The sequence below is a fragment of the Palaemon carinicauda genome, chromosome 39 (genome assembly GCF_036898095.1).
Source record: "Palaemon carinicauda isolate YSFRI2023 chromosome 39, ASM3689809v2, whole genome shotgun sequence".
In the NCBI taxonomy this organism is placed as follows: domain Eukaryota; kingdom Metazoa; phylum Arthropoda; class Malacostraca; order Decapoda; family Palaemonidae; genus Palaemon; species Palaemon carinicauda.
In genome coordinates, this window is record NC_090763.1 from 57,889,276 (window position 1) to 58,033,454 (window position 144,179).

Here is a 144,179-nt window from a genome sequence, read left to right on the forward strand (position 1 = left end):
CGCTATATAGTCATATGTTATCAGTCGAAGAAAAAAGAAATAAAAACAATCAAATGGTCTCTGTAAATTATTTTTCGGACTGTACATAAGATATGCTTATTTTAATAAAAGCAATAGGAAATTCGGGTTTAAAAGTGACTGCAATTTGCTTGAAAAGTGGCTGCAATTTACTTGAAAAGTTACTGCAATTTGCTTGTATTCTAACCCTACTAATCTAATAAAAAAAATGAAAAACGTTATTTTGGAAGGAGAACTGTTATAACTTTCGTATTTCAATCTTAGTTAATAAATAGCTATTGGCTAAATTTTCGTACTTTCCACGTAGTATATAATCATGTAGATATTATTATCAAAATTATGATAATATGCTTATATCAAAATATTCTTATCAAATTATTTGAACTTACAAAACAAGAGTTCATAAAGGTGTTTTGTTGGATCTGTTAAGTAAACAAGAAGCGAATAAAGAGGTACCAAAGAAGATTGGCAAAGTCCCTTAAGATTTCCTCTATTCTAGATTATTCAGTTAATTGGTAGCATCAAATATATATGATAGTTAATATTTATTATCTTAATACCTAATTCAATAAGAAAAATAATTTTATATTGTGATATTAAAAGCGTAGACTATAGTTACTTTTTAAGTTAGTTAAAAATGTATGAGTTGCGAGCTATTCTATTTATTTTGAAATTTTCTTTTCTTTTAATAATACCAAATAAAGGCATTTAGATTTCAAAGCAGAATAAAATTTACTTCTATATCATTTGATATTGCTTTAATAAAAGTGGTTTTAGCATGCTCTGCATACAATTCACTCAAAAAATTCTTTGTAATCAATGTTTCCAAGGATCACTTACTGGGTAAATTTTATTATAAGTTATTTCAGCGTCCAATAGATGTCCATAGCTTCACTGTTCGTGATTTTTCTAGTGGTTAACAAGCCTAAATTTTGAATTGGAAAACGTTATAAAATTGGAAATAGACCCTAAATATAACAAATTTAGAAATTAGACATCACCTTATATAGAGTAGCTAAAAGGTAATTGTTTAGAGATATTTTATATTAATTCAATTATGTTCTTGTAAAAATTGTTTAAGGAATTCTACTTTTAGCTTTGTTTCCCTTTTAGAAATACGTCTGCAACTCCAAAAGTAACAAAGAATCTAAAGAAATTCCAAGTCTTGTGAGAAAACATGATATTTTATGAATCAGTGTCTATGAGGATTTATCAAGATTATATTCAAGTTCACCTTGTTGCATTTTTAACAATGTTTAATGGGATATTATGGCTTTTTATACAACTTGCATCTCAATTCTGGAAATTCGTCTGCTTGTTCTATTACCAAACAAAACAAGTAAAATACCTTTCATATTTCTAGTTTCACGCTTATCAAAGCATTAATAGTACAAGTATTCATATCATATTGTATTTCAATTATTTCAACAATATTTATTTCGTAAAAATACATTTAATATGCAAAACCTTGAAATTTCAGACAATAGTTACTGCATAAGTAATCTTAAAAAGATTGTCGTTACTAACCATTCTTTTTTTTATTATATTTTTAATTCGTTTTTCGTGTATATAATTGTGTATATCAGGACTGAAAACAAAAGAAAATTAACTTTTCAATATATATGTCTTATAATTCTATGCTTAAATTGACCACGTTTTGCACAATATATTTTCGTCGGGAAAATAAATTTACCAGTTAATATCCTTCTCTATAATTCATTTAACTCTCAACAGGTGTCCATAGCATCGTGGTGTCCATAGAGGAAGCTCACTTGCCTAAAGTAAATAGAAAACCCTTATGGAATCATTAATTGGAATCGCTATTTAGTATAAATTTAACTCACAAAACGTGAAATTATATTGTTAATTGTATCAATACCAATCAAAGTTTTACATTTAATTTTGTTTCTCCTTAAGAAATGCATCATCCATAGCCAAATTAAGTTTTCCTTAGGTCTGAATATTAATAATGCATTCATTTTGAGTACCCTAAATTGTCTATATATATTATCTAGATGTATGAGCCACAAAGAATGGGTTTTCGGTTAACATCCCTCCCTAATCCATACGCTTGAGACATGAGAATATATAATGCAAATTTTATTTGGGAAATATATTCTCATATTTCAGCGAATTTCTAAAAATATAGAAATCAACTTTATTATACATTGTTTAGACCTTCAGTTAACATCCCTCTCTTTCAGTCCATACGATTGAGAGATGATAATATATAATGTCTATTTTATTTGGGAAAATATATTCTCATATTATTTCAGCGAATTTATAAAAATAAATATAGAAATCAACTTGATTATATATTGTTTAAACCTGTGGATGACTAACATTTCCTATCGCAGGACGTTTTTCATTTGTTTACCATTGCATATGTTTACTTTACCGATAGTCCTTGCCAGTATTGCCAGATAAGGAGATTTATCTCTAGATTTGAGAATTTATCCCTAGATTTGGGGATTTGGGATGTCTGATGGGGATATTCTGTACACATTTCTGAGTAAACTTTTATTTTATACTTTTATATTGTTGCAATTAGGCATTTAGTTTATTTGCACTTACATGAAGTATGGTGAGTAATTTCTACATTAGTAAAGCCTACATGATCAGAAGAAAATATATTTGCGGAAATGGGGATTTTTGGGCTGTTTTGGAGATTTTTTAACATGAGTTTTGGGGATTTTTAGACTAACGCATCTGGCAACACTGGTCCTTGCTGTTATGAGTTATGACAGGCAGCCATTATACGTCCACCTAATAACTTCCCGGTGTTAGCTGTGTGACGTCCATATTAGTTAAATTTACATTGCAGTTCCACACGAGGTGAAGTTACGCCTCCTCCTTCCATGTGTAATGTAAGTTATTTTTATATTAGTGTTGCAATGTTGGGAGAAGATATCATCTCGACATTGCAAAGTGTTTTTGTTCATGAAGCTGATGTAGCCCTAATGGATTGATCTACCAGTTGTTGGAGATTTGAGCAAAGAATTAGCTCAAATATATGAGGTTTCAAATGACTAGATGCTAGTTTCGGCATACTTGGCAAAGGCCCTACTATTAAGTTACTAGAGTTTACTGTCATTTGATGCAAGTGTGCTAGGGTAGTCTTGACTTGCAGGCCTAGCCTAGCCGGTAGAATTATATATACAGACGGGGAAACATTTCGAACAGATATATGGTTTTCCTGTAGTAAATAACGTGATTTAACAAAATTGGACCTCAAACAGAACAACCAGTTAGACTACGTTCCCAGTACACACACTAAAACTGTTATAATTGAATTTAAGTAAAATTACAGCTGCAACCAGGATTGTATTCAAGCTATGAACATATTTTGGTAAAAATATATTGTAATTGGTTAATATATGATAGTTTATTTAATAGCAAAACTGAAATTCGACATAAGAAATGGACGAATACTGGTTAGTTTTGGTATTTTTCTGTTTAATAGGGACGGGGGCATAATAACTTTCATATCGGTCGATTAGAATTTGAAATCTATTTCTCACTCTTAAGTCCATCGTTTACATTTGGGAGACTGATAGTCGGTTATTGTGCATGCGTTGCTTGAACTAAAGCGAGTTCTTCTGTTTTTGTATGACATAATTATTACCTGGCTTTTCTAACTAATTACTAGCTTACAAATATTTATGAACAAGTTCCCTGATGATCGACAACAGCCGTTTTTTTCCACTCTCCCTTCACTTTGAGTTCACCACCATCACGTAAGATGTCTGCTAGAGTGAACTTGAGGGAAATACAATCAATTTAGAAACTGTTGGCAATTGATTATGATGAAAATGCCCTCTGTTCAGTGTATAGCTACTGTTACTCCTGTGAAAGTAAAAATTAACCCAAAAATGTACCATGAGTCTCGTGAGTGCAGCTCAACATGTACTGCTTGCCAGAACATAGGCGCAGTGATGCTTTTCTTTTTTGCAAGCGAAATGATCCACAGCGGAGCAAAAACCATTGGAATTCTTTAAAAATAGTCCAGAAATAATAACCATTGGGGTGAGGACAGTTCAGCATGTACTGCTTGCCAGTACATAGGATCAGTGATTTTTTTTGTTTTTTGCGAGCGAAGCGAGCCACGGCTGAGCAAGAACCGTTTGAAGGATGTTTTGGTGAATCATAAATAATTTATACTTTAATTTAAAGGCCGTTACATGAACCATATATTTTTCTAACTGGTTATCTTCTTTATTTTTTGGCAATTCCCCACACCTAAAAACCTTTTTTCCCACTGGGCTCCCCCATAATCATCTATATATAAAGGGGTCCAAAATCTCAAGAGCAGGTGGTTTGCCCCAATAATCATGGTCAGAAATGGTTAAAACACAAGATAGCAACTAGGAAAAATATATTTAGCAAGAAGTTAAAGTACTGTATCATATATTGGTACAGCAGTTGTTTACAAGAGCACGCTCTTCATTTACTCCAAAATTTTGCAGTCCTGCAGGTCTCCTCCACTTGTACAATAATTAGGAGGGTCTTTAAATGGGGGAAAGGAAAAAAATGTCAAGGTATGTTGAGCAAGGGAGGAGGAGTTATAAAAAAACTAGCCTGGTTTCCTTACTAAATAACCCGAGCAGCCTACCCAGCTCTTCAACAGTTGCTGGCCGGGCACTTTGTGATGTTGATGAGCGACAACACCACAGTAGTGGCATACATAAACAAACCGGGCGGTACCTTTTTGCAGCATCTATGCCATCTTGTAGTAAAGATTCTCAGGTGGGCAGAAGAACATTCGGTGTGTCTATCAGCTCTATTCATTCCAGGCAAGAGGAATGTGCTCATGGACAATCTGAGCAGAGCGACTCGGATACACTAGGCTCCGAATGGTCTTCGAATCACCAGATAGCCAACAAAGTCCTGACTTTGTGGGGTTTCCTGACTGTAGACCTGTTTGCTACATCTCTAAGCAGCAACCTTCTGCAGTACTGTTCTCCAGTCTGGACACTTAGGCTCTATGGCAAGGTATATTTTAACAACGGTGTGACTACATCGACATGTACGCTTTTCCCCCTTTTTGTCTGATGAGAAGATTGCTCAACAAGACCAGAGCGTCTAAAGATCTAATGATGACCCTTGTAGCTCCACTATGGCATCATGCAGAGTGGTTTTCAGACCTGCAACTTCCAGTAGATCTACCGAGAGAGCTCCCTCCACGACCAGATCTACTCAAACAACCACACGCAAACTTCTTTCACAAGCCCGTGCAGTCGCTTCGACTTCAAACGTGGAGACTATCCATCATCTCCTCTCTCAGAAAGGCTTTTCACGACTAGTGGAATGAATGTCCGGTTACATGCGTTGGTCCTCAGCCACGGTCTACCAGGCAAAATGGAGAGTACAGTATTCTGTGGTTGGTGTCGTGGAAGGAATATCTCTCCACTCGATGCCCCTATTCCAGTAATAGGGGAGTTCCTTGTATACCTTTGGGAGGAAAAGCTCCTTTCATTCTCGGCGGTGAAAGGTTATCGCTCAGCCTTAAGCCTTGCCTTTAAGTTGAAGGGAGTGGATGTTTCCTCTTTGTTGGAGCTTTCTTTACTCATACAGAGTTATGAGATAATTTGTCCCTAGTCACAGATTAGGCCTCCTCTTTGGGTCGTGGTTTGTGTCTTGAGATCCTTAAAGGACCTCCCTATGAACCATTACGCCATGCAACTGACCGAAATCTCACTTTAAAGACGGCGTTCCTGCTCACTTTAGCCTCGGCAAAGAGGGTCGGTGAACTACACGGCCTCTCGTATGACATCGCCCATTCAAGGGGATTTGGGGGGAAATGACACTTAGCTTAGTCTCTGAGTTTATTACTAAGACTCAAAATCCCGGGGTGCTGGACCATAGATTCAGATTGCCAGTCTTCATTCTGTAACCAATGACCCAGATCAGTTGTTACTATGCCCAGTGAAGAGTTTGATATGCTATCTTAAATTCACTGCAGCAACGGGGCCCAGACTAACACCTTTGTACAGCACCATGGGACCCTCTGCAAGCTGTCTTCAACCTCTGCTGGTAATTATCACTTCCCTTGTGTAGCCTAGTATAAGTTATAAATTTATATACTCTTCACGTCCCCATTGCTTTCTGCGAGGTAAGCAATGGGATACGTCTTGTTTTCCTATAGAAACTCAGGTGTTCATACAAGACAACCTCTATTACATTGCATTGCACAAGCCACTATTATACTCACTTTGTATCTTTTAGCGAGGTGTCAAAGTTTTCTCTAGACCACAGTCTTATACTGTACTTGGTAAAACCAGGTCAATGTCCATGCCAGAACTAGGGCTTCCACCCACCTAAGAGTGAGTCATCCACATAAATAACGGAAGGTTTGTTAGTATGGGAACAAATGACATTCGGAAATAGTTTGTATTTTTCCCTAACTAATACTAACTTGGAGTTATTTGTATAAATTGGCCTGTCATCACCTGTCCCTCAGAAGTCCTGCCAGCAATCAAAAGTGACCTCTCACTGCCATGAGAGTATATATAGAGGCAGCTGGGTAACCCCAGCCACCCCCAGCTTACCCGCTCATGCGGTTAGGCAGGGTTGCCACCTTGCAATGAAAGTCTAATGGCTACCTTCCAGCTCCTCTGGGAGATAATCCACATAAATAACTCAGGGTGTGTATTAGTTAAGGAAAAATACAAATTATATCTGAATTTGTCATTTTTCAGTTATTAATAGAATTGTGGAATATGAAGTTTAAGAATTGTCAGTAGTTATCCTAGCGGGTTAGCCTAGCCCAGCATGACCAAACCTTCGCAGTCTCCTGGTATATAGGTTAATACAAGAGGGTTTGTGATAATTTTCTAGAAACTATTTTTTTTTCTTTTTTTTTTTTATAGATAAATATGCCACTTGTTCAAGTATGGTTGCTTAAGTTTTTTGCCATTATTGCCTTCACCATAATGGAATACTACTGTATTTTGCGAAGGGTATATATTCCCCTCTGTCGTTTGTTCAAAATTTTTGCTTTTTATTGTTTAGAATACCAAATACGGTATTTTATTGAGTAGAATGCATGTATAAAATTTCGGTCAATTACTTGGTGTATCAGCAGTTATAACTTTTTGTAATAGTCTAATGTAATATAGAGCCTTGTTTTGGGGTAAAATAATTGAAAGTGTTATGTACTAAATAGTAAAACAGCCTCCATTGTATCCCTTAGTATAGTACACCATCCAATTTTGCCCAGTTTACCGTTGGACTTCATAGATTCAAGCTCCTCTTGGTATTCAAAGAGATTTTCATTAATAACTTATGAAGTGGAGTATCTGCTTAATTCTGGTCAAAATTTTATGATCTTAAATAGGACATCCAGCATTCTGCTGTCAACCGCGGAACAAAATATTTGTGGCAGGGTTGATGATGGATGAAAATTTACAGGGTTTACTTATGCTTATACATTTTACGCTTTGTGGTTTTAAATAATTCCTGCTTAACGGAAGTTTTAACAGATTTTGAAACTACATTTTATGTGTGAGGAGACTTATTAGCTGCAGATATTGAGGTGATAGGTTTAACATACTGTGTGCAGCTTCTGTGTAATGATGCAAGCAAATTACTTGATACTCTCTTGCAGAACTGTAAGTGGATATAGCTATTGATTGTAACCTAAAATAAAGATTAGGATAGAGAATTTCACGAGATACCATGAAGCAATTATTGGCAATTAGTGTCGTTAAAACAGTTAATTACCCTGCAAGATCCACTTTTAGCATGAACCTTTCTTAAAGAAATGTTTTATCGTTAGTCTGCCCGGTCATCCCTTCAAATTCAGGCCAGTGTTGTCATTGTTAACTACTATTCAAGGGACTTTTCTTTTGTTTATTGGTGGGCAGTAACCAAGAATGCAAAGCTTGACTTTTCTAATTCTCTTCTTTCTCCCTCAGGTATTCTCCCGCGTGAGCCATCTCCATCTTCCCTTCTGGGGGCCGGCAAAGAAGCAATGGAGTGAGTGTATCCGCCATCACCGGGAAATCCCAAGGACCCAACACATGCACACGCTCTCCAAATCAGCGGCACAAGTGGTACTGTAGCGTACTCAACTCCCTCACAGGCTAAGAAGTATCTTGTCTAAGAATGCAGTTTAAGCAACATTTGGTAAGAATATGAATGTCTGACCTGATTCATCTTTCGTTAGCCCCTCTCTTGGGTCACCATGGTTGTAGTGTTATTTCCTGGAATGGATCGTGATAGAGTTAAGCTACCATAGCAAGCTACTTTTCTATAGTGTAGATAGAAGTACGTCCCCAATACTCCCTGTGAGTGGGAGGATTGATAGAAATACAAACTCATTACTTTTAATAGCCATACATTTCAGTGGGTCCTACAAGGATTTAAGATCCTCCATGACAGTGTGGGTAAAACAAAAACCTAGCCTATCACCTGAGAGTATTTTCTCTGGTTGATTAGAGACAAATTGGAATCAACACTTGTACCTCCCAGGATTTTAAAGCGGCTGCTTTGGTTATAGGAATTTCCTTCCTCCTAAGGAAAAGGTGAGGTCTTGTATCTATGTAGGAACAAATTACAAAATTTTAGAATGTAAATTTTATTGTTCCTATCTATATAAACCCGAGTTCTTTGTTACACTTCCTGCTTCATCTGCCCTGCAGTGCCTAGGTGAAGGTTGAAGTGGCCTACTGGTGAGGGTGGGTGATTTACTAGCCAACTGCCAGTAAATATAGACATCTTAGTTATAAATTTAACAGCCAAATTCCCCCCCCCCCTTTTTTTTTTTTTAAATCATAGTTATTGAAGGAATTGTGTTTGTATAGTTAGGAAAAATTAAAAGTAAAAAAATCAGATTTTTTCACCCATTCAATTTTCACTCATCTGTAATGATCATTGCTTCAGTAGTAGCAGCTATTTGATCATGTTGAGGTACTTGTACTCTTGGAGCTGCAGTTCTTGGGGCCATTCTCTGCATGTATTTTGGTGGAAATTAATGTAGAAGTCTTCGTTTTATAGCCTGATGGTAAACATGCATACAGGTAAGAAGGGTTAGAATTTATTGTTCGTAACTTAGTATTTTATTAAAAATGATTTTGTACAGGTAAGAGAAAAAATGCATGAGATATATATTACAACCCATCATTTTCAGACTGGAAGATGTCCATGTGATGGTCATGGACTTAGCTGATACCAGATATGTGGTCATGTTAAGATTTATTCACCTCCTGAGTAGTCATTCTTGGAGTCATTCCGTGCATATGTCTAGGTAGAGATGAATGGAGAGGTGTTCAAACCATGAAAGCCTGTATACACAGGTGAGAATACTGTATATTGTTCAAAATTTTTGCTTTTTATTGAGTAGAATGCCAAATATATGCATATATAAAATTTCATAATCAAATAATCACATGGTGTATCAGCAGTTATAGCTTTTGTTATGTTATAGTAAATGTTTGTTTCAGAACTTTATTTTTATATCAAATGATTGAAAGTAAACAGAGTAGTAAATAGAACATCCTCCATTGTATCAGTTGGCATATTACACCATCCATGTTTGTCTAGTTTACCTTTGGACCTGTTAGATTTAAAGGTCCTCTTGGTATTCAAAGTATTTATTGAGTCTTATAGTTAAAAAGACTTACATTACTGATACAGAAGTGGTGTCTTTTTAGCTCTGGTCAAAATTTTGTGACTTTGATTGAGTTGAACACCCAGTATTCTGCTCTCAGCCATGAAATAAAATTTTAGTGCAGGTTTGATGATGAAAGAAAATTTACATAGCTTATTTATGATCATGAATTTTATGCTCTATGGTTTTAAATAATTTTTCTGAAGTAACAATTGTAGCCGATTTTGAAACTACATATTATATATATGTTCCAATACTAATACAAACCTATAAATAGCTACAGGTTTGTATTATTATGCAAAACTCAAATTATTTTCAAATTTGTCATATTGGGAGATTTAATTAGCTGCAGGTTTTTAGGCGTGATTAGTTTAAGATGCTGTGTACAGTTTCTATGTAATGATATGTAAGCAAAATTTTAGTTACTCTGACAAAACTTGAAGTGGATACAGTAATTGATTTCAACCCACAATGAAAATTAGGACAGAAGGGTTGATTCACTTGACACCATGATACGACTATTGGCACTCAGTGTTGTTAAAACACTGTTAACTACCATGCAAGATTCATTTGTAGCATAAAGCTTTCTTAACTAAATGCAGTTCCCTTCAAATACAGATCTGTCTTTTCGTTGTTAATTACTATTGAAGAGACCAGGCTTAAAATTTCTTTCCTTGTGTTTATTGGTGGGCAGTAACTAAGACAGCAAAGCTTGACTCATCTAGTTCTCTTATTTCTATCACAGGTATTCTCCCCCTTGAGTCATATCCACCCCCCCCCCATCAAGGGTTGGTAAAGAAACCATAAAGAGAGCGTATCCACCATCACCGGGAAATCCCAAGGATTCTTTACACTTACACGCTCACCAAGTTAGTGGCCCTTGTCATTTTTAATTAGGGTTCCACTGTTGCAGCTTTATTCGCTGGAACACACTGTGATACGAGCAAGCTACCAATGTATGCTACTATTCTATTGTGTAAATAGAAGTGTCCCCTCATGGATAGAAATATGAACTCATTGCTTTTAGTAGCCATACATTTCAGGCAGTATGTCCTATAAGAATTAAAAGTTCATCCATGACCGTCTGTGTAAAGCAGAAACCTAGCCTATTACTTGAGAGTATTTTCTCTGGTTGATAGAAGGCAGATTAGAATCAGCACTTGCACCTCTTCGGGTTCGAGGATTTATTCCGGGATTTTAAAGCAGCCAGTATGGTTATCGGAACTTTCTTCTACCTTTGGGAAAGTCTTGTATTAAAGTATTAGGGTGTAGGAGGCCAATTACCCACCGCCCTCCAGTAACTACGAACATCCTTGTTATAAATTTTAGCAGACAAGTTTCCATCTTCTATGAAATCATACTATTATTAAAGGATTCAGGTTTGTATAGTTACGATAATGACAAATTTAAAAAATATTTGTTTTCACGACTTCATTTTTCAGAATCGTCTGTGATGGTCATTGCTTCGGGTAGTAGCAACTGTTTGATCATGTTGTTGGAACTTGTACACTTTGAGCTGCAGTTCTTGGAGCCATTCTCTGCATGTATTTGGGTGGAGATGAATGTAGAATTCTTCGTATTATAGCCTTATAGTAAACATACTGGTAAGTGGTGTTGGAATTTACTGTTCAGATGTTAGTATTTTATCGATAATGGTACTGTACTATTATATAAAAAAGAAAATATACAATGTATATGTTGCAACTCTTCATTTTCAAACTGGAAGATGTCCATGTGATGGTCATGGCCTTTGATGATACCAGATATTTGGTCATGTTGAGGTGTATGCACACCCTGAATAATAATTCTTGGAGTCATTCCCTGCATATGTCTTGGTAGAGATGAATGGAGAAGTGTTTATACCATGATAGCCAGTATACATTGGTGAATGTTTATCGTTCTAAGTGTTTGTCATTCAGTAGAATACCAAATATTTATTTATTTCCTTTCCCCAAGGGGCTGCATCCTGCTTTTTCATCTAGGGCTGTAGCTTAGCTAGTAGTAATAATAATATTAGTACAGTAATGATATGGTTCATTAAGCAAAATTATAGCAATTACTGTGGTTTATCTATGGAAATTTTTTTTTAAAGCTTTTGATTGTCAATTAAAAAAAAAACCCGTGTAGCAGTAAGTGCATTAGATTTTTAAAACTGAGAATACTCAATAGACAATATAGTTTACTGTACAGTAGTTGCAATTATTAGTGAGGAGTAAGATAGTTTCTTTTTTTATTTACCAACCATGCACTTGAAGTCCTAAAGGGCAAGACAAAGAACCTTTAAAAGTGCCAACATTTCAAATAGTTGTAACCTTTCAATTTTTTTTAACAGGAGGTGGGTTATTAGATGTCTGTCAGAAAATGACAAAAGTAGGAATGCATGTAGATGCTGGGAAGAGTAGTTATTTTATGAGGCCTAAAAGCAACGACCAAGACATTTCGTTTATTGTAGAGAGTAAGATTGTGCATGGACACTACTGTATGAGTTATTCATTCAAGTACAAAACATTTGGGTCTGTCGGTGTTCCATGAATTTGTGGCAAAGGTTTGGATATCAAATGATTGTAAAGTGCAATGTAGTGTTTGGCTTCGCACATCAATCATGGATGTAAAAGATGAAAAGACCCATATTGGGCAATTTGCATTAATAATTCCAAATCTCAGTTGTTGTTGTATTGCCTGCAATATCTGATAAATCAAGCCTTTTATTTATTTTTGCAAGACAATTGGTGAATTATAGTCTATTGTCAGTATTTTCATAGAAAACATTCAACCACAGAAATGATTTGGAAACTTCCAATAGATTATTTTGCTCTCACAAATAATTGTATTGAATCCTAGCACACAATATTTAAAGACAAGATTATGCTGGTATATTATCCAAAGGTTCAGTTACACTGACAAGATCAAAGAATATTAGTTCTTGCTTGTAATTCATGCCTATCCATAAAGCTTATCATCTTTAGTTGATAGCAAGTAATGAATGACGGAAGTGATTGAAATAGCACCTTAGTTGTGGTAATCTTTCCCAAAAGATATTCTATTAGGAATGGTCAAACTCATCTGACCCTTAGCTATTTGATGAATAACATGACAGGTAGAAATTTATATAAATTCAAAGTAATCTTATGTTCAGCTCAGCTGCACAAGTTATTTAGCATTACACTCAAATTCTCTCTTTAGAGAGAACATACAATAATTAAACAAGTGACATATTTTAAGCAATACTTTAGAACACTCAGTGGATCGTATTGGATAGGATAGGTTACTCATTCGAATGTGTGAAAGTCTTGTCAGAGGATTGAATTTTAAACCCCAAGTTGTGAAGGATACATATTAATCATTCCATTGTATATTATTTATATTCTTAACATTATTTAAGTAGTCTATTTATGAACTAAGATTTATTGTGTACAAACATCAATTATGAGTTTTAATAATTTACTACCTTTTTCAGGTTTGCTATTGGGGAATCTACAGCAGACATTAGTTGAATCTCTGAATCAGGTAACAAGACAAATTTCCATCGAAGATCTACTGAAAAATTTCCAACAAAGATCTACTGAAAATCTTTGAAGTACGTGGAACAAATTCCGGAGTTATAATCTTATTTGAAGCAAACTACTTTCAAATCCTAAATACTTCCACCTTCAGTGGGCAACATGTTTACAGACTTGAATTGAGGTTTGCCACTACATTAGTATGAATTATTAGTACATGATAATATACTTATGTTCTGAAATAGTTATTCAACTTTCTGGGGTTGTAAAAGTAGTTTTCATTAGTTTTGTTATAGAACTTATATATTATTTTTAAAGTTAAACCTTTTATATAGATATAGTTATTCATCTTTCTGGGGTTGTAAAAGTAGTTTTCATTAGTTTTGTTGTAGAACTTATATATTTTTAAAGTTAAACCTTTTATATAGAAAAACAATTTTCCTCCCAACCAACATACCATTAACCTTCCATTACCATAACAGAAAATGAAAATTCTTTCTACCACGTCAAGTATCTATTTAGTGCTTCATTGTGGTTTAAAGTATGAGACTTTGGTAAACACTGTGTTAATTTTTATGTCGGTATCATTCTTCATCTTATAGTTTTTCAATCTTTTACTGGTTTTCTCATCATGTCTGCTATATAACCTGATGGGTAAATATGAAATTGGACTCGCTTGATTATAAAAATTTTAAGTTAATTAGAAAAAAATACTTTATAGTTTAAATGTTTGAAGTTTTACTTCCAGCCAATTTTGTTGCATCAGTCTATAGATTCCAATATCTACAAATTACATATTGTACATGTAAAGATTAATTTTATTTAATTTCTGAAGTTTTTAAATATAATTGTTGAAAATGACAGAGAAGCTATCACATTTTTGCTACATAAATTTTTGGTTAATTTGATAAGCACTTATAAGTTCTCTTTTTTCTGGTTACTAAAAGTATTAGGTAAGGTCATTGTGAACATTAGTAAACATAAAGGTAATATAATGAAATTTATGTACTTTATTGTATATGAAAATTAGACAGCATAGGACTGAATATTGTATGTATTCTAATTCTTCTCTAGGTCAAGTGAGGAAACTGGCTTTAAAATCAGTGTTGATAATATGACCTACAAAATCCATACAAGAAAACACTTCACACAAAGGTCTTTTTGGGCTCAAGCCATGGCGTCCTGATGGAACGTTCCTTATTGGTAGCTTCCTTGGGTATATTAACTACTAAGATATTCCCAGAGAATTTAACCACAGGTTATCACAGAATTCTAACTTCTGGAGCGAGTATCCTAAAGGTTTCCCTTTAAGACATCGTATATCAACAGGGGACGCATGTATTAACGCGCCACATAGCTATCTGCACCCCACATAGAGTTAACACTTCGATATGGAGGGGCGGAGAATAGCTGGGGAGCCGTTCCACAGCTATACTCGTCCGTGGCTACTTTTGGTACTCGAAACGTAAACAAACGGGCGCCATTGCTAAATGACGTCACGTCCGTCCTCATCCTTCTTTTAGTAGCTTGCCTTGCCAGGTCCCAGTATTGTTTAAATAAGCTCTGACCGTAAAGTAAGTTATACTTTTCGAGATATTTCATGTTTTCTGGCAGAGCTGTGCTTTCAACAGTTTGTTGAATATGGTACGGTATATAAGTCAACCATTTTCTTCAAATTATTATTTTACAGTATTACCCAGTAATATTTGTATAGGTTTTAACACCTCAATATCAGGTAATTATTTCTATGAACCTCCCTGATGTTTATATTACTTTCCTCTATAAACTAGGTTTGGAGCCTTTGTAGGGTGACGGCCAGATCCGTTTTCATTTATAGAAAATGGGAATATTATAAAGTGGGGTGGACTGTGGCCGTCATTCTAAAATCGAGTTCGTAGAAAACTGGAATATTCTGAACTGTGGCCGTCATTCTAAAAACTATTTTGGCGGGAGAAGCTTACTTAAAAAACCCACCTAACCTATGCTTAAAGCCGTATCCTTACCCAGGGGGGCTCCCCCCCCCCCCCCCCCCCCCCCCCCCCCCCCCCCCCCCCCCCCGTACCCCCCCTTACCTACTACGGGAGCAAGAAGATTCGTGGCCGGAGTAAGAACTCGAGTGACAAATTTTCAGGTAATTTAGGGTTTTCGGCAAAAAACAAAAGTGTGCGTTTAAGCACATATTTAAGATCCGTAGACCATTTCCAAACTTTTTTATTCTATACAAGATAACAGTCGGAGCGATAATAAGCAAATTAGGACGCTTGGCCGTAGCGCTACAAACTACCCCTAGGTTTTATTAACGTTTACCCCTAAAAATTAAAATTCCCATCTTTCTTTTCTATGTACTTAATGCTTTTAATGAAGTAATGAGACTGTCTATTAGTTAATGGCAACCACCCATGGCTTGTTCAAGCCACAGAACCTTAGTTTTAAACTCTGTATTGACTTTGACTTTATGATTGTCTATTTATTTTGTGGAAATTTAATTTTTATTTTTTAATGCGTAAAAAATTTGAGTTCCGTATATTTTGGTGTATAAGGTGACAGATAATCGACCCCCTAAATATGAGTTGAATTTTCTGTAAATATTAGCTAATACATGAATTATAACTCTTTAAAATATGCAACTTTCCTAATTTACTGTCTAGCTTTAGCAGTAGTGTGAAAGTTCAAATACAAAACTTGCCTAAGTTATCAGCTAGCTTAAGCAGTAGTGTAAGAGCTGAAATACAAAACTCGACAAAGTTGTCAGTTAGCCTAAGCCGCAGTGTGAAAATTACAGCCTGTAAAATGTGAGCGTTAATTAAAAACTATTGGTATGTTGTTACAAATATTGATCTATTTACCGCATGAAATTATATATACGTCAATATTAACATAAATCTGTGTGAAAAATAACGAAATGGATTCCTTTCTCTGCACGCTGTTGATCATAACGTAAACAAAGGCGTGCTCCTCTGACTTAACTGCCTGTATCTGAAATGTTCCAAACAGCTGAAAAGCCCATTACAGCAACTATTAGGATTTATCTTTTTGGCGCAACTACAATTCTTAAAATATTTTTTATATTCAACCTACCCGTGGAGGCGCTAATAAAATAAAGGAAATATGGAGGAAATTATAGGTATTGAAGTGGCCAAGTCATCAAATGATTGTGTTATAGTGAGAACTTTTGATGTCACTGAGAAGTTAGTAAGGGTACGAGAACTTTTAGGCACTGCGCTCCTAGATTCTATAATCAACTTCCGGCATCAGTTAAGTGTGCTGAAAATATCTTTCAGTTCAAAAAGCTATTGAAAACCCATTTATTTTCACTCAGCTATAACACTGAGACAAATGCAATTAACCCTCTTTATATTACATAGACTTTTAAATTTTTAACTATAATATAAGTGATTTGGAAATCCCGTCTGAACGCTTAATAGCGAAAGCAGGGATACTTGATAAACCGTCAGACATAGACATAGACATAGACTGGAGGAAGAATTTAGATAAGAAAGATTCTGAAACGGAAATGCGCGATGAAAAGAGGAAACATACGTAGGCCAGAGGGAAGATCACATTGTGAAGAGGCTACTTGATCTGAGACAGGATGGATGCCTAGTAACATTTATCATATGAATTAAAATGGGAAAAAGCCAACCAAGACAAGAGTAAGGTCTTTAATGCAAACAGTTGGCTGGTGTGATAGTTATAAGAATAGAATGATCCTTGTGATATGGGCAAAAAAAACTAAATTTGCTCACAAGGTACCAAGAGAACTTTATCATAAAGTTACCAGTTTTAATAAATTTTTAATTGGGATGAAGCAGAAATATTAGCTTCCTTTATCATGTATTTGAAACATGGCTGAGACCCCATGAAACTTTGATATTATGGGTGACAGACTGTTGATGTGAAAGGTACCAAAACCGTGCATGTTAGATGTACGGGTCTTGATAATACAAGGTTCATGGTTGTTTTCTCTTGCATGGTTGAAGGAATGAAACTGAAACCCATGGTAATTATTAAATGAAAAGCCTAAAATAAATCTTCTCTGGAGTATTTGTTCATTTTCATTGAAAGGGCTGAATGAATGAAAATGGCATAAAATTGTTTATGGAAAACATTTGGAACAGACACCTGGGTGGAATCGGAAAGGAACAAAGTTAATCGGGTTGAGACACATTTTGCTAGGTGCATGATAGAGGATTCTAAAGCCAGATTATTATAGACTAATGCAGCATTCACATGGTCAAACTCTGTCTGCAGACTATGTCTTTACCATACAAAATATGCAGACTTATAGAAACTTCATCCAAACAGCAGAGCTACAGGACAGGTTGGTTACGGCCTTTAGTTAATCGCTAATCAGTCGGCAGCAAGTCGAGCCAGTGTGTGTTTGTGGTAGCGTAATATGGTACTGTAACAATGGTCGGAGTCTTTTGTGAAAAGATCAAGCGCTACACCATAACAATTGCAATCTATAAAGAAGAAACTGAGAAACCTTCATAAAAGACTAATTACAGACTGGTTGAAATACCATGATACATGAAGTTCCATAACTTGGTTGCGGGAATTACAAGATGTAAGTGAAATACTTGACGATGGATGTTAATTCTTTTTATATTCTCTTGGCTTATGTAGAACCTTATATTAAGAAACTGAAATATCAATATGAGACAAGCTTTACCATTAGATGCACATCTGGAAGCAACACTGATTTTTAGCAATCTACTGTACGGCAAAGACTAAACAGGATGATTTCTTTGACCATATCATTTGCTTCATTTCCTTACGTTACTGTTTTCTGAGAGTCCGATATTATTATTATTATTATTATTATTGTTATTGTTATTGTTATTATTACTATTACTATTATTATTATTATTATTATTATTATTATTTTTGGTCACGTCAAAACTTTGAAGCTTTTACTAGTAATCTTTTCTGTTCCCTCTTTTGAGGGCTGAAGCACGTTGGTTTCTATTCATATAAGAAACTTCTTACGTTCCAAAAATATTCATGTTCATGCAATTGATTTGGTTATCCCGAGACCAATACATGTTTGAGTTGGACATAATGTATAGTAATAAATCTGAGAAGCTAAAAAAGTTCTTAACTCGGTAATGATAGAAACAGACTGAACAATGATTTTTCTGGCACCGTTGTCATTTCATATTTAAAGTTGGAACAAGAGCATTGTCTGTGCCTTCTTTAACAGCAAATGCGGACATTTTGTGGTTTTGTCCGCTTGAATTGTCCATGTACAGACAATATCTTTGAGTCTGCAAACAGAGTTCAACCATGTGACCACGGCATTATACTGATATCGTAGTTATACAGAGCTGTTTTACCTCTTTACTGCAGCCACTAAATGTGTCTAAAAAACAATTTAAAGATAGTGTGAGAGAGGAATGGAACAATTGAATGCTACATAGAGGAAAAAAAAACATATAGGTGGAACTATGCGGTTAGCTTGTTGCATGTTTTGTGCGAGTTTGTGTTTAAAGCCGGGGGTAACATTAAAACATAAAGTGTAGTAAAATCATTAAAAAAATGCGGTATTTCTAATGCAAAGGATGGTACAGAGAATTATCTACTGTATGAGTGATGAAACCGAAGTAGACTCCCCGTGTTATGTCCGAGAGACTTACGATGAAACTGTAAATGATTATTTGTTTGAAGTTTTTATATCGGTGGATGATTGTAGTAATTTTGAGGGATTTTAAATACCATACTTTTTATTTTAAAATATTTCAGTGAGAAAGATTTGATGTTACAGTATTCTAAATGTTGTTACTTATGGGGGCCGGCCGCCTAATGCCGTTTTTTAAGGACAGGACTATGACATTCATACCACATAAGGGGCTCGGCCGGAATGCCAATATATGGGGGTATAGGAAGAAAAACACAAAATCCTCAACAAATTCACAGCTTTGTATGGCAATGGAGAATGTGTTAATGAATTATTTGGTCAAAATTCCTCTTTTCTTTCATAATTACAGGGTAATGCAATAAAACAAAACCATTGTTCCCTACAAGAAAATGCAGTATTTCTTCTGTTAATGTAACTTTTGATATTTATTACATTTTAATGTAAAAGATTTGTGAACAATGGCATCTGTATAGCTTCCACAAGTCACAAGACAATATATTACATGGTAAATTACACCCTTTGCTTTTGTCCTACTACAAACATCATAGAGAGTACGTGACTGAGTTTGACCTCTGATGTTCACTCATTTCTATGTTTTTCTGGTTTTTGGCAAGAATTTTATAATTTCAAAGAGATAAAGAAAATTTCAACATTGTGCTAACATAAGGAAGAAGAAAATTTGCTCTATTAAGAGTTCATGAAGAAGAGGGTAATATTGTTAGTGCCGCAGAGTGAGTGAGTGAGTGAGTGAGTGAGTGAGGAACGGCCGTCTTTTCTGACAGGAGCCAAAAGAAGCAAAATATTGAGCAAAAGGATCTTCATTTATAATTAGATAATGATAAATAACTTTGTTTATCTTTATTAATATCCAAAAAAGAACATGAAATTCATATTAATCAGGATTTATTAATATTGTCTTTGTAAAAATACAAAGAAAAACTTTACTGTAAATGCCTGTATCTCAAAACTATACTTATTGACCTTCAAATTCTATCTTCTCCCTTAGTTTTAAAGATACGGTATTGAAATTTGGTATATGGTTTAAATAGACATTATAAAACAATATAATATCCTTTTTCAAAATTTTTTCCATTTTTTTTTCTTAATTTTTTTCCCTGATTGTTAGGATTTATTTTTTTACCATTATGAAAAAAATCATATTTAGCCAAAAAATTACTTTAAAAAAAAGAATACTCATTTTATTGGAGGTCTACACCAGGTCTATATAAGGTAGTAATCCCTGGTCTTAATATTAATTATCAAGGGAGAGGATAGAAGTTGAAAAATTTTAATTTTTAGGATAATTCTCCCTTGCATCGCAAAACCGAAGGGCAGAGGCAAAAATCTTATACAGTTTGGAGATGTCCTGAGTCACCTTATTAAGTGGTATGAATGTCATAGTCCTGTCCTTAAAAAACTGCATTATCCGGCCGGCCCCCTTAATACGGTGACTTAGACATTTCCCAACTGTATAGGATTTTTGCCTGTGACCTTCGGTTTTGCGACGCCAGGGCGAATTATCCTGAAAATTAGTTTTTCTAATTATATCTTCTCCCTTGATAATTTATATTAAGGCCTAGGATTAATGTGCGATGAAGACCTTCAATAAAATAAGCGAGTTTTTTTTCTAAAAGTAATTTGTCTGCTAGATATGATTTTTTTCATTATTGTAAAAAAACAACCCTAAAAATCAGGGGGGGGAAATAGAAAAAAAAGGGCAACATTTGATTGTTTTATGTGTTTTATGATGTCTTTCAAAGTTTTATACCAAATTTCAATCCTATATCTTTAAAACTGAGGGAGAAGATAGAATTTGAAATTCAATAAGTATAGGTTTGAGATACGGGCGTTCAAAGTTTTTCTTTGTATTTTTACAAACACAATATTAATAAATCCTGATTATTATGAATTTTGTTATTTTTTGGATATTGATAAATGAAAACATTTATTTATCATAATTTAATCATAAATGAAGATCCTTTTGCTCGATATCTTGCTGCTTTTGGCTCATGTCAGGCAAGGCGGCCGCTCCTCCATCTCCACCACTCTCTCTCTCTCTCTCTCTGTCACTACAGATATTACCCTCTTCTGAACTCTTAATAGAGCAAATTTTCTTTTTTCTTATGTTAGCAAGATGTTGAAAATATCTTTTTCTCTTTGAAATGATAAAATTCTTGCCAAAAACAAGAAAAACGAATGTAAAAATGAGTGAACATTAGAGGTCAGACTCACACTTGTACTCTGAGGTTTGTGGTAGGACTGAAGGGCAAAGGGTGTAATTTGTGTAATATATCATCTTGTGACTAGTTGAAGCTATACAGATGCAATTGCTCACAATTTCTTTCACATTAAAATATAATAATTATCAAAATTTACGATACAGGAAGAAATACTGCATTTTCTAGTAAGGAACAATGATTTTGGTTTATTGAGTTACTATACTAATTAGCCTGTAGTAAGAGGAATTTGGACAAAATATTTCTTATACGCATTCTCCATTGCCATACGAAGCTCAGTGAATTATTCAGGATTTTGTGTTGTTCTTCCAATATATTGGCATTCCTCTTTATGGGAGTGTTTCTATGATTGCTAACCAAATTATAGTTGAAAGTGCAAAAGGAAGCTTTCTTTTAGTTCTGAGGGAAATCTATAAAAGATTAAGCTGATTGATTATTGTGGGGATGATGTCACTAATGACAAGCCAGCACCAAACTCCAATACAGCATTAAGCAAATTGCTTTTTTTTTTTTTTTTTTTTTTTTTTTTTTTTTTTTTTTTAAAAGGTGAAGTAGCAACATCAGTCATGTTAAATTAACGACAATCACTTGCGAAAAAAACCGAACAAAACAATTACGACTTAGCGGGCAAGTCCAAAACAGAAGGAAGACCTGGAGTATGTTCGTGTAGGTGGCGGTGTTCGTGTAGGTGGCGGTGGCGTGGTACAAGTGTGGTTTCTGGGGTCTTTGTTACGGCCCTTCCCTTTGATGAAGGAGTTATCTAATTGGAAGACAGCCTGTGAATAGTGGTTTTCACACGCCTCTGATGTATACACGACACTCACGAGGTGCTCGCGCGAGGGTAGTAACCTCTGCATTCCATGCTTTTATTTTTCTCTGGTATATTTGGAAGAATTATATCAGAAAAGGTAGAAAGAAGGACTTTTCACCGGGCGTCACAGGTCTCTCCCCAGAAATAGATTTTTCCTTCGTCAAAATCCCTTTATTTACTAGAGATCCTTCTGCTTCAAAACTCTTAAGATCCCAGCCGCTTTAGACAACTAGATTGCAAGGTAGAAGCCTGGATCCTTATATCCCTCCACTCGCGGGAGTAAGCACTTCAAAGGAAGCTTTTATTTCATATGTGAATGAGATGTCATTTCTAGTGATTCCTTTAAAGCAAATGTGTTAATAAAGATTCATTAGAAGGTGATCGGTTTCATCATTTCGGATTGCAGTGTGCATCGTTCGTTTAAAAGGTCTGCCACTACCTCTAACTTGGAGGTAAATATTTGTGCTGGTAGCTCAACTGCCAAAATGAGTCCCCTGAAAAACAGATGAGCAGCAGCTTCCTTGCAAAGGTGTTAAAAAACTGGGAAACCTGCGAGTACTGTATATCTTGTCATAAGACACTTCAAAGGAAGCTTACATTTCATATGTGAATGATATGTCATATCTTGTGATTCCTTTAAAGCAAATGTGTTAATAAAGATTCATTAGAAGGTGATCGGTTTCATCATTTCGGATTGCAGTGTGCATCGTTCGTTTACAAGGTCTGCCACTACCTCTAACTTGGAGGTAAATATTTGTGCTGGTAGCTCAACTGCCGAAATGAGTCCCCTGAAAAACAGATGAGCAGCAGCTTCCTTGCAAAGGTGTTAAAAAACTGGGAAACCTGCGAGTACTGTATATCTTGTCATAAGACACTTCAAAGGAAGCTTACATTTCATATGTGAATGATATGTCATATCTTGTGATTCCTTTAAAGCAAATGTGTTAATAAAGATTCATTAGAAGGTGATCGGTTTCATCATTTCGGATTGCAGTGTGCATTGTTCGTTTACAAGGTCTGCCACTACCTCTAACTTGGAGTTAAATATTTGTGCTGGTAGCTCAACTGCCGAAATGAGTCCCCTGAAAAACAGATGAGCAGCAGTGCAAAGGTGTTAAAAAAACTGGGAAACCAGTGAGTACTGTATTTCTTGTCATAAGACACTGTAATTAGCTAAGCTGTTTTTGGAAATGAAGAATTTAAGGATTTTACAACCTTTTGTAGCAGTAATTCCTAGTCAGCGACGCTATAGGGCAATTTTACGTCACAGTAACGTATTTTGAATGTGTAATGAAATGTTAGGTTAATATTACAGTCTGACCCGCTACTTCGCGAGGGTTAGGTAACAGACAGAGGGGCAAAAAAATCATGAATGCTTGGCTCTGTGGGGTGGGATAACTCCTAACCTAACAACTCTCTGCCATTGGCTACGCTTGGATAATTAACACACCAAGTACTGCTTAGTATTTTTTTTCTTCGTTTCTATCACAGTATAGTTACTCCTTTCTAGTAAAACTGTATAATACTTTCTGATATTGTAGTGGACATTACTGTAAAATACTGCTATCGATACAGTAAAGCTTCACTCTACTGCAAGTGTTCACCGTTTTTGTTTGAATGGCTTGACTCACCGCACATATAGGCTACATTTACAATAAACAACATTACTGTAATTCTGTACAGTACAAAATAAGATTAGCTTAGTGTATATATTTCATATAACGACCATTTACCATTTTCGTACATGGTTTTATCTAGCAATCTTGAAATATGCACAATTCCCGATGGTCGTATCTTGCCCAGTAATCCGACATCTACAGTAACCTGGTAATAATATTTATCCCATCTAATACTTCGGTGGGCTAGAAAATTAAAGGGTAATGATAAAAGTAGTTTCGAAGGATTGACTTAACTTATAATGTGCTCAGTATAATCTTATACACAACTGTAGTGGTGTGTTTAAGTAGAATCAAAATAAAAATGAATTTCATCTTTACAGTAAAAACACTTGTATTGGACAACAAGGATTGTTTGCATTTTTAGCCAAGAGGCGGGTGTTAGATGGTTGTAAAATTGTAAACTTTGTTAAAACTCACATTTTTCTAATTTTATATGTTAAAATCACATTTTTCTATTTTTATACTTTAAACCGAAATACAGCCCATTAAGAGAGATTGAGGGAAATCTTATAACAAATGATTTGAAAAAAGCCAAACTGATGAATGCATATTTCATAACCGTATTCACTAGGGAAGAATCAACGGCCCTCCCCGAATCAGCTATCAAATATGAAGGGCCACAACCATTAAATAGACTTACATTTACGATGGATGATGTCAAAAATAAAATAAAAGGACTCGTTAAGTCTAAGGCACCAGGTCCAGATGATATTCATCCAAGAGAGATTATAGAACTAGAAGAAGAGATAAGCCCACACTTACAAAATGTTCCGAAAGACAGCCAACAAGAGAAAGGCACCACTAGGATGGAAACTTGACAATCTTCTTGCAATATACAGGGTCCGGCCAAAAAACCTCCCTGATTTCAATAGGCTTTTGCAAAAAGCATAAGAAACATACAGAACAATTACTTATATTTGTCAATAGCCTATTTGATGCCATTTCACATCACTTAGTACACTTTACTTGATTTTGAAAATTATGTCCGATAAATGATGTCCCCCATTGTTAAGACATTCACGAAGTCTTTTCCTGAAGTTGTCCATAGTTCTTCGTGTACCTTGTGATTTCTTTCTGTGGGGCTACCTAAAGGCTGAAGTGTACAAACATCATCCCAGAACTCTGCAAGAACTAAAAGATGTCATTAGGCAGGAAGTGGTAGCCATTCCAAGGGAAGTTACACGAAGAACTATGGACAACTTCAGGGAAAGACTTCGTGAATGTCTTAACAATGGGGGACATCATTTATCGGACATAATTTTCAAAATCAAGTAAAGTGTACTAAGTGATGTAAAATGGCATCAAATAGGCTATTCACAAATATAAGTAATTGTTCTGTATGTTTCTTATGCTTTTTGTAAAAGCCTATTGAAATCAGGGAGGTTTTTTGGCCGGACCCTGTACAAGAAGGTACCAAAAGAAAAAACCGGGCAACTACAGACCTGTGTCTAACTTCAGTGCCTTGCAAAATTTTTTAATCAATTGCTGTATAGTAGATTTCATTGTAGAACTTATAGAGAAAAATAATCTTTTGATAGACAGCCAACATGGTTATAGACAAAAGAGATCATGTGTAACAAGTCTTTTGAAATTTTTCCACAACATGTTTAGCATTTATGACTAAAGCAGGGCAATAGACATCATATACTTAGACTTTCAAAAGGCTTTTGACAAAGTTCCTCATAAAAAATTATTGGTCAAAATTATAGCGCTAGGCATTACTGACGAGACAGCGGAATGGAACGAAGATTGGCTAGCAAACGGAAAACAGAGTTGTAATCAATGGAGAAGCTTCAGAGTGGGGAGCTGTTACAAGCGGAGTACCTCAATGATCCGTCCTTGGCCCAATGCTTTTTCTGATCCACATTAACGATATAGATTTAGGAATAACTATTAGAATAGCCACATTTGCCGAAGATACTAAACTAGGCATAAATGCTGCAAACTCAGGAGATGTAGAAGCCTGAAGAGAGGATCTAATGAAGCTAGGAGAATAGTCCAGAAAATGGCAATTGCCTTTCAACTTAGGGAAATGCAAATAGGTTATAGCAACCTAGAATGAGATTCCTCACTGCTAGGTAATGAAATAGAAATTGTAAACCAGGAGGAAGATCTCAGTAGTATTATCAGCAAGGATTTGAAGTTCACCAAACAGATCATAAAATCTGAAAAGAACAAAATCTAATAGGTAACATAGAGACAATTTGAATACGGAAACAGACACTGTACCACAGGTTTACACATCACTAGTAAGACCCATCTAGAATACAGAGTCCAGTTCTGGGCTCCAAGTATTTATATGATATAGATAGTTTGGAAGCAGTACAGGTTAGGGCCACCAAACTTGTTCCAACACTAAGTCAATTTGGATATAGACGAAGGATGGAACGTTTCAACTTATTTAATCTAAAAACTCGATGACATTTAATCTACAAATTCGATGACTATATGGATAGAGAGAGACACCCTCCCTTTCCGACATGGGAATATTTCTTTCAGGGACAGTTAATAGAGGCATTCAAAATTCTTAGGGAATAACAAATGTAGATTACAACAATCTATTCACACTTAGCACAAATCAGTCCAGAGGTAACGTATACAAACTGGAATTGACAAGATACACCACCACTCAATGAGGCAATTTCTTTACATACAAAATAGCAAATACTTGGAATAGACTTCCAGCAGATTTAGTAAACAGTAACATGGTAAACAAGTTCAAGAATAAGTTAGACAAGATTATAAGAACTAAATGCTTAAACTAAATTGCTCTACCAGAGAGCAAATGGAGTGTCTGCAGATGGACTGTCTTTGAGACATCCAAAATCCTTGTAACGCCTTGTAACTCTCATATAATTTTCTATCAGTTTTATTAATGCGTTCGCATACAGATGTCTAGATATATTTAGATTATGTACTGTATTGTAATAAAATTGTTTACATTGTTAATCTTTTAAGTAATTATCAGGGAGAATTAGTGGTTTTGGAATGACAGAGCTATTGTAGACATGGTAAAGTAATATTTGATTCAGTTATTTTTAGACATTGTATATACCCATTTAAAAAAAATAAGTTGCAAACTAATGTTGTGTTTTAAAAAGACTGATTATGTATTCTGATTTGTACCGGTAGTTAGGTTTATGTTTGCTTAGAGGCTTATGTTTAAGCATTCTTAATGATTAGAGTAAAGGAATATATCAGTAGGAAGGAATTGAAGAAGGGATAGCTCTGGGAAGAAAAATTTGTTTAGGGAAGAACTTTGGAATTAAATCCACAAGGAAAGATTAGTTTTTCAAAGGAAAGATGAGTTCTCTCCACTATTGTACCATGTACCCAGTCATGTTGAACTCTCAATTCCTTGCCTATTTTACTAGCTCCTTTACCTCAGTTTTTGAGTCCATTCTTCCATGCTTTGGGAACCCCTCTCCCAGGCAGACCAAGGCCTCATGATATTAGGGGTCTAGGCACCTCCCTAGCGTTTGAGAAGAACATGGCCGTGGGCCAAATCCTGAAAGTGGGTACCTGATCCAAACAGTCCACTTTCACCGAACATTACCTGAAGGACTGTTCTAGGAAATCCTTGGACGGGTTCACCCTTGGCCCAGTCATATCGGCCCTGCAAAAGATTTAAAGATCATGGCCCCAGGGAAACCGGGGGCGGTAAGCCAAGAGACACACATTCATCCCTTACCTTTCCCCTTATCATCCTTCCCCTGGCCCTTAATCCCCGGCGTGGGCGTGACTCAAGATATACGTCTCAGAAGTAATGGTACAGAGGTAAGCCACTTAGACACTAATTTAGTTTTGTGGGTAGTTTCCCCTATTTTCATTCAGTTATTAGGGGTCATTAGAACCTAGTTCCCCTATCTAGGTTCCCTTTTTTCGCCCGCTCGTGCTCCCAACCTTCAGACACTAGTCCCTGCAGGACACTCCCACCTCCTAAAGTTTGTCTCCTTAGAAAGTAGTTCTAGGTAAGTACTCTGTGTTGAAACAAATCACAAATTTTTAAGTAATTTGTATTTTTCCTAACATACTTACCTAGAACTACTTTCGGGTTATGGCCCGCCCATCCTTCCCCGAGGGTCCTGCAGGATTGAGGAGAACCCTTTTTTGCAACGAAACTTACTGAGGAGCACGACCTGAACTAGCACGCTCTCTGACCCCGGGTCGCCTCAGGGCGCGTATCACTCCGCCTGAGGTCACCCATAGAAAATGGGAATAGGGTAAACTACACAAAATTCTGGTTGGTTGGGAAAGAGTTACCAGGAACTCCTAAGAAAGTAGTTCTATGTATGTTAGGAAAAATACAAATTACTTAAAAATTTGTGATATTAATGTAATATAACTTTTTAAGGGTGAAAATTTCAGGGGCACGCTATGCGAGATTGCATACTACACGAGTGTATACGGTAGATATAATAAGGGAATCAACAACCTCATATCTACATTCAGGTGGTGGAAATTATGCAAATAACACTAGATATCACATTCCTGTACTCACTATGGTGCTCATTAACAACTCGGCATTCTATTACTGAAAATTTCAATAATGATGGTAAGAAAAAGACCCACCTACTCCCAACTGTTTAGTTTGGAAACAAGGACTTCATGATTAATGTGTGATGAAAGGCAGCACCAATGCAAGGCCAATCGTACAGACTTCCTGACCACAATCAAGGGATTTCTGTTGCTTCTTGGCTGGAGCAAGCTTCTTTAGAGTCAAGAGCACTGCCATGGCTTCTAAGACATTGATATGAAATTGGCGAAGTGTTATCGACCTTAGTCCCTGGGCCTTCTTGTACTGGAAGTACCCTCCCCAGCCGGTTAAAGAGGCGTCTGTGTGAACGACCAGTTTTTGAGGTGGAAATTTTAACGGAACGGATTTTGATAGGTTTTTGGCTTTCGCCCATGGCTGAAGTCTCTTCCTCAGAATTGGCGGGATTCAAGCTATTTTGTCTCGACATTTGTTGTTCGCTTTGGAACGCCATACTCGATTTATATCCTTCGGTCTGGCCTTCAGAACTATGTCTGTTACTGAAGCGAACTGGAGGGCACCCAGGATTCTCTCCTGATTTCTCCTGGATGTCAATTTGTCCTTGAGAAAACTCTTTGTAATCTTCGCTATTTCTTTCCTCTTGGCTACCGGGAGACACAGAGTGTGTGCGCGCAGATCCCAATGTACTGTAGCCCTAGCCATTGAAACTTCGTCTCCGGGACTAGCCGTGATTTCGCGAAGTTGATCTGAAAACCCAAGTGTTGAAGGAACTTTACCACTTTGTTTGTTGCCATCTGGCAGGTTTCGACGCTATTTGACCAAATGAGCCAGTCGTCCAGGTAAGCTACTATTTGGATTCCTTGGGTTCGTAATTCTTGGATTACTGTTTCTGCTAGTTTGGTGAATATCCTATGTGCTATGTTGAGTCCGAATGGCATTACTTTGAAAGCATGTGCCTGGTTGCCCAACTTGAAACCGAGAAACGGACGAAAGTGCCTTGCTATCGGAACGTGATAGTAAGCGTCTGCGAAAGTGCCTTGCTATCGGAACGTGATAGTAAGCGTCTGTAAGATCGATAGAGGTGGTGACGGCCCCACAGGGAAGTAAGGTCCGCACCTGAGAGACGTTGAGCATATGGAACTTGTCGCATTGAATGTAAGAATTCAGATGAGACAGGTCCAAGATTACTCTTCGCTTATCTGAGTCTTTCTTTGGCACGCTGAACAAGCGACCTTGAAATTTCAAGTGTTTTACCTCCTTTATTGCGTTCTTTTGTAACATCTTCCGCATACAGGACTAGTTCTTCCGTTAGATGTTGATGAAAACTGGTTGGTGGAGGGGGCCCTTCTACCCAACTCCACCCCAGACCTTTGGAAATTATGCTGAAAGCCCAATTGCTGAATGTCCAACGGGTCCGAAATAGGTACAACCTTCCCCCTACCTGAGGAGTTTCAATGGTTCGCAGCGGATTTACCTCCCCGGGCTCCGCAGAATCCTCTGCCTCTAGAGTAGACTCTTCCGCTGCCTCTGTTGCGAAAGGTCCCTCTAGCCCCGCTACCCCTGGAGCGTTTGTAACTATGGAACACGCCCTGTGTCTCAAAGGTAGGGTTAAATGCTGGGGAAGTTGTATAGGAGGTAGATGTGACCTGAGCTTGCGGGACCAACACGTACTGCTGTTGGGGCTGCGCTTTGGATGTTGAGGGTCGACTCCCTTGTGCTACCGGGATGGTCTGGACCACTTGTTGGGACTGTTGGCCTTGGAATGACTGGAAAGGCCTCAATCTCTTCCTGCCTTTAGGTTGGGTACTGGAGGGCTCGAATTTAAGCTTGGGAATGAGACCCCACCGAACCTTGAGGCTCTGGTTAACCCTCGCAGCCTCACTAAGGACGTTGTTCACTATGTCCTCGGGGAACAAGTCCGGGCCCCAGATTGGGGCTTTGATGAGCTTGTTAGGCTCATGTCTGATAGACGCCTCAGCCAGGACGTGCTTCCGACATCTACGTTTGGCCAGGATGAAGTCGTATGCGTCGGACAGCAATGTCTGCAGCAACGACTTAGTCAAAATTTTGAAAAGAGGTTCGTCCTCGTAAATTAAGGAGGACATTTCCGCCATCGTAGCCGAGTTGATGGACCTACTCAGACGCGTACGAGCCTCGAACTCGAGTCGTATCAGGGAATCTGGAAGTCCGGGTAGCCGTTCGCTGAACTGTGTAGAGGCACAGTTGGCGCTCAACTTACCTGCCGTAAACGTTGCTGGGGCGTTAGTCCAGCAATCGTGATCCCCCGGGAACAGGAGGGAAGTCAGATCCGTTTCCCGTAGTTGTGGCAACGGTTTGTCCTCGTTTACAGCTTGATGTGCCAGATCCATCATCTTCGTGGTACAAGGCGTTGGGGTTCGCTCCTCTACCACGAACATCGTGTACGAGCTCTTGTGAGGTGTCAACATGGTGTTGACACACTCCCACTCGTTGAGAGTCCGGACCCAGGCTGACTGTGCCTGTTCCTTGGGGTATATAATTTTCTCCTTCGGGACCTTATCCAACCTCACTAGCGCTTCCTCATTTAAGTGCGCAAATCCGAGGAAGGGGAATTGGAGACCCGGCGGGTAGAATTCAAAGTCTTCTACCAGCCGGGTGCCACACCCTTCGATGGTTAGCATGCCATCTTTGAAGGGAGAATGTAGAGCCATCCTCCACGGATTGCTCTTAACAAATTCCGGGAGTTTAGAGGCGTCCGGGATGACATATTGTTGCTGCTGAGGCAGTCCGGAACGCAGGAGATTCTCCATGAGATTCTCCTGGTTCTGCATCCTCTCTGTGAGGGTGCCCATAAGAGAACCAATCTGCTTCATCAATTGGCTCGAAAAGGCCGCCGGGTCGAAGGAGGCTTCCGGGGTCTTGGATTTCACTGGGCGGCACATGTCTCTCGCCCAGATATAGATTTTTCTTTCGTCAAAGTCCCTTTTCTGTACTGCATGGGAAATTGATAGAAGTGCACCATATGCTTTAAGGACTTTGCAAGAGCCAAATAGCAAATTAGATAACAGATGATTACCTTCAAGATACCTATTTAGATGGTTGGTCAGGAGACTATAAAACTTGGATGTAGAATATACAATAAATTTGTGGTGAGTTCAGTGACCTCAGATTTACATTCGGGTGGTGGAATTTAGGCAAAGAATATAGCATCCTTTGCACATGCAACAAGCTTCTCTTTGTCAAACCACTATGTGGATATAGAAGGGAAAGTGATGGGCCAAGAACGCTATCCTGATGAACACCAGGTATCACATTCCTATACTCCTGGTGCACATCAGCTACTCTTTGCCATTTATTAAAACTTCAAAATGTTAAAAAAAGACCCATGTACTCCCAACTGTTTAGGTTGAAGAAAGGGCCTTATAATTAACTGGGTGAAAGGTAGCAACACAATCAAGGTCAATCATACAAACTTCCTAACCACAATCAAGGGATTTCTGTACAACATTGGAAATTGTAAGAAGGACATAACATGCTCCTAGGCTTTTGCAAGAGCCAAATTGCAAAGTAGGGAACAGATTATTACCGTCAGCATACCCATTTAGACGTTTTGTCAAAAAGAGTAAAAAACTTTAGATATGAGCAGTAATCTGCAGGGTTAGAGCTACCACAATTACATTTACCTAATGGAGTTACATTACCAATTCTCCAACAAGTACATAAAAAATTGGCAGTCTTTATATAAATACAAGTGGAAAATACCATTTGGGTTTACAGCTCCATAAACATCAAATGTCATCAAGACACTTTTAAATTCACCGGACACAAAAGCTAAACTAGTTAATTTATCCTCAGGAAAACAAGAATGAGGAAAGGGTGTGCAACTTCTCTGAGCCTGCCATTTTGATCCTCTGCTTAAGAGTGAGAGTAGTTTCTCAGATTGATTATCATATCTAAAACATGACTAGAGGAAAGTGGTGTCTCAATCCTGAAACAAGTGCCTCTAGGTGGAGGCCAGGATCATACAATTATTGAGATGCCTCAATATTGGAATCTTACTCAAGTGGATCAGAGGACAAGCATAAGTACTTTCTTTAGGACTGACAGATGAATATCTGGAATTATGCTGCTTTCAGGTTTGCTTAAAGCATGACTTTTTGTCTTTAGTGGCTTTGTCGGAGGTAAGTTTGAGTTGTTAGGCTGGTAAATCTCATCCCTTATAAAGAAAGGAAAAGTTTGGCATCAGTCATTGGTCTCTCCCTAAATCCTGTACCTTTAATTAAATGATGCTTATTGATCCAAAGGGAAAAAAATTTTCTTGATTGGTTCAATGAACATAGTTGCGTGTCACAAACGATATCATAGTATGTGAGTATGGTATGTACAGTCGAATACAAAATGTCCTGTCATCTCCGGTCCCCCACTGTAACCCCTGATATCTATATATTCCAGAATTTCAAGTAAAGAAAAGGTACGTACTTGGTTTTTAGGCCCAATGACGAGGGGATAGAATACTTATTAGGGCTGAAAGGGGTGTGATGGTGGGGAAAGCTGGGAAAATGTCTATAACAATGTAATATATTTGTTTATGATTTATTTGCTATAACATTATCGTGAAGAACTTGTCGACAAAAATGACTGCTTTTTTGTAAGTTTGGCGCTCTCTCTCTCTCTCTCTCTCTCTCTCTCTCTCTCTCTCTCTCTCTCTCTCTCTCTCTCTCTCTCTCTCTCTCTCTCTCTCTCTCTCTCTTTATATTAGGTAAATTACAAATATACAAACATTTGGATATTATAGTGCCAACAATGGTTTTGGCCGAATAGCGATTTAAACGTTTGCGATTTAGTCTGTTAGTTTGTACTCGCCCCAGGAAGGCTCGATTTAGACTATATCCTTATTTATTGGTTAAGTTGTCGTTATTCTTCGTTTTTGGTTATTACAATGACTAAAAATTAAAAAGAAAAGGAAAAATAAAAATAAAATAAAAACAATCAGTTTTATTTTACTTTCCTTATATTATTGTGTGATGTTAGCTTTTATTATGTAACCTTGAGAGTGAGAGCATAGGGTGCTCGTTTATTAGCTCGAGTAAGGGAGGTGATTTTCCCGTTCTCCGTTTTTATACGTTCACGAGTTATTCAGGCCTCCTCTTATTATCAGAGTTGATGATAGTACGTTTAATGTTATACACGTTTTATTGATGTGGTTACTGTTAATATAGCTAACACTATTAGTAGGAACGTTGGTGTATGAGTCATTAATTGGGTTCGATTTATACCGACACCCTTAGCTCCGCCTTGAGTTATGTTTAGCTCCGCCTTGAGTTATGTTTAGCTCCGCCTTGAGTTATACGCCGCTATAATGGATACTCATTGGGTGAGAACTAGTCAGATATTTGGAGTGCAACGGTGAAATCCGGCACTCAGACTCCGGCTGAGACCTTTTTGCACACGAACCTTTGTCATGTTTGATCTCAATTACACCTTTCCGGCCCCTTTTTTCATCGAATCTCCGGCTACGCTGGAGATAACTCAAACATTCATTGTGATTAATGTTATTGTACCGGTGACGGTCACGATCTCACGGGGACTAGCCTTTGCTACCGGATCTCCCATACAAACAGAGATCAAGCAGACGTCCAGAACCGGAGTTAACAATGTGATACCGATGAGGATTTCACAGTTTCATTATTACGGTTTCTTTTTCATCGAATCTCCGGCTTAACCGGATATCGTACAGGCGATCAGCATTGAGGTAAATATTAGATTGCCTCTGGTTCACGTTGTCACTATGACGGACCTTTGTTTGTACCGGGGATGGTTACCGGAGATCCGGTACAGTCGGAGATCACTCAGACCACGGGTGGCCAATCTTTTGTTTTACCTGTAAAAAAAAAAAAAAAAAAAAAAAAAAAAAAAAAAAAAAAAAAAAAAAAAAAAATATTATTTATGAACGTAACTATGCCTATATTTATGCATGTATTTAATTCTAACTATGTATAAATATGGATAAATATCCATACAACATCGTGTTCAAATAGAATTAAATTAATTATGCCTATATTTATGCATGTATTTAATTCTAACTATGTATAAATATGGATATATATCCATACAACATCGTGTTCAAATAGAATTAAATTAATTATGCCTATATTTATGCATGTATTTAATTCTAACTATGTATAAATATGGATAAATATCCATACAACATCGTGTTCAAATAGAATTAAATTAATTATGCCTATATTTATGCATGTATTTAATTCTAACTATGTATAAATATGGATAAATATCCATACAACATCGTGTTCAAATAGAATTAAATTAATTATGCCTATATTTATGCATATTCAATCCTAACTGTCTAAATATGGCTAAATATCCATACAACATAGTGTTCAAATAGAAATACATTAATTAAGGGATTTTGACGAAGGAAAAATCTATTTCTGGGGAGAGACCTGTGGCGCCCGGCGAAAAGTCCTTCTTGTATACCTTTTCTGATAAAAACCTTCCAATTATACCAGAGAAAGATAAAAGCATGGAATGCTGAGGTTACAACCCTCGCGCGAGCACCTTTTGGGTGTCGTGTATAAAGCAAAGGCGCGTGAAATCCACTATTCACAGGTTGTCTTCCATTTAGTTAATTCCTTCGCCAAAGGGATGGGCCGATACAGAGGCCCTAGACACATCCCCATCGCCGCACCACCCACGCCACGACGCGAGCGCCATCTGAACAACATCCTTCTGTATTGACCATGATGGCTTGGAAAGGAAAGGGTGGGATCGTGTAAAATAAGGGGAAGGGTTTCGCCGGGCGCCACAGGTCTCTCCCCAGAAATATATTTTTCCTTCGTCAAAATCCCTTTTCTGGGTCGAACCTGTGGCGCCGGGCGAAAATGTACCAGAGAATGCCTTCCAAGCCCAACAATAACTACTAATTTAATAAGGGGAGAGAAACAACACCATGTAAAGAAAATCATATATAATTCAGGTAAGTAGGCATAAAATATAAACTAGCCACAGGGCATAGTGAGAGTAAGGATAAACAAACATGATAACAAGGAAACCTCTGAGTATCAGAGGAAAACATGCAACAAAACTGACATGGCTAAGAATATCCCAACTTAATAACAAGGGAAAACAATAATAGTTACAATCATATTAACCTAATATGTAATACACTTAGGGCTAACGAACCACCAAGGAAGCGGCGTCGTGGTGCGAGTGGCGGGTAGGAGGGAGAAGAGAAGAGATGGATGAAAGGAAGAACAAAAGATCAATGGGGAGAGATAAGGCTCCCAGCTGCAACCGTTGGATATTTAAGAGCCTGTAAGTTCTTTAGATAGTGGCGTTTGAAGACCATAGGAGATTTCCAACCCGTGTACTTCTTAAGGTTATCAAAGTCCATATTCTGGAAATAGTTGATGGAGGTAGCTATCGATCGGATATCATGAGCATGGGGAAATGATCCCGGATTGGCTTGTTTAATGAAGTATAGGATCTGTTGCCTAATGCCACGTATGGAAATGGTACCTCCTTGTTCTCTGATAAACAGGGGGCCAGACGATCGGGTAGCAGTCCTGGCTAAAAAGGCCCTGAGAGTGGTGACCGGACATAGAGAAGTATCTTGGAGAAGAGGAATAATCTTCCAAGGGGACCACCTATTTTGGGGGTCCTCGTTCTTAGCTAGGAACGCCCTGTCTGGTGAAAGAAGTACCTCACCTGAAGGGAGGAAATCCATGTTCTCTGAGTTTCGTGAGAGAGCTGCTAGTTCTGAGATTCTGGAACCCGAGGCCAAAGCTGTTAGAAATAAAGTCTTCCTAAGAAGAGTGATATAAGAGCAGGATTCGTTGTCCGTGTCGGAGGCCAGTTTGAGGACATCATTTAGAGACCAAGAGACCTTTTGAGGACGGACCGAAGGTCGAAGCCTAGCACATGCTTTTGGAATAGATGAGAAATAAGACTCCGCCAGGTTAATGTTAAACCCAACCAGGAAGACTTTCCTCAGAGCTGACTTAATGGTGGTTATAGTGCTAGCTGCTAGGCCTTTGTCAAAAATGGACCTAAAGAAGGAGATGGCTAAATTAGGAGTCATAACCGAATGGTCTGAAGTCCTTAAGAAATCCGCTAGTTTCTTAACCGCCGAATCATATTGGCGAATCGTTGAGTCCCTTTTGTCTGATTCTATAAAGAGGACATTATCTGGGTCGATGTTTGCGTCCCTACGTGCCGCAAACTTCATGAAATCCATAAAGTTAGGGTTTTGGCTATCCTTGAGGAATCTGACACAGTCCGTGTTTGGACCACCTGGGTCAGTTTGGGGAATGGGATCCGGAAGGGACGGAGTTTCAACTCGAGGAGGAGAGGAAACCAACTGCTCTTTGGCCAGTGAGGTGCCACTAAAGCTACTACCCCGTTGAAGGAGCGGAGTTTGTGCAAGACTTTCAGTAGAAGATTCACTGGAGGGAATAAGAAGATCTTCTGCCAATGGTTCCAATCCAGGGTTAATGCGTCCATGGCATAAGCCTGAGGGTCCAGGTTCGGTGTCACATAACACGGGAGTTTGTGATTGAGTCGGGTCGCGAATAGATCTACCTGGAGACCTGGAACCAGCCTGAGTATCCACCGGAAGGAGTGCATGTCCAGGGACCACTCCGATTCCAGTGGGCTCGTCCTGGATAATGCATCTGCTATCACATTCTGGACTCCTGCTAGGTGAGTTGCTGACAGGAACCAGTCTTTGTCGGCTGCCAAGGTGAAGATAGTGACCAGGATCTGATTCAGGTTGGGTGATTTGGACCCCCCCCTGTTGAGGCAGTGTACTACGGCCGTGCTGTCTGAGACTACTCTGATGTGGGTCGACCTCGGAGGGGAGATTCTCTTCAGGGTCAAGAACACCGCCATGGCTTCGAGAACATTGATATGGAACTGTCTCATGGCGGGTGACCAAGAGCCCTGACACATCTGATGTTGGGAGTAACCCCCCCAACCACTCAGAGACGCGTCGGTATGAATTGTCACTTGTGGAGAGGGGAACTGTAGAGGAACCGACTTGGAGAGGTTCCTCCGATCGGACCATGGTTGTAGTCTCATTTTCAAGACAGAGGGGATCTTCGAGGTCTTGTCTCTTAAAGGTATTGTCGCCCTCTTTCTCCAAACTCGATTGATGTCTTTGAGTTTGGCTTTTAATAGGAGATCGGTCAGTGAGGCAAACTGGAGTAGGCCGAGGACCCGTTCTAAAGCTCTTCTGGACACCTGTTTGTGTTTGAGAAAGTTCCTGACCTTGGAAGCTATCTCCCTCACCTTCTTGGGAGGAAGGGAGAGCTTGTGCTTTGAGAGGTCCCAACGGATGCCTAACCATTCGAAGAGGCTTGATGGTTGTAGGCGGGACTTCCGGAGGTTGACTTGGAAGCCCAGTTTGGCGAGAAAATGGAGTACCTTCGACGTAGCTCTTTTGCATTCCTGGTGCGACTGGGCCCAAATGAGCCAATCGTCCAGATAGGCGACGATTTGTATCCCTTGGTGTCTGAGTTGCTCGAGCACCGTCTCCCCCAGTTTCGTGAATACCCTGGGGGCAATGCTGAGACCGAAGGGCATGACTTTGAATGCGAAGGCTCTCTTGCCGAGACGGAAGCCTAGATAAGGAGAGAAGTTTCGAGCTACCGGGACATGATAATAGGCGTCGGTAAGATCGATAGAGGTGGTGACGGCCCCACGGGGAAGTAAGGTCCGTACCTGAGAGATAGTCAGCATACGGAACTTGTCGCAAAGGATGTAAGAGTTGAGCTTCGACAAGTCCAGAACTACCCTCAACGCCGACGAGTCTTTCTTCGGGACTGTAAACAGGCGGCCTTGGAACTTCAGGGATCGAACCCGCTTGATTGCTCTCTTCTTGAGTAACTCCGCAGTTTACTCTTCCAGGATGGGAGTGGGTCTCTGGAAGAAGGTCACCGGTGGAGGAGGGGATCCCTGTGACCATTTCCAACCCAAGCCCCTTGATATTATGCTGTGAGCCCATGGACTGAAGGTCCAATGATCCCGGAAGTGATAAAGTCTCCCTCCTACCGGCATCACATCATTGGGAGGGAGTGAACTTAGGGCCCCTCCCTCCACGGGAACCCCTTGCTCTGGGCCCGCCGCGTTGGCGGAACTGTCCTCTACCTCTGGAACTCCCTCTTTGGTATCCACGAAAGGAACCGGAGGGTTCGTAGGCAGGGTTGTATGCAGGTGAGGGCATCCAAGAGGGGTTGGGCTGTGTACCAGGGGGAGCAGCGAGGTAGACTACCTGCTGAGGAGGAGCCTGTTGTCGAGAAGTCGAGGCCGCGGAAGGCTGTGGGGACGAGGTACCCCGGGCCGCTTTGTAAGGACTAAACCTCAGCTTCTTCTTGAAGAATGTGTGTCTCTGGGGTTTGAACCTCTTTTTGGCTGAGAGACCCCACCTTACCTGCAAATTCTGGTTTGCCCTCGCTGCGTCCTGAAGAACCTTATCCACCTCGGTCTGAGGGAAGAGGGTCTTACCCCAGCAGGAGGAAGCTATCAGTCTGTTCGGCTCATGCCTGATGGTGGCCTCCGACAGAACGAACTTCCTGCAACTAACCCGTGCTGACCAGAAGTCATGGAGATCTATTTGGTAGGATAGCAGCTGGTTCTTTGTGGCGACTCTGAACAGCGTTTCCTCTGGGTAAAGAGATGCAAGGGACTCCATGGAGGTGATGGATTGGAGGGACCTAGCAAGTCTAGTACGGGTCTCGAACTCAGTTTTGAGAAGACTCTCTATTAATCTGGGAAGCTTCTCAGAGAAAAGAGTAGAGGCACAGTCCGGGTCTAGTTTCCCCACCGTGAAGGTAGAGGCCGCAGCATCCCAGGCTGCCGAGGAACCCGGAATAAGCAAAGAGGTGGGGTCCGTCTCCTTGAGAGCCGGCATGGAAGAGCCTTCTTTGATGGCCTGTATAGTCAGCTCTGTGACTTTGTCTATGAGCGGCAAAGAGATGGAGGCCGCTGTCGTAAAAATAGTGTAGGAACCCTTGTGAGGGGTGAGCTTGGAGTTAATACACCCCCACTCTGATAGTGTTCTGGCCCAGATAGCCTGGGCCTGCTCTTTTGGAAATATGACCGTTTCCTTCGGTACCTTGTCCATACGGACCAATGCATGTTCCTTTAACCGTACAAAACCATTGAACGGGAATGCTAGGCCCGGGGGATAGAACTCCAGGTCCTCTAGAGGGCGGGTGCCCATGCCCTCCAGAGTTAGGGAACCATCTATGAATGGAGCATGCAAAGCAAACCGCCAAGGATTGTTTTTATCGAAGGGCGGCAGCTTCGATGCGTCTGGGGCAGAAGGGGGAGGGAACTGAGTTCCGGCGCGGATCAGAGTAGCCATCATATCCTTAATCTCTGTTATTGCACCAGAGTGATGTTGAACTTGATCCCTGACCAATCCTTTGATCAGTTGGATGGGGAGGAGATCAGCCTAGGGTACCTGAAAGTCACCCGTTGGTTTTTTCTTGGATTTGGTAGACTTAGACTTCTTAGGAGTAGTGGTTTTACGAGGAGCAATATGAATATCAGGAGCTGTCGAGGGTCCGGGGACCGGTGACGTTGATACTGGCAAAGCTGAAGTCTTATAAGTTCGAAGTGGCTTCACCTTGGGTCGTACGGAGGCAGAGGGATCCCGAGGAGAAGCCTTAGAGTTATCAAAACCTAGAAAGGAAGAGGTAGAAGAGGGAGTAGGAGAGAAAAGGGTTTCCACCAACTCGGCACCACTTACCTGCTCGTCCCTGGGTTCTACGTCTATATCCAGACCAGCCATGTCCATCGGTACGAGGGGTTCGTCCTCCACGGAAATGGTAGCCCTGACTTCTTCAATTAAAGGGGCAGCAAGGTCAGGAGAGACTGCAGCAGTAGTCGAGCCTGGGAAGAGACGGGAGGCCATATCCCCATCGAGGAGATAGGGAGCGCCAGACGGGGCATTCCTGCCAAAGCCCGACACCCACGGCCGAAGAGTAGCCCTTGCTGACCGAAGAGAGACATCATCGGCCTGTAAGATTTGCAGTGATTAGTGATGGAGGAGGGGGTTTGCCCTCCTAAATATACTGTGTATATCATATTCATGTCTATATTAGTGTCTGCCAACGAGAAATAAGGAACAAAGGGAAAACCCACTTACATCATCATTCAGCAGAACTGACGACAACTCGTAACAGAACGAGCACAAATCCGGGAACCACACTGGGTATTGGGCCTGTCCCGGTTCCTGGATAAAGGGAATGGAGCAGTGAGCATGAGACCGGCAGAGGTCATGCCCAACGGGGTCGCTGAACGAGGCAGAGCATCCTTCAGCAGTACAACGGGCCTTCTGTAAAAGAAAGGAGACATGAGTTCTGGCACTCACTGAATTACCTAAGCACCCATATTGCATTGACCAAACAACTAACTATTAACTTTAAGTTGATACTGCCCCATACCATTGTTGGCACTTTAAAATTCAATTGTCTGTATATTTGTAATGCACCCAATGTCTGTTAATGACATAAGGATAATAAGCTTAAAGTAATCCGCCGACCTCCAAGGGTCGGGGAAGCAGTGACATGCCCTTAAAATAAATACAAACACCAGCCTTAGCTAAAGGCAAGGCAAATATAAGTGTGAAGTGTATGGGCGACCTCCGGTGAAGCCGGAGCTCCGGTGAGGCCGGATCGTAATGAAATGTCCTGAATAAAGGAGCCTTAGCTAATTAGCTAAGGCAACTTTAAGTGTTAAGTGTTTGGGCGACCTCCGGTGACGCCGGAGGATAATGAGATGCCCTGAATAATTCAATTGTGGCTAATAATTCAATTGTGAAAGATAAAAAGCTAAGTCTTAGCTAAAGACTAAAGCTTAGATTATAGTAAAGCGTATTTACGATCTCCGGTGAGGCCGGAGGGAGAAGAAAGGTCCTGAATAATTATTGTGAATAACAACACAGTTGTAATAACAAAGGCTATTGTGGATATGGCCGTGGCCTGAGACCGAAGTAAGGGCCACCGGAGGGTCTTATCTAAACAATATGAAGCCCGTCCCATGTAGTAAACAATATAAATATAACAATAGAACGAAAGTTATTGAGAATCCCTCGTGGCGGAGTATAACTCAAGGCGGAGTGGATAACGTTCATAACTACTCCCGAGCCGTAACGGGGAGAGGACGAAACACGGACCAAAATAACGCTAACAATTGAAAAGACACGAAAAATAAATAACTCGTAAGTTATCATCCACCCAGAGGGGGAGAGGTGAGGGAGGGAGAACCCGCTGAACGCACAAAACGGAAAACGGGAAATCCACTACCCCACCGGAGCTAAGAAAGAAAACGAGAGAAAGGGGTAACTCGTGACTGCGAACAGAAAACGGGGACCCCAATCTCCCGCTCTCTTGGACACAAAAACAGGACTAAAAATCACAAAACACTATTATAAACGTATAAAATAAAAATGTACATCCATATAATACTACGATCGAAGAATAGCATCCGTTAAAACTTAAAATAAATAGCACTGTTCCTTTAACCGAGTCGAGTGACGAACGCCTCGGGCGGTTACTAAACAAAAACAAAGCTAAATCGCTATCTCGATCGTAGGCTGGACTTACTTGCAAAAAGTACCATGAGCATAAATACACAAAAAAAAAAAAATAAAAATAAAAATAATAACGGTTCTAAAGGCATAAGGCCAGGGACTTAACCAAGAACCTAAGTGACAGAGTACTAAACGGGCAGATAAAGATGAATTCCCAAACAAGTGAACAAACAATGGCCGCCATGACAGGCCAGACGGGAATAATAAAACAGACTATACTGGATATAAAACACAAGCCCGGTACAAAAAAATACTGTCAAAACAAACTATGGTACTTAACATTGGAATGTGTGAAGATGGAGCTTCGGACATGACAAAATAAATCCACGATAGATAAAAAAGACCGAGAGCACAACGAAAACATTCAACACCTTGAATTCCAAAAAGAAGGATGTCGTTCAGATGGCGCTCGCGTCGTGGCGTGGGTGGTGCGGCGATGGGGATGTGTCTAGGGCCTCTGTATCGGCCCATCCCTTTGGCGAAGGAATTAACTAAATGGAAGACAACCTGTGAATAGTGGATTTCACGCGCCTTTGCTTTATACACGACACCCAAAAGGTGCTCGCGCGAGGGTTGTAACCTCAGCATTCCATGCTTTTATCTTTCTCTGGTATAATTGGAAGGTTTTTATCAGAAAAGGTATACAAGAAGGACTTTTCGCCCGGCGCCACAGGTTCGACCCAGAAATGCCTATATTTATGCATAGTCAATTCTAACTATGTCTAGATATGGATAAATATCCATACAACATAGTGTTCATATAGAAATAAATTTCCACCCAGTGGCGAATGCGCCAACAGTGTCACATTTCATGAATACAAGTGTCGCACTATACCCCAGAAGATAATACATTAAATAACTTGTCTTTAAAATGGCTTTTTAAGAGTATACAGCTGATCCCAGCCTGTGAATAGGATCGCTAACCAAAGTTCAAGGAACATCCAGACTCATGTCCCCTTTGTGTTACAGAAGGTTCGCCTGCATGGTTCCCATCAGGATGATGATGATTCTCTCTGGCCTGCAAAGAGAGGCTCTCCACCCTTGGGTATCGAAGTTGGGAAGGAATGGTCCATCTAGAGGTCCCTATCTCCTCGGAGTGTCCTCTCTAAGGTTGGACAACGACCCCATGGACGGGCAGGTATGTGGGGATGAGTTTTGAGCCTTCAGTTTTGCAATTACCTACGTCACCGACCTAGGACCATTAAAGGATCCTAATGTTCATGTTACCCTGCATAGACTGTGACGGCTAAAAGCAACACATTCTAAGGAAATCCAAGGGGCTATGACGAGCTCTAAGGTAGGGTGGTGAGTCAGTGCCGTTCAGGAACTCGGATATAGGTGGTACCATAAATCTGGAGGGCATAGACGTCCTCCCTCTGGGGGACCTAGATTTTACTCCCAGGTACTAGAATTCCCATTCAACGGATTCGTTCGGTTGAAAGAGATTGCCTTGGTTAGCTTAGACAAGGTACCGAAGGTAACGGTATTATTTCCTAAAGGGCAGGCCCGATCTGTCTGGACCAGGATGTTGTCAGCCTGGGGGGTACGATAATTCCAGGCTCTGCCCTTCCAGTTCGACCTACACGTTTGTTGGTCTGATCGGGTCAGTTGTGGGAAGTACGTTCTGTCTGAGACCTCTATCAGACAGGAATTGATAGTCGGTTTCCCACTCGTCATCACAGCCTTCCTCTGGTTCGACGATTTTGTATCTGACCCCCCATCATCAGGTGGTTTACCTCACTGATTCCCCAGGTACACAGTCCAACTCCGTTGGGATGTTTTGCCTGCATGCAGCCCTAGATCCGAACCCTCAGGCTCCTTTCATGGACACCAGAGAGGAAGCTACAGGAGTAGAAGACAGTCCCGACATCAAGGCGGACCTAGGAAAAAGGGGGCTCGGAGAAGGGAAGGACCTAGATTCACTCCCTCACAACGCGGTGGTCCTGGTAGAGGGAAGACTTTACCACTTTCGTGACCATTGGACTCGGTCTGTGGGATCATAGCATAGTCTCTAACGGTTTGAGATGAAAATGGCCTCAAGGTCCTCCTCCTCCGCCAGTGACCTTCTCCCAGAAATACACTCCCGTCCTGAAAGAGTACACCACAGGGTTACTCAAGAAAAAGCAATCAAACGACTATCTCTTAGGTATGGACCTTACTTCCCCGTGGGACCGTCACCACCTCTGTCGATCTTACCGACCGCTATTAGCTTGCGCCTATAGCTCGAAACTTCTCTTCTTATCTGGGTTTCCACCTAAGCAGGAAAGCCTTTGTGTTCAAGACATACCCTTCGGCCTCAACATTGATCCCAGGATATTCACGAAACTGGGAGAGGCAGTGTTAGAACAACTCAGGAACCAAGAGATACTGATCATTGCTTATCTGGCCGGTTGGCTCATTTGGGCCCGGCCGGCCATAGAAGGTAACAGAGCTACGAAGGAATTTCTTCGATCGCTCGACAACCTGTGATTTCGGGTCAATCTCCATAAGTCTCGCCTGCGACCATCAGGCCACTTAGAATGGTTAGCCATTCAGTGGGACCTTTCGAAGCACACGTTGTCTCTCCCTTCCAAAAGTAAGAGGAATAGGTTCCAAGATCAAGAATTTCTCAAGCACAAACAGGTGTCCAAAGAGCCTAGAAAGTATCCTCGGCCTTTCCCAATTCACTTCAGTAACAGATCTCCTAATAAAAGCCAAACTCAAGACATCAATCGATTTTGGAGAAAGAGAGCTACAGTACCTATAAGAAGACAAGGTCTCGAAGATCCCCTCTGTCGGGAAAATGAGACTACGCCCATGGTCCGAACCGAAGAACCTCTCCAAAGCGGTTCCTCTACAATTCCCACCTCCACAAGTGACATTCCATTCAGCCGTGTCTCTAAGTGGATGGGGGGATTTCTCCGAACATCAGATGTTTCAGGTTCTTGGTCACTAGCCATGAAACAGTCCCATATCAATGTTCTCGAAGCCATGGCAGTGTTCTTGACCCTGAAGAGAGAGACTCCTCCGAGGTCGACCCACATCAGAGTAGTGTCAGACAGCACAGACGAGGTACACTACGGAAACAGGGGAGGATCCAAGTCACCCAACCTGAATCAGATCCTGGTCACTTTCTTCGCCTGGGCAACAGAAAAGAACTGGTTCCTGTCAGCACCTCACCTAGCGGGAGGCCAGGATGTGAGAACGGGCTCACTATCCAGGACGAGTTCCCTGGAGTCAGAATTTCACTCCGGTGGATACTCAGGTTCGTTCCAGGCATCCAGGTAGATCTATTCACATCTCAGATCAATCACAAACTTCCTTGTTATGTGACCCCAATCCTGGACCCTCGGGCTCATGCCATGGACGCATTACCCCGGGATTGGAATCATTAGAGGAAGATTTCCCTATCTCTCCCAGTGAATCTTCTAAAAACTTTAACACCGACTGCGCTCCTTCCGGGGCGCAGTGGTTTTAGTACCACCTCACTGCCCAAGAACAGTTGGTTTCCTCTCCTCCTCGAGTGGAAACTCCGTCCCATCCGGATTCCGTTCCTCAAACTGACCCGAGTATTCCAAACTCACTCTGTCAGATTACTCAAGGATGTCCAAAACCCTAACTTTGTGGACTACAGGAAGTTGGCAGCTCGTAGAGACTCGAACATTGAACCGGAAAACGATTTCTTACTCGAATCAGTCAAAAGGGACTCGACAATTCGCCAATATGATTCGGCCGTTAACCCCCAAAATAGGTGGTCCCCTTGGAAAGTTATTCCTCTTCTCCAAGATACTTTTCTATGTCCGGTCACCACTCTCAGGGCCTTTTTAGCCACGACTGCTACCCGATCGTCTGGCCCCTTGTTTATCAGGGAACAAGGAGGTACCATTCCCATACGTGGTATTAGGCTATAGATCCTATACTTCGTTTGACAAGCCAATCCGGGATCATTTCCCCCAGAAGATGGACTTTGATGACCTTATAAAGTTCACGGGTTGGGAATCTCCTATGGTCTTCAAACGCCACTATCTAATGAACTTACAGGCTCTTAAATACCCAACAGTTGCAGCTGGGAGCCGTATCTCTCCCCAGTGATCTTTTGTTCTTCCTTTCATCCATCTCTTTTCTTCTCCCTCCTACCCGCCACTCGCACCACGACGCCGCTTCCTTGGTGGTTCGTTAGCCCTAAGTTTATTACATATTAGGTTATGTTTGTAACTATTATTGATTACCGTTGTTACAGGGTTGGGATATTCTTGGCCATGTCAGTTTTGTAGCATGTTTCCTCTGATACTCGGAGGCTTCCCTGTTATCATGTTTGTTTACCTTAATTATTTATGATTTTCTTTACATGGTGTTGTTTCTCTCCCCTCTTTAAATTAGTTATTGTTGGGCTTGGAAGGCATTCTCTGGTACATTTTCACCCGGCGCCACAGATCGACCCAGAAAAGGGATTTTGACGAAGGAAAAATCTATTTCTGGGGAGAGACCTGTGGCGCCCGGTGAAACCCTTCCCCTTTATTTTACACAATCCCACCCTTGCCTTTCCAAGCCATCATGGCCATACAGAAGGATGTTGTTCAGATGGCGCTCGCGTCGTGGCGTGGGTGGTGTGGCGCTGGTGGTTGGCAAGGGCCTTTGTATCGGCCCATCCCTTTGACGAAGGAATTAACTAAATGGAAGACAACCTGTGAATAGTGGATTTCACGCGCCTTTGCTTTATACACGACACCCTAAAGGTGCTCGCGCGAGGGTTGTAACCTCAGCATTCCATGCTTTTATCTTTCTCTGGTATAATTGGAAGGTTTTATCAGAAAAGGTATATAAGAAGGACTCTTTTCACCCGGCGCCACAGATCGACCCAGAAAACCCAGTTGTTGCTTCTTGGTAGTACTCAGTAGTACCTAAGAGACTGGTTGCTCTTGGATATCTGTAAATTCCAGTAATCGCTAGCCTTTCGCTGTGAATCCTGGTGAGAAAATGGGCTCCTGCCTTGTGCTGCTCAGTTGGGAGCTGCGTCACGTTAGAGACAGCCCGACTTTGAGGAGACTTAATTTGGTTTGGTACCACTCATGGGAGGTTGGGGACAGAAAAGATGAAAAGTCACCCAGGAATAAGTGGATTTGGCAGCAGATGGGTAACTATCAGCTCCCCCCCCCCCCCCTTTTTACACTAGTGGTCACAAAGCTAATAGTTGTAGAGGTTATTAGCTGACATTTCCAAATATACACATTAGACAATATCACAGAAATTAATCATGAGTGACCCCCCTTGATGAGGATGGGGGGCTTAGGGATTAGCAGCTGGGCTCTTAATGAACAGTGGGAACTACTTTCCCACTGGACCTCGGTGCCCAACTGTTGATCCAACTAAATCAGTCGGCACTTTCTCTTTTCCTTATGGTCATTTCTTTTTTTCTCCCATCTCTTCCTTTTGGGCATGATATTGTGGACGACTTTTGCTTATTTGATTATACTTAGGCTGCTGCTTTGGATTTGGCACAGTGTGAGATGGACGGCATGCCATCTCAACCTGTGCCAATTTAGACGCCATCACCCTCTGGCAGACCCCATTGGGTGCAGACCAAGTCTGTTAAGAGTCAGGCTCCAGTGACCCGGTTGTAAGTCGCCCATATTTGCAGGTAATTGGTGACACCAGGCATTGGAGTCGCCGGTTGGATGGGCTAACCACCCCCACTGACCAGTGTATGCCCACCTTAAGAGAGGCAGCCCCTCTCTAATAGAGGACTGGTACCTGCTGAAGCCTCTTCTTGCGTTGGGCCACATGGGATAGGAGGACTGACATCCTCTGATAAGAGGTGGATAACCCGGCTTGCTCATACCAAAAAAAACCACCCCTTTGTTGACGACCTGGAAAATACAAACATAGACCTCGGTACAGACAGCTCCAACTCGGGTTCTAATATTGTAACGTTGGAACCTTATATGCGTTAAGGAAAGAATGATAAGAAAACACCAGAGAAGAAAAGAGAGTGAGAAATGATGACGGTACAGAAAGATACAGAAAAGTAGAAGTATTACCTGGTCACTATGAATAGTGTATTATGAAAATTTTTTTATCTTGGAATTTGAAAACGGAAGAAATGAGCGTGTAAATGTTTTCAAAGCTAACAGGGAAATAGTCATTATGTGGAGGGCAGCCAAAAATTCTACCCCAGGGAAATGGAAGTCTCTTGATAGACACACTATCCCCAATATAAGGTGAAAGGTTAAAAACACTTAAAACATTGGATGGTCATAGTGTAAAATGCATTTCGCACCCTACTTTCAACCAGAGTAGAGGTGTGATATATGCTCCAGAATTCCTGGATATAGAGGAAAAAGAAATTGAGGATGAACTGAAAAGTCAAGGAGTAGTAAAAGTAATTAGAATGAGAAAGTGTTGGAGAACAACGTATTCCTCTTGCTACTTTGATTATAACATTTGATCAATGTAGATTACCAAATGTTATTAAGGCTGGTTGGCTATCTTTGAAGGTGAAACCTTTATCCCTTCACCATTGCGATGTTATCATTGCCAAATGTATGGCCATTTAAGCCAGAAATGCAAGGAAAAACTGAATAATAAGCCAGCTATTTGTGCCTACTGTGGAAAAAGTACTCGTGGAGTATGCATAGAAGAACCCTAATTGCATACATTGTGGGGAAGCAAAGCACACCCAGCTACATCTAAAAGCTGCATTAAGTTTATTTTTGAAAAAGAAATAAAGGCCATTAGGACCATGGAAAGGGTTGCTTTTAAAGAGGCTCGTAAAAGAGCTCTTGAAAAGCAGATAAGACCAGGCAACCTTTTTCAATGGTTCTGAAGAAAAACTTGCCAAACCACACACGAAAATTATATCTCTACTTCTAAGATAAAGAAACAAATGAAAGTAGTTAAAGAGGTTGAAAGTTCCATCGAAAATCTATGTCCAGAAATTGGAGAAAAATCAAAACAGATTCTAAAAGATCTGAAAGATATTCAAAAGCCAACTACTCAGATTCTAAACAATAGTACAAAACTCTCTCAGGCTGTGTCCTTGCCTGATCTGATGGAGGTTCCACTTGAAACCAATTTACCTGGTGAACATGTTGTGGAGAAGGTGCAAAAACCTGACAGATCACAACCTTTTAATCGAAAGAGAGAGACCTCCATCTCTCTCGCCTCCTACCATATGAAACATTAAAGTCACGACTTCAAATAAATATGATATCTTGTCTGCTGATGTTTCTAATCAACTAGAAGGTAAATTGAACCAATCAGAAATTCAAGTTGAGGTCCACCATCCTCCTCAACAATTAGATCAAAAGGACACAAAGAAAAAGAGGAACACAAAACCCACTATATCAAGATCCTCTTTAGAGATACCACCGGGAAATATTGTTAGATCAAATATTGCCAATGGGAAGACTTCCTCTAAGGTGTCTTCCAAAATATAAACCATAGTTTTTTTCCTCCATTCTGCAATGGAATTGCCAGGGTTTAAATGCGAAATATGAACAACTTGAGCTCCTCATACGTGAGCACTCCCCTATAACTGTATGTCTACAAGAAAGCAAGCTCGATGCCAATACTCCTTGTTCTCGAGAGCATGTTAGCTATAGGACGCCATATGATCAACGAGCAGGGAGCCCTAGGGGAAGTCTTATATACATTCGTTGAGATGTTCCCCAAATATCTTTGTCTATCTGTACCCCTCTGCAGGCAGTGGTTGTACAGATTGATATAGGGAGAAAATACAATCTGTTCTCTTTACTTGCCTCCAAATGATAACATCTCGTATGATAATATAGTAGAGGTGATTAAACAACTCCCACAACCTTTTCTCTTACTAGGAGATCTTAATAGTAGACATCCTTTATGGGGTGATGTTTTGGCAAACGCAAGGGGTAATATTATATCATCAATTTTGGAGAATTAAGATATCGGACTCCTTAATACAGGAGAGGCCACACATTTTCATGTTCAGACATGTACCGTGTCCTGCATTGACCTATCAGTTGCAAGCTCTAACTGTTTTCTCGATTTTAATTGGAGAACATTAGATGATTGGCATACTAGTGATCATTCACCAATCATTATAAACACCAACAATGGTCCACCTTTACATAGATCACCTCGATGGAATCTTGATAAGGCGGACTGGGATAGATTTCGGGAGTTAAGTGAAATTGAAGGAAATGCAAAACAGTTTGAAAGTGTTGATGATGCCATAGACTTACTTAATGGAACTCTTCACACAGCAGGAGTTAATTCCATTCCCAAACCAACAGGGATATTCAGATGACGACCAGTCCCCTGGTGGTCATCAGAACTAACTGCCCTGCACCGAGCCACAAGAAAGTCTCTAACTCGATTGCTCATGCGCCGTACTGAGGAGAATTTAGTCATATAAGAAATGTAGAGCACAGTTCCGTCATGCCATGAAAGAAGCTAGGCGCCAGTCTTGGATGTAATTTGTTTCCTCCATAAACATTAGATCACCAATATCATGTGTGGAGGAAAGTCAAAAAGATAGCAGGCAAATTCACCCCAAACCCACCACCAGTGTTAAAGGTAAATGGCCAGTATATGTCTGGAGCAACCGAAGTTAGCAATGCCCTGGCTGACCATTTTTCAAATGTATCTTGGAAGTGTAAAGCAGTTCCTGGTCACCAGTATAGGAGCATAGAAGAAAAGAAAGTTTTAAATTTCGCAACAAGAAAGCAAGAGTCATACAATTCTCCTTTTACTGAAAGAGAATATGATTCTGCTCTTGCTACGTGTAACGATACAGCCCCTGGACCTGATGGAATTCCATATGCAATGAGTAAACACGTACCTTTTAATACAAGGTTATTTATTTTAAGCATTTTTAATAGAATATGGCATGATCATAGTTATCCAAGTGTTTGGGAACTAGCCATTATTTTAGCCTTTTTAAAACCCGTAAGGACAAGTTTTTAGCAGCAAATTATTGGCCAATTGCATTGACATCTTGTTTGTGCAAAATCATAGAGAAGATGGTCATTGTAAGACTGATATGGTACCTTGAAAAGAAGGGTATTTTATCACCCATTCAATGTGGATTCAGAAAAATGCACTCAACGACAGATGTGCTGATATGACTTTAGTCCTCCATTTGTGAAGCCTTTGCTTCCAAACAGCACCATGTGACAGTTTTTTTTTTTATTTTTTTTATTTTTTTTATTTTTTTTTTTTTTTATCTTGAAAAGGCTTATGATACCACATGGAGATATGGTATACTTGAAAGAATCCATGAGTTCGGATTAAGAGGAGAGCTACCACTATTTTTTCAGTCATTTCTTTCACATAGAGTTTTCCAAGTGAGAGTTGGGGAAACTCCTATCAGAGTAAATGACAGTAAGGAGGAGTTCCGCAGGGTAGTGTGCCGAGTGTAACCCTTTTTGCACTAGCAATTAATGGAATATCCTCAGTCATTCCCCGGGATGTTGTCGCAAGATTATTTGTGAATGATCTCTCCATATCATTTGCTGGAGCTAGAATAGCAATGGTTGAGAGAAAAATACAACTCTCTATTGATAAAATTATCCATTGGGCCGATATGAATGGATTTAAGTTCTTGACAAGTAAAATTACAATTGTCCATTTCTGTCGTATCAGGGGAGTACATCCAGACCCGGATATATACATCAAAGGTCAACGAATCCCATGTGCAAGTGAAGCTAAATTTTTAGGGTTGATATTTAATAGTAGGATTACATTGGTTTCTCACTTAAAAGCATTAAAAGCTAAATGTCATGAGGCTCTGAATCTATTAAAAGTATTTTCCCCATACATCGTGGGGGCCAGACCGCAATACTATTTTAAAATTATACAAGGCCTTGATTTTTCCCAAAATTAGTAACGGATCCGAAATATACTCCTCAGCCACCCCAAGGCAGTTGAAAATATTAGATTCTATACATCATGCTGGTATTAGATTGTCCACAGGAGCGTTTAGAACCTCACCTATCACGAGTCTCCTTGTTGATGCTGGGCAGTTGCCTCTAGACCTTTACCGAATGTCCTCTATTATTCGGTATTGGTTTGGATTGCAAAGACTCCCTAATTCTTCAGCCTTTCAGACTGCAAGCCTTGTAAGGCACTCAACATACTTTGAGTTGCACCCAAAATCTCAAACTTTTGGGTTTTGGGTGAAACAATTATTAAACAATCTGGATATAATTAGAATTAAGGTGCTTCCATTCAAGGTATCATCAACGCCTCCATGGAAATTAACTGACGTATCTTTTTTTAAATACTTTATTGGAGTTAAGAAGAATATGACTGACTTAGAATCCAGGTCTCTTTTTATGGAACATATTGCAGACCATAGGGGATCGACTTATACTGATGGCTCCAAATCTGATGCTGGCATTGGATTTGGAGTACATAGTAATGATTTTAATTGTAGAGGTGCACTTCCTCTAACAGCTTCCATATTTACTGCTGAACTGTATGGCATACTAACTGCTATTGAGGAAATAGCTTTGGAAAAGGAGGGTAATTTTACAGTTTTAAGTGATGCGAGGAGTGTCCTTCAAGCTTTAGAAGTTTTTAATTCTAGTAACCCTCTAATTTTAAAGATTCTAGAAAGTCTCTTCATTATTGGAAGGAAAAGTATAATGTTTCGATTTTGTTGGGTTCCAGCACATGTAATAACTTAAGAAATAGATATCTGTTTGAGGCTTGAGGTGAGGATTGCAGGTTCATCCTTGCCAAGATTCTTGGACATGATGTGTCCTACTATGAGAGCGGCATTTTTAGATTTATTTCAGAAGCAGGTCTTCTGAAAACTATTTAACTCTTATAATGACTTCTTAACTTCTATGGTTTTAATTTAGTTCTCTTTTATTTTTCATATATAATAAATGCTATCAGCGTCAATGACCATAGATGTTAGGATGCCAGAAAACTTTCAATCAATCTCATACTTGTCAGTGCTCTCCAGCTTGCAAATGCTCTCATGCACATCAGCGTTCTCCTGCGCACCAGCGCTCCTGACGACGCTGCTGCTAGTCCTCGGACTTAGGCCTTCAGCCTTGGATTCTTTTGTGGATGGCTAAAGGGCACATCCCTGTTCCTGCATCACACCGACCTTCAGACCTGCCTTCTCTGTTCCTGTTTCATGATGCTTCCAAACATCCACTTGCCCCCGAGAGCGTGCGTGCCTTAACAGCGTGCCAGACCTTCAGCTGGGCGCCAGCGCTCTCCAACCCACCGGTGGTCATCAGTGCACCAGCGCTCACTAACATTTCGTCAGTGCTCTCCAGCATGCCAGAGCATCAATGCTTTCCAGCGCTCACCAATGCCCCAGCGATCTCCTGATTGCCGGCCCCCTCCAGCACGTTCTTGCTGTTCGAAGCACCAGCATTAGCCAGCTTGCCACCGCTTGCCAGATCATCTACGCTCGCCAGCGCTCTCCAGCTCGCAAACGCTCTCGTGCACATTGGCGTTCTCCTTTGCACCAGCGGTCTCCCTTGCACAAGTGCTCTCCTGTGTGCCAGCTTTCTCCTGAACGCCAGCGTTCTCCAGCTCGTCAGCGCTCCCCTGTGTACTTGCACTTCTACGCTACCTGCGCACCAGCATTGGCCTGCTCACCAATGCTCTCCTGCACAGCACTTTCTCTTTTCCTTTTGGTTATTTCTTTTATTCTCCAATGTCTTCTTCTTGGGCATGAACTTGTTGACAACTTTTGCTTGTTTGATTATACTTTTGCTGCTTCTTTGTATTTGGCATAGTGTGGGATGGACGGCATGCCATCTCAACCTGTACCAATTTAGATGCCATCACCCTCTGGCAGACCCCATTGGGTGCAGACTTAGTCCCATTGGGTGCAGACTTAGTTTGTTAGAGTCGTACTCCAGTGATCTGGTTTTAAGTCGTCCATATTTGCGGGTAATGGGTGATGCCAGGCTTTGACATTGTCGGTGGGAGGGTTTAACTCCCCCCCCCCCCACCCCTGACCAGTGTACGGCCACCTAAAGAGAGGCAGCCCCCCTCTAGTAGAGGACTTGTCCCTGCTGAAGCCTCTTCTCGTATTGGGCCACGGGATATGAGGACTGACAGCCTCACCTTGAAAATATTTGAGAAGAGCTGGGAGTGGAACACAGACAGGCATACTGTATTGCTTTTATAGACCTAGAGAAAGCATTTGATTGAGTGCCAAGGCAAAAGATATGGGATACAATGAGAGAGAGATATGGGGTTCCTGAAAAACTAAAAAGACCAATTTTACAACACCTATCAAAACATCAGATCCAGAGTGAAAACAAACACTGAAAATGGGGACTGGGTTGAAATCCAATCAGGAGTACGGCAAGGTAGTGTTCTTCCCCCTCTACTTTTCGTATTGTTTATGGATAAATGGATGAGACCACAAAATCCTGATGAGAATATGACCACTGATCTAATATATGCTGATGACCATGCAGTTGTAGCAGAAACTAAAGAGGACCTTCCACAGAGAATGGCTGACTGGAATAACATCTTAACATCAAATGGCATGATTAGCAAGGAGAAAACTGAGATTATGCACCTGTCTCGAAACCGGCAGAAATAAATATTAGAAGAGCAAGCATTAAAACAGTGCAGAAACTTTTAACTATTTGGGAGCTGTATTTGGTGATCAAAATGACCCTAAGCTGGAAATAACCATTAGAGTACATCAATTTAATAATAACTTTTATTTACTATACTGTATCCACTTTTGAGAGATAGGAACATAACCCCCACAAAGTAAAAACACTTACATCATACCTCTCCATACTGAGGCCAATTCTAACCTACGGCCATGAGTCTTGGATGTTAACATCAAATACTAGAAGCCAGCTCCAGGCATCAGAAATGAAGATACTGAGATTGATAAAAGGTGTCACAAGACTAGACAAACTTCAAAGTGAAAACATCAGGAGGGAATTAGGAGTGGAGGGAATTTTAGACTTTATTGAAAGAGGACAAGTATGATGGTTTGGACACTTCACAAGAATGGAAGAAGAACGATATCCAAGGAAATTTTTGGAATAGAGACCACAAGGCAGAAGACCAGTTGGTAGGCCAAAGATGAGGTGGATGGAAAATATTGTGAGAGGAATGAGGAGAGGTATAACTTTCCAAGAGATTGAAGAAGAGAAGCTGTATGAAGGTCGTCAGCAGTGGAGACAGTTTCTGAAGCAGGGCGACTGACAGGCTTGAGAAACTCCCCCTGGCACTTTGTGAGCAAATAGAGAAATCCCCTCTGGTTAAATGCCACCCTTGTTTTAATAACAATTTTGGGTAGTAGGTTGGCCAGGGCACCAACCACCTGTTAAGATACTACTGCTAGAAAGTTATTGGGTCCATTTACTCTGGTTATAGCTCATTTTTCTTGTCTACACATATACCAAATAGTCTGGCGTATTCTTTCCACATTCCCCCGTCCTCATACACCTAACAACACGAGATCACCAAACAATTCTTCTTTGCTCAAGGGGTTAATTACTGTTCCATAATTGTTCAGCGGCTACTCTAATCTTGGTAAAGGTAGAAGAGAGACTTAAGCTATGATAAGCAGCTCTTTTAGGACACCCCAAAATCAAAATATTGTTCTCTTAGTTTTATGATAGTGCCATAGCCTCTATACCATGGTCTTTCTTTGTCTTTGGGTAAAGTTCTCTTGCTTTTTTGAAGTTCTAGTTTATGTATATGAAATATCTATTTTAATGTTGTTACTGGTCTTAAAGTGTTTCAGTAAATACGTTTTGTTGGTTATGGTTAATGATGAAATGTAAACAAAATTATGGTTTCTATTTTAGGGGGCATGTACAGAATAAGCATGATTTAAAATTGTCTATGTAATCAATTTTGGACTTCAAATGATACAGCAAAAGCTAGTCTACATATTGGTGGTTTTGTAATTCACCAAGCTCCTTATACAACAGATATCACGAAAATTTATAAAAATTTGAGGTCTCGCACATGGTACGGCATTTACAACCATCCTGGGTGTAATTTTAATCTTTTTCAAAGTAGTAAAACTAAAACCATTTTAATGTTTTATTTATTCATAAGAACAATCTATTAGTAGAAAAAATACGATATTATACATAGAAAATATTAAAAATGGTGTTTCGAAATATGCCAATTTACATTTATGCAAGGCTGCATATTGGAAACCCTACTGTATTCTTTTTTTTATATCTCGCAAAGCCATATTTATCCTTGCAAACCTTTTGTTAAATAATAGTGAGGAATTTATATTAAGGTCAGGCATTTTTAGAAACCCTTTTCTTAATACCTGTTAACTAGGTTTGAGTTTTAAACTTCTAAAACTTTGAAGATGTTACAATTCTAGATAATCCATTTAGTAATTTATGGCAAGATCCCTTACATGTATTAAATGTAGCACACAGTTAGATTACTGATACTATTATTAGGAAGGAATCAAAATTAGAACTGAAAATAGGGTTATGACAGTTATTAGTACCCAAGAGAAGGATATGTACAGAGTGCATGAAGTAAACTGGAATTTTATTGGAAAATGCCCTGGGGGTTTTTCACGAAGTTTTTTTTTTCTCTAGTGTATCCTATTTGAAGGCATAGAATTTGACATGAAAGTTAGAACACTAAATTTATCATGCCTTAGAGTTATTTAGCCAATGTTCGACAAAATAAAAACTTGCCCCAGATTAACATATCACATATAGGACTGAAATTAGGAAGACAAGGTGGAAATCTTGTAAAATTGTCTTGATATTCTTTGTAAATTGATTTGAAAAATAAATTTTTGCTAGGCCCAATAATTAGTGACTATTCTAAAGGATTATTGAAGTAATAACCACTCATTTACTCTTTAGGGGAAAAAGGTATGTGTCGTTTGATGTGATGAAATTTTTTTTTTTTCCAGGAAGTGTTATGCATTTGAAATGGCAACTCAAGAATGAGACATTTGCTCTAACTTTATGCTGGAATTATGTCCCCCTACGAGGTCAAGAAGAGAAAATCACCAATCAGGTTATCGATGACAGAGACCAGTGGGAAGCTATTGATGAAAAATCTTGGAATTTTGCCTGTGAAATGTAAGTACCTTGAATTTTTTAGTGTTATCTTTTCTTTCTGTACCATGTTTTATGCAAATAAGGAAATTAGATTTGTAATGCTATTTCTTTTGATCATTGTTAACAATTAAAGCAATACTGTACTTGGGATTTCTAAATTACTTTAGTAATAGTTGGAAAATAATGATGCCGTGTGACCTGTCCCAGGGCCAAGCTATTATATGGCCCAAATTTTGTAGGTCCATCCTTCGTACAATTGTATTTTGGTTTCCTAGTCTTTACACTATCTGTGTTAAAAATATTTAGTTCTGCAACTTACTTACACAAGATTGTAACTTTAATTATTAGTTTTCGTTTACTCTTCAACACTATGGACTTGGATAGCTTTCTCATTTTCTTTTGAAAGTTTAGATTATGCAGTAATATGATTGTTTCTTGTAGTTATTGATGGTGCTGCTTGAAAAATATTGCCATGGTTAATGGGATAAACATGTAATGTGGAATTGTTCACTTATAATATAATATAGTTGTACCCTATCTACCAACTTTGTTTACCTTTGGTCGAGATCATATGATCTGAAGGTCCCACTAATCATATTGAGAGAATGAATATAGCTTATATAATTTCTAAATTTATTCGAAATGATGAATATTACATCAGCACTAATATGTTATAGGATATAGTTTTCATACATAATTATTAGTTACCATATAAATGTGTTCTCCGTCCCTGTTCAATCTTTAATTAATTATAAAGCCTTCATATTTCATAAGACATTATTTTGTTAGTTATGGTTTATTTAAGCATGTTTTATTTTATTTTTCAATTTCGGGAGCATTTCCATAACCATCAATTTAGTTTTACTTTCGGTAGGCATCAGCGGATCCTAAGGTTACGCTGCGTTGTTACGATTATGCCAATAACACGAAGAGTTTATATAATTTTCTTAACTTATTCGAAATATCTTTATAATAAATATTACATTAGCACCAATACCAATATGTTATAGTTTATCGCAGTTTCTCTCTCTCTCTCTTTCTCTCTCTCTCATATAATTGTATCATGGTGTCCAGCCTGTTCCTTTGAATGAGAATCTGGTCATCTCTTCTCCTGTACTAAAGTACTAAGTGAAAGACAGACCCTGGTTCAATGATGATTGTCGGTATGCTTATTTTAAGAAGCAATAAGCCTATCATCTTTTGAATGGTAACGTATCACATTTAACTTGGGATAACTATACTTGGCTTAGGCCTTTTGCTCAGAGGGTTTATGCTTATGAATAAAATTTAACTATAAAAGAAACCCTTTCTGTCACAACGTAGGAACATTAGTAGTTGGTTACCCAAATATCTGCACTCCTTTGATGATGTAGCACTCTCTCCGTTCCAAAGGAAAAGGGAACTCTTTTGGCAGTAAGCGTACTAATGAGAAATTTTCATGTTCCTCATTCCTGTTTTCTTGAGGCTCTTATGAAATTTAAGCTCTCATGGTGGACCTTGATTCTTATGGAGATGTTGACTCAAATGGTAATTATCCTTATTTTATAATAACGGCAGATTTCTTGGCTCCTAACTTGTTATTTTTCCTTAGTTAGCAAGAAGAGGTTCTTTTAGCACTTGTTGAAGAATTTGCGTTACTTCATAATGTAAAGGTGTGGCTCAAAAAGTCCAGCTGATTATCCTTCAATTTCCATAACTTTCAAATGTAAAGTTCTTGCAATTTTTTTTTAGTCTAAATAGGTTTACTGAAGGTAATTATCTGTTTCCTAGTTTGCAATTTGGCTTTTGTAAAGGCCTTGGAGCATGTTATGACCTTGCTTTACAGAAGTCCTTTGATTGTTGTCAGGAAGTTTGTCTGATTAGCCTTGATTTTAGTGCCGTGTTTGAAAACAAGGGCCTCATGATTATCAACACGGTCAAACAGTTGGGAGTGGATGGGAATGTGAAATCTAGTATTCCTCATTGTAGTGTTCTTGGCTCATTACTTTTCATACTAAATACACGTTTTGGCCTGAGAAACAAACTCTTATCTACAGATTATACTTCTCTCTCAGCATCAATTTCATCCCCTGGACATAGAGCGATTGCTGAATCCCTTGATATTGTAGACCTAACTAAAATTAGTACCTGGTGCCAATTAAGGTGGGCATAAAGCCTCGTCCTAACTACACTCAGTAGGATTGCAAGTAGGTTGAGGACAGTGGTTCCTCAACTAACTGATCTCGGCATCGATAGTTTAACTCGTGTGACTTAAGATTTTAGGTGCGATTCATGATCGCAAATCTACTTTTTGAGAAATGCACTGAGGCTCTTATTTTTTTCAGTTTTTAAGTAAATGGTTTACAGTATAGACTTTTTTTCAGATTTTCAATGAACAGTATTTTCTGAAGTGTTTTGATTCTGATTTTGTCTCGAGTAATATTCTCTTGTCTAGTGGTATTCAGCTGCTGAATCTCATTTTAATTTCCAAGATAGGAACTTTAAACGGTTTATTAATTTTCTTATTCCTGATCGGGAAATTAATTTAGTTCGTATGCGTGTAGTATAAGATTCATCTTGATTCTGTCCACCCTTTACATTCGGATTTTTCTGTAATAATGAAGGTATGCAATTAATTCACGTCTTTGTAATACTCGAAGATGCAGTTAATTGTAATAGTCATGCCTACCTCATCATAATGAGGCTCAATACTACACGGTATTCTATAAGTTTTATTATCTAGTTGTAGAATGATCTTCTTAATTAGGTAGTTGAATCGATGGATATCATCAGCTCAAAACTTTCCGCTAATGTTTATGTTGATTATATGAAAGATCTTTATTACTATTCTTGAAATTCTATTTAGATTGTTCATTACTCTTGTAGTTTATTTCCCTTCCATCGTTGGCTATTTTATGTCAGGGCCCTTGGACTTATAGTATCCTGCTTTTCCAACCGAGAGGTTTGTAGCTTAGCTCGTAATAATAAAATTGGTTCTGGGTTTTGTTTGGCAATTTTTGTCTTGTATTTCTTGCTCTGGCCTTTTGAAGGAAGGTCCTTGGAGAACACAGGATAAGCCCTGTTGAGGAAGTGCCGTGTCATAACCCATTTATTAATGTATGATTCCAGTAAATTTATTTATTTTGAGTGAATAAAAAAAGAATATGAAATGAATTTCACTTTGTTAAACCTCTACAGGATATATAGTATGAACCTCTACAGGATATATAGTATGACAAAATATAGTATGACAAAAAAACGTTCTAAGTTGTAGAAATATATAAATTCAATTTGCTTCTTTTAAGATGAGAATTTACCAATTCCACTAAGTTTATGGTTGTGTTTGTTTCAGGTTGTGTAAAAAGAGATGAGAAATTTGAGCAGCAATATAGAAAGAGAAATCAAGTTGGTAGCTTCCACAACGACAATATGGCTAGGAGGTTATGTCAAGGATGTAGCTTCCACAAGGACAATATGGCTAGGAGGTTATGTCAAGGATGGTTTAGTACATAATCTAAAGATAGGTGCCCGCCAAGGACAGGCGGGAGGAGCTTGGCCAGGAGGTGCCCGCCAAGGACAGGCGGGAGGAGCTTGGCCAGGAGGTGCCCGCCAAGGACAGGCGGGAGGAGCCTGGTCAGGAGGTGCCTGCCAAGGACAGGCGGGAGGAGCCTGGCCAGGAGGTGCCCGCCAAGGACAGGCGGGAGGAGCCTGGCCAGGAGGTGCCCGCCAAGGACAGAACAAAAAAATTACCAAAAAAAAATGGAAGGGATTATTTAATGTTAAACATAGAAAAACAAATTGTCAGAAGTAAAAATAAAAAAACCAAAACCATTTTATATATTATATACTTTATTTATTAACTATGACTATAGTATACAATAGTAAATTTTTAGAACAATGTTCAGTGTTAGGATAAGGTACTTTCAAATTCATGATGCAGTAGTGGAAACATGGTGCTAATATATATTTATATAATAGCTAAGTTATTCAAGATTCCTTTTCATACATAAACCCCTCAAACGCGTGTCTTCATTAAATCAAGTTACCAATCTTTTAGGACCCTACATATAAATAATGATTTGGCAGTAATATGTATGTTCATGGCACCATGGTGGTAATTTTAAAGTATTACCAGCTACATTACTGCAACATAATTTGAAAATACCTTTTTACACACGAGTGGGTCTCTCTCTCAAGACAATAAGTAGCACGGTCAGTCCTTGGACTTCTTATTTGACAGTTCACAGTTCAATAGTAATTTTCTTTTTAATGCCGATGCAACAAGTTTTTTCTACCATGAAAAAGCATTTCTTTTCAATCAGTACAGTAGCCATCCTTGTTTAGTTACACCACCATAATCTCCTGTTGCCCAACTTGTTCCCTGAAAGTAAATTTAGAATCAATACGGGATGAAGACGATGTTCACTACAACAAAAACTACATATTAAGGATACAAATAAAAATTTTCAACAGGTTCTTTCAAATGTCCACAAATTATGCTTAAACTTTCCAGAAACATACACGGCAAACCTAAGACTGTAATTTTGTAACCTCATAAGCAGGTAATGACAGTGGAATATAAATGCTAAAATACAAAGTTATTTAACGTCAGATTTTCCAGGTCAATGATTGCCTAATTTTAACTCTTCCAAAGCTGTCCTAAATAATCATGGATGTGAAAAATATACAAATTGTGGAAAAAATAATAGTAAACGTGATATTTCAAAATGTTAGATGAAAACATTTGTGGTTAAACAGTGTTATCTTGAAAATAAACTCCTAATCAAACAAAATGTCTCATTATCTTCAAAATTGCAAAATATGCCATTCAGTAAAATAGTTTCCCACTACCTGCACCTGATACTGCTTTGCCAATAAAAAGAACTTTTGACAACTTTTATTTAATAAAGTTTCTCATTTACCAAACAAGCATTCAATTTTAAAGACTGCTAGTATGCAATTTGGCAGCAAATTATATATCCTAATCGACCTTTCATTTGAATAAGAAGGCCTATCCTTGCTTAAGACTACCTAAAGTATTTATGGAAAGTGTGTAAAATCTACTGAAAGTATTTTTCCTAGTTATACAAACCAAAGTCATTTAATCTGGCTAGTTCTGGTACTGCCTGTTACAAGCAGATGAAGAGGTATCGAGGGTATTGCAACCTCGTATGGAGATGATGAATGGAGAAGTATTAAATTAAAAGCTTTCGATCGATTTTCCCCCCCAGATGCTGAAGCCTTGATGAGGATGGGGGGGATTAGGGATCAGCAGCTGGCTCCGATGTTGGGTGGGAATAATCACTTGGCATTGGTGCCAAGCTGTTTTTGTTTCTTTAATTTTTTCTCCCATCCCCAACTCTTGGCCATGAACTTGTAGGTGAATTTGGTTCCTCTTTGGATTTGGCGCTGGTGGGATAGACGGCATGTCATCTCAAAAGAACTCAAGTACCCAACGTGCCCGAGTGAAGGGAAACTTTTATGTCAAACCTATCCCTCAGTACTGGGTCTGACGTTGACGGCTGTCATGATTGTTTGATTGATTTAAAGTTTTCAGGCATCCTGACATCTGAGGTCATTGACGCCGGTAACATTTAATTTATGTATACAAAAATAAAAAAAATAAAATAAAAAGAGTATTCAATTAAAATCATCAAAGTTGAATGTCATAAAAGTTAAATATTTTTCAGAAGACCTGCTTCTGAAATAAATCTAAAAATGCCACTTGCATGGTAGGGCTCATCATTTCCAAGAATCTTGGCAAGGATGAACCTGCCACCCTCACCTCGAGCCTCAAACAAATATCTATTCCTTAAGTTGTTATAATTGGGGCATTCGGTCAACAAATGCCTTACTGTTAGAGGTACTAAACAGTCGTCACAATACGGTTGGTGTTGGCCCTTCAGCAGAAACTCGTGTCAACCGAGTGTGACCAATACGGAGACGACAACGAGACGTCTCCCATTTTCGGGGCATCATATTATACCTCCAAGGAGATACGTCATTTGTTATCTCTCGCATTTTATTGCCATCTTGACTATCCCATTGCTGTTGCCATTTATTGCGAACCAATTTCTTGATGTCGGGTAAGAAATCATTACAGGGAATGGGATACCTTCTTGGCAGCAACTCGGATGCAGCCTCCCTAGCCAGTGAATCTGCCTTCTCATTCCCGGACACACCTACATGTGCTGGAACCCAACAAAATTGAACTGTTATACCTCTCCGTCCAATAATGAAAAGCCATTCTAAAATCTTTAAAACTAAAGGGTTATTAGAATTAAAAACTTCCATAGCTTGAAGGATACTCCTTGCATCACTAAAAAAGGGATTTTGACGAAGGAAAAATCTATTTCTGGGCGAGAGACCTGTGCCGCCCAGTGAAATGCTCCTTATGCACCATTTCAAAGGTATGTAACTGCTAATATTACCAGAGAAAAAATGTATAGGAATGCTAGGTTGAACTAGCTCGCTCACCTAATGGTGTCGGTATAGACTGGGGCGAAATACCAGAGGTCTCGTACCATTTAGACTTCTCCTCTTCGAAATCCCTCAATAGTGAGGTGCAGTTCAACCTCCCCTGCCTCGCAGACCAGTACTACTAACTCTACCCACACTTGCCCATCACTCCTTACAGCACCCTTAAGTTTGAGGTCTGATCAGGGGGGGAGCAACTAGGGTGGGTTCACTGGGCGGCACAGGTCTCTCGCCCAGAAATAGATTTTTCCTTCGTCAAAATCCCTTTTCTGGGCTCAATCCCTGTGCCGCCCAGTGAAATAGTACCAGAGAAAACGAACCCAAACTTCATTAACTATAAGGGAACGAATTAAAATCAACATAACAAACAGTGGTTTAATCAAAAGTTAACGTAGAAGACGGTCGTCTTTAATAACATCAGCATGATAAGGTATAATATCCCAGGAAGGGAAGACAAATGAACATTAAACTTGAAATAAAACCAATTAAGGTCAAACACTGAAACAAATTATATAAACTTGGACACTAAAGAAATACAGTTCGTATGGTAAGAGTAAATTGAACAATGATAATAAAATAGCAATGTTACGAACTGGGAACACCCATGGGTGTGATATAACAAACCGAACTCGGGTAGGAACTGTAAGTGAGGCAGGTAAGAGGAAGAAGGTGGAAAATATCGGATTCAGGAATTAGTTAGAAGGAATTTGTCCGGGGGATACCACGCTCCCCGCGGCTACGGTAGCGAGTTGAAGGGCCTCTAATTGTTTAAGATAGTGCCGCTTGAACACTGAGGGGGATTTCCATCCGGTATATTTAGAGAGATCTGTAAAGTTCATATGATGGAAAAAATTTATTGAGGTCGCTACCGCCCGAATGTCGTGGACGTGAGGAAAAGACTCTGGATTGGCCTGTTTAATGAAATACAAGATCTGTTGTCTGATCCCTTTCAAAGTTATAGTCCCTCCCCGCTCCCTGATGAACAAGGGTCCCGAGGTCTTATAGGAAGTCCTTGATAGAAAGGACTTTAGAGTGGTAACCGGGCATAGGGAAGGATCCTGAGGGAGAGGGATAATTTTCCAGGAGGACCATCTATTCTGAGGGTCTTCATTTTTGGCCAAGAAGACCTTGTCTGGGGAGAGGAGGACCTCTCCTGACGGAAGGAACTCTATGTGGCCTGGGTCCCTTGATAAGGCAGCTAATTCCGAAATCCTGGCGCCAGATGCTAAACTCACGAGAAAGAGAGTTTTTCTGAGTAGAGGGATATACTCACATGAATCGTTGACGGTTTCTGACGCTAGTTTAAGAACATCATTGAGAAACCAGGAAATCGAGCTAGGACGAGAAGATGGTCTCAGTCTGGCACAGGCTCTTGGGATCGAAGCTAGCAATGAATCTGTTAGATCTATATTAAAGCCGATTAGAAAAATCTTCTTCAAGGCAGACTTGATGGTAGTAATAGTGTTAGCTGCTAAGCCCGACTCAAACAAGGTTCTAAAAAAGGTTACCGTTAGGTTTAGTGTCATAAAGTCAGTATTAGAATCCTTCAAAAACTTTGCTAGTTTTTTGACCGCTGAGTCATATTGACGAAGAGTGGAGAGTCTCTTGTCAGATTCTAAAAATAAAGTATTCTGGGGGTCTATGTTAGCCCCTTTGTGTGCCGCAAACTTCATGAAGTCCATAAAGTTAGGGTGGTCTGAATGTTTGAGGAAGCGAACACAATGCACGTTTGTACTATCTGGGTCAAAGTCGGGTTGGGAATCTGGTGAGGGTGGAGATTCAGCTCCAGTAAAAGAGGAAACCAATTGCTCTTGGGCCAATTGGGGGCCACCAGGGCTACTTGACCTTTGAAGGTTCGAAGTTTGTCCAGCACTTTCATAAGTAGGTTCACCGGCGGGAAAAGGTAAATCCTTTCCCAGGTGTTCCAGTCGAGAGACATGGCATCCGTGGCGTAAGCCCAAGGGTCCAGGTTGGGGGCCACATAACATTTCAGCTTGTGGTTGGATTCCGTCGCGTAGAGGTCTACCTGGAGATCCGGCACTTGGGAGAGGATCCATTGAAAGGATTTGCGATTTAGTGACCATTCTGACTCCAACGGTACCGTCCTGGAGAGTGCGTCTGCCACAACGTTCCGAACTCCAGCCAGATGGACGGCGGATAGGTGCCATTGGTTTGAGGCCGCCAGGGAGAAGATTGCCACCATCACGTGATTGATGGGACCTGACTTGGAGCCCCCTCTGTTTAGACAACGGACTATGACTTCGTTGTCGAGGACTATCCTCAGATGTTGTTTCTTGGCCGGGGAAAGACGTTTCAAGGTTAGTAAGACAGCCATGGCCTCCAGGACGTTTATGTGAAATTGTTGGAACATTGTGGACCAAAGGCCCTGAACCTTCCTGTGTTGGGAGTAGCCTCCCTAACCTGATAGGGAGGCATCCGTGTGGATGACTATCCTTGGAGGGGGGTACTGCAACGGAACCGACTTTGATAGGCTCTTGGCGGTTGTCCATGGGAGAAGCCTCTTCCGAAGAATGGGAGGAAGGCGTGTCTTCTTGTCTCGACGTTTGTTGTTCGCTCTGGAGCGCCAAACTCGGTTGATGTCTTTCAGTTTCGCTTTCAGAAGGAGGTCGGTCACTGAAGCAAATTGTAGGGACCCTAGAATCTTCTCCTGGTTCCGTCTGGAAGTTATCTTTTCCCCGAGAAAGCGTTTGGTATTTTTCGCAATCTCTATCCTCTTGGACCTGAGGAGACAGAGTGTGAGAACGTAGGTCCCACCGTAATCCCAGCCACTGAAATCTGGTCTCTGGTGTCAGACGAGACTTTCCGAAGTTTATTTGGAATCCCAGAAACTGAAGATATTGGATCACCTTGTTTGTTGCCTTGAGACAATCCTCGACGTTGTCTGACCAGATTAGCCAATCGTCCAGGTATGCGACAACTTGGATTCCGTGGGATCGGAGTTCCTGAATGACCGATTCCGTCAGTTTCGTGAAGATTTTGGGCGCGATGTTGAGCCCGAAAGGCATCACTTTGAACGTGTAAGCCTTGTCGTCCAGTCTGAATCCTAGGAATGGGCGGAAGTGTCTCGCTATTGGAACGTGATAGTAAGCATCGGTAAGATCGATGGAGGTGGTGACGGCCCCACGGGGAAGCAAGGTTCGCACCTGCGAGACGGTAAGCATGTGAAACCTGTCGCATTGAATGGACAAGTTTAGTCGAGACAGATCGAGGATGACCCTCCGGCTGTCGGAGTCTTTCTTCGGAACGCTGAATAAGCGACCTTGAAACTTCAGATATTACGTTTCCTTGATTGCGTTCTTGCGAAGAAGATCTTGGGTAAACAGAAGTAGGTCCGGTGTCGAGGGTTGATGGAATTTGTTCGGTGGAGGAGGCCCTTCTATCCAACTCCACCCCAGGCCCTTGGAGATTATGCTGAAGGCCCAAGGACTGAACCTCCAGCGACTCCGGAACACAAAGTCTCCCTCCTACCTGAAGACCGTCAGTAGTTGGAGGTTTTACCGCCTCGGCCACCACGTGACCCTTTTCCACGGGAGAAATATCTCCCTTTGCTTCTGTTCTGAAAAGAACCTCTCGAACTGGGGCCCCTGCCTCGTTGGTATCCTTGGGAGGAAACCCGGGACTCATAGACCGGGTTATAAACAGGAGAGGTAAACGAGCTCGAGGCCACTTGGCTTTCAGGGACGAGGACGTACTTCACTTGGGGCTGAGACTTGGAGGTAGAGGGTTGGATGCCCTGAGAGACCGGGGCCGACTGGACTACTTGAAGAGGTTGGCGGAATTGAGTAGAGCTATAAGGGCGTAGCCTCTTTCTGCCCCGGGAGTGAATGCTCGATTGTTCGAACTTCCGTTTGGGAGTGAGACCCCAACGGACTTTGAGGCTCTGGTTCACTCTGGCAGCTTCGCTCAATACCGAGTTGACCATGTCCTCCGGGAATGAGCTTATTTGGCTCATGGCGGATAGTAGCTTCAGATAAGACATGCCTACGGCAACGTCTTTTGGCCACCAAGAAGTCGTAGCAATCTGCTAACAAAGATTGCAGGGTGGCTTTAGTCATAACTTTAAAGGAGTGTTCCTCGTCATAGGTAAGAGAAAACATCTCCGCCATAGTCGAGATGTTGAGGCTCCGGCTAAACCTAGACCGGGACTCGAACTCGAGTCGGATTAAGGTTTCAGGTAGTCTTGGGAGGCGTTCACTGAATTGCGTCGATGCACAGTCAGCGGATAGCTTACCAGAAGTGAATGTCGATTGAATGTTAAGCCAACATTCATTATCTGATGGGAACAGCAGAGATGTAGGATCTGTCTCCCGGAGTTGTGGCAAAGGTTTATCTTCGGCCACTGCCTGAAGGGCTAATTCAACCATTTTGGTGACGCAAGGAGTGGGGGTCTGTTCGTCCACAAGAAACATGGTGTAAGTACTCTTGTGGGGGGTCAGCATGGTGTTTGTACAACCCCACTCATTTAAGGTTCTAACCCAAACAGACTGAGCCTGTTCTTTCGGAAAGATAACGGTCTCTTTAGGGACCTTATCTAGCCGGACAAGAGCCTCTTCCGTAAGCCGGGCAAAGCCGGGGAAAGGAAATTGAAGGCCGGGAGGGAAGAACTCAAAATCTTCAATGGGCCGGGTCCCAAAACCCTCGATAGTCAACATTCCGTCCGTGAAAGGACAGTGGAGCGCCATTTTCCACGGGTTGTTCTTCGTGAGAGGTGGAAGTTTTGAGGCGTCCGGGATGAGGAACTGCTGTTGTTGAGGCAGTCCTCCTTCCAGGGTATCTAGTCTTCTGGTGACTGCAGAAAGTATAGAGCTAATCTGCTCTGTAACGACCCTCGTCATCATATTGGTGAGGGCCACCGGGTCGAAGTTGGTCGTGGTAATTAAGGGGGATGACTGCACTCCCGGGTCCTGAGACATAGGGGCAGTGCTAGTCGAGCCACTAGGAGCTCCGGGGAGGGGAGCCTTCTTGGGCTTCGATGATCCAGGTAGTGTAGGATTCTTACGAGTCCTCACTAAAGGTCTCTTCTGAGATTTGACCTTGGGAGGAACCGAGAGCGATCTCGGGGAGGATTCGCGGTTCCCTTCAAAACCTAGAAAGGAAGAATTATTAGAAGTTGAAGAAAAAGAGGGGCTAAGAAGAGAGGTCTTAGCGCCAGACCCACCTGCGTCACTTACCACCTTACCTGTTTCTGGTTCGTCTAAAACCATGGGCTCTATGTCTAAGTTCAGAGCCGTAACATTGTCTTCAATGGGGTCCGGGTCGTCAGCGATGTCTGTATCCTGAACGAGATTGAGTTCTACGGTTTCCGCAATGTCGGCAATTATAGGGGCCGCCACTTGCCTAGGCACTGCTGCCGAAGATTTTGCGTTCGGGTAGATAAGATTACAATAATCTTCTGAGAGGACGTAGGGCTTCTTGGCCTTTACGTTACGGGCGAAGCCGCCTACCCACAATTTCAAAGTGGCTCTTGCTGAAGTTTTAGCCGCCTGGGAACTCTGAAAGGACGGGGATAAGGTTAGCAAACCCGAGGGACAAAATGATGAATGAACCCGAAGATTCATAACAGAAGTCAATGAGTATATATAATATTGATGCCGCCCAGTGAAGGGAATGTAAATACAAAAATGACTGAAAGAGGCTCACCGAATAAGGTCATAACAGATAAGGCAGTTGTCAGGGTGCCATACAACAATATCGTCCATCTGGATCCCACAGTCCGCGTGGGACCGACAGACCGCATGTCCGCAAGGCTGGTGAAGGACGGCCGCGCAGGCTGTCATCCGGCAACGGACCACCAAGGAATAGTCCATGAGCATCTACTAGTTTCTCTATAAGGGGTCCCGGAGGGTCCGGGACCTGCCAGTTAATAAAATAAATGTATAGCCTTAGACTAAACATGCAGAGAACTGAGACTATTCCAAGAGCAATCCGGCAGAGCCGGGGATGAAAAAGGATGCAAAAAACAGTGATGAATAAATATAATCATTTCTGGGTCGACCTAGAATATTTACCGAAGCGAACATAACCCAAAATGGCTGCCGATACCTCGGCCGGACAATCGCTTCCAAAACTAAAAACCACCATATTGGAAACAGAACAAATGCCCGGTACTGTCAAAAGCTGCCAAAACAAACTATGGTACTTAACATTGGTAAGGGTGAAGTATCAACGTCAGTCATGTTGAATTAACGACAATCACTTCGAAAAACACTGGGCAAAACACTTATAAACTTTGCGGTAAAGTCCAAAACAGAAGGATGACCTGGTGAGCGCGAGTGGTAGGTGTCGGTAGGGTATCCCAACTGTATTCTCTAGGGCCTGTCACGGCCCTCCCCCTTTGATGAAGGGATTATCTAAATGGGAGACAGCCTGTGAATAGTGTTTTACAAACGCCCTTTTTAGATATACGACACCAACAAGGTGCTCGCGCGAGGGTTGTAACCTCTGCATTCCATGCTTTTAATTTTCTCTGGTATATTTGGAAGATTTATATCAGAAAAAGTACAAAGAAGGACTTTTTCGCCGGGCGTCACAGGTCTCTCCCCAGAAATAGATTTTTCCTTCGTCAAAATCCCTTAACTAGTTCCGGGGCCCCCGGGGCCGGGGAACAGGGTTGGTAAAGTAAACTTAAAGTAAACTTAAAGTAACTAAGATACATCCTTAAAATACATAAATAGAGAACGCCAATTATGATCTGAAACTAATGTCTGTAATGAATAGGGCTCCCGAAGGGAGGATATTAATCAAAACTGTGTCAGTGTCAACAGATCTTGTAGTTAAGAGCCTGGCGGCTCCGATGTCTGATGACGGGAGGGTACAACGGGAAAGCACGGGGGGAGCCAATGGAACCCCCACTACCCTACCGGAGGTACCGGGACGAAGGTAATGATTCATGTAGACTATAATATAATGATATGGGATATTAATAAGTCCTATACGGACGATAATAGCAGGAGGTACCGTAGGTGGGGACACTCCTAATATAAGTGCTCATTCTAACAACCGTAGCTAAAAGCAAGGTTACACTAAGGTGCAGTTATACCGACTAATCACGTGTGATAGTCCCCGGTGGTCCCGGCCCTCCCCCTCCCCGACCGATGGCCAATCGGGGCGATAGGAGGGGGGGAGACGAAACCGCCCGGTATGAATGAATGAGACTAAGTCACACCCCGTTGGTACACTCAGTCCTCAATATGTCGGAACGTTGAGGGAAGACTGAGGAACAAGCATACTTGACCCGTATGTCATAACCAACAACCATCGAGTGAGAGGAAGGGTGTACACTGGAGGGGGGGGGATGGAATAGCCTCCCCAACCTGTTGGGGGGGGGGGTAATGGTACCAGGGAATCGCCAGTGCGTAGCGGTAGACAGGGCTACCAACTGGAGATCCCCTCAACATGACATGAAAATCCCGAGCCCAGAAATTGTAAAATTACCCTCCTTCTCCAACGCTATTTTCTCAATAGCGGTTAATATGCCATACAGTTCGGCAGTAAATATGGAAGCGGTCAGAGGAAGTGCACCTCTACAATTAAAACCATTACTATGTTACTCCAAATCCAACGCCAGCATCAGATTTGGAGCCATCAGTATAGATAAAAGTTGATCCTCTATGTTCTTTAACATGTTCATTAAAAAGAGACCTGGCTTCTAGGTCTGACATATTCTTATCTCCAATAACATATTTACAAAAAGATATCTCTGGTAACTTCCATGGAGGCATTGATGATACCTTGAATGGAAGTACCTTATTTCTAATTATATCCAGACTATTTAATAATCGTTTCACCCGAAAGCCATAAGGTTGAGGAGATTTTGGGTGCAACTCAAAGTATGATGCGTGTCTTACATGGCTTGCAGTCTGAAAGGCTAGAGAGTTAGGGAGTCTTTGCAATCTAAACCAATACCGAAGAATGGAAGACATTCGGTAAAGGTCTAGAGGTAACTCTCCAGCATCAACAAGGAGACTTGGGATAGGCGAGGTTTTAAAAGCTCCAGTAGACAATCTAATACCTGCATGATGTATCGAGTCTAATATTTTTAACCGGCTTGGGGTGGCTGAAGAATATACCTCACAACCATAACTAATTTTGGAAAAAATCAAGGCCTTGTATAATTTTAGAATAGTATTGCAGTCTGCCCCCCATGATGTATGGGACAATACTTTTAAGATATTCAGAGCTTCAACAAATTTAGCTTTTAACGCTTTTAAGTGAGAAACCCATGTAAGCCTACAATCAAATATCAAACCTAAAAATTTAGCTTCTCTTGCACATGGTATCCGTTGACCTTTAATGTATATATCCGGGTCTGGATGTACTCCCCGGATACGACAAAAATGGACAATGGTAGTTTTACTTGTCAAGAACTTAAATCCATTCATGTCAGCCCACTGGATAATTTTATCAATAGAGAGTTGGATTTTTCTCTCAACCATTGCCATTCTAGTGCCAGCAAATGATATTGAGAGATCATCCACAAATAATGTTGAGAGAACATCCTGAGGAATGGCTGAGGATATCCCATTAATTGCTAGTGCAAAAAGGGTTACACTCAGCACACTACCCTGAGGAACTCCTCCTTCCTGGCACTTACTCTGATAGAGTTTCCCCAACTCTCACTTGAAAAACTCTACGTGAAAGAAATGCCTGAATAAATAGTGGCACCTCTCCTCTCAATCCCAATTCATGAATGGTTTTAAGTATACCATATCTCCATGTGGTATCTCATGCCTTTTCAAAAAATACTGTAACATGGTGCTGTTTGGAAGCAAAGGCTTCACAAATAGAAGACTAGTCGTATCAACGCATCAGTCGTTGAGTGCATTTTTCGGAATCCACATTGAATCGGTGATAAAATACCTTTCTTTTCAAGGTACCACATCAGCCTTGCATTGACCATCTTCTCCATGATTTTACATAAACAAGATGTCAATGCAATGGGATGATAGTTTGCTGCTAAAAACTTGTCTTTACTGGGTTTTAAAAAGGCTAAAATAATGGCTAGTTCCCAAACACTTGGGTAATTATGATCATGCCATATTCTATTAATAATACTTAAAATAAATAGCTTTGTATTAAAATGTACATGTATAATCATTGCATATGAAATTCCATCGGGTCCAGGGGCTGTATCATTGCAATGAGCAAGTGCAGAATCAAATTCTCTTTCAGTGAGAGGAGAATTATACGACTTCCCTTGTTGCAAAATTTAAAATTTTCTTTTCTTCAGTGCTCCTATACTGGTGACCAGGGGCTCCTTCACACTTGCTGGATACATTTGAAAAATGATTAGCCAGGGCATTGCTAACATCATTTGCTTCAGTTACATATTGGCCATTCACCTTCACCACTGGTGGTGGGTTGGGGGTGAATTTCCCAGCTATCTTTTTTACTTTCCTCCACACAGAAGATGGTGGTGTTCTACTGTTAATGGAGGAAATAAAAGACATCCATGACTGGCGCCTTGCTTCTTTCATGGCACGACGGAACTGTGCTCTACATTTCTTGTACATAATTAAATTCTCATCAGTTCTGCGTCTACGCAATCGTGTTAGAGATCTTCTTGTGGCTCTGTGGAGGGCAGTTAGTTCTGAAGACCACCACGGGACTGGTCGTCGTTTGAATAACCCTGTTGTTTTGGGAATTGAATTGACTACTGCTGTATGGAGAGTTCCATTCGGTAAGTCTATGGCATCATCGATATTTTCAACTTGTCCTGCATCCCCCTCAATTTCGCTTAGCTCATGAAATTTATCCCAGTCCGCCTTGTCAAGATTCCATCGTGGCGATCCCTGTAAATGTGGACCATTGTTGGTGTTTATAATGATTGGTGCATGATCACTAGTATGCCAATCATCTAATGTTCTCCAATCGAAGTCGAGAAGGCAATTAGAGCTTACGATTGATAGGTCAATACATGACAAGGTACCTGTCTGGACATGAAAGTGATGATATGATATTTCCCCTCGTGTTTGCTAAAACATCACCCCACAAAGGATGTCTACCATTCAAATCTCCAAGTAAAAGAAGTAAAAGAAAAAGTTGAGGGAGTTGTTGAATCACCTCCACTAAGTTATCATACAAAATGTTATCATTTGGAGGCAAGTACAGAGAACAAATTGTATATTTTCGCCCTATGTCAATCTGTACAACCACTGCCTGCAGAGGTGTACGAATAGACAGAGAAACTTGGGGAACATCTCGACGAACGTATATGAGACTTCCGCCATGGCTCCCCACTTGGTGATCATATGGTGTCCTATAACTAATATATTCGCGAGGACAAGGGGTATTATGATCAAGTTTGCTCTCCTGTAGACAAATAATTATGGAGGAATGCTCATGAATAAGGAGCTTAAGTTCTTCATATTTGGCCCTTAAACCCTGACAATTCCATTGCAAAATGGAGGAAAAAAACTATGGTTTATAATTTGGTAGACCCCTTGGATGGAGTCTTCCCATTAGCAGTTTTTGATCTAACACTATTTTTAGGTGGTTTTATTAAAGAGGGTCTTGATAGATTGGGTTTGGCATTTATGATTTTCTTTTTGTCTTTTTGATCTGATTGTTGAGGAGGTTGGTGGACCTCCACTTGAATTTCCGATTTATTTAAATTGACTTCCAGATCAGAAATATCAACAGACAAATCATCATATTTATTTGACGTCGTAATTTTGATATTTCTTATGGAAGGGGGCGAGAGAGATGGATGGAGGTCTCTCTCTTTTCCGATTAGTAGGTTTTGAGCTACCAGGTTTTTGCACCTTCCCCAATACAGGTGCACCTGGTAACTTGGTGTCAGGTGGCATCTCCATCAAATCAGGCAAGGACATGGCCTGGGAGAGGTTAGTACTATTGTTGGTAATGGGGGACGAAGGCTGTACAGAAATGGGCAATGACCAATTTTTAATACGCTGTGGCAGAGCCTCAGAAGGCAATATGATTACCTTGTCATGCAGTACTTTATTATCAGAGGTTGTATTTCTTTTCTTAGGATTACTGGCAGTGCTAGGTGGGGTTGCTGTCTCCTGTGGTAAATTTACCTTTGATTTTAAGGCCTTTGCATAGCTGGTTGATTTATTCAACAGTCTTTTTGCATGTCCCACACTTGTGTGTTCTAAACTTGATTTGTTTAGGGCAGCTTCCTCCAACTTATACAGTTCGCATCTCCTATCAGTTGATTTATGATTCAAATTGCAATTTGAACACCTGGCCTCAAGTGTACATTCTCCATGATAAGTTTTGGAGCAAATACCACACATTTTTCCATTTTTGCAAACTTTGGATGGGTGTCCAAATTTAAAACAATTAAAACATTGCAGGGGCTTTTGTTTGAAAGGCCGAACTTTAATCCTTTCATTTTCAATAAAAATATGGAAAGGTACATCAGCATCCTGGAAAGTAAGTATAATCATTGAAGTTCCAGGAACCTTATGCACTTTCCATACATTTAATGGACACATAGAAAGTATCTCCTCCTCTATAAATTCGTACAGGTCCTTATTAAAGACCACTCCCCTTCCATAACTAAAATTTAGATGAGGTTTCATTTCCAATGTAATTTCATCACTGCCTGTCTATAAGTTAGACAGTATTGCAGACTGAGTCGAAGATTTGGCATGAATGAGATAACTATTCTTCCCAAAACGAGATATATCTCCAGGTGCTATGGTTCCTACTTTTTTTTGGATAAACTTACACATCTTAAAATAATTTCCTATTATCCCTTTAGGTTCGGCTAAGAGCCACATTGGTGGTTTGGGTTTTCTCTGTGAAGGCATGGGTACATTTCTATCTTTTTCAAACCAATCAGCAGGTTTGTACACATTCCAATTCCTTTGGGACCTTATCACAAAGAACTCCCATGATGTTCAATTCGTCATTTTGATACTACTAATATTACTTATGGCATTAAACGCTTCATCATGACTTTCAAAAGATCTCCAAGAGTCCCATTTTTCATCTCCAAGTCTCATCCTTATTTCCTTTATCAATCCATAGCATTAAAATGCTCTATATATATCATCATAATTTGTCTCTAATGGGATTTGGGAAACATGAAGGAATCGTAGTTTCCCTGTGTTACCCAAATTGCTAGATTTTTTAACATCAGTAGAGTGGTCCTTTTTAGTTCGAAGGTCGTCAACAGAATTTTCCTTAATTACAGTAGCAGAAGTCGTCAACAGTGCCGGGGGGGAGTTAGCAAATCCAGGGGATGGGGAGTCAGCATTTGAAGGGTCCATATTTAAGGGTGGGATTTTCATGTTTTTTGTTGTTGTTTTGTTGGGGTACCTGCTTGAGAATTATAAGAAAGTATCATACGTTGGAAAGGAAATTTGTATTCTCCACTATCGGCACAATGAGAGTATACTTCCCAGATGGTCCACTCCATACCCTACCCGAAGGATAGCATCCAAACAGATATAGAGGCACAGGTGTAAGCTAAACCCGCCTGTTAGGACTGAGACCAAGGTAATGATGGGCTTCCGGCCAAAAGCCAAGAGTCCCACCTCAAGGATTGGATCCCCCTGGATTCCGATGACCCAACCCTTGAGAGTAGTTCCGCCAAAAAGGTCCAAACCATCTTTGGGATGGCTGAGATCATCCAATACTCTCATATATAGCTTTGAATGCGAATACCTCCCAACCGTGATCCCTTCTCCCATTCATCTAAGCAGGCAGTAATAACGAATGTGGAAATATCCACGCCATTTAAATAAAATAGAAAAAAAAATAGATAAATAAATAAATGAACAAATAAAATAAATAAATATATATATATGCATACATCTACATATATATATATATATATATATATATATATATATATATATATATATATAACTAAGAAAAATAATAATCATAGAGATAGGACAGCAAGATGAAAGAAAGTTGATAAAATTAGGAGAAGGTCGAAGTAATATTAAGCAGAAGAAAAAGATGAGAGAGAAATTTAGATTCGAACTGGGGGAGCAATTTCCCGAAGTTCGAGAGCCCTCTTGCCCGTCACTAAGATTTAGCACGGGAATGAAATGCCGTGCTGAAGCTCAATGACTTCATCAAGGCATTCTCTCATTAAGAGGGCCGTAACATATAAATGATTTATACAGCACATTAGTGTCTATGGGAATCAGAGTGACATGAAGGATTCGCAAATTCTCCATGGCACCCAAATTACTTTGTTTTTGAGCAGTAATAGAATGGTCCTTAGAGTTTCCAGGTTGTCAACAGAGGGGTTAGTTTTTAAAGTAACAGCAAGCCGGGTTATCCACCTCTTATCGGAGGATGTCAGTCCTCCCATACCATGTGGCCAACACTAGAAAAGGCTTAAACGGGGACCAGTCCTCTATTAGAGAGGGGCTGCCTCTCTTTTTAGGTGGGCATACACTGGTCAGTGGGGGTAGTTAGCCCCTCCCACCCACTATTCTAATGCCTGACAGCACCCATTACCTGCAAATATGGCAGACTTAAAACGGATCACTGGACCCCAATTCTTAACAGACTTAAGTCTACAACCAATGGGGTCTGCCATAGGGTGATGGCATCTAAATTTGTACTGGTTGAGACGGTATGCCATCCATCCCGCCCTGTGCCAAATCCAAAGCAGCAGTCAAAACCAAAGTCATACAAGCATAAGTCATCATGCCCAAGAGGAAGAGATGGGAGAATAAAACAATCAAAAGAAAGGAGAGAAAGTGCTGACTAATTTAGTTGGATCAACAATTGGGCACCAAGGTCCAGTGGGAAAGTAGTTCCTACTGTTCATGACCCAGCTGCTAATTCCTAAGCCCCCATCCTCGTCAAGGCTACAGCATCTCAGAGAGAGAGAGAGAGAGAGAGAGAGAGAGAGAGAGAGAGAGAGAGAGAGAGAGAGAGAGAGAGAGAGAGAGAGAGAAATATGCAGTACTGCAGGAAATTAATGAGTTAGAACAGTAAAACAAAATAAAGTTTATAAAATTAGGAGAAGGTCAAGGTAATATTGAGCAGGAGAAATAGATGAAAGGGAGCAAAATTTAGATTTAAACTTGGGGAGCAATTTCCCCCAGGTCGAGAGCCCTCTTGCCCGTCACAATTCTTCAACAATATGAAGAAACCACATGACTTCGTCGAGGCATTCTCTCATTAAGAGGGGGTTGCAAAGTAAAGTTGAATTGGTCCATGTTAGTTGAATTTTAATTTTATACAGGCTCCTTTTAGCTACAATCTTCATATCAAAACTTAAGCCAGTTAAATCTTATTCTTGTAGAGTATAGTTTATCAAAAATGTTTATATACATATTAGTCCAACTTTGCTTTTTAGACCATATTGCTTTAACTATTCCCCACACTAAAGCTGACAAACTTATGCAACAGTTTGATATGTATAACTTAAGCTATAACAAACTACTAGCATGAAATTTTTTTTTTATCGGCTGTGAGGCCTGAATGAAGATTAAACTCACTTTAAAGTCCTGTATTACCTTCATTTAATTTTAAGCCAGGTAAATCCTTCCATTGCCGTCACGTATAGTTTTGTTAGTTCGAAGCCTTAGCACAATTTTCAATCCATTGTTGATCCATAGGTAGCTGACTATCTGAATAAAAGAAAATCAGGCCAATTATGCTCCACCAGTCTTAAAACCCTTAAATCCAGTAGAAAGGAAACTTTGCAATTATGATATTTAAGTACAGTATATGTTGTAAGAACATCCATTTATCTTAAAACTTTCATGCAGCATTGTGATAACTGACAAGTAACACCTAATGAATCACGTAAGTTATTACTCAATGTTAATAGTATAGAAAATGCTAATGAATAGAAAAAAAAAATTCTAACTTCCATTGACACATAATGAAAGGAGAAATTTCAAGTAATTTGTATTTTCCCAAACTATGGTGACCGGAGTCTTTTACATAGAATAGATCCAAAGCAAAGCTGGAGTACATGGCCGTTAAAATATATTACTAGATGTAAACAATCAGACTGGTAGTTACCTGTCTCCACCAGAGAACCTCCACCCAAGCAGTAAGTTCAGGTACTACTACATGAAACTACTTTGAAGCAAGTGTCATTTTGAGGTCTGTTATTTCCTATACCGTTGAGTACATTCTTATTAGGCAAAAGGGCGGAAAAGTGTAAACATTGAGGGCGTAATAAGGATGTTCAAAAGCTTTCTCAAATGTTGCTTTCAGATATGAAATTAATTCATTCCGGAGGGGCTTTAGTTTCGTGAATTTTCCTATTAAGAGTCATTTTATATGTAAATTGCCTAATTTGTTCAAACCACTACAAAAACCACAATTTCTATAATAAAGGGATTTTGACGAAGGAAAAATCTATTTCTGGGGAGAGACCTGTGGCGCCCGGTGAAAAGTCCTTCTTGTATATCTTTTTTGATAAAACCTTCCAATTATACCAGAGAAATAAAAGCATGGAATGCTGAGGTTACAACCCTCGCGCGAGCACCTTTTGGGTGTCGTGTATAAAGCAAAGGCGCGTGAAATCCACTATTCACAGGTTGTCTTCCATTTAGTTAATTCCTTCGTCAAAGGGATGGGCCGATACAAAGGCCCTAGACAAACCCCCAGCGCCACACCACCCACGCCACGACGCGAGCGCCACCTGAACAACATCCTTCTGTATTGGCCATGATGGCTTGGAAAGGAAAGGGTGGGATCGTGTAAAATAAAGGGGAAGGGTTTCACCGGGCGCCACAGGTCTCTCCCCAGAAATAGATTTTTCCTTCGTCAAAATCCCTTTTCTGGGTCGACCTGTGGCGCCCGGTGAAAATGTACCAGAGAATGCCTTCCAAGCCCAACAATAACTACTAATTTAATAAGGGGAGAGAAACAACACCATGTAAAGAAAATCATATATAATTAAGGTAAGTAGGCATAAAACAAACTAGCCACAGGGCATAGTGAGAGTAAGGTTAAACAAACATGATAACAGGGAAACCTCTGAGTATCAGAGGAAAACATGCAACAAAACTGACATGGCTAAGAATATCCCAACCTTATAACAACGGAAAACAATAATAGTTACAATCATATTAACCTAATACGTAATAAACTTAGGGCTAACGAACCACCAAGGAAGCGGCGTCGTGGTGCGAGTGGCGGGTAGGAGGGAGAAGAGAAGAGATGGATGAAAGGAAGAACAAAAGATCAATGGGGAGAGATAAGGCTCCCAGCTGCAACCGTTGGGTATTTAAGAGCCTGTAAGTTCTTTAGATAGTGGCGTTTGAAGACCATAGGAGATTTCCAACCCGTGTACTTCTTAAGGTTATCAAAGTCCATATTCTGGAAATAGTTGATGGAGGTAGCTATCGATCGGATATCATGAGCATGGGGAAATGATCCCGGATTGGCTTGTTTAATGAAGTATAGGATCTGTTGCCTAATGCCACGTATGGAAATGGTACCTCCTTGTTCTCTGATAAACAAGGGGCCAGACGATCGGGTAGCAGTCCTGGCTAAAAAGGCCCTGAGAGTGGTGACCGGACATAGAGAAGTATCTTGGAGAAGAGGAATAATCTTCCAAGGGGACCACCTATTTTGGGGGTCCTCGTTCTTAGCTAGGAACGCCCTGTCTGGTGAAAGAAGTACCTCACCTGAAGGGAGGAAATCCATGTTCTCTGAGTTTCGTGAGAGAGCTGCTAGTTCTGAGATTCTGGAACCCGAGGCCAAAGCTGTTAGAAATAAAGTCTTCCTAAGAAGAGTGATATAAGAGCAGGATTCGTTGTCCGTGTCGGAGGCCAGTTTGAGAACATCATTTAGAGACCAAGAGACCTTTTGAGGACGAACCGAAGGTCGAAGCCTAGCACATGCTTTTGGAATAGATGAGAAATAAGACTCCGCCAGGTTAATGTTAAACCCAACCAGGAAGACTTTCCTCAGAGCTGACTTAATGGTGGTTATAGTGCTAGCTGCTAGACCTTTGTCAAATATGGACCTAAAGAAGGAGATGGCTAAATTAGGAGTCATAACCGAATGGTCTGAAGTCCTTAAGAAATCCGCTAGTTTCTTAACCGCCGAATCATATTGGCGAATCGTTGAGTCCCTTTTGTCTGATTCTATAAAGAGGACATTATCTGGGTCGATGTTTGCGTCCCTACATGCCGCAAACTTCATGAAATCCACAAAGTTAGGGTTTTGGCTATCCTTGAGAAATCTGACACAGTCCGAGTTTGGACCACCTGGGTCAGTTTGGGGAATGGGATCCGGAAGGGACGGAGTTTCAACTCGAGGAGGAGAGGAAACCAACTGCTCTTTGGCCAGTGAGGTGCCACTAAAGCTACTGCCCCGTTGAAGGAGCGGAGTTTGTGCAAGACTTTCAGTAGAAGATTCACTGGAGGGAATAAGAAGATCTTCTGCCAATGGTTCCAATCCAGGGTTAATGCGTCCATGGCATAAGCCTGAGGGTCCAGGTTCGGTGTCACATAACATGGGAGTTTGTGATTGAGTCGGGTCGCGAATAGATCTACCTGGAGACCTGGAACCAGCCTGAGTATCCACCGGAAGGAGTGCATGTCCAGGGACCACTCCGATTCCAGTAGGCTCGTCCTGGATAATGAGTCTGCTATCACATTCTGGACTCCTGCTAGGTGAGTTGCTGACAGGAACCAGTCTTTGTCGGCTGCCAAGGTGAAGATAGTGACCAGGATCTGATTCAGGTTGGGTGATTTGGACCCCCCCCCTGTTGAGGCAGTGGACTACGGCCGTGCTGTCTGAGACTACTCTGATGTGGGTCGACCTCGGAGGGGAGATTCTCTTCAGGGTCAAGAACACCGCCATGGCTTCGAGAACATTGATATGGAACTGTCTCATGGCGGGTGACCAAGAGCCCTGAAACATCTGATGTTGGGAGTAACCCCCCCAACCACTCAGAGACGCGTCGGTATGAATTGTCACTTGTGGAGAGGGGAACTGTAGAGGAACCGACTTGGAGAGGTTCCTCCGATCGGACCATGGTTGTAGTCTCATTTTCAAGACAGAGGGGATCTTCGAGGTCTTGTCTCAAAGGTATTGTCGCCCTCTTTCTCCAAACTCGATTGATGTCTTTGAGTTTGGCTTTTAATAGGAGATCGGTCAGTGAGGCAAACTGGAGTAGGCCGAGGATTCGTTCTAAAGCTCTTCTGGACACCTGTTTGTGTTTGAGAAAGTTCCTGACCTTGGAAGCTATCTCCCTCACCTTCTTGGGAGGAAGGGAGAGCTTGTGCTTTGAGAGGTCCCAACGGATGCCTAACCATTCGAAGAGGCTTGATGGTTGTAGGCGGGACTTCCGGAGGTTGACTTGGAAGCCCAGTTTGGCGAGAAAATGGAGTACCTTCGACGTAGCTCTGTTGCATTCCTGGTGCGACTGGGCCCAAATGAGCCAATCGTCCAGATAGGCGACGATTTGTATCCCTTGGTGTCCAAGTTGCTCGAGCACCGTCTCCCCCAGTTTCGTGAATACCCTGGGGGCAATGCTGAGACCGAAGGGCATGACTTTGAATGCGAAGGCTCTCTTGCCGAGACGGAAGCCTAGGTAAGGAGAGAAGTTTCGAGCTACTGGGACATGATAATAGGCGTCGGTAAGATCGATAGAGGTGGTGACGGCCCCACGGGGAAGTAAGGTCCGTACCTGAGAGATAGTCAGCATACGGAACTTGTCGCAAAGGATGTAAGAGTTGAGCTTCGACAAGTCCAGAACTACCCTCAACGCCGACGAGTCTTTCTTCGGGACTGTAAACAGGCGGCCTTGGAATTTCAGGGATCGAACCCGCTTGATTGCTCTCTTCTTGAGTAACTCCGCCGTGTACTCTTCCAGGATGGGAGTGGGTCTCTGGAAGAAGGTCACCGGTGGAGGAGGGGATCCCTGTGACCATTTCCAACCCAAGCCCCTTGATATTATGCTGTGAGCCCATGGACTGAAGGTCCAATGGTCCCGGAAGTGATAAAGTCTCCCTCCTACCGGCATCACATCATTGGGAGGGAGTGAACTTAGGGCCCCTCCCTCCACGGGAACCCCTTGCTCTAGGCCCGCCGCGTTGGCGGAACTGTCCTCTACCTCTGAAACTCCCTCTTTGGTATCCACGAAAGGAACCGGAGGATTCGTAGGCAGGGTTGTATGCAGGTGAGGGCATCCAAGAGGGGTTGGGCTGTGTACCAGGGGGAGCAGCGAGGTAGACTACCTGCTGAGGAGGCGCCTGTTGTCGAGAAGTCGAGGCCGCGGAAGGCTGTGGGGACGAGGTACCCCGGGCCGCCTTGTAAGGACTAAACCTCTGCTTCTTCTTGAAGAACGTGTGTCTCTGGGGTTCGAACCTCTTTTTGGCTGAGAGACCCCACCTTACCTGCAAATTCTGGTTTGCCCTCGCTGCGTCCTGAAGAACCTTATCCACCTCGGTCTGAGGGTCTTACCCCAGCAGGAGGACGCTATCAGTCTGTTCGGCTCATGCCTAATGGTGGCCTCCTACAGAACGAACTTCCTGCAACTAACCCGAGCTGACCAGAAGTCATGGAGATCTATTTGGTAGGATAGCAGCTGGTTCTTTGTGGCGACTCTGAACAGCGTTTCCTCTGGGTAAAGAGATGCTAGGGACTCCATGGAGGTGATGGATTGGAGGGACCTAGCAAGTCTAGTACGGGTCTTGAACTCAGTTTTGAGAAGACTCTCTATTAATCTGGGAAGCTTCTCAGAGAAAAGAGTAGAGGCACAGTCCGGGTCTAGTTTCCCCACCGTGAAGGTAGAAGCCGCAGCATCCCAGGCTGCCGAGGAACCCGGAATAAGCAAAGAGGTGGGGTCCGTCTCCTTGAGAGCCGGCATGGAAGAGCCTTCCTTGATGGCCTGTATAGTCAGCTCTGTGACTTTGTCTATGAGCGGCAAAGAGATGGAGGCAGCTGTCGTAAAAATAGTGTAGGAACCTTTGTGTGGGGTGAGCTTGGAGTTAATACACCCCCACTCTGATAGTGTTCTGGCCCAGATAGCCTGGGCCTGCTCTTTTGGAAATATGACCGTTTCCTTCGGTACCTTGTCCATACGGACCAATGCATGTTCCTTTAACCGTACAAAACCATTGAACGGGAATGCTAGGCCCGGGGGATAGAACTCCAGGTCCTCTAGAGGGCGGGTGCCCATGCCCTCCAGAGTTAGGGAACCATCTACGAATGGAGCATGCAAGGCAAACCGCCAAGGATTGTTTTTATCGAAGGGCGGCAGCTTCGATGCGTCTGGGGCAGAAGGGGGAGGAAACTGAGTTCCGGCGCGGATCAGAGTAGCCATCATATCCTTAATCTCTGTTATTGCACCAGAGTGATGTTGAACTTGATCCCTGACCAATCCTTTGATCAGTTGGATGGGGAGGAGATCAGCCCAGGGTACCTGAAAGTCACCCGTTGGTTTTTTCTTGGATTTGGTAGACTTAGACTTCTTAGGAGTAGTGGTTTTATGAGGAGCAATATGAATATCAGGAGCTGTCGAGGGTCCGGGGACCGGTGACGTTGATACTGGCAAAGCTGAAGTCTTATAAGTTCGAAGTGGCTTCACCTTGGGTCGTACGGAGGCAGAGGGATCCCGAGGAGAAGCCTTAGAGTTATCAAAACCTAGAAAGGAAGAGGTAGGAGAGGGAGTAGGAGAGAAAAGGGTTTCCACCAACTCGGCACCACTTACCTGCTCGTCCCTGGGTTCTACGTCTATATCCAGACCCGCCATGTCCATCGGTACGAGGGGTTCGTCCTCCACGGAAATGGTAGCCCTGACTTCTTCAATTAAAGGGGCAGCAAGGTCAGGGGAGACTGCAGCAGTAGTCGAGCCTGGGAAGAGACGGGAGGCCATGTCCCCATCGAGGAGATAGGGTGCGCCAGACGGGGCATTCCTGCCAAAGCCCGACACCCACGGACGAAGAGTAGCCCTTGCTGAACGAAGAGAGACATCATCGGCCTGTAAGATTTGCAGTGATTAGTGATGGAGGAGGGGGTTTGCCCTCCCAAATATACTGTGTATATCATATTCATGTCTATATTAGTGTCTGCCAACGAGAAATAAGGAACAAAGGGAAAACCCACTTACATCATCATTCAGCAGAACTGACGACAGCTCGTAACAGAGCGAGCACAAATCCGGGAACCAAACTGGGTATTGGGCCTGTCCCGGTTCCTGGATAAAGGGAATGGAGCAGTGAGCATGAGACCGGCAGAGGTCATGCCCAACGGGGTCGCTGAACGAGGCAGAGCATCCTTCAGCAGTACAACGGGCCTTCTGTAAAAGAAAGGAGACATGAGTCTGGTGTTGCTTGAAACTCTGATAAGGGATAAAAAACCTATTATTTTAGAGTTCCGGCACTCACTGAATTCCCTAAGCACCCATATTGCATTGACCAAACAATCGAATATTAACTTTAAGTTGATACCGCCCCATACCATTGTTGGCACTTTAATATTCAATTGTCTGTATATTTGTAATGCACCCAATGTCTGTTAATGACATAAGGATAATTAACTTAAAGCAATACGCCGACCTCCAAGGGTCGGGGAAGCAGTGACATGCCCTTAAAATAAATATAAACACCAGCCTTAGCTAAAGGCAAGGCAAATATAAGTGTGAAGTGTATGGGCGACCTCCGGTGAAGCCGGAGCTCCGGTGAGGCCGGAGCGTAATGAAATGTCCTGAATAAAGGAGCCTTAGCTAATTAGCTAAGGCAACTATAAGTGTGAAGTGTTTGGGCGACCTCCGGTGACGCCGGAGGATAATGAGATGCCCCGAATAATTCAATTGTGGCTAATAATTCAATTGTGAAAGATAAAAAGCTAAGCCGCAGCTAAAGTCTAAAGCTTAGATTATAGTAAAGCGTATTTACGATCTCCGGTGAGGCCGGAGGGAGAAGAAAGGTCCTGAATAATTATTGTGAATAACAAACACAGTTGTAATAACAAAGGCTATTGTGGATATGGCCGTGGCCTGAGACCGAAGTAAGGGCCACCGGAGGGTCGTATCTAAACAATATGAAGCCCGTCCCATGTAGTAAACAATATAAATATAACAATAGAACGAAAGTTATTGAGAATCCCTCATGGCGGAGTATAACTCAAGGCGGAGTGGAAAACGTTCATAACTACTCCCGAGCCGTAACGGGGAGAGGACGAAACACGGACCAAAATAACGCTAACAATTGAAGTCACGAAAAATAAATAACTCGTAAGTTATCATCCACCCAGAGGGGGAGAGGTGAGGGAGGGAGAACCCGCTGAACGCACAAAACGGAAAACGGGAAATCCGCTCCCCCACCGGAGCTAAGAAAGAAAACGAGAGAAAGGGGTAACTCGTGACTGCGAACAGAAAACGGGGACCCCAAGCTCTCGCTCTCTTAAACACAAAAACAGGACTAAAAAACACACAACACTATTATAAACGTATAAAATAAACCTGTACATCCATAAAACACTACGATCGAAGAATAGCAACTGCTAAAACTTAAAATAAATAGCACAGTCGAGTGACGAACGCCTCGGAGGGGCGGGTACTAAACAAATACAAAGCTAAATCGCTATCTCGTTCGTAGGCTGGACTTACTAGCAAAAAGTACCATGAGCATAAATACACAAAAAATAGAAATAAAAATAATAACGGTTCTAAAGGCATAAGGCCAGGGACTTAACCAAGAACCTAAGTGACAGAGTACTAAACGGGCAGACAAAGATGAATTCCCAAACAAGTGAACAAACAATGGCCGCCATGAAAGGCCAGACGGGAATAATAAAACAGACTATACTGGATATAAAACAAAAGCCCGGTACAATAAAATACTGTCAAAACAAACTATGGTACTTAACATTGGAATGTGTGAAGATGGAGCTTCGGACATGACAAAATAAATCCACGATTGATAAAAAAGACCGAGAGCACAACAAAACAATTCAACACTTTGTATTCCAAAAAGAAGGATGTTGTTCAGGTGGCGCTCGCGTCGTGGCGTGGGTGGTGTGGCGCTGGGGGTTTGTCTAGGGCCTTTGTATCGGCCCATCCCTTTGACGAAGGAATTAACTAAATGGAAGACAACCTGTGAATAGTGGATTTCACGCGCCTTTGCTTTATACACGACACCCAAAAGGTGCTCGCGCGAGGGTTGTAACCTCAGCATTCCATGCTTTGATCTTTCTCTGGTATAATTGGAAGGTTTTATCAGAAAAGATATACAAGAAGGACTTTTCACCGGGCGCCACAGGTCGACCCAGAAAAGCTATAACCACAATGAAATACAGAAATACATTTGAATCATTCAACATAACCTAACCTAACTGTTAATACTTGTAACTTAAGTATTTATTAGAACAATGCAGTAATAAATGGAAAATAAAATATTACAATACATACAGTACATATACAAAATATACAGAGGGATGTTTTCTGGAAGATCTGAATGCTAAGGATGGTCAAAGTCATAAATAATCTGAAGCAACATACATAAAGAACTAACCGAATGACTGTGCCAATGATTAATATCTAGATCAGGAATAAGAAATTTAATAAACAAAGTTCTTGCCCAACAAATTAAGATGAGATTCAGCAGCTGAAAACCAGACAAGAGAAGAATATTTGAAACAAGGCAAAATGAAATAATTAAAACTTCAAAATAGATCACCAAAGAAATCTTAGACTTTCTCAATAAGCCAATCTTTTGTTTGAGAAACAGACCAAATGTGTTTCTCAACAGTAAATTTGCTATCAAGAAACACTAAAATCTTGAATAGTCAGAGTTGAACATTATCCATGCTGAGATCTGGTTGTTGAGGAGCCACTGTCCACTACCTTACAATCATGCTTTTGAGTTTTGTTAGGGTTCAACTTCATGCCTTATTATTTGCCCCATGGAGGAAGCTGTACATGGGACCCCATTGGGTAACAAAAAGAGCTGGTGTATAAGAAACTCCTGAATGAGATTGATAACAATTCTCCAAAACCATAGAAGGTGTAAGAAGAGACATGTCGTACATTCTTAAAATGACGGGGGCGTAAGTTTGTGTACGTTGTGAATTTGAAGACACTAGCCTTACCTGTATAGGGGAAACTTCTGGAACCAGCTAGAAATATCCCTGGTCCCCCACATCTATTTAACTGCTCACACAAGATGGAGAATGAGTAAGATTCTCACACTTCAGCAGTATCAGACACTTCCACTGAGGCATTATCCTCAGTTTGTATAAGAGCAGATGCAATGGGGTCATGATCACTAGTGGATTCTTGGCCTCACTAAGAAGGGCATGAGAGAAACTCATGTACAGATAATTAGCAGCCCTTCATTATTGGCATCTCTGGAAACTACAAAAACGAAGAATCAGACAGGGTAAGTTCGATGCTAGAAAAAATGCTTCAGATTATTTCCTTATTTCAAGTTAGTTGTTGGAGGGGAATTTTTTCCTGCAACTGGTATACTTTCCCTATTGGGAAGACGACAACTGGCAAATATCACAAGGGGAGCTCAATTAAAATCTTTCCTGAACACGTAGCACACAAGGGATGGAGGTTAATTTCCGATGTGCTCATCAAGGGTTACCTTCAAGACCATTGCAGATTTGCATAAACAGGTTTAACAACCATTCTGAAAACACAGATAAAGTGTCATAAAGCACTGGAGAATGTCAGTAACTGATGACCATTCGTCGTTGCAACCAAAAGCAGAGTGGGTATTCGAATGCCAGCATCAGCTCACTGAAATGCTGATGGATCCTTAGCACAATCATACAAAGTTGCTAGACCAACAGAGCTTACCCAATAAATGATGAGGTTTTGTAACCACATAGGAACAACTATCCTATGTAGGGGACAACGGTTTGTATGTTACCAGAACAAATGGGGGTCAAAAGCTGCTAAAATATACACTGCATTATTTAGTACAGTACCAGACTAGATTAAAATTTAAGAATAAAATTTTTAAGTACCATGACCAACATATACAGTTCCTTAAGACTACATGGTTTCCTTGATTGGCTATAATAAAAAAGGGGATTAACCCCTCTTCCTCAGAAAAAGCCTTAGGCATATTGACTAGTTGACTCAGTTTACAACAGTTCTAGCTTTGTTACTCAAACTCCCACTCAAAATGGGGTATGATTGGCAAGCTAGTCTTCACTATTACAAATTGTTTTCTGTTATAAAACTAAAATTTTATGAATATAGAGCTAGAGTGCCTCAGTCCATTAAGTAAGATCTTCATTCTGAAAAATTACATTCTGCAGCCCAAAAATACCAATATATAAAAGGATAATGCTTGCGCTGGGAAAAATCTCAGTATACATTACTGCACTGGTAAGCTTTCATGATCAAGATTTTTCTAAGTCATGTACTGGGATGCCCAGTAAGTTTTAACCTTACCCAGAATGGAGTTTTTCTTTGATTAATTTTATGCTGGCTCCCTTTAGCACCATTCTTTCACAACCAACAATGTTAAAAGCTTGCCCGGGTTTACTTTCTAAATCAGTCAACCTAACAAGTTTTCCTGCTGTAATGCATGCAAACGGGAATGAAGGATGATACAAATTTCTTCTTTTTAGCCTGACTAGTTTTCACACTAAAGAAATCCAAATATTTACCTCCATCTTTATATTTAAGCTAGGCAAGTCTTCCCAGCACTGTCCTTGTTATAACTTTTGATATGTTCAACTGCTAATCCTACATTGAGGGTCACAATTCCATTCCTCTTTCAGCTCAAATGCAGTGTGGGATTTTGGATTTTATGCTACTGTCTTCAGATTTATATCTGGTAAACAGGTAACAGGCCATCTGCAAAATAAAGTAGACTAAACTTAGTTCACTATCTATTAGGTAGATATTTTAAGAAAATAAGGTTTCAACTCCGGCAAATTTTTTTATCTCCACAAAATTCTGGAAAAATAAGCAACCTAGTTCGAAACCAGTAATTATAAGTGAGTGAATGGTACACACTACTTAGAAAAGCCATGTTAACAGCCTTTATACCAATTAAGCAACCTTAAAAGATTTTTATACAATTTCTCAATCTCCTCACTGAAAAAATCTCATCTAATCCATGGAGAAAATATAACTGGAATATATAATTCACCGGGACATGTATACATTTAATGCAAATACCATTAACAAAAACCTGTAAAAATACCAGTCATAAAAGAAAAACTAGGAAATATAAATTAAAAATGCAAGGTTTTTTCATGTTTACTTTTTAAAACACTGAACCTAATGCCAGTTTTCCTGCTATTCTATCTTATTTACCTTCCTCTTGTTTTGTTAAAGTTTTTATAGTTTTTACCATATAAGAAATATTTATTTTGATGTTACTGTTGTTAAAATATTCTATTTTTCCTTTCCTCAATGGGCTATTTTCCCTGTAGGAACCCCTGGGCTTAAAGCATCTTTCTTTTCCAGCTAGGGTTGTAGCTTAGCAAGTAAGAATAATAATTATCATAATGCATTCAAACACAGGAGGGGGGGGGGGGCAGTGTTCGATACATTCTCCGCAACAGGTTTGGCTCCATACAAATTTCTTATCATTGTAGCCTGAATGGTTTTCAAGACACTAAAAAAACTTAATATTTAACTTTCTCTATGAATCTATGCTAAGCAAGTCCTCCCATCACTGTCTTGGTTGTAACTTTTCACGTGTTACATATATGTTCGGCTACTAATCTCACACTGAAGTTCATAATTCCAATCCTTCTTCCAGATCAAATGCACATTTTGGGTTTTTAGATTTTAGGCCACTTTCCTCTAGATTTATTTCTGGTAAACAGGTAACAAACCATCTGGAAAAAAATTATAGACTTTAAACTCCCGCAGAAGATTTTTCCCCCTGCAAAGTTCTGGAAAATAAGCACCCTAGTTTTACAATCAATAGATTCAACAAAAATTTTCAGAATTTTAAGAGGAAACTAGTACAACAATGAACGAGAGAACAGAAGCCACACTACTTGGACTTAGGCTCTGAAAAAGGAAAGCCACATTAAAAGGCTTTATGGTCAATTAAGCAACCTTAAAAGAGTTTTACTAATCTCAGCACACACATCTCATCTAAACCATGGAGAGAATATATCTGGAATATACAATTCATGGGGTCATGTACACAAATCTTATTATGTAAATAACATTAACAAAGAAAACTGTAAAAATACCAATCATAAAAGAAAAACTTAATTTAAACATAAAAACGCAAGGCTTTCATGCAGCGCTTTAATAGTCCTTTTGTCTGTGCCTAATAATTACACCAAAGCAAATACTTTTTGAATGCCATAATGAATTAGAATGCAAATAGGGGTCACTTTAACCCTGGATAAGTATCGTTATTTGACCACCTCAATTAGGTATCGATGGGTCGACCTCGACCAGAAATCACAAAAAAATTTGTAAAAAAAATTATTAACAGAGCAATTCGCAATCTTTTACTATTAAAAAAACTTCAAAGAATATTCAATTTTTCCAAAAAGTAAATGAAAGCTAGGTCAAAAATAAATATTTATTACAAATTAAAAAAATAAGTATACAAAAAAAATTACTTTAAAAAAAATATTCACTTAAAATCTAAATATGGAAATAAGCTAAAACTATTATAAGCACTTATTCTACGATAATTCTGCGCTATTTGCCGAGATCCAGAGGGGGGAGGAACCATAAGGGAACGTTTCCTGAGATGAGAAAACAAGTGTGGTTTTTTGGCTAAGAAATCTATCCTCTTTTCAACATTTTTCCGGGGTAGGTATATGACAGTGGCTGAAATTTTTACAGGATATATCGTAAAACAAAAATGTGTTAAAGAATCTGCATTTGGATATTATTTAGTTATAAAAATGAGAATTAATTTTAGTTTTTCATCGGATTTCTATTTTGATTTTTTTCAAAAATAAAATCCTTATATCCATTGCTGAGCATGGTATTTATGCATGAAAATATCAGATTCTATAAAAGAGGAATACATAGAGCTATGCCAGCTTTTGTCGGATATGCTAACAAAATGGCCGCCAACCACACCACCTTGGAAGGTCAAATCTGCTACCTGACATGGAGAAAGATATGTCAATATCAGCAGGTCATTTACTTATATAATTGTTCGAGGATTTGCAGAAAAATATTACGGTAGCTAGAATGAAGTTTATAGATTATTTTGTAATTAATAATAATAAAATAATGATCATATTCAAGTTATCATAAAAGTACAAACTTACAAAAACAGGAGAAATTATAACCTATTTTATAAAAATATACTGGGTAGAAGACATTCACAAACACTTAACAACAATCCTTTTTTATATAATCCTAAACACTACTGCACATTTGATAATCATATAAAAATTTGATATTACACAACTTACCTTAATTAGGTATTGATGGGTTGAGCTCAACCCAAGGATATCTCGGAAATAGCACAAGGAAAAGAGCTGGGATGAAATGCGTCCTCACCCGACTGCTGCGCACACTGAACTGATGTCTCGCAGGTCGATATCACTCACAACCAATACAGAAAAATTATGGCAAAAAAAAACGTTTTTTTTTAAACCTCGGGTTGTATATGACCTACCACACATATGCGGGGAATACTCCAGGGGGGTTCAAGTTTCAAATAGGTGTCGACCAACAATGTTCAAGCAAAATATTAATAACCACCAACTAAACTAGCTAGGAGTTGTAATATTTTCTCTAATATGCAATTCAATCTACATAGCCTCCTGGCTAGTACAGTGGTAACGTGTTTGCCTCGCATTCGCGTGGCAAGAGATCGATCCCCGCCCAGGGCCGTGAGTTTAAGCTGTTTACTGGGGAGGCTACTGCTGTGGTAGGGCACCACAGTGGGGGGTTGGGCTTGCCTGGCTGACGTTCTGGTGAGCATCTATTCTGATGGAACTGGAACTGGAACTGAAACCAGACATCTTTAACCTTTAACTGCATTGGAGAGTTATGGGAATAAAGTTCAATATTCTTAAAAATATACTGGTTCAGGTGCAGATCATGAAAGGAAATAAACATGTGCCTTGATAACAGAGCTTCAATTTCAAGAGGTAGGTGATAGCACTACTTGGGTAACTGGAAAATGTTTTAGTTACTACATTATAGTGTTTGTGTAGTTAAGGACCCTCCTGGGTGATGGCATGTACTGTACGTATTTCTTTCAAGAAATCTCGTTGTCAGTGCTAGACTAGGCAACTCATTTTATAATTTACATAAGTTACAGGAACCTCAGCAGCTCTTCCTAGCCTGTAACAATATGCAATATGATAAATAGGCTTTGTATCCTGTATGCTTACCTGAAATATTTCGGGTACTATTGTGGAATTTCTTTTAATGAAGCCTTATTCACAGGACTGTCAAGTTACCCATTATGCTGCAAGGCATCAATTTTAACTTTTACTTCATATGAAGATGGCCTGACTGGAGAAGTTTGACCGACATCATTCCAAACACCATCGAGCAGCAAGAAGCTAAACCTTTGGCTATGAGGTTTCCCACTTTGTCAAATTCAAGGTTCCCATCATAAACTAAATACATATCATCTAGAGTAGATTGGTCCCAAAGTAGCGGATGTTAGCCAAGACAGCCAAACATTCTAAAGTTATAAACCCCTCAAAGCAGCGTACATCAAACCATACAGTTAGAAACATTTGTCCATCAGACATCAGATAGAACCATCAAAATGTTTTCTTTTTCGATGAACAACCTGACCAACAACTGTCACTAGATAGCTGTGAGGCCTGAATGAAGATTAAACACATTTCAAAGTACTGTATTACCTTCATTTAATTTTATGCCAGGCAAATAATTCCATTGCCGTTGCGTATATTTCAGTTTTGCTTCGAAGCCTTGGCACAATTTTCAATCCATTGTTGATCCATAGGTAGCTGACTAACTGAAAAAAGAAAATCAAGCCAATTATGCTCCACCAGTCCTAAAACCACTAAATCCAGAAGAAAAGAAACTTTGAAATTATGATATTCAAGTATATGTTGTAAGAACATCCATTTATCTTGAAACTTTCATGCAGCATTGTGATAACTGACAATTAACACCTAATGAATCACGTAAGTTATTACTCAACGTTAATAGTATAGAAAATGCTAATGAATAGAAAAAAAAAATTCTAACTTCTATTGACACATTATGAAAAAAAGAGAAATTTCAAGTAATTTGTATTTTCCCAAACTATGGAGACCGGAGTCTTTTACATAGGATAGATCTAAAGCAAAGCTGGAGTACATGGCCGTTAAAATATATTACTAGATGTAAACAATCAGAATATAGTCTGTCCAGAATGTCATGAAACAGTAGGTTTCCGACGTTGCCGCTTTGCGCCAATTTCATTCATTAAATCTCACTTAAGGCGATAAAAAAGTGTAGATTTGGCATACACTTTGCCACATCTCTCTCTGTCTCAGGTCAGGAAGGTTAAGTAGCTTATCACTTTGGTTCTGATACCCAAGCGTGACTGTTTAAGATGGAAGGCTCCCCACAACAGCAATTAAGTGTTCAGACGCGAGAAGTCATATTCAATGTCCACGAGTACTCCAAAAGGGAGAAAGAAGACAAAACTGTTATGCATGGCTTTGACAAGGCAGTACAACGTACAATGGATGCAACTAAGCAGTGCAGAAGAAGTACGATACATCGCATTTGTAAGGAAGGAAAAGACAGCTTAGAAGAAAATGAAGCTCCCGTTTTTAACAAAGAAAAGGAAACGACCACCAACTGTAACCAACATCGATGGATTTGATCATCGCGTTTTACGAAGGATAGTTCTCGGTTATTATGTCAGAAAGGAAATTCCAACGATGGATAGCATTCTACTTGAAGTCAAAGAAAATATTGGATTTAGTGGATGCAGAGAATCTTTACGTAAGATACTTAAATTGGATTTAAATACGGAAGAGTTAACGGGCGGAAATTTCTACTGGAGAGAAGTGATATTGCAAGTGCCAGGACCAAGTTCCTACGTGAAATGAAAAATATTAGGGATACAGGAAAAAAGTGTTATATTTCTGGATGAAACCTGGATTAATCAGAATTATACAGTCACCAAGTGTTGGATGGATGGAAGTTCGACAGGAGCAACTGGAATACACACACCAAGCGGGAAAGGGAGTAGAATTATCATTTTGCATGCTGGATCTGAGCAAGGATTCGTGCCAAATGCACAGTTGGTATTCCAAGCAAAGAACGACGGTGACTATCACCACCAAATGAATCACATTGTATTCGAAAAATGGTTTCGAGAGCAGCTCATACCCAATATACCACAACAGTCCGTCATAATTATAGACAACGCATCATACCATTCAGTGCAAAGTGACAAACCTCCTACCATGGCAAGCACAAAGGGAGCTATCCAAGACTGGTTAAGAAATAAAGGTGAAAATCCCCCAGAATATCTGACGAAGTGTGAATTGCTTGAAATGGTGAAAGCAGTGACACATGAAAATGCTCCAAAATAGGTCATTGACAAAATAGCTTTGGAAAAAGGTCACAGGGTCGTAAGGCTGCCACCTTATCACTGCCATTATAATGCAATTGAACTCATTTGGGCGCAGGTTAAAAACTATGTAGCCAAAAGGAATACATTTAAAATGGCAGATCTAACATCTTTGCTGCAAGTGGCACTTTCATGCATGACAGCAGAAAATTGGAAAAATGCCGTAAATCCTGTTGAAGACATTATTATAAAAGACACAGAGAATGATGTTGCTGTGAATCAGTTTGTTGATTCATTTGTTATAGAAGTAACTTCATCTGATGAAGAATAGTACAGAACACATTAATGCTGAAAAACACTGGAGGATTATCTTGATTTAATTTAATGAAAACTTCTGTTTTATTTTGTTGTTTAGTTTTATCCTGTGACGGTAAACACATTTTTGTAAACAATTTATTTTATGGGAAAAATCTTTATTGATTTCACTGCATACATTTGTTTTACTCCTTGTTTCTATGTTAGAGGTTTCATCCTCATATGAGAATTTACTTCCTGTTAACAAAGAATTTTATTTTTATACTAAAACAGTGCCTTATTTTAAAGAAAATGTCTATTAATTTTATCGTTTCATTATCCTAAAATCCAAGAAATTGTTTTAATGGAGAAAAGTATTATTTTATGAAATATTTGATGTTTGATACAATCATCAATTCTACAACAAATATGGGGGGGAGAGAGAGAGAGAGAGAGAGAGAGAGAGAGAGAGAGAGAGAGAGAGAGAGAGAGAGAGAGAGAGAGAGAGAGAGAGAGAGAGAGAATATGACTATGCCAGGCTACAGATATCTTCAAGAACCTGACTACACATTTGATAATGTTCAAATATAAACTGATTCAATCAGAATTCAAATTATATAAAGAATAAAAGTTAAAGCTTTATGAGTAATACAGCTCGAAAACATTTAGAACATTAGGATTCCAGTATTGTACTGAACTAAATTGATCGTAGGGTACAGAACGTTAAATTTTTATTTTCATCTGAGATGGATCTCTTCAAAGTTGTAGAAATAGCATGATATGTATTAAAGAACATTTACTTGTCTCCCGTACTTTATATGGTGCTCCAACTCTCCCTAAAAAAAAAAAAAATTTACATGAATGTTTTTAAAATAAACAAAGCAATCTACTTTATGAGCCGTTTTCGAAACACAAGGTCAACTTAATCCACAACAACCATTCAGCTTTTGGGTGACTGGAAAGATCCAGATTATGGGATTAAAAGGAAATTTTACGACCGTATTAAAGGACCCGGAATGGAAGGATGCTGGGATTAGCTTGAGTCAGATTAAAAGTCTTGAGGAAGTTTGGCATCGCCGCAAACCTACTCGATGTTTCATGACATTCTAGACAGACTATAGTAGTTACCTGTCTGCACCAGAGAACCTCCACCCCAGCACTAAGAAGTTCAGGTACTACTACATGAGACCACTTTGAAGCAACTGTCATTTTGAGGTCTAGAATTTCCTATACTGTTGAGTACATTCTTTATTAGGTAAAAGGGTGGAAAAGCGTAAACATCGAGGGCGTAATAAGGATGTTCAAAAGCTTTCTCACATGTTGCTTCCAGATATGAAATTAATTCATTCCGGAAGGGCTATAGTTTCGTGAATTTTCCCATTACGAGTCACATTTTATATGTAAATAGTCTAATTTATTCAAAACCCTACAAAAACACCACAATTTCCAAAATAAAGCTATAACCACAATGAAATACAGAAATACATTTGAATCATTCAACAACCTACCCTAACTGTTAATACTTGTAAATTAAGTATTTATTAGAACAATGCAATAATAAATGGAAAATAAAATAATACAATACATACAGTACATATACAAAATATACAGTACCATATGTACTGTACTATCATTTTAGTTAACCTTACTATAGAGGTATGTTTTCTGGAAGACCTGAATGCTAAGGATGGTCAAAGTCATAAATAATCTGAAGCAACATGCAGAAAGAACTAACTGAATGACTGTGCCAATGATTAATATCTAGATCAGGAATAAGAAATTTAACAAACAAAGTTCTTGCCCAACAAATTAAGATGAGATTCAGCAGCTGAAAACCCGACAAGAGAAGAATATTTGAAACAAGGCAAAATTAAATAATTAAAACTTCAAAATAGATCACCAAAGAAATCTTAGACTTTCTCAATAAGCCAATCTTTTGTTTGAGAAACAGACAAAATGTGTTTCTCAACAGTAAATTTCCTATCAAGAAACCTAAAATCTTGAATAGTCATATAGTTAAACATTATCCATGCTGAGGTCTGGTTCTTGAGGAGCCACTGTCCACTACCTTACAATCATGCTTTTGAGTTTTGTTAGGGTTCAACTTCATGTCCTATTATTTGCCCCATGGAGGAAGCTGTACATGGGACCCCATTGGGTAACAAAAAGAGCTGGTGTATAAGAAACTCCTGAAGGAGATTGATAACAATTCTCCAAAACCATAGGAGGTTATTAGAAAGTCTAGATCAGCCTTGTTTTTCTAGGTTTAATTACTAGTTTTTAAGAATCATTTTGTGGCAGAATAGCCTTTGTTTTGTATTTGTTTATGTTATCTTTGAAATTTAAGTGTTTAAGTGTAAAGTGCTTAATTTAACAATTCTCAGTGTGGTTAGGCGCCTCCTCCCCGGTTGTTTATATTATCGAACTATCGTTTTAACGATTGTTTTTTTTTACATACGAGTGTTTATGAACGCGACTTGATGTCTGGACGTTGGTGCTCGGACAGAATTCAGTTCGGGCTTGAGCACTCCCCTGATAATATACCTTGAGCAGCATAGTGATTTGGACTCTGGATGAAGATTGTTTGGCAACTTATTTGGACGATTCTTTGGATTACGCTTTTGATCCTTGCATAGATCTGTTGTCTGCAGGTGCTCTTGTCACCTGCGACTCGAGCCAGTTCTGCCTTTCCCTGACGAGGAGGACTTCCCAGGGAATTGGTGCACTTACGTCTCCAATCAGCTGCTGTGGTTTTGGGAGCTTGCAAGCTCGTGAGGTGGCCAGTAGGGAGGCTGACGCCAGGTAAGACATAGAGTGTCTGATTTTCGTTTGGGATTGCTTGCCCTTTATGATTATGCCCTGGCGTTCGGGACCTGCCCTGATAGCTGTTATGACAAGTGAATGACGGCCCTAGTTTTGTGTCTCCTCTGATTCATCCACTGAAGTGAGGAGAACTATATACAGCCTTTGTATCATTTGATCTTTTATATATTGTCATATTTAAGACGTGACCGCATAATATCTTCCAATATGTCTATTATAGACAAGGTTTTGTGTACATTAGTTTTGTGTTGATAGGTAGGATTTATGATGGTTTTTCTTGTTTTATTTACTCCGTCTTCCTTCTTTCTTGGAATTAGTATTAGGATCATTTTTTTGTTCTGGCCAGCCAAATTGTTGGATCCAAGTTTATAATTGATATTTCTCTTGTCTTTGTTAGGACTTAGCTTCTTAGTTTTAGGGAATCCAGTGTGATTCAAAGGACCGTTATTTGTCCTTCCTTGTTATTAAATATTGTTATTTGTAGTTTTAACAAGGTTGATCTAAATTTTGTTATTGTTAAGTATTAAATATTGTTAAGTTTTCTTGAGTGTTTGTTTCCGCTGACCTTTAGCACTGAGTTACATTTATTACTGACAACAATTATAATAAGAACTCTTATAATAACCCTAAGGGTTATAACAATTTGGCGACCGTGACAGGATTGTTCTCAGGTGTACTCAGTGTTTTGGTCTGTGGAACAGCACTTTGTTAATTTAACAATATTTTTTTTAGTTGTAAAGTATTACCTTTCTCCCCTGCTAATTTTGGTGCAATGGAGGGTTTTGTGTTTGACCCCGCAGAGTTTTTAGGGTCAGGTGATTGTATAAAGCATCTGCCAGTACTAAATAAGACTTGTTTAGTAAGTTGTGCCCGGTGGTTGGGTATTCCATTGAGGGCAGCGGATACGAAAAATCAATTGTTGGTAGCTGTTAAAAGTAAAGTTGCTCAAGGTCTGGCTGAGGCTGAACATTTGGTTAGGGAGTATGAAGTTTCAGGTAGTAGTGACTCTGAGCGTGAGGGTAGTATGATTAATGATGATGACAGAATAAGTGTTAATGGAGGTCTAACTCTGTTTGAGGATCCTCCCCGGACAGGAACTATTTATGAAGGTCAGGCTAACTTGCCTCTGAAACTAAATGTTTCCACTAATCTATTCAATTCTGTAGTAAACCCTGCGCCAAAAGATCCTCAGGTTCCTGTTTGTCCTTTGGTGGAGTCCAAGGAGGACGGTGAATTTAATTTAATATGTAAACGGATAGAACTGATGAAACTGGAATTTGAAGAGAATGAGAGGGCGAGGCGGCATGAATTGGAGATGGCCAATATCAATTTAGAAATTGCTAGGCTGCAGGGCACCTCTAATCATTTTAGTACACCTCGGGGCAACTCACAGGATAAATTTAATGTAGGTGCGGCCTTGAAATTGGTGCCAGTATTTGAAGAGTTGAATGTTCCAGAATTTTTCAAGGCTTTTGAACGTGTTGCCACTCGGTTGTCTTGGCCCCCAGAAATGTGGACTGTACTAATTCAATGTAGGTTGGTGGGCAAGGCAATTAGAGTGTATAATGCCTTGGAAGAAAGTATTGCCCGTGATTACCATAAGGTTAAGGCTCTAGTCCTCAAGGCATATGATTTGGTTCCTGAGGCCTACCGCCTTAAGTTCAGAAATTTTACGAAGCAAGCCTCCCTTACTTATGTGGAATTTGCTAGGCTTAAGGAGGAACAATTTGATCAGTGGTTAAAAAGTCGCCAGGTGGTCTCTTTCTCCGCTTTGAGAGAACTCATGCTTCTAGAAGAATTCAAAAGGTCATGTAGTAAGGAATTGAAAATTTATCTAGAAGAGGTAAAAGCTTTTAATTTAAGTAATGCCGCTCAAATTGCTGACGAGTTTGTATTGACCCATCGAACTGGGTCTGGTAGTTTTGGAAATAAAGATGTGAATTTTCAATCTGCTAGGCCAGTTAATTTTCAGAGGTTGGGCTCTTTTGTGAATACTCGTGGGCAGGGTAACCCACCAGATAAAAATCATAAGCCTGATAGTAACCAGGGAAAAGACTTGAGTGGACAGGACACTCGTGTCTTTTCTGAAGATAATAGGTTTGGTTCTGGCCCAGGTAATATGAATAATAGAGGTAGGGGGACTTGTTTTTGGTGTAATAAGCAGGGACATTATCAGGCACAGTGTTATGCCAGAAGAAGGTACCTCCAAAGGAATAATAATAATCCTGTGTCACTAATATCTACTAGTAAACCTGTTATCAGCGATCCCGTAGTTGAAAACCGTCCAGTAGCTAACACTAGTAATGATGTTAGTAGCAGTAGTCAGTCTTCTAGCAGAAAGGAGGCATGACTACTTTATGATAAATATATTTGGCCTGGTAAATTAATATCTACTTCTAAAACTGTTGGTGTGAAATTTTTGAGGGACACAGGTTCAGCTCGGTCTCTGGTTTTGAAAGACTCTTTGAAAAATTTAGCTGAGTATACAGGAAATTTTGTTGTTCTGGGAGGGTTCCCGAACACCGTTGTTTCGGCTCCGTTAGTGGAGGTCAGATTGTCTTTCCATGGTTATGATAAAGTGACAGAATTAGCAGTTGTTGAGTGTCTCCCTATTCCTGGAATTGACGGCATTTTGGGTAACGATATGTTAAATACAAAAGGACAAGAGTTGTTCCCCATATTGTCTGTGCATGCCTGTCCTGTTGCAGTAACAACCCGGGCAGCAGTAAAGGCTGCAAATTTAATTGATAATGACGAAGATTTAATCTTAAGTAGTTTAGAAGTAGACATAGAGAGGCCCGGGTCTGTAGATAGTAGTGGTAATAGTGTGGTTAGCAATGTTTTGAGACCTGATTGGGACAGGTCTTCATTTATTGAAGCTCAGAAAAAGGAATTTAATTTTGATTTGGGTGACACTGCAGATTTGACTAAACCCAGGTTTTGTGTGATCAATGGTTTACTATACCGGATTAGTCGTCCTTTAACTGATAATCTGAGCAAGACGTCTCATATTGAACAAATTGTTGTCCCATCTCAATTCCGTAGGTCTGTCTTGAGTCTTGCACATGATGATTCTTTTTCTGGCCACTTCGGTGTATGTAAAACTTTTCGAAAGTTAGCAGAATGTTTTTGGTGGCCAGGATTAAAATCATCTGTGAAACAATTTATTAATGAATGTGAGGTTTGTCAAGTGATGGGGAAACCCAACCAAATTATTCCTAAAGCTCCCTTAAATCCAATTCCTGCGATAGGTGAGCCTTTTGTGGAATTAGTTATTGATGTGGTTGGGCCTTTGCCTAAAACTAAGTCTGGGTTTACCCATCTCTTGACAATTATGGATAGAGCATCTCGATTCCCTGAGGCCTTCCCAATGAGAAGGATAACCTCTAAGGTTGTATTTGACAAACTAATTGAATTTTTTTCCAGGTATGGTCTCCCTCGTACTATTCAAACTGACTGCGGTACAAATTTTACTAGCAGGGTATTTAAAGGTAAATGTGCAGAACTGGCCATTCAGCACAAGACCAGTGTACCATATCATCCGGAGAGTCAGGGCCTGGTTGAAAGGTTCCATCAGACCCTTAAATCTATTTTGAAAAAGTATTGTTATGAACAAGGGGAGGAATGGGATAAAGGGCTTCCCTTTGCTCTCTTTGCTCTAAGAAATCATCCAAATTCTTCAACTGGTGTAGCTCCTTTCGAACTGGTATTTGGACACAAAGTACGTGGGCCTTTGGAGATTTTTCATGAGATGCTTGAGACTGATCGAGGTGGGAATGCAAACGTAGGAGACTTTGTGGAGGACTTGAGAAAAAAATTATCTAGAGCCTGGAAATTTGCCAGAGAAAATTTGGCTAGTTCTCAGGCTGCTATGAAATTAAATTTTGATAGGAAATCTAAAGCACGGTCGTTTGAGCCCGGAGAATTAGTTTTAGTTTTAAGTACTGACTCTGACAATTTCCTTGAACCAAGATATAAGGGACCCTGGAAGGTGTTGAGGAAGTTGTCGGAGGTGAATTATGAAATAGAGGCTCCTGGGACCAAACGGAAGTGCAGAATATTCCATATAAATAGGTTAAAACTCTATACTTCTAATAGACATGATCCTCTTGCTATTGTTTATGAGCCTGTGGTTGAAAGTATGGCTTTACCTTCAGAGGATTTGGAGGATTTGATTTGTCAGGTGTCTTCTGATGCTCTTTTTGATAATATTCAAAATTTAGAAGTTTTGAAGGAAGGGCTGGGGCATCTGGAGATTGCTCAAAGGAGGGATGTAATTAATTTAATTTCTTCTTTTCCAGATTTATTTCGGAATTCTCCAGGTCGAACTAATTTTCTTGAGCATGATGTAGACGTGGGTAATGCTTCTCCTGTGAAACAGAGTCCTTATCGGCTGAATCCCATTAAGAGGGATATAGTTGATAAGGAGATTAAATATATGCTGGAACACGATCTCATCCAACCTTCCGTTAGTCCATGGAGCTCCCCGATAGTCCTGGTTAAGAAGTCCGACGGAAAGTTCCGTATGTGTGTGGACTACCGTAAGGTTAACACACATACTAAGAATGACTCTTTTCCTTTGCCTCGGATAGATGACTGTCTCGATCACATAGGGGCTGCTAAGTTCATTACGAAATTGGATTTATTGAAAGGGTACAGGCAGGTTCCCCTGTCTGATCGAGCAAGAGAGATCTCTGCATTTGTAACTCCCTTTGGGCTTTACGAGTGTAAAGTAATGCCCTTTGGGATGAAAAATGCCGCGTGTACTTTCCAGAGGCTTATGAATAGGGTCATTTGTGGTTTAAAGGGAACTGAAATTTATATCGATGACTTGGTTGTATATAGTGATGATTGGAGTACGCACATGGCGAGATTGCGTAAGGTATTTGAGGCCCTTAAATTTGCAGGTTTGGTTATTAATTTAGCAAAATGTGAATTTGATAAGGCAAAAGTTTATTTGGGTCACGAGGTTGGTTTGGGTCAGGTGGCACCCAAACAAGCCAACCTTGAGGCTATCGTGCATTTAAAGAGGCCGTGCAATGTCAGAGAAGTTCGGCGAGTGCTGGGCATGACTGGTTATTATCGCAGATTCGTGCGAAATTTCTCGGACATTGCTCAGCCACTTACCAAGTTGTTGGAGAAAGGGCAGAAGTTTATGTGGTCTCCTCAGTGTGAGGAAGCACTTCTTAAACTTAAGATGGTATTAGTATCTAATCCAATATTGACTTCTCCTAATTTCCAGAGACCTTTTATTATTGCAGTGGATGCCAGTGACATAGGTATTGGGGGTGTCCTTTTTCAAAGGAACGATATAGGAGAGGTTCATCCTGTATCGTATTATAGCCGAAAGCTACTGGCCGCCGAGAGAAAATATTCCACCATTGAAAAGGAGGCCCTCGCCTTGGTGCGTCTCTTGTGCATTTTAAGCCTTATGTAACAAATTTTTCTTATCCCATAGAAGTATGGACAGATCACAATCCACTGGTTTTCATCGAGCGCATGAAAGGTGCCAACCAGAGAATTTTACGTTGGGCTCTGCAATTGCAAGAATTCTCGCTTGTGATTAAACACGTTAAAGGATCGGAGAATCTAATTCCCGATGCCCTTTCAAGAATATAGATTTGATCACGACTTGGCCCTCTTCCCCTCGCCCTTCTCGTCTCTTCAATTGGTTTGCGTTATTCTTAGAGATGTAAGGATGAGTAGGAGTGTGTTTTTCGCTGGGAGTTTGGTTTGTTAGTCATTAGGTTTTCTTAGTGAGGTATTTTATAATTTGTCTGTTTTCTTTTGAACCAAAGTAAAGCCTGTAGTGACCAAAGTGTGGGCGGTCATACTGTGGTAGTGTCTGTTATGTGTAAACTCAATGTTATTGGCTGAATTTGAGACAGTCAAGTGTCTGGTGGTTAATATTTTTTGGTAATTTGACCTTATGGTTTATTTTTCATTTATGTTTTCTCTATTGTTTAGGCTGGTAAATTTTCTTTGTGACAATTCAGTTTTTAAAATTCATTGGTTGTAGTGTTGTTCATGAGAATTCTTATTTCAGGTTTCACCCTGAGACTTTACTTTGTCTTAAGAGTGATGTGTTAATCATTTTCTCTTTACAGGTTTCATGTTTTGTATAAAAAAAAAAAAAAATTTTATTGGAATTTTTTGTTTTGTTTTTGGGGAGGAAGGTATTAGAAAGTCTAGATCAGCCTTGTTTTTCTAGGTTTAATTACTAGTTTTTAAGAATCATTTTGTGGCAGAATAGCCTTTGTTTTGTATTTGTTTATGTTATCTTTGAAATTTAAGTGTTTAAGTGTAAAGTGCTTAATTTAACAATTCTCAGTGTGGTTAGGCGCCTCCTCCCCGGTTGTTTATATTATCGAACTATCGTTTTAACGATTGTTTTTTTTACATACGAGTGTTTATGAACGCGACTTGATGTCTGGACGTTGGTGCTCGGACAGAATTCAGTTCGGGCTTGAGCACTCCCCTGATAATATACCTTGAGCAGCATAGTGATTTGGACTCTGGATGAAGATTGTTTGGCAACTTATTTGGACGATTCTTTGGATTACGCTTTTGATCCTTGCATAGATCTGTTGTCTGCAGGTGCTCTTGTCACCTGCGACTCGAGCCAGTTCTGCCTTTCCCTGACGAGGAGGACTTCCCAGGGAATTGGTGCACTTACGTCTCCAATCAGCTGCTGTGGTTTTGGGAGCTTGCAAGCTCGTGAGGTGGCCAGTAGGGAGGCTGACGCCAGGTAAGACATAGAGTGTCTGATTTTCGTTTGGGATTGCTTGCCCTTTATGATTATGCCCTGGCGTTCGGGACCTGCCCTGATAGCTGTTATGACAAGTGAATGACGGCCCTAGTTTTGTGTCTCCTCTGATTCATCCACTGAAGTGAGGAGAACTATATACAGCCTTTGTATCATTTGATCTTTTATATATTGTCATATTTAAGACGTGACCGCATAATATCTTCCAATATGTCTATTATAGACAAGGTTTTGTGTACATTAGTTTTGTGTTGATAGGTAGGATTTATGATGGTTTTTCTTGTTTTATTTACTCCGTCTTCCTTCTTTCTTGGAATTAGTATTAGGATCATTTTTTTGTTCTGGCCAGCCAAATTGTTGGATCCAAGTTTATAATTGATATTTCTCTTGTCTTTGTTAGGACTTAGCTTCTTAGTTTTAGGGAATCCAGTGTGATTCAAAGGACCGTTATTTGTCCTTCCTTGTTATTAAATATTGTTATTTGTAGTTTTAACAAGGTTGATCTAAATTTTGTTATTGTTAAGTATTAAATATTGTTAAGTTTTCTTGAGTGTTTGTTTCCGCTGACCTTTAGCACTGAGTTACATTTATTACTGACAACAATTATAATAAGAACTCTTATAATAACCCTAAGGGTTATAACAGAGGTGTAAGAGGAGACATGTCGTACATTCTTAAAATGACTGGGCGTAAGTTTGTGTATGTTGTGAATTTTAAGACACTAGCCTTACCTGTATGGGGGAAACTTCTGGAACCAGCTAGAAATATCCCTGGTCCCCCACATCTATTCAACTGCTTACACAAGATGGAGAATGAGTAAGATTCTCACACTTCAGCAGTATCAGACACTTCCACTGAGGCACTATCCTCAGTTTGTATAAGAGCACATGCAATGGGGTCATGATCACTAGTGGATTCTTGGCCTCACTAAGAAGGGCATGAGAGAAACTCATGTACAGATAATTAGCAGCCCTTTGTTATTGGCATCTCTGGAAACTACGATAACGAAGAATCAGACAGGGTAAGTTCAATGCTAGAAAAAATGCTTCAGATTCTTTCCTTATTTCAAGTTAATTGTTGGAGGGGAATTTTTTCCTGCAACTGGTATACTTTCCCTATTAGGAAGACGACAACTGGCAAATATCACAAGGGAAGCTCAATTAAAATCTTTCCTGAACACGTAGCACACAAGGGATGGAGGTTAATTTCCGATGTGCTCATCAAGGGTTACCTTCAAGACCATTGCAGATTTGCATAAACAGGTTTAACACTCATTCTGAAAATACAGATAGTGTGTCACAAAGCACTGGAGAATGTCGGTAACTGATGACCATTCGTCGTCGCAACCAAAAGGAAGAGTGGGTACTCGAATGCTGGCATCAGCTCACTGAAATGCTGATGGGTCCTTAGTACAATCATACAATATTGCTAGACCAACAGAGCTTACCCAATAAATGACGAGGTTTTGTAACCACATAGGAACAACTATCCTATGTAGGGGACAACAGTTTGTATGTATACCAGAAGAAATGCGGGTCAAAAGCTGCTAAAATATACACTGCATTATTTAGTACAGTACCAGACTAGATTAAAATTTGAGAAAAATAAAATTTTTAAGTACCATGACCAACATATACAGTTCCTTAAGACTACATGGTTTCCTTAAAAGTTTTAAGTACTATGACCAATATATACAGTTCCTTGAGACTACATGGTTTCCTTGATTGGCTATAATGAAAAAAGGGGATTAACCCCTCTTCCTCAGAAAAAGCCTTAGGCATATTAACTAGTTGACTCGGTTTACAACAGTTCTAGCTTTGTTACTCAAACTCCCTCTCAAAATGGGGTATGATTGGCAAGCTAGTCTTCACTATTACAAATTGCTTTCTGTTATGAAACAAATTTGATGAATATTGAGCTAGAGTGCCTCAGTCCATTAAGTAACATCTTCATTCTGAAAAATTACATTCTGCAGCCCAAAAATACCAATATATAAAAGGATGATGCTTGAGCTGGGAAAAATCTCAGTATACATTACTGTACTGGTAAGCTTTCATGATCAAGATTTTTCTATGTCATGTACTAGGATGCACAGTAAGTTTTAATCTTACCCAGAATGGGGTTTTTCTTTGATTACTTTTATGCTAGTTCCCATTAGCACCACTCTTTCACAACCAACAATGTTAAAAGATTGCTAGGGTTTACTTTCTAAATCACTCAACCTAACAAGTTTTCCTGCTGTAATGCATGCAAACGGGAATGAAGGTTGACGATACAAATTTCTTCTTTTTATCCTGACTAGTTTTCACACTAAAGAAATCAAAATATTTACCTCCATATATATTTAAGCTAGGCAAGTCTTTTGATATGTTCGATTGCTAATCTTACATTGAGGGTCACATTTCCATTCCTGTTTCAGCTCAAATGCAGTGTGGGATTTTGGATTTTATGCTACTGTCTTCAGATTTATATCTGGTAAACAGGTAACAGGCCATCTGCAAAATAAAGTAGACTACACTTAATTCACTATCTATTAGGTAGATATCTGGTAGATATTTTTAGAAAAAGGGATTTTGACGAAGGAAAAATCTATTTCTGGGAAGAGGCCTGTGACGCCCGGTGAGAAAGGTCCTTCTTTATACCTTTCCTAATATAAATCTTCCAAATATACTAGAGAAAGATAAAAGCATGGAATGCAGAGGTTACAACCCTCGCGCGAACACCTTGTAGGTGTCGTGTATTAAAGAAAGGCGTGTGTAAACCACTATTCACAGGTTGTCTTCCATTTAGATAATCCCTTCATCAATGGGGAGGGCCGTGACAGGCCCTAGATAACATGGTTGAACTCCCCAACGACACCTACCACGCGCGCCCTCTAGGACATCCTTCTGCAAGAACATATGGCTTGGCAAGGAAAAAGAGGGGTGGGGTCCGTATCAAATAACCGGGAAGGGTTTCACCGGGCGTCACAGGCCTCTTCCCAGAAATAGATTTTTCTTTCGTCAAAATCCCTTTTCTGGGGGGCCTGTGACGGCCGGTGAGAATGTACCAGAGAATGCCTTCCAAGCCCAATAAATTAATAACATAATAAGGAGAAAACAAACACCATGTAAGGCAATAATATAATACTGTAAGTAAACAAATCATAAACTAGCCATAGGCATAGGGGATGTAATGCTAAAATAATATGAGGACCAGGGATCACCTGAGTGTCCCGTCGTGAAAGGAATCAACCTTACATGTCTAAGCATATCTAAACTTTACAGGAATGATAATTACAATAACAGTTAAATCATAACAATTAAACATGGCAAAATAACTTAGGGCTAACGAACCACCCAGGAGAGTGGCGACGTGGTGTGAGAGGTGGTCAGGAGGGAGGAGAGAAGAGATGGAATAAAGAAATAATCAGAGATTAATGGGGGGAGATAAGACTCCCCGCTGCAACCGTAGGGTATTTAAGGGCCTGTAAGTTCTTTAGATAGTGGCGTTTGAAAACCATAGGAGACTTCCAACCCGTGTATTTTTTAAGGTCATCAAAGTCCATGTTCTGGAAGTAATTGATAGAGGTAGCTATTGACCGTATATCATGAGCATGGGGAAATGATTCCGGGTTAGCATGTTTAATGAAGTAGAGGATTTGTTGTCTGATACCTTGAATGGTCAAAGTACCACCTTGTTCCCTGATAAATAAGGGGCCAGACGAGCGGGTGGCAGATCTAGCTAAAAAGGTCCTGAGAGTAGTGACTGGACACAGCGAAGGATCCTGGGGAAGAGAGATGATCTTCCAAGGGGACCACCTATTTTGCGGGTCCTCATTTTTTGCTAGGAAAGCTCTGTCTGGGGTAAGCAGTACTTCGCCTGTAGGGAGGAAATCTATGTTTTCCGGGTTACGTGAGAGCGCTGCTAGTTCTGAGATTCTAGCACCTGAGGCCATAGCTGATAGAAATAACGTCTTCCTAAGCAGAGTGATATAAGAGCAGGACTCGTTGTCAGTGTCCGACGCGAGTTTGAGGACATTGTTCAGAGACCAAGAGACTTTTTGTGGCCGATCCAACGGCCGAAGCCTAGCACATGCTTTTGGAATACAGTGATACCTCGGTAGTCGAACGACTATACTCGAACAATTCGGAGTTCGACCAAAATTTTCGAGAAATTTTTGCTGCGGTGCTCGACCAAAAATTCGGTACTCGACCAGCCGAACACGTGACGACCGCATGGGCTTTGTGATGATCGCGCCATCTCGGCCACTCTCGCTTGTTCGGGAAGCATCAGTTCTCTCGAGAGCGTCACTCAGACAACGCGCGATCAGCATTCGTTGTGATTTAGTGATTTTCAGTGCTTTTAATTGCTTTTTTAGCTTTCATAATGAGTCCCAAGAAAGTAATGAGTGTTAAGGGGAAGGAGAAGAGGAAAACAGTGCGAACAACGATCGAGTTGAAGAAGGAAATTATAGCGAAATATGAGAATGGTGTACGAGTGTCCGATTTAGCGGTAGAATACGGAATGGCGAAGTCGACCATTTCTACGTTTTTAAAGCATAAAGAAATGATTAAGAAGGCGAATGTTGCAACGGGAGTTACGGCGGTAACTAAGCAAAGGCCACAAGTGATTGAGGAGATGGAAAAGTTGCTTTTAATATTTATTAAAGAAAAACAGTTGGCCGGGGAAAGTGTTAGTGAAGCGTTCATTTGTGAAAAAGCGTTGCATATCTATGAAGAATTAGTGAAGAAAAGTCCGAGTACCAGTGAAAGTGATTCATTTACATTTAAAGCGAGCAGGGGTTGGTTTGAAAAGTTTCGTAATAGAACAGGTATTCATCGTGTTACTAGGCATGGGGAGGCAGCTAGTTCGGATCAAATTGCAGCCGATAAATACGTGGGGGAATTCGATCGGTACATAAATGAACAAAAGGTATGTTCACTACAGTACAGAAAATGGTTTAAAATTGTTTTATTTTAGTACAGTAAATGGTTTAAAATTGTTTTATAGGATTTTCTGACCAATTTCATACACATTTAGATAATTATTGTTGTTTAGGTACACGTTTTATTAATATTTTGGGCCTGTTCGAGTGCTTGGGAACGGAATAGAATATATACCATTATTTCTTATGGGGAAAAAAAATTCGGTACTCGAACAAATCGGAGGTCGAACACGGATCTCGAACGGATTATGGTCGAGTACCGAGGTATCACTGTAGATGAGAAATAGGAATCAGCTAGATTAATGTTAAACCCAACCAGGAATATCTTCTTCAGAGCTGACTTGATGGTAGTTATAGTGCTAGCTGCCAAGCCCTTGTCAAATAAGAACCTAAAGAACGAGATGGCTAAATTCGGAGTTATACGAGTGTGGTCTGAATTCTTTAAGAAACCTGCTAATTTCTTAACAGCCGAATCATATTGACGAATTGTCGAGTCCCTTTTGTCCGCTTCGATGAAGAGAACGTTTTCCGGGTCAATGTTTGCGTCTTTATGCGCTGCAAACTTCATGAAGTCCACAAAGTTAGGGTTTTGGCTACCCTTGAGGAATCTGACACAGTCTGTGTTTGAATTACTTGGGTTAGTTTGGGGAATGGAATCCGGAAGGGTCGGAGTTTCAGCTCGAGGAGGAGAGGAAACCAACTGCTCTTTGGCCAGTGAGGTGCTACTAAGGCCACTGTCCCCCGGAAGGAGCGTAGTTTGTGCAATACTTTCATTAGAAGATTCACTGGTGGAAATAGGTAAATCTTCCTCCAATGGTTCCAATCCAGGGTTAATGCGTCTATGGCATAAGCCTGAGGGTCCATGTTTGGTGTCACATAACAAGGAAGTTTGTGATTCATCTGAGTTGCGAATAGATCTACCTGAAGGCCCGGAACCAGCCTGAGTATCCACTGGAATGAAATTATGTCCAGAGACCATTCTGATTCCAGTGGTTTCATCCTGGATAGTGAGTCCGCTATCACATTCTGAACTCCCGCTAGGTGGGTTGCTGACAGGAACCAGTTCTTTTCTGCTGCCAAGGTGAAGATAGTGACCAGGATCTGATTCAGGTTGGGCGACTTGGATCCTCCTCTGTTGATGCAGTGTACTACGGCTGTGCTGTCTGACACTACTCTGATGTGGGTCGACCTCGGAGGAGAGAGCCTCTTCAGGGTCAAGAACACTGCCATGGCTTCGAGAACATTGATGTGGAAGTGTTTCATGGCGGGTGACCAAGAGCCCTGAAACATCTGACGTTCGTAGTAACCCCCCCATCCACTCAGAGACGCGTCTGTATGAATTGTCACTTGTGGGGGTGGGAATTGAAGAGGAACCGATTTGGAAAGGTTCTTCGATTCGGACCATGGCTGTAATCTCATTTTCAAGACAGAGGGGATTTTCGAGACCTTGTCTCTTAAAGGTACTGTGGCTCTCTTTCTCCAAACTCGATTGATGTCTGAGTTTGGCTTTCAATAGGCGATCTGTTACTGAGGCGAATTGCAGAAGGCCGAGGATTCTTTCTAAGGCTCTTCTGGACACCTGCCTGTGTTTTATAAAATTTTTGACCTTGGAAGCTATTTCTCTTACCTTTTTGGGAGGTAGAACCAGCTTGTGCCGTGCAAGGTCCCACTGTATGCCTAACCATTCGAAGCGGTCTGATGGAAGTAGGCGGGATTTTTGGAGATTGACCCGAAATCCCAGGTTGGCGAGAAAACGAAGTACTTTCTTCGTAGCTCTGTTGCACTCCAGGGCTGACCGAGCCCAAATAAGCCAATCGTCCAGATAAGCAACGATCTGAATCCCTTGGTTCCTGAGTTGTTCTAGCACCGTCTCTCCCAGTTTCGTGAATATCCTGGGTGCAATGTTGAGGCCGAAGGGCATGACTTTGAATGCAAAGGCTTTCCTGCCTAGACGGAAACCTAGGTAAGGAGAGAAGTTTCGAGCTATTGGTACGTGATAATAGGCGTCGGTAAGATCGATAGAGGTGGTGACGGCCCCACGGGGAAGCAGGGTACGTACCTGAGAGATGGTCAACATCCGGAACTTGTCGCAGAGGATGTAAGAATTTAGCTTTGACAAGTCCAGGACCACTCTCAATGCCGACGAGCCTTTCTTCGGAACTGTGAACAGGCGGCCTTGGAACTTCAGCGATCGAACCCGTTTGATTGCTTTTTTCTGTAGTAACTCGGTGGTGTACTCTCTCAGAATGGATGTGGGTCTCTGGAAGAAGGTCACTGGTGGAGGAGGGGAACCTTGTGACCATTTCCACCCCAAGCCTTTGGAGACTATGCTGTGAGCCCACGGACTGAAGGTCCAACGGTCTCGAAAGTGGTAAAGTCTCCCCCCTACCGGAACTATATCATTGCGAGGGAGTGAATCTAGGTTCTTTCCCTCCTCGAGAACCCCTTGTCCTAGGTCCGCCTCGTTGACGGAACTGTCCTCTAGCCCTGTAGCTACCTCTCTGGTGTCCACGAAAGGGACCTGAGGGTCCGTAGCTAGGGATGTATGCGGGTGAGGGCATCCAAACGGGGTTGGGTTGGGTACCTGGGGGAGCAGTGAGGTAGACCACCTGTTGAGGGTGTTTCGGCTGTAGAGGAGACGAAGCAGTGGGAGACTGTGAAGACGAGTGGGCAATCGACGATTGTTGGTAGTGACCTCGGCTCGTCTTGTAAGGGGCAAACCTCTGTTTCTTCCTGAAGAAGTTTTGTTTTTGCCCTTCAACCCTCTTTTTGGCAGTGAGGCCCCACCTCACTTGCAAATTTTGATTTGCTCTCGCAGCGTCTTGTAGTACCTTGTTCACCTCCTCCTGAGGAAAAAGGTTCTTACCCCAGCAGGGGGAAGCTATCAGCCTATTCGGTTCATGCCTGATCGTGGCCTCAGAAAGAACGTGCTTCCTGCAACTAACCCGAGCCGAACAAAACTCGTGTAAGTCGATTTGGAAGGACAGACAGGTTCTTTGTGAATACCCGGAACATGGTCTCGGTCGGGTAAAGTGAGGTTAGGGACTCCACGGAGGTAATGGAGTGGAGAGACCTAGCCAACCTATTCCGTGCCTCAAACTCAGTCTTGAGAAGAATATCTGGTAATTTAGGAAGCTTCTCGGAGAACAGATTAGAGGCACAGTCTGGGTTTAACTTCCCTACTGTGAAAGTAGCGGGGGCATCATCCCAGATAGTAACGGTACTCGGAATGAGCATGGAGGTGGGATCGGTCTCTAAGAGCTGGCATGGCAGAACCTTCTTTGATAGCCTGAAAAGTAAGAGCTGCCACTTTATCTGTAATAGGCAAGGTAATACCTGGAGAAGCTGTAAATATGGTGTAGGCTCCTTTGTGTGGGGTGAGCTTGGAATTAGTGCAACCCCAGTCTGACAACGTCCTGGCCCAGAAAGATTGGGCCTGCTCTTTAGGGAATATTACCGTTTCCTTCGGTACCTTGTCTAACCTAACCAAGGCATGTTCTTTCAATCGCACGAAGCCGTTGAATGGGAATTCTAGTCCCGGAGGGTAAAATTCTAAGTCCTCTAGAGGACGGGTGCCTATGCCCTCTAGAGTTATGGCACCATCAATATATGGAGCATGTAAGGCAAACCTCCAAGGGTTGTTTTTCTCGAAGGGAGGTAACTTCGATGCGTCCGGGGCTGAAGGAGGGGGCATCTGAGTTCCGGAACGGATGAGACTTGCCACCATATCTTTGAGCTCCGTCATAGCTCCTCGGTCTGCCCTAGACTGTTGAAGATATTGTTGTATCTGCTCTTTCACAATATCCCTGACCATGGCGGCGGATAAAGGGGGCTCCCGAGCTTGATCCTCTAACGAAGCCCTGGACTTAGTAGACTTTGACTTCTTAGGAGTCACGGTTTTAGGTATAGCAATATGAACATCAGGATCCTTTGAGGGTCCCGGAACCGGTGACCCTGATAATGGCAAAGCTGAAGGCTTAAAGGTACGTAGTGGCTTCACCTTGGGTCGTACAGGAATGGAGGAACCTAGAGGAGAAGCCGTAGGTTTATCAAAGCCGTGAAAGGAAGTAGAAGAGGAAGGAGTGTGGGGTGAAAGGGGGTCCACCAACTCAACACCACCTACCTGCTCATCCATGGGTTCCTCGTCCAGACCTAGGTAGGGCTCGGCCTCCGTCACTAAAACCTCTTCCTCAGTTAGAATGGTTTCTCTAATCACTTCAATTAACGGGGCCGCTGTCTCCGGTGGAACTGCTGCAGCAGTAGAGCCTGGGAATAGGCGAGAAGCCATGTCTCCATCAAGAAGATAGGGTGCGCCAGCAGGCGCATTCCTCCCAAACCCTGACACCCAAGTCCGGAGAGTAGCTCTCGCCTCCCTGAGAGATTCATCATCAGCCTGAAAGAGGAGAGGGAATTAATGATGAAGTCAAAACTGAAGTCAATATACAAAGAGCAATTAATTCTTCGCAAAGAATATTAACAGGGACACTAGAACCAACTTACCTCCTCGCTCAGGAGTAGGGCTGACAGCCCATAGCAGAGCATGCATGCCTCCGGAAACCATATCGTATAGGGGGCTTGTCCCGGTTCCCGAGAGAAGGATATGGCGCAATGGGCATGGGCCCGGCATAGATCATGGCCCATGGGATCAGTAAAGGCAGCGGAGCAGCCCCTGGCAGTGCAGCGGACTTTCTGTAAAAAGAAAGAAGACATAAGTCTGGATGTTCCTTGAGATTCTTGTCATTGACTTATGAATCAGAAACACTTAAATCTTAATTAATGTGTGAGTATGGTAGTAGCTAACACCTTAATAAAATAAGAAATTATAATAGAAAAACCAGTAACCACATAGCATGAATCTCTAAACTTCATCGATATCACACTGTTAACTCCGGTTCTGGACTCCTGCTTGATCTCTGTTTTTACCGGAGGTCCGGTAGCAAAGGCCCGTCATCGTGAAATCGTGACCGTCTCCGGTACGATAACATTATCCTCAATGAATGAGTTATCTCCAGTGAAGCCGGAGATACGATGAAAACGGGGGCCTTAACTGTGTAATTGTGATCAAACATGACAAAGGTTCGTGTGTAAAAGGCTTCAGCCGGAGTCCGAGTGCCGGATTTCACCGTTGCACTCCAAAAATCTGCTCCGGAACGATAACTAGTTCTCACCCAATGAGTATCCATTATAGCGGAGCATAACTCAAGGCGGAGCCAAGCATAACTCAAGGCGGAGCTAAGGGTGTCGGTATAAAACGACCCCAATTAATGACTCATACACTAACGTACCTAATAATAGTGTTAGCTATATTAACAGTAACCACATCAATAAATCGTTTATAATATTAAACGTACTATCATCAATTCTGATACTGAGAAGAGGCCTGAATAACCCGTGATCGTATAAAAACGGAGAACGGGAAATTCACCTCTCTTACTCAAAGAAAACGAGAGAAAGGATAACTCATACCTGTAGAACAGGAAACGAGCACTCTATGCTTTCGCTCTCAAGGTTACATATTAAAAATTAACATCACACAATAAATAAGAAATTTAATAAAAATTGATTGCTTTTCTTAGTAATAGTAATAACGAAGAATAACGACAACGTAACCAAAAAACAAGGATATAGTCTAAAACGAACCCTCCAGGAGGGTACAAATTAACAGACTAAATCGCTAAGCTTTAAATCGTTACTATGCTTTAAAACGCTAAGCTTTAAATCGTTACTATGCTTTAAAACGCTATCTTAAATCGCTATTCTTCGTAGGTCCAAATTGGACTTGCAAGCAAATAAATACCATAGTAAAAATTAATAATAATTAATGATAACATAAAAGGCCATAAAACGTAAGTGATATAACCTATCCGACAGAGTACCAGATGGGCAAAATTAACTAGAAAATTTACCGAAGCGAACATACCCAAAATGGCTGCCGATATCTCGGCAGGACAATCGCTTCCAAAACTAAAAACCACCATAATGGAAATAGAACAAATGCCCGGTACTGTCAAAAACTGCCAAAACAAACTATGGTACTTAACATTGGTAAGGGTGAAGTAACAACGTCAGTCATGTTGAAATAACGAGAAATTCTTCGAAAAAACACTGTGCCCAAAAAAACTATGCTTGCTTGAAGTCCAATTAAAGAAGGATGTCCTAGAGGGCGCGCGTGGTAGGTGTCGTTGGGGAGTTCAACCATGTTATCTAGGGCCTGTCACGGCCCTCCCCATTGATGAAGGGATTATCTAAATGGAAGACAACCTGTGAATAGTGGTTTACACACGCCTTTGTTTAATACACGACACCTACAAGGTGTTCGCGCGAGGGTTGTAACCTCTGCATTCCATGCTTTTATCTTTCTCTAGTATATTTGGAAGATTTATATTAGGAAAGGTATAAAGAAGGACCTTTCTCACCGGCCGTCACAGGCCCCCCAGAAATAAAGTTTTTAACTCCAGCAAATTTTTTTATCTCCACAAAATTCTGGAAAAATAAGCAACCTAGTTCGAAATCAGTAATCATAAGCGAGTGAATGGTACACACACTACTTAGAAAAGTCATGTTAACAGCCTTTATATCAATTAAGCAACCTTAAAAGATTTTTACACAAGTTCTCAATCTCAGCAATAAAAAAATCTCATCTAATCCATGGAGAGAATATAACTGAGGTTTCGTAGGTCAATATCACTCGCAACCAATACAGATGAAAAATTATGGCTTTTTTTTTTCTTTTTAAACCTCGGGTCGTATACGACCCACCACACCTATCCATGGTTTTAGGGCAGCCCATTCTCTGCGAGGTACAGCTTCACTTGCGGGATAAAGCAGTTCACGAACCAGTCGAGTGTGAGGGCTTTGGTTATCCATGCCTTTTCATTACTTGTCCAGTAGCAAGCAGCAAGGCTTTGTTTTTGTTTTTCAAAGCCTGAGGATTCAATGACTTGTAAATTAAGCAGGGCTTGAGCATGAAGCCCGTGGCATTCCCGCACGAGGAGCGAGACACGATCTTTGTGGGCCTTAAACCCTGGCTTCTTTACTTCGTCCTTTTAAAGGAACATCCGGGACGGCATCCTCTTCCCTTAGAGGCCAGTCTCATCCATATTGAACACCTGCTCCGGCAGATAGCCACCTTCTTTAATTAATTTCGGGAACTCGTCCTCGACATAATGAAGAGCTGCCTCTTGGTCTGCCGAGGCGGCCTCCCAATACAAAGGAATGCTGCGAAGGCCAAACCTCTTAAATTTCTCGAACCAGCCCTTGCTGGCAACAAAACCACGTTTTTATCGTGGGGCAGGATCATCATCTTCGTCGTCTTCGTTAGATTTTCCTTCAGGAACGAGGCTATCGTACAGGGTTTTGGCTTTGGTTCGAAACATATTGGTATAGAGACTAACCTTTCCCTGAGTGATATCCACATTGATAACGCATTCTCCATTTGCACAATTGTCTTATTACGAGGAGTCACAATGCGCTTAAGTGTTCTTGGAGAAGGTTACTGAGGCAGTTTTACTTATTTACATTTCATCTTTTTTTTAATGTAGAGAACAGTCTATTCATTCACTCCGTAAATGCGGGCAACAGACGCATAGCTACTGCCTGCCTTAAGCATGTCCAATAATTTCACTTTCTCATTCACCATCATTTTTCTCTTCTTCTCGGGTTTACTAGAGGACGTAGATGATGTTTAGGAGCCATTTTCAAGGGCGTCACAAGCACCATTTTACACTAAAATAGCACACTAAAACAGCTAAAAGTTCCATGCAGCAAGACTAAGCAACACAAGTGAAGCGAGAGAGAACAATGAATGCGGTCTCCCTTCGGTCTCCCTTCGCGGGGTGCATGGCAGGGAGAGATGCTGGATAAAGCGTCCCGGTGGCTCAGCCAATCACCTTGCGAGATGCTGGAGCCGAGAGGGCCAGCGAATCAGAGGTGGATTTTGATTCGCACGCCATCTCAGTGTTGATACCTGATGTTCTACTGTACTCTTCTGCCTTCTGCTAGCGCCCGTGTAACTTTCGCACCATTTTTTAAAATTTTTGATGAAAATTTTGGAAATCCGCAATGCACTGAGGCCGCGAAATGGCGAGGGATTACTATTTATACTTGTACTGTACCAATAAATGAACATTGAAGTCACATAAGAAAATACATACAGTAAACAATGAATGAAAATGTTCACAAGTTTTGTAGACTAATCTTTAAATTTCAGTTACTAAGTATTGTATAGTATTTTGTACTTTACTTTTAAATCTCTAGTAACTGAACTGTACAAGTGGAAAATTTACTGAAAAATATCTTGCTATTCTGCCAGGGTAAGAAGATGGTCTATGCCACTGTCATCAAGCTCCTTAGAGGTTACCGGAGAATCAAGTGTTCGAGGTAGGGGGGTGGTGGCTGTTAGCATGAGGAGGAAAAACAGTGCAATAGGCAGCTGCTTACCAGCGGCTCTTGTAGGCAGCGAAACAACCACCTAAGGAAAGCATAATCTTCAGGGTACTTACCATTTAAGGGTCAATGCTGTAGGCCTTTTGCTTCAATCCTTCCACCATTCATGATATTTGCCAACCTCTTGACAATGCTTTCATCTGCCTTGTCAGGTTCATCGGGCTCCCCGTCTTCCGCACTTGCTGAACAGACTTACTCAGTCAACCCCTCATGGCCATCAAGCAACTACAAGATGTTTTCCTAAGCCACATCCTTGAAGCCTTTGAATTCCACTTTCAAAGAAAGCTAATCTCATGATTATCTTGTTTGCTGGAAAGATGACTAAAATCTGGCTAAGTCCTTCACACATTGGCTACAGACCTTTCCAGCAAGCATTCTCAGGCCTGATGTGAACTTATTCCTCAGAAACAGAGTCTACAATCATGAATCCCTTCCACTACTGGGAAACATGCTGGTCAGTTGTTATCCGTGCCTCCTAAAGTCGCACCATCACTCATCAGCTATAGTGGGGCTTTAAATTCTTAATCACCCCCTGGTCTATAGGCTGTTGAGAGAGAGAGGGCTTTGCTGATTAATTAATGAAGCCAGGTTCAATGAGGTGCCTTACGGTGTTTTTACATAAAATGAACATACACCTTGGAGACAAAAAGAATTTTTAGAATGAGGCTTGATTGAATAAATTTCATAATGTAAATTATAATATTTTACCAAAGTGAGAAGGGCTAAATAAGTTAATGTACAGTACATGAACTAACATACATTAGAGAAACTGAAAATTTACACTATTAGCCTACCTGTCCTTTGCTGCCTTGAAACTGGGAGTACTGCATTCCTCCTGGGTAATGAACGTCTTCTGCAGCATCTTTCTAAAAACTGTCAAGCAATAAAAAAACAAAAAAACAATGTACTGTACAATATATGTAACAGTACAACCTTCTAAATTCAAGTAATGATCCAGTACTGTTATTTAAATTATAATTCTATTTAACATGACCAGAACGTGTGCCAATTAACATTTATGTTAAGCGTATCTATTCTAGTACACTACAACCTTTTAAATAAATCAATATGTAAGAATAAAATCATGCAAGGAGAAATTAAGAATTTATATAATTGTCCATAAACTTAACAGTTTTATCCATAACCCAAACTTGTTCTGGTTTGTAAATTTTACATATAAATGTTCATAAACTTACCAGTTTCATCCGAAATCCAAACTTGTTCCGGTTTGTACACATATTATGCAGCTCGTCTGGGAAAATTCTCCATGTGGTCTGCAGAAGCACACACTCAGTAATTTCCTTTTTCTTCATAGTAAAGCGCTGTTTAAAATTCTCAAACCAGCCTTCGCTGACTTTGGAAGGTATTTACTGGATTGTAGTGTCTTAACTGGCTGAGGGCTAAGGTTCATCCTGCATGAAATGGCGGAGTACACTTGGCCGATTCCCTGATGACAAGTGTCTACGATTGATTGATTTAAGGTTTTCTGGCATCCTGACATCTAAGGTCATTAATGCCGATATTTAGTTTATATATACAAAAAAAATTAAAGATTATTCAGTTAAAACCATAAATTTGGATGTCATTATAAAAGTTTAGATAGTTTTCAGAAGACCTGCTTCTGAAATAAATCTAAAAATGCCACTTGCATAGTAGGACACATGTCCAAGAATCTTGGCTAGGATGAACCTGCCCCCTCACCTCGAGCCTAAAACAAATATCTATTCCTTAAATTATTATAATTGGGGCATTCGGTCAACAAATGCCTCACTGTTAGAGGTACTAAACAGTCTTCACAATAGGGTTGGTGTTGGCCCTTCAGCAGAAACTAGTGTGTCAACCGAGTGTGACCAATACGGAGACGGCAGAGAGAAGTTCCCCATTTTAGGGGCATCATGTTATACCTTCAAGAAGATATGGCATTTGTTACTTCTCTTATTCTATTGCCATCTAGACTATCCCAGTGCTGTTGCCATTTATTACAAAGCAATTTCTTGATGTTAGGTAGGAAATCATTACACAGAATGGGATATCTTCTTGGTAGCAATTCGGATGCAGCATTCTTTGCCAGTGAATCTGCCTTCTCATTCCCACACACACCTACGTGTGCTGGAACCCAACAAAATCTAACTGTTATACCTCTCCGTCCAGTAATAAAAAGCCATTCTAAAATCTTTCAAACTAGAGTTGCTAGAATTAAAAACTTCTAAAAGCTTGAAGGACATTCCTTGCATCACTAAAATTTGTAAAGTTACCCTCCTTCTCCAAAGCTATTTTCTCAATAGCGGTTAGTATGCCATACAGATTGGCAGTAAATATGGAAACTGTTAGAGGAAGTGCACCTCTACAATTAAAACCATTACTATGTACTCCAAATCCAACGCCAGTATCAGATTTGGAGCCATCAGTATATATAAAAGTCGATCCTCTATGTTCTTCAACATGTTCCATAAAAAGAGACCTGGCTTCTAGGTCAGTCATATTCTTCTTAACTCCAATAAAGTATTTACAAAAAGATATCTCTGGTAATTTTCATGGAGGCGTTGATGATACATTGAATGGAAGCACCTTACTTCTAATTATATTCAGACTGTTTAATAATCGTTTCACCCGAAAGCCATAAGGTTGAGATTTTGGGTGCAACTCAAGTATGATGGGTGTCTTACAAGGCTTGCAGTCTGACAGGGTAAAGAGTTAGGAAGTCTACAATCTAAACCAATACTGAATAATGGAAGACATTCTGTAAAGGTCTAGAGGTAACTCTCCGGTAGGTGAAGTTTTAAATGCTCCTGTATAGAGAACCATGACTTATGAACGTCACCTGTGTGTGACACTGTGAACGTTGTAGAGCACACCCCTCGCTTGTAGCTCGTTTGTACATTGTTTACATGCCAAATACAAATGGAAATCGTTCCTATTTATGTACAAACGAGCTACAAGCGAGGGGTGTGCTCTACAACGTTCACAGTGTCACACACAGGTAAAATAAGCTTAATTGCAATAATAAGTATAAGCTTAGAAGCTTTGCACCTATCTATAATGCAATAGAGTGGCCGCTAACTTATTTGGCGGACTGAGCAATTAGGAACCAGGGAAATTGAGAATGAGAAGAGTGTCTGTGACATACAGTATCGGTTTGCAGTGTATCCTATGGACAAGGGATTTCAGTGATGCAATGAATTAAAGACTGAAAACTCCCAAATCCTTCCTTTAAAGGACATTATAGGTAACTTTGCTGAAATATTTATTTGAATATTAATGTTCTTAAAATAATTTGTTTTTTCCTCGTTTCCTTTCCTCACTGAGCTATTTTCCCTGTTGGGTCCCCTGGGCTTATAACATCTCGCTTTTCCAACTAGGGTTGTAGCTTAGCAAGTAATAATAATAATAATATTGGTGTAACTGGAAGTTTCAGACGTGTCGTTTCCGTAGTGTGCCTATATATATATATATATATATATATATATATATATATATATATATATATATATATATATATATATATATATATATATATATATATATATATATATATATAAATGGAAATCGTTCCTATTTATGTACAAACGATCCGAGGGAGAAGCCATTGTTAAAAGACATTATTGTAAGTGGTGCAACGAGCTGAGTGATGATGTGGTGACTAGTGCCAGCCAAGGGTAATCTAAACGTGGCCATAACAAAAGTGAATGGACTTGAATCTAATGCAACCGGGAAATGTCAAGAATAGTGTTGCTGTGTATTAAAGTTAAGTCTGTTACTAGATCTACCTGATTGTGTGTCCCTACACCACGATATGAACAAACCCGCAAACCTGTGGAGAACGTGAATACAGCAAAAGGGACTCAAAAGGTCAGTAGTATCCAAATGGTTTACAGTGATTAAAGTGATTCACTCTATCAGTAATTCCCTAGTAGGTAATTCACAGTGATAAGCAGCAAAATGGCCGCACAAAGCATTGGTTGCCCAGTGCCTGGATGCACCTATCGAACCGAGGCATCCACAGAGCCCATCATTACCGCAGCGCTCCTGAACGCACACACAACGACTCATGCCCAGGGCCCAGTAGCTCAATACCACCCGCCAAGCACCAAGGTTGAAAAACTTAAGCGCCCAACGATATCAGCGGCCGGCACGAGTGGGGAGTGGGACTATTTCCTAACTCGTTGGGGTGAATACCGCAAGGGAACCGGGCTCCAAGGGGATGATGTTGTGGTACAGCTCCTTGAATGTTGTGAGGAGAGCCTACGCAAGGACATCACCAGCGCCGCGGGGAGGAGCCTGGTAGGCGAACCGGAGGATGCAGTGCTTAGTGCGATAAAAGCCCTCGCGGTGCGCGGGGAGAACGCAATGGTGGCGCGGGCGGCTCTCTCAAACATGCGACAGGGCCGCGAGGAACCGATACGGGCATTTCACGCCCGCGTGAAGGCCCAAGCAAACACGTGCAAATACGTCAAGAAGTGCGTATGTGGACTAAACGTAAACTTTGCGGACGACGTGATCAAAGATGTGCTTGCACGAGGTATCGCTGACCAGGACATCCAGCTGGATCTACTTAGCGACCAGCGGCAGGAGATGTCGCTGGAGGAAACGATCAGGTTCATCGAAGCGAAAGAGTCTGGTAAGCAGTCTGCGTCCCGATTGCTGGACACCCACAGTCATGGCGCAGAGGCTGTCACCAGCTCCTATCGCCGCATCAAGCGCCAAAACGCGGTAAGCAGGGGTGATGCACGTCAGACGGATGCAAGTGACGGTGGCAGACAAGCTGTTTGCGGGTACTGTGGTGAGAAGGGCCATGGCAAGAATGCGCCCTGGCGAATTAGGAAGACTGAGTGCCCGGCTTACAGTAGAAAGTGCCGCAAATGTAATCGCGATAACCACATAGAGCGAATGTGCCGGAGTAAATTGGCGGCTGAATCTGCCAACACAGACACATGCGACGAACAGACGGCAGCATTCGTAGAGTTGTGTGCCATGTCAGATATCCGAACGATCGACGGTGAACAGTTGCTAGCACTAGATCACCACCTGTATGACAACATGTGCGACAGATGGCTCAGGCGGAACTCCCAACCGCAGCCGTTCATAAACCTCCGACTCAGCATCCATGCAGGGGATTACCTCGCCCTGGGATTCAGACCGGTCAAGCGCGCAAGACCCGCAACACTCCCTGCCATGGCCGACACCGGTTGCCAGAGTTGTCTGGTCGGGGTTAACGTTATCGAGCAGATGGGCCTGACGACCGCGGACCTGCTCCCGGTCTCGATGAGAATGAAGGCTGCGAATAAACAAGATATCCGTATCTTAGGGGCAGCCATCGTCCGATTCTGCGGAACACACGCCGGAGATCCGCAAACCGAATCTCGGCAAATAGTGTATGTCACGGATTCGACCGACAGAGTGTTCTTGTCACGCAGCGCCTGCGTCGATCTTGGCATAATCTCCAAAGATTTCCCCACACTGGGTGAGAAGTCGTGCAGTGCGGCAACCACAGACAATTGTACACCGCAAAATGATACATGTGACAATGGCGTGACATCTCAATGCAATTGTCCTCGGCGCACGGCGCCCCCACCTAAACCTACGTCTATCCCCATGCCGGCCACAGAAGGTAACAGGGAGGCCATTCAACAATACCTGAAGGAACTTTACGCCTCCAGCACATTCAACACGTGCGTCCACCAGCCCCTCCCCATGATGGCGGGCCCACCGATGCGCTTGATGGTTGACTCAGATGCTAAGCCCGTTGCCCATCACACACCCATTCCAGTAGCGTTACACTGGCAAGAAACCGTGAAAGCAGGTCTGGACCAAGACGTCAAAATGGGAGTTATCGAGCCAGTGCCTGTAGGAGAGCCGGTGACATGGTGCCACAGAATGGTAGTCTGCGCCAAGAAGACGGGGAAGCCTAGAAGGACGGTAGACCTTCAGGCTCTCAATGCTCATGCCACTCGTGAAACACACCACACCCAATCGCCCTTTCATCAGGCCCGTTGTGTCCCACCGGGGAAACTAAAAACAGTGTTCGATGCCTGGAATGGATACCACAGTGTACCACTGCACAAGGAGGACCGCCACATGACCACCTTTATCACACCCTGGGGCAGATATCGATACTGTGTCGCCCCACAAGGCTATGCCGCGTCAGGCGATGGCTACTCAAGGCGATATGATGAGATAGTATCCGACGTCCGTGACATGACGAAATGCGTTGATGACACATTACTGTGGGCCGACACTATTGAGGAAAGCTTCTACCAGGCAGTCACTTGGCTCGACGTCTGCGGGAGAAACGGCATCACCCTCAATCCCGACAAATTTTTGTTTGGCTGTCGCGAGGTAGAATTCGCCGGCTTCACCATCTCAATGGACAGCGTGCGCCCTTGTGCGAAATACCTGCAGGCAATATCAGACTTCCCACGCCCGAAGAACATTACCGACGCTCGATCTTGGTTTGGCCTAGTAAACCAAGTGTCTTATGCTTTCAGTATGGCTGAGCGCATGCTCCCATTCCGCGAGCTACTGAAACCCGACAAGGCATTTACATGGACCGACGATCTTGAAAGCGCATTCCAAGCATCTAAAGAGGCCATTGTAGATGAAATTACCAACGGGGTGCGCATCTTCGACAAAACCAAGCCGACATGCCTTGCGACCGATTGGTCTAAAGAAGGCATCGGGTTCTGGCTATTCCAAAAACATTGCCAATGCCCAACAGACAAGCCATTCTGCTGCCGCGAAGGTTGGAAGGTGACCCTAGTCGGGAGTCGTTTCACGCACCCAGCCGAATCCAGGTATGCCGCGATAGAGGGGGAAGCCCTGGCGGTAGCCGATGCCCTTGACAAATCACGCTACTTTGTCCTCGGCTGCTCAAACCTGGTCATTGCGGTAGATCACAAGCCACTATTAAAGGTGTTGGGGAACCGATCCCTGGATGACATCCCGAATCCCCGACTGCGCAACCTAAAGGAAAAGACACTGCGCTACCGCTTCCGCATCGTATACGTGCCAGGGATGCGCAACAAAGCAGCTGATGCCATTTCACGTCATCCGAGAGGCGACACCAACCCAGAAAAACTGTATCTCCCTGACGACAATGCATCAGTCTGCGACCACTCCATACCGTCGGTCCACCACGATATCCTTGCCGGCATACGCATGAGGGACTGTGACACATGCACGATTGAAGAGCCCGCATACCTCACAGCCCTAGATTCCCTTCCAGCGGTCACCTGGGACCGTGTACGGGAATCTACAGCAAGCGATCCCGCCCTTCACGCGCTCACAGAGCTCATCGAACATGGGTTCCCGACATCAAAAGATGACATGCCACAACACCTCCGTGCGTACTACCACCTACGGAACGAGCTCATCACCTTCGATGGTGTCGCATTGTTCAAAGATCGTGTTATCATCCCGACGTGCTTGCGCCAGGGTGTCCTTTCCGCATTACATTCGGCACATCAGGGTGTTTCCATGATGACTGCTCGTGCAGAGGCATCAGTGTACTGGCCAGGCATTACCGCAGACATACAGGCGACTAGAGATAACTGTGAGGATTGCCACCGCATGGCCCCCTCCCAACCATCCGCCCCCCCTACCCCACCCGTCTTGCCTGTTTACCCATTCCAGTCAATGTGTGCCGACTACTTCACTCACAAGGGCGCCCACTACCTGGTAATTGTGGACCGATACTCGAACTGGCCACTTATATCAAAGTCTACCAGTGGTGCCAAAGGACTAATTGACAACCTGCGCCGTGCATTCGTCACGTACGGAATTCCTGAGGAACTTGCCAGCGATGGTGGGCCAGAATTCACGGCAACCGAAACACGGGGGTTCTTGAGAGACTGGGGTGTCCACCACCGACTGTCATCAGTAGCATTTCCACACAGCAATTGCCGAGCGGAAATCGGAGTGAAAACGATGAAGCGCCTGATTACTAACAACACGGGGACAAATGGAGACCTAGACACAGATGCCGTTCAGAAAGCAGTCCTCCAGTACAGGAACACTCCAGACCCAGTCACAAGAATCTCCCCAGCCATGTGCGTCTTCGGTCACCCGATCCGCGATCTCATCCCTATCCTTCCTGGGAAGTACAACCCCCACACCACATGGCGCGAAACCCTGACATCCAGGGAAGAAGCCCTACGCAAGCGCCATGTCCGCATGATGGACACTTGGTCACAACACACTCGCCGTCTGCCACCCCTACGGGTTGGTGACCATGTTCGCATTCAGAATCAAACTGGCCCACATCCCACCAAATGGGACAGGACCGGGACAGTCGTCGAGGTAAGGCAGTACGACCAGTACGTGGTAAAGGTTGATGGCTCGGGCCGAGTATCGCTGCGCAATCGGAAATTCCTGAGAAAGTTCACACCGGTTACGACCCCGACAGAGCCGCAAAATATAACCTATGGTGGCATACCCCTTCAACCACCCGCAAGCGTGGCCCCGACCAAGCCGAAGGAGACTAACCGACACGTTTCAACACCGCTGGACCCGCCTGCTGACCAACCACAACTGCTGGCTGACCGACATTACCCAACATCAGTCGATCAACCTCCCCCACTCACGCCTGTAAAGCCGGCCAACCACACTCGCCAGCTTATACACACAACGCCGAACGACCAAACTCCACTGCCCCCACCAGCAACACCAAGTCGTGTCAGACCTTCAACGCCAGCCGCTCCACCCCAACTAGCAAATCCCATCCCACCAATTGGTCTCGCCGTAGGCCGGCCATCCAGGACTGTCAAAACGCCCAAATGGCATGAAGACTATGATTTTTCATCTCATGATTAACATGTCTATATCCAATGTCGTAGAATGCTCGATCGACCTGATATTATATCAGACATTGCATTACTTTCATCAGTGTAATTATTGCTTTGTGTAACTTAACTAGTTTGAAGAATGTTTGATGAACCTGTTATTAGACTAGATGTCATATTACCATCCTCATTACATTCATTTATCAGTATTATTTACAGAACTATCAGGCTGTTCAGTGAAGGTTTTCCATTTTAAACTCAATGACCCAGTTAATTACTGTTCAAACTTAATCAGTCTCTTCCTAGCCGATCAAGACTTGGGAGGAGATAGAGAACCATGACTTATGAACGTCACCTGTGTGTGACACTGTGAACGTTGTAGAGCACACCCCTCGCTTGTAGCTCGTTTGTACATTGTTTACATGCCAAATACAAATGGAAATCGTTCCTATTTACTGTAGACAATCTAATACGGGCTTGCGGTGGCTTTAGAGTATATTTCACATCCATAATTAATTTTGGAAAAAAACCAAGGCCTTGTATAATTCTAAAATAGTATTGCGGTCTGCCCACCATGATGTATGGGACAATACTTTTAAGATATTCAGAGCCTCGAGACATCTACCTTTTAACGCTTTTAAGTGAGAAACCCATGTAAGCCTACAATCAAATATCAAACCTAAAAATTTATCTTCACATGCACATGGTATCCGTTGACCTTTAATGTATGTATCCGGGTCTGGATGTACTCCCCGGATACGACAAAAATGAACAATGGTAGTTTTACTTGTCGAGAACTTAAATCCATTCATGTCAGCCTACTGGATAATTTTGTCAATAGCGAGTTGGATTTTTCTCTCAACCATTGCCATTCTGGTGCCAGCAAATGATATTGCGAGATCATCCAAAGATTATGTTGAGAAAACATCTTGGGGAATGACTGAGAAAATGAAAATTTGTACCATTAGCCTACCTGTCCTTAGCTGCCTTGAAACTGGGAGTACTGCATTCATCCTGGGTAATGAACATCATCTGCAGCATCTTTCTAAAAACTGTCAAGCAATAAAAAAACAAAAAAACAATGTACTGTACAATATATGTAACAGTACAATCGTCTAAATTCAAGTAATGATACAGTACTGTTATTCAAATTATAATTCTATTTAACATGACCAGAACGTATGCCAATTAACATTTATGTTGAGTGTATCTATACTAGTACACAGCAACCTTTTAAATAAATCAATATGTAAGAATAAAATTATGCAAGAAGAAATTAAGAATTTATATAATTGTCCAAAAACTTACCAGTTTTATCAATAATCCAAACTTGTTCTGGTTTGTAAATTTTACATAAAAATTTTCATAAATTTACCAATTTCATCCGTAATCCAAACTTGTTCCGGTTTGTACACGACAATATTATGCAGCTCATCTGGGAAAATTTTCCATGTGGTCTGCAGAAGCAGACTCCCAGTAATTTCCTTTTTCTTCTTAGTAAAGCGCTGTTTAAAATTCTCAAACCAGCCTTTGCTGACTTTGGAAGGTGTTTGCTGGATTGTAGTGTCTTAACTGGCTGAGGGCTAAGGTTCATCCTGCATGAAATGGCGGAGTAGACTTAGCCGATTCCCTGATGACAAGAGTCTACGATTGATTGATTTAAGGTTTTCAGGCATCCTGACATCTAAGGTCATTGACACTGATATTTAGTTTATGTATACAAAAAAATTAAGGATTATTCAATTAAAATCATAAAAGTTGGATGTCCTTATAAATGTTATAGTTTTCAGAAGACCTGCTTCTGAAATAAATCTAAAAATGCCACTTGCATAGTAGGAAACATCAAGTCCAAGAATCTTGGCAAGGATGAACCTGCCACCCTCACCTCGAGCCTCAAACAAATATATATTCCTTAAATTATTATAATTGGGGCATTCGGTCACCAAATGCCTCACTGTTATAGATACTAAACAGTCTTCACAATAGGGTTGGTGTTAGCCCTTCAAAAGAAACTCGTGTGTCAACTGAGTGTGACCAATACGGAGACGACAAAGAGAAGTCTCCCATTTTCGGGGCATCATGTTATACCTCCAAGGAGATATGACATTTGTTACTTCGCTCATTTTATTGCCTATAGACTATCCCAGTGCTGTTGCCATTTATTACAAAGTAATTTCTTGATTTTAGGTAGGAAATCGTTACACAGAATGGGATATCTTCTTGGTAGCAACTCGGATGCAGCATTCTTTGCCAGTGAATCTGCCTTCTCATTCCCACTCACCTACGTGTGCTGGAACCTAAAAAATCTAACTTATACCTCTCCGTCCAATAATAAAAAGCCATTCTAAAATCTTTAAAACTAGAGACTTGCTAGAATTAAAAACTTCTAAAGCTTGAAGGACATTCCTTGCATCACTAAAAATTGTAAAATTACCCTCCTCCTCCAACGCTATTTTCTCAATAGCGGTTAGTATGTCATACAGTTCGGCAGTAAATATGGAAACTGTTAAGAGGAAGTGCACCTCTACAATTAAAACCAATACTATGAACTCCGAATCCAACGCCAGCATCAGATTTGGAGCCATCAGTATATATAAAAGTCGATCCTCTATGTTCTTCAACATGTTCCATAAAAAGAGACCTGGCGACTAGGTCAGTCATATTCTTCTTAACTCCAATAAAGTATTTGCAAAAAGATATCTCTGGTAATTTCCATAGAGGCATTGATGATACCTTGAATGGAAGTACTTTACTTCTAATTATATCCAGACTGTTTAATAATCGTTTCACCCGAAAGCCATAAGGTTGAGGATATTTTGGGTGCAACTCAAAGTATGATGCGTGTCTTACAAGGCTTGAAGTCTGAAAGGCTAAAGAGTTAAGAGTGTCTTTACAATCTGAACCAATACTGAATAATGGAAGACATTCGGTAAAGGTCTAGAGGTAACTCTCCAGCATCAACAAGGAGACTTGGGATAGGTGAAGTTTTAAATGCTCCTGTAGACAATCTAATACCTGCATGATGTATTGTCTAATATTTTTAACCGGCTTGTGGTGGCTGAAGAGTATATTTCACATCCATAACTAATTTTGGAAAAAATCAAGGCCTTGTATAATTCTAAAATAGTATTGCGGTCTGCCCCCCATGATGTATGGGACAATACTTTTAAGATATTCAGAGCCACGAGACATTTAGCTTTTAACGCTTCTAAGTGAGAAACCCATGTAGGCCTACAATCAAATATCAAACCTAAAAATTTAGCTTCACTCGCACATGGTATCCGTTGACCTTTAATGTATATATCCGGGTCTGGATGTACTCCCCGGATACGACAAAAATGAACAATGGTAGTTTTACTTGTCGAGAACTTAAATCCATTCGTGTCAGCCCACTGGATAATTTTGTCAATAGCGAGTTGGATTTTTCTCTCAACCATTGCCATTCTGGTGCCAGCAAATGATATTGAGAGATCATCCACAAATAATGTTGAGAGAACATCTTGGGGAATGACTGAGAAACTGAAAATTTACACCATTAGCCTACCTGTCCTTTGCTGCCTTGAAACTGGGAGTACAGCATTCATCCTGGGTAATGAACGTCTTCTGCAGCATCTTTCTAAAAAACTGTCAAGCAATAAAAAAACAAAAAAACAATGTACTGTACAATATATGTAACAGTACAATAGTCTAAATTCAAGTAATGATACAGTACTGTTATTTAAATTATAATTCTATTTAACATGACCAGAAAGTATGCCAATTAACATTTATGTTGAGCGTATCTATACTAGTACACTGCAACCTTTTAAATAAATCAATATGTAAGAATAAAATTAGGCAAGGAGAAATTAAGAATTTATATAATTGCCCATAAACTTACCAGTTTTATCCATAATCCAAACTTGTCCTGGTTTGTAAATTTTACATATAAATGTTCATAAACTTACCAGTTTCATCCGTAACCCAAACTTGTTCCGGTTTGTACACATGACAATGTTATGCAGCTCGTCTGGGAAAATTTTCCATGTGGTCTTCAGAAGCAGACTCCCAGTAATTTCCTTTTTCTTCATAGTAAAGCGCTGTTTAAAATTCTCAAACCAGCCTTCACTGACTTTGGAAGGCGTTTGCTCGATTGTAGCGTCTTAACTGACTAAGGTTCATCCTGCATGAAATGGCGGAGTAGACTTGGCCGATTCCCTGATGACAAGAGTCTACGGCAATTTTGTTACAATACAGAATGTAGATCCTCGATCCAAAGAATTCATTTTCCATTTGGATCATACCATATTCCCTTACCTTTGTTACAACCTTCGCACAGCATGGGGCATTGGCAGCCAAAAACTATCTTTGCGTTATTCTCAATGCACCTCATGGTACTCTATGCCAAAAAATCTAATTACGAGTGTATATTTCATCCCTTCCTCGCACTTAAAGGACTTCACATTACAGTATCTTCCTGTCTTAGCATAACCTTCAGAAGTTAAAGCTCTCTTGGTGGCCATATTAGTGAAATAAACTAAGGCTAAACTATGCTTAAAGAGGATGAGATGTGCATGAGGAGAGTACTGTACGTGTGAGAGAGGCCGAGTCAGCAAGAGGTTTAGTGCTGTGCGAGAGGGAGAGTATGAAGCAGGACAGGTGCAAAGAAGAGCATTTGATTTGAAAAATAAAACATTAGCTCATAAGCGTAGTTATAACCAAACTGCGAATGGATGAATTTTTATTCAATAGGCTATGTAGTTCTCTGTATTGTGACTCGGTGAATCCATGAAGATAGAACCCGCGAATATAGAACGCAAAATGTACACTTGTACTTGAATTAACTTAAAAATTTGAAGTTTCCTCCAAAGTCCTCTAAATAAAAACTGTACCGTAATCAAAACTTAGTACCTGTAATAAGGAAACGCTATGAAAACACTGGAGCTTTTGTTTGCCAGGACTTTTAGGCACAAACTAATTTTTCAACCCCATTTTCCACAGTAGATCGTAGCTATTCCCCACTTTACCTGTATGTTGACATGCCCAATTAACCAACTACAGTATTTACTGACCACTGGGTAAAATTATAAAATACAATAAACTGTAGAAAATAATGTATATTGTGGAATTTTGAATATTTTTTTATAACGACTTCTGGCAGATATCCTTAGTTTTTGAGTGATGGTGGGCCAACTAGTATACTGTAAATGAAAAACTATGGCTTTATCCTAGGTACAGTCATCAATTACTTTTGAATCTCCTTAAATATGCAGTGTACCAGTCTAATTTTATGATTTGAATTTTATTAACCTTTTTTTCTGCTAATTATAAAAATACCAGTCATCTTAACGGAAAAAAAAAGTTAATACAGTGGATAGGTATCATTATTTGACCACCTTAAATAGGTATTGTGGGTTGACTTCAACCCTCGGTCCCCAAAAAAATTCATAAAAAATTCATTTACAAATCAATTCACAACCTTTTAATATAAAAAAAAAAAAAACCTCAAAGAATATTCTAAACTTCAAAAGAATTAAATAAAAGCTAAGTCCAAAATAAATATCGCTTAAAAACAAATTAAAAAAAAATTAAGTGCACAAAAAAATGACTTTACAAAAAAATTCACAAAATCTAAATATGGAAATAAACTAATTTTAAGCACTTATTCTATGATAATCGAGCACCATTTGCCAAGATCCAGGTGGGGGGGGGGGGGGGGAGAAACCAAAGGGGAACGTTTCCTGAAATGAGAAGTGTTTTTAGGCTAAAAAAATTTATCCTCTTTCCAAAATATTTTTGGGGTAGGTAAATGACATAGTTAAGAGGCTGAAATTTTTACAGGATATTGAAGTATCATCATACAACAAAAACGTGTAAAAGAATCTGCACTTGGATAATATTTACTGTTTTATAAAAGGGCAAATATTTTTTCTTTTTTTTTGACTGAATTATATTTTTCAAGACAAATCCTTATATCCATTGCTAAGCATGATATTTATGCATGAAAATATCAAATTTTATAAAAAAAGGAAAGAAAAAAAAAAAAAAAAAAAAAAAGGAATACAGAGCTATGCCAGAATACCTGTGGGATATGCTCACAAAATGGCCGCCAACCACAACACCTTGCAAGGTCAAATCTGCTACCAGAAATGGAGACATATGTCAATATCAGCGAGTCATTTACTTATACAATTGTTCAAGGATTTGCAGAAAAATATTATGGTAGCTAGAATGGAGTTGAGAGATTATTTAGAAATTAAAAAAATAAAATGATCATAATTAAATTATCATAAAGGTACAAACTTTCAAAAACATGGCAAATTATAAGCTATTTTATAAAATCATACATTCCCAAATTTTGCAACAATCCTTATTTATACACGCCTAAACACTACTGCACATTTGATAATTATATAAAAACTTTGATATTACACAACTTACCTTAATTAGGTATTGATGGGTCGAGCTCGACCCAAGGGTATCTCAGAAATAGCACAAAGCTAGGGATGAAATGCGTCCTCACCAGACTGCTGCGCACACTGAGCTGAGGTCTCACAAGTCAACATCACTCGCAACCAATACGGACTGAAAATTATGGCAAAAAAACCTGTTTTTTTTTTTCAAACCTCGAGTCATATACGGCCCACCACACCTATCCGGGTTAAAAAAAAAAAAAAAAAATAGAGTAATAGGGATGGAACAGAGCTTTCATTTGACTGGCCTTCCAGGTGCATAGATCATAGACGCTACTAGAGAAGGAATGGAGAAGGCGCACGGTCATGACGTCAGCCAAGATGGCGGCCAACATGGCGTCGTTTATGACGTCATCCGAGTACCATAACAGTAACAGAGGAGGAGAACTTTTAACGTCTCCTCCCATAACTTGCCACCATTTTCCCCCTCGAAGCGTAAACGCTATGTGGGGTGCAGATAGCTATGTGGCGTGTCAAGCATACGTCCCGTTATTATACGATATCCTAAAGGGAAACCTTATGGGTACTCGTGCCAGAAGTTAGAATTCTGTGAAACCTTTAGTTTAATTCTCTGGGAATATCTACTGTAGTCTTATATACCCTTAAGAAGCTACTGAAGGAACCTTCCATCAGGACGACATGGCTATCTCACCCAAAAATAGATTTTTTGCTTCACTCAAATTCCGTTTTTCCATCCCATTTTCTATAGTCTTTCGTAGCAGTGATCATCATATACTAAAAATGCTTTCTTATTTAATTGAGCTAATAATTTATTGGTTTTTGCTCTGTCATGGCTTGCTTTCCTTATGTTTAGACATTCTCACTGATCCTATGTTCTAGCAAGTGGAACATGATTTTCTACAAGCATTAGACCCCTGGGCTAGTATTTTGGCATTAATTTATCAAACAAATTAAAGAGGTGAATACATGAAGGGGTGAATACATTTAACAAGGGGCAAGTTGTAGCTTTGTGCTACAGCTTGTATGCGAACAACGACTTCGCATCTATTTCCCATTATCACTAAATATATCTAACTTCTACCCTAACATTTCATTAATATGCATAAAATAAGAGCTGCAGTTACATTGCATATTCCAATAATAAAAACAAATAACCAAGCGGTTTATAACAAAATGTTGGGCGCTCTATTCTGTTCAAACAAGTAACTTATGTCAGAAGCACCACCTAAGTCTTTTTTTGAACTAGCAGACAGGAGGAGGATCCTGCGGTATATAATATGACAAAGGACCAAAATGGAAATTCAAAATCTATTACTATTATTAGAGGTTTCCGCTAGTAGTATATGGGATTCAAAATAGTATTTGCAAAGACTAATCAATCATGCAATTTCCAATGGCCTAACTAATATTGAACTGTTCTGTAATTAAACTAGCCTTTGTTATGCTTGCTTCACTCGCAATTCAACATTGTATTGTTCCTATGCTCTGGCAAGCAGAATGTTTCACTATGCGCATTAGCTCCAAGGCGTCAAGGCGGGGGAGGAGGAAGTCGAGGCGATTTGAGACTGAGGGACCAGGACGTATTGCTCTTGCTGCTGGCCCCTTGATGTAGAAGGCTGGGGGCCTTGGGGAGCCGGTTGAACTGAGACCGGTTGAACCCTGAATTGGGAAGAGTGGAAAGGCCTCAATCTCTTCCTACCCCGGATTGGGGTACCAGTAGGCTCATATCTCCTCTTTGGAACGAGGCCCCATCTAACTTTGAGGCTTTGGTTGGCCCTAGCTGCCTCGCTAAGGACCGAGTTAACCAAATCCTCAGGGAAAAGATCCGGGCCCCAGACTGGAGCTTTGATGAGCCTATTAGGCTCGTGCCTAATGGTGGCTTCAGAGAGGACGTGTCGTCGACAATGGGTCCTGGCGCTTGCAAAATCATAGGCGTCAGCCATGAAGTTTTGCAGTAACGACTTAGTGAGGGCCTTAAGGAGGTCCTCCTCGTTGTAAGTGGCAACGGCCAATTCGGAAAGGGTGACCGAATTGAGAGACCTGCCGAATCTGCACCTAGAATCAAATTCCAATTTAAGAAGAGACTCTGGAAGTTTGGGAAGCCGTTCGCTGAACTGCGTCGAGGCACAGTCCGGGCTCAACTTACCTACTGAAAAGGTAGCTGGGCCATTCCGCCAACATTCACTGTCCCCCGTAAAGAGGAGGGAGGTTAAGTCGGTCTCCCTGAGTTGTGGTAAAGGCTTCTCGTCTTTGATAGCCTGGAAGACCGACTCCAGGATCTTGGTCGCACATGGTGTAGGGGTTTGGTCGTTGGCCACAAACAGTGTACGAACTTTTGTGGGCCGTAAGCATGGTGTTCAAACAGTCCCACTCATGGAACAGCCGAACCAAGACAGACTGTGCCTGTTCCTTAGGAAAAATGACAGTTTCCTTTGGAACCTTATCTAAACGGATCAGAGCTGCTTCTGTGAGGCGAGCGTAGCCGAGGAAGGGGAATTCAAGACCCGGCGGGTAGAATTCGTAGTCAGTAAGAGGCCGTGTACCTTAACCCTCGATTGACAGCATACCCTCCGAAAACGGGGCATGCAATGCCAACCTCCAAGGGTTATTCTTATTGAAAGGAGGAAGCTTGGAGGCGTCGGGAATGGGGTGCTACTGTTGTGGTGGTGGTAGCCCCGAACTCGGAGGCCTTGGACTAGGCTCTCCACAGAAGCTATCCTCTCATGTGATTGCTTCGTATGAGACGATAGCATCGACTCAAAACGAGCAAACAGTTTGTCAGAAAATTCCTCCATGTTAAATGATCACGCCTGGGGGGGAACAGGTGTCGGAACGGAGACTACTTCTTGAGAGGTTGAGGGCACAGCAATTGGGTCTTGAGAGACTCTGGTGGAGTAGTAGTACGATGTTGAACGGCACCTCGCTGTTCGGGGATTTTGACAGGAGATATCTAAATGGTGCGAGGCCTCTGGTTGTGATTTATCACGCCCCAGTATTATATCGACACCTTATATAGGTGAGCGAGCTGGGTTCAACCTGGCATTCCCATGCAATTTTTTCTCTGGTAATATATAGCAGTTATATACCTTAGAAATGGTGCTTAAGGAGCATTTCACTGGGCGGCACGGGTCTCCCGCCCAGAAATAGATTTTTCCTATGCTTGCTTCACTCGCAATTCAACATTGTATTGTTCCTATGCTCTGGCAAGCAGAATGTTTCACTATGCGCATTAGCTCCAAGGCGTTACTTAAATTATATAATTTATCAATTAATTCAATTTATTTCTGATCCACCATAACTCACCACTCAAAATTTAACACTCTCATTATTCCATGATCTGGAGTCCCATGGGCTAGTATTTGAAAGTTTATAAAGTTTTGAATTTCAGCTTGAGCAGTTACGTTCCAATTCCAATCTTGCTCTATGCAAGATAAAAAAAAAAATAAATTATAATACCGACTGAATAAAACCATTGGTATACACACTTAACAAGGGTGATTACCCTAAAGGGGAGAGTTGTAGCTAAGCACTGAACCTACTGCTAGAATACACCAACTTTAATTCCTATTACGAGAATGCATCAAAGAGTTTTCTATCATAACCTTTCATTATTAAAAATAGGAGCTTTAAATAGACTGCATATTCAGATTTTGTAAAATAGAGGTTTATAATATAAAATTTGAGCCCTTTTTATTTTGTTTGACAATTAACTTAGGACAGAAGCACCACCTACCATTTTTTTCTGAACTACCAGGAGGAACGAGGCTCCTGTGGCAGGTGCGCAAAGAATGACTAAAGTAGGAAAACTAATTTTTCATTAAAATCTAACGACTTAGAGGTTTCTGGCAGTATGTGGGACTTAAGATGTGTTTAATTAAAGGAGTCCCAATCTTCCAACTAATATTGCACCAATCCATAATTAAACTAGCTTTCCTACCCCACCTCACACAAACTATTACAGTATAGGGAATGCCAGTGGGAAACCTGGGTTTTGGATGGGGAAACACCAAAAGAGAAAGTGATCTGCAGCAATAATGACCAGAATTGCATAAACACAAGCTAACCAATAGGAAAAATATGGTTCAAGTATGGGGCTGGAAATTTAATCATACTTGCCTATATTGTACAATACTAATTCATATCCCTCAGATGGTTTTTTCTTCGCTTACAAACATACAATCGCTTCTTTTCTGGTCTGGTAAACCAAGCGGTACATGGATATGCTGCACACGCCATCCCTGTGGGTTACCGTTAATAAAGTATAATTAGGCCTACCGATATTCTATTTCACATTCCTCAAATAATTGTTGCTCACGCGTGGCTCATTTCCCTCAAATAAAATCTCGCTGGTCCTCTGTTCTGCACATGCCATCCCATGAGTCAATATTTCTGGGATATTTTATACTTTCAGATGAGCAACAGCTATATGATGAACTAAGTTTTCAACAATACCGAAATAGACTAATTTACACAATTTTTAAATAGATTGCCCTTCCCTACTCATACCAGTCAACTGAGGCATCTGGCGTGAGACTTGCGTATTTTAGCTCCATATCATGCACTCACGCGAAGTTTCCAAATTCTTGCGCTTTGACAAATTTTTTAAAATCGATAACATGACAGGCCATTTGGGAACTGTGTATTTAACAGTTGCATTTTAGAATAGTTTTGATTTTAACCTATAAGACAATGTACACAAGGGACAAGTGTCGCTAACAGTTGTGGTGTATTTCGTATTGTATACTGTATTGCATTTACTAGAACTAGATTTTTGAAATTTAATTTATTTCTAAATGTGATTTACCAATTGTTTTCAATGTGAACATTGTGAAAACTAGCATTCCTGTGCCAAAATCTACAAATTTAGTTATTTCCTGACTTGATAACTACATACCGTATCAGCATAACATGTAAAGGGGACATTATACGAAGATTAATGGTGAAAAAAATTGTCGCCTTAACCAGGTATGTGGATTAATGTCATTTTATGTTGCACACTTAATTTTATTAGGAAAATACCACCAGAACCCTCAAATGCCCATAAATAACATTAGAAATCTTTTTTTCAGGCAGGGCTACAACCCTCAGCAGCCCTGGACCTGACCAGGGGCCTGTAGCCCTTGGACCCCAGCTTAGTCATCTCTGACTTCAGAAAGGATTGACAGCTCTTGTTACTTGTGATGGTAGTCATGCTGGAACTGAAGGAGAGGATGGAAAGAAGATGGCAGTTTTATAATATATGGGAACTGGCAAAAATAATTGGAAGCTCTTAAACAGTTAGAGCCAGTCATACAAAAAAACAGAACCGCTGGCAAAAGAAAATGCAAACAATGTGTTATATGTACACAATTTGTGTATATTGAATGATAAAACTTGAAAAAAGTACTTATTTTTTCATATAAAATGTAAAATATAATTTCATGTGTTATAAAAATGACAAATTTGGAGATTTTAATTTTTCCCTAACAAACAAACCTGGAGTTATTTATGTGGATATTCTTTCAGCAGCAGCTGGAGGTAGCCATTTGACTTTAATTGCGAGGTGGCTACGGGGTACCCAGCTGCCTCTTTATACTGTACGTATACCCTCACAGTGGTGAGAAGTCACTTTCTTTTGGCTCAGATCGGACGTGTCCACTCTCCTCCTGGCTGTCATTTTTTGCTTTCTTTTTGTAGGTCTCTCTTCTGCAATCGCCTTCACCATGCAAACGTGTCCATTGCGAGAAGGTACCGCGTGCGGGACCTTCATGTCGTCGTTAGAGATCGACCCGAACTGTGTCCTAGAGGGCATTGATGCGAGCAGCGTAAGAAGACGACGACGACTAAGCGCGACCGTCCTACCTCGGGCGAACAGAGCGCATTCTTCTCGCACCCCAAAATCACCTCAAAAGCTCCTCCTCGCGCGCGCTCATACGAGGGACAATTGCAGATCGTTTGATGTAAAAATAATATTCAAGACATATCACTGTTCTGGGAAGTTCTAATTACTGTAATGCTTTGGCGCCAGCCGTCTGATGGACTTGAGTCATACAAGAGTGGGTCCATGGCAGAGCGTCGTTTGTAATGCTTGTTGTGGGCGCCTCTTGTCTGTCGGGAACATTCATGAATATTGATCCCTCGTATATAAAGGACAGGTGACGAGCTTGAGAAAAGAGACTCGTCCCAACACTAAGTGGAGACTAGCTACAGTACATCTACTGTGACCTGGTTTTTGTTACTTGACTTGCAACGATATATCTTTCAGATCATAAAGCTCAAAAATTCATCTAAACAACATCAGAAGTTGTGATCCTACATCACTTTTTATTTATATCTAAAACTAAGCAACATTTGTCCCTCGCTGCATACCTCAAGACCTAATTCTTCGTACGGACATACTGTACATCGTAAGGACATCGTTCTAACTGCCGTGTTTCCTCCTCCTGGACTCCTTTCTGATTATTGTAACTGATAATTTGTTCCACATAGTGGATTTTTGTATAACGATGTTGCACTCAGCTTTATTTTCATTTACTGTATAATGTATATTTCATTAGGCTACCACCTTGGTATTTGTTAATTTATTTTGTATGAAAAATGATTTGGAGGTTGGGAATGCTTTCCTCCCGGGCTACTTATCTGTCCGCACTCTAATATAGTGACCGTTGCATGTTCAGTAAATTGCCAGGATCTCTCTGCTCGTCTTATTGTCTTCACAACTGGTGACCCCAGAGATGTTGGAAACAGCAGTTTTGGCTTGCCATTAACTGAATAATTACGGCTGCGTTTCCTTCGTATATCCCCTTTTGCCATTTAAGTTTAACATCTTTTGGCTTTATCCCACATGGTTTCGTGAGGCAGCAACGATGAGTATATCCGACATAACCGGCTCACGCCCTTGCCCGATGCATCAACTGACCATAACAAAACCACCCAGCCCATCGTGCCAAGCAACCACTCAGCTGCGCCCAAAGTGAAGCTGCCACCGTTCTAACAACAACACCGTCTCCTGCTTCCTGAGGGTGGACGTACTCTTCAGGGTGGCCAAGCTAAACGACCCTTGTGCCAAAGCCGACATCGTCCTGACCTCCATCCCTGAGGAGGTATTTGACAAGATCTTCCCATGGCTCGACGCCCACTCCAGTCAGGTATCCTACGACAACCTGCGAACCAAACTAATCAATATATACTCGCTTTCCATCTCGGCAAGGGCACCTCTCCCATAGAAGCATGGGATGAACTGATTGGACTTCTCATGCTGCCAGAGACAGACGCCCATGGACAACGACGAGAAATAAGCCTATCTCGCGAAATATTCCTCCGACGCCTTAAGCAGGACATGCAAGCCCAGCTCACCGATACCGACACCCTGTCTCCACGGCCTCCCGCCTTGGCGCATCATCCTCCTTCAGCTGCTCATCCCTCGACTCCTCGGCGGCGCCCTCTGCTGACGACGACAAAATCCTCACCCTGATGAAGAAACCTCCGTAGCCAATGCAGCAGACCCAGACCAAACCCGACGGTGTTTCTACCATCAACAGTTTGGGAGCAACACAATGAAATGCAGGGCCCCCTGCAGGTTTCCATAGAAATTCTGACGCTAGCCACAGCCGACATCAACTATAGCCGCAGTAGCAGATCACTGCAAGATCGGATTCTACATCCCTGACGCCGTATCCAACTGTAGGCTTATGGTTGATACCGGCTGTATGCAATTAACATTCCCTCCCTCACAGGCCAACCTAAACCAGGCGCCTAGCAGTGATGCCCCCTTGCTCATCACAGCCAACGGATCTCCCATACGGTGTTATGGGACTCGGGTGCTTAACCCTTTTACCCCCAAAGGATGTACTGGTACGTTTCACAAAACTCATCCCTTTACCCCCATGGACGTACCGGTACATCCTTGCAAAAAACTGCTATTTAAATTTTTTTTTGCATATTTTTTATAGTTTTTTGAGAAACTTCAGGCATTTTCCAAGAGAATGAGACCAACCTGACCTCTCTATGACAAAAATTAAGGCTGTTAGAGCAATTTAAAAAAAATATATACTGCAAAATGTGCTTGAAAAAAAATAACCCCTGGGGGTTAAGGGTTGGAAATTTCCAAATAGCCTGGGGGTAAAAGGGTTAAAATCTCCATCATGGGCCAATTTTACTCTTGGCCCTTTGCCATCGCTGACGTCAGACACCCCCTCCTCGGCGCTAACTTCCTGGCTCACCATGGGCTACTCGTCGACATCGCTGGGAAACGTCTCATCGACACCGGGACATGCCAAATCAGTTCACTATGAGCTGGTCCGGACATAACACCCATCCCCGCTGTCGTAGCGCCGCCCTTCTTCAGGAGTTCCCAGACGTTTTCAAGCCGGAACTTCGACAATCGCCAGGATCCTCCTCTAAGCATGGGGTCTACCACCACAAACACAATGGGACCTCCCACGCACGCCAAGTTCTGCCGCAGAAGCCGAGAGATGCTAAACGTGCCTTTGAGGACGTGGAACAGACGGAATATGCAAGAAGGCGTCCAGCCCTTGGGCATCTCCGCTCCACATGGTAAAGAAACCGGACGGGACATGGAGGCCCTGTGGTGACTACCGGCACCTTGACCTCATCACAACGCCAGATAACTACCCTCTGCCAAATATGGAAGACCTCTCCAGCACCCTTCATGGGGTAAAAATGTTCACTAAAATGGACCACCTTAAATCATACTTCCAGGCTCTTGTTTTCCCAGAGGGCGTCCCGCCTCCTGTAGAAGGAAGATCTTCGACATCATCCACGGATTATCACACCCCTCGGGTCGCACTGCAGCCCGTCTTTTATCCGAGAAAATCATCTGGCCAGGAATCAAGAAAGACGCCCGTGAGTGGGCGAGAACCTTCATTAACTGCCAGACGAGTAAGGTCAACCGCCATACTGAGTCGGGAGTCAGATTTTCCCCAACCCAAGAGACGATTCGGACACATCCACGCGGACGTCGTGGGACCTCTGCCACCTTCAAGTTCTGCAAGATACCTCCTGATGATCGTCGACCGCTCAACTAGATGGTTAGAAGCAACTCCGATGTCCGAAGCAACCACCCATGCCTGCGCCGAAGTTCTCCTGTCGAGTTGGATCAGCCGCTTCGGTGTCCCTAACGATATCACGACTGACCGAGGTTCCGCTTTCTTGTCAGAAATCTAGCTCTCAGGCAAACCTGATGGGAACGACACTCCACAGCACGACATACGACCGTGCAGCGAATGGCATAGTCGAGAGAACTCATTGCACACTTAAGGCAGCGATGATGGCAATATGTACAGACGAACATTGGAAAGCGCAACTCCCATGGGTCCTCCTTGGCCTTCACACCGTTCCCAGGGCAGGTGGTGAACCTTCTCCTGCAGAGAAGGGCTATGTCAAGGCACTTAGTCCCTGGCAAGTTCTTCGCTGCAACTACCAACGACACCAAGCTAGATCCCCTGAGAGAGATCACCGGGAAATTCAGACCATGCCTGAAAACATACGAGGACAGGACCAGACACTTCATGCCCAAGAACCTAGACGACAGCGACTACGTCTTCATCTGGGTCAATGCTCACAGCCAACCCCTGACTAGACCTTATCGCGGCCCTTACGAGATCATCATCAGAACAGCCAATTCTTTCCTCTTGAACGTCCACGGACAAGAAGATTGGGTTGGTTGACGATCGACTGATTAAAATCAGCACACCTTGAAAGCAACAAGAAGATCACCGCGGGCCCTACTAGACCCAGGATTCCACCTCAGAACAAATCATACACTAAACGGGAGAAAACCACGTAACGACAGGGGAAAAAGATTCCTCCGAAGCAGAGCAACCTTCCCCTTCGCTCAAGCACCAGAAGGGAACTACGTTGCCCTCCACGATACAGAGATTCATCGCATCAACCATCTCCGATGCCTGCTGTCAGGGGGGAGAGTACTAGTAAGGACATCGTCTTACCCGTCATGTATCCTCTCCCTGGACTTTTCAGATTATTGTAACTTATTTGTTCCACACAGTGGATTTTTGTATAATGATGTTGCGCTCTTTGAGAGCTTCATTTTCATGTAAAATAATGTATATTTCATTAGGCTACTGCCTTGGTATTTGTTAATTAATTTTGAATGAAAACAAACGATTTGGCGGTTGGAAAGGTTTCCCTCCCAGGCTACTTATCTGTCCGCACTGTAATATAGTGACAGTTGCATGTTCAGTAAATTGTCAGTCTCTGCTCGTCATGTCCTCAACATTTAGTTTGGGATACTGAGTATTCTGGGGATCATGTATAATACTTAAGTAATTATTTACGTCGCGAGGTACAGTAACAGTAACGCAGGAGGATAACTTTGCAACGGCTCCTCCTATAACTTACCACCTTTCCCCTCGAAGCGTAAACTCTATGTGGGGTGCAGATAGCCATGTGGCGTGTCAAGCATACGTCCTCTGTTGATATACGATATCCTAAAGGGAAACCTTTAGAGTACTCGCTCCAGAAGTTAGAATTCTGTGAAACCTTTAGTTTAATTCTCTGGGAATATCTACTGTAGTCATATATACCCTTAGGAAGCAACTGAAGGAACCTTCCATCAGGACGTCATGGCTTGAGCCCTAAAATCTCAGTTATATTTTGTATGCTAGCTATCATTTTGAATTTGCTTTAATATTTATCTATTGTTTGATAAACCTTTTGAGTAGATTTTGCATAATCTACGTCATGTACAATAGTTGAATGTAACAAAGTACTCAATCTCCCAAAATCAAAGGTATAAAATGAAATGGAGTCCATTTTAAATCAATAAGTATTACGTAAGTTATGCTAAAACTAGCAAGCACTTCCATTTTTTACAGCAAATTTCAGTTTTGCTAGCAATTAATGTACACATTAACCAAAATCAGTGGTATAGTTCCGGTCAGGAAAAAGTTTACTTATTTTTTACGTATAGAAAAACTACAGTTTTCTCAAATTATGACCCAGACACCTTTAAAAATGCCAAATTATCCAGCACTTTACCGTTTCATATAGCAAATTCTAACTTTGCTAGAAATTAAATGTATAAATCAAAATTAGCGGTATACAGGAAGTTCTGGTCGATTAAAATCTTTACCAAAAATTCCCTATTGTAAAACTCCCATTTTCTTCATAAAATTACCATTATTTGTCGCAAATAAAAAGCGAAATACTGTACTATATATCTGAAAATATCCTACAGCAATGGGGGGAACCAAAAGTTTTAGGTGGGTAAATTGGTACTTTCCTGCTATTGCTCCACCAATAATTTCCAATATATCAAAAAATTT

General features: G+C 41.0%; 3 long non-coding RNA genes across 4 annotated transcripts; 1 reads left to right on the plus strand and 2 right to left on the minus strand.

Moving 5' to 3' along the window:
- Window positions 1–2,751: 2,751 nt before the first annotated feature.
- On the plus strand, window positions 2,752–60,303 carry LOC137630882 (uncharacterized). The gene is made up of 8 exons (XR_011041790.1): window positions 2,752–2,885; window positions 7,935–8,145; window positions 9,149–9,314; window positions 11,071–11,232; window positions 13,086–13,205; window positions 56,446–56,617; window positions 59,928–60,015; window positions 60,061–60,303. It is a non-coding gene; the product is annotated as an uncharacterized lncRNA (long non-coding RNA).
- Window positions 60,304–60,418: 115 nt separating this feature from the next.
- On the minus strand, window positions 60,419–106,694 carry LOC137630883 (uncharacterized). 2 transcript variants are annotated; one of them, XR_011041792.1, is made up of 3 exons: window positions 106,665–106,694; window positions 77,533–77,646; window positions 60,419–60,956 (listed from the first exon to the last, which is right to left on the minus strand). It is a non-coding gene; the product is annotated as an uncharacterized lncRNA (long non-coding RNA). The 2 variants fall into 2 exon arrangements; XR_011041791.1 differs by lacking the exon at window positions 106,665–106,694 and adding an exon at window positions 88,619–88,827.
- Window positions 106,695–106,697: 3 nt separating this feature from the next.
- On the minus strand, window positions 106,698–118,612 carry LOC137630884 (uncharacterized). The gene is made up of 3 exons (XR_011041793.1): window positions 118,499–118,612; window positions 117,761–118,248; window positions 106,698–106,827 (listed from the first exon to the last, which is right to left on the minus strand). It is a non-coding gene; the product is annotated as an uncharacterized lncRNA (long non-coding RNA).
- Window positions 118,613–144,179: the final 25,567 nt, after the last annotated feature.